Raw genomic sequence first — 133282 nt, forward strand, 5'->3', positions numbered from 1 at the left:
ACGCCCAGGAGCTTTTCTCATCCCTTGCAGCTCTCAGCGTCGCTTTTTCCCCCCACACGCCCTCCCCCACGTTGCTCATGGTGCCCGGCCGCCCCGCGGTGCCACGGGCGCAGGGCGGCAGCGCGCCTCCCGTCTCTCGGCACGGTGGGTGCCGGGCGCTGCCCTCCCCGTACGCTCCGTTCCTCGACATGCGGCCGCTGCGCCTCGGAGGGCGGCGGTCCCGTTCTGGGGAAGGTCGGGGGAACAGCTCTGCGCAACGATGGGTTCTGCGGGTCTGGGCCCCGAGAAGGGGGGAAATACTGACGTGAGGATCTGAGAGCGGAAGGATGGAGCACAGCCCCGCCGGGAGGGACGCGGGGTACCGGCGGGTGCGCCCGGCGCAGCACGGCCAGCACGGCGGGCAGGGACGCGCCACTCATCTGCAGCGCTCACGGGGAGCGCTCAGCGCAGGAGAGACGCGGAGATGTCGGAGCGAACAGAAACGCTCCCGGGAACGGGGCCCCCCGTGCGGGGCCGCGCCGAGCGCCGCGGCTGGGAGAAGACAAAAGATCACCGCGGGGGAAGGGAGGGGAGGGGGGACGGCGGTGACTCCGCAGCCGCGTTACGGGCAGAGCTGCGAGGGCGGTGGCACCGGGGGCGGATTCTCCTCCCGCACCGCCCGGCGCCCCCCCGCGTGCCGCCCCCACCACGTGACCCCCCCGCCGCTCCCAGAGGTCCGCGGGGCCGTTCCGCGCTGCTCCGCCGTTCTGCGCGCATGTGCCGCGCCCGCACTCCCCCCGCGCGGCCGTTCGGAGCGGGGAACGATGAAGGACCGCACCGGGGAGCTGCGCGCCGTGAGTGCGGGGCGGGGGGTGCGGGGCGCTCCCGGATGAGGAGATGGGGGGCTGCTCATCGCCGCGTTCGTCCCTCGGTCGGCGCCGGTCCCCGCCGGTCTCCGCGGCCACGGCGGCGGTGCGGGGCGGTGCGGGGTCGGGTCGGGTCTTTCCGCGGCCCCCGCGCCCATTTTGCATTTCTGTTCTCCTCGCTCCGCTGATGTCGCGCTGCAGCCCCGCAGCGCGGAGCCGTGCGGGTCCCCGTGCGGGTGTGCGTCCCCGCTGGGAAATGGCTGGTCGGTAACGACAGAGCCGATGCGTGCGGCTGTCCTCCCGGCGGGGCCCGCGCCTACGTCTGCCCGGAGCGGCGCTGGCGGTGCGTGGAGCGTTTGAGCATCTCTCGGTTCCTCTACGTGTTGGGCATGAGGAGGAAAAAAAAAAAAAGCGAAATAAGAATCTCAGAAGAGATTTCGCCCCTCTCCTGCGGGAGATCCCCGCTCCGTGGCAGCACTGCGTGCCCGCAGGGGCGGTGCGGGGCCGCTGCTGTGCCGCCACACGGTATCGGGGACGGCGGTTCAGCTGTTCCTGTATAGCGCAGGTTACGGTGCGCGGGGATGGGGTGGGATGGGGGAGCCTGGATGAGATGAGGTGGGGTGGGATGGAGGAGCCCGGCTGCTCCGTGCCCCTTCGGGCGGCTGTACGCTGCGCTGTGTGCGGTCAGAAACGCGAGGCTGCAGGGTTGCAGGCAGCACTTCGTGCGGCCACCAGCGGTACTGGTGTCTGTAGGTCTTCGGTGACTGTTGATTGTTGGCTTCCAGTGGGGCTGGGAAAGGCCCACCCCGATGGGCTGTCAGGCTGTGCCTCCCGCGAAGCGCTGCGCGGTGCGGTGCTGGAGCAGGGCAGCGTTGGGTGCTGCTGGGCGGGCTCAGCGCCTGTCCCTGCTGGGCTGTGCTGCGGGGAACGCTGCAGACATGCTCTCCTCCGGGCACAGAGGTGAAGTTGACCAAAGTTGCTTTTTGTAACAGAGCCCTGTGCCCCTGTTCTCCATGTGAGCATCTTTGTGGTCCACGGTGCCAACTCTTGGTATGCAGAAGGCACCGTTAACCTGGGCAATAGATCGATTTACTCTTTTCACTGCAGGATTCCTTTCGTTTTATAACTGTCCTGGCGACGTGCCGTGCTTTCACGCTGTCCTCTCCAACCTGAAGGGCGGTGTTAGTTGTTCAGCCCTGCTCCTGCCCGCCTGCGTGGGCACCAGGACTGTTGTATGGGAGCAAGATGGTGGGGGGGCAGTGGGGGAACAGCTGTGCTCTGCAGGCAGCACGCTGCTCAGCAAGGTGTCACTGCGTGGCCACGCTGCGTCCCCGCTGAGCTGCTGTGCTGGGGGGCTGCGGCACGCCGTGTCCCCTGGTGTGCGGTGGAGGCTCAGCCCGGCCCTTGCTTCAATTGTGGGCGTCTTTGCCTTTGTGCGAGCTGCTCGGAAGCTGTACAAATGTTTGTTTTGCTGTGTATCTCCCCGCTAACAAGATTGCTCAGGAAATATGCAAAATGATCACTACGGGCAGAATACGTACAGTAAGGCTCATTAAGCTAAGCACTGTGATAAATTGCTACTTCCAGAAAATTATGTGTGCTAACAAAAAGGAGGAGGGAAGCGCCAGCGCCGGCCCCGGCAGCTGCAGTGGGCACAGACAGCCATGGGGTCAGCGTCAGAGCAAAGCCACGGAGAGCAGACAGCAAACGGAGCGGTGTGGCTCAGGAAACAGAAACAAAGCCGTGTGCTGTAAATAACAGCCCAGGCATTGGGCCAAGGAGAGCGTTGGTACAGAAACATGGCGAGAGCCATCTCTGGAGCAGGAGGGATGGAAGGACTGCAGAGCCGCTGTGGGGAGGGCAGCTGTTCAAGGTGGAGCAGAGCTCGCAGAGTGGCTGAGGTTGGTGGAGATCTGTGCGTCATGGAGTCACAGTATGGTTGGGTTGGAAGGGGCTTCACTGCCCAACAACCCCCCTGCCAGCCCCCCTGCCATGGGCTGGGTACCCCCAGCTCAGGCTGCCCAGAGCCCATCCATGGCCTGGGGCACCTCCAGGGATGGGGCACTCACAGCTCTGGGCAGCAATGCAGCACCTCACTGCCCTCAGTGAAGAATTTCTTCCTCACATCTAACCTAAATCTCTCCTCTTTTAATATGAAATCTCTTGTCATATAACTACTCAGCTGTCCTGTATGCCCTGTTAGGTGCTGGAAGGCTGCAGTGAGCTCTCCTCTCTTCTCCAGGCAGAACACCCCCAGCTCCTCGGCCCGGCTCCACAGCAGAGGTGCCCCAGCCCTCTGAGCACCTCGTGCCCTCCTCTGGACCCGCTCCAACAGCCCCACGTCTTTCTCGTGCTGGGGGCCCCGGGCCTGGACGCAGGACTCCAGGTGGGGCCTCATGAGGGCAGAGCAGAGGGGGACAGTCCCCTCCCTGCCCGCTGCCACCCCTCTGCCGATGCAGCCCAGGCTGCTGGCGGCTCTCCGGGCTGCACGCTGCTGGCTCAGGTCAGCTTTCCCTGCTCCAGAACCCCAAGTCCTTTCTGCAGGGCTGCTCTCAAGGAGTTCTTCCCCCCTTCTGAACACATACCTGCCATTGCCCCTACCCCAGGGCAGTACCGTGCACTTGGCCTTGTCAAACCTCACGTGGTTAATGGGGGCCCACTTCTCAATGTTGGGTGGCCCATGCAGGGACACCCACAGTGGGTGCCCAAGCACACATGCAGGCAGCTTTTGACCACCTCAACAGAGGAGACTCCAAACCTCTCAGGTTCCTCTGCCCACACAGCTCCCTGATGGTGTGGGAAACCTCCTGGGCTGCATTTTGCTCCCATCCTGGCACTGGCAGTTTCCCATCCTACAGCGCTTCTGCTGCAATGTCTGTTACAAATTCTTTAGCATTAAGCCTTCCTTTTGTCTTCCATTGCTTTCAGATCTTCCAGTGGGACCTGTCAGACGTGCAGCATGCGATGCACAAAACAAATGTTCATTTTGCCAGGAGACATTTCAGCTCTGCCTTCTGGGAGGGCTGATGTCTCTTGTGGAGGGTGCTGTTTCCTTTACAATCTAGATGAGAGCACCCAAGAAATTTCATCACTGTGTTTATAGCCAGCAAAGTCTGATGGGAGGGATGCGGGTGTTGCAAGCTGCATTGATTTTCATGTCTTTCCCAGAGAAGTGAGTTGTGGGAGAAAGGGCGGGGGAGAGGGGGGGGAAGCTTTCAATTTCTCAGAGTAAATCTGGGTTCATAGAGTCATAGAATGGCCTGGGTTGAGAAGGACCACAATGACCATCTTGTTCCAACCCCCTGCTGTGTGCAGGTCGCCAACCAGCAGCCCAGGCTGCCCAGAGCCACGTCCAGCCTGGCCTGAATGCCTGCAGGGGTGTGTTTGAGGAAGGATGAGCAGGGAGTGTCCCTTGGTGGAGGCATGTGGGGCAGAGCTGCTCTGAGTTGCAGCCCTGCCTGAGCCCTGCCTGCACAGAGGGACGGAGAGCACCTTCATGCCATGCTGAGCCCCTGCTCTGAGCTGTTTGTACCCATAGTGTGTCATTGAGGAATCCTTGAAGGCTTTGTGGTATCATGGATGCACCTCAGCAGCCGGGTGGGATGGAGCGTATCTCCTTCCAGAAGGGCTCTTAGGAGTTGGCCAGAGCTCTGACAGAGCTGTCGGGCTTCATGCCAGAGGTTGGTAACATAATTCTGCAGTGATGAAAATAAACACCTAAGGACAAAACTCTTGGAAATCTTGTTCTCCGTTGTGCTGCTGGTGTTGGAAATTGGAAACACATGATGACTCATGCGGGAGTGATAGTTGGTTTTGCCTTCAACTTTTATTCATTGAACGTTGCTGGTCCAAAATGCAAGCTGGTTGCAATAACGCTGGAATTGGACACAACAGAAGGGTCCTGTGGGAGCTGCCTGGTGTGGGTGCCAAGCTGCTCTCCATCACATTTGAAATATCGTGACTGTCAGGCTGAAGTTCCTGAGGACTGGAAAAAGGGAAACATTGCTGCCGTATTCCCATATGGGGAACTGCAGGCCTGTGAGCCTCAGCTCTGTGCCTGGCAAGACCGCAGAGGAGACCTTAAGGCAGAGGGGAGACGAGGTGACCGCAGGCAGCTGGCACAGCCTCAGCAAGGGCAGAGCACAGCTGGCCCTCCTGGTGGCCTTCAGTGATGGAGTGATGGCCTTGGTGGGCAAAGGGAGGGCGGCCAATGTCACCTACCTGGACTTGTGCAAAGCCTTTGACGTGGTGTCCTTGGAGGTGTTCAAGGCCAGGTTGATGGGGCCCTGGGCAGCCTGGCTTAGCATTAAACGTGGAGGTTGGTGGCCCTGCATGTGGCAGGGGGGTTGGAGATTCATGATCCTTGAGGTCCCTTCCAACCCTGGCCATTCTGTGATTCTGTGGTGCCCCACCACATCCTTATCTCCAAGTTGGAGAGATCCGGGTCTGAGGGGCGGGATGTTTGGTGGGTAAGGAATTGGTTGGAAGGTCACAGCTGGAGGGCTGTGGTCAATGACTGCGCCAGGTGGAGGCAGGGATGAGTGCTGTCCCACAGGCTGCTCTGTGGGACCCGTACTCTTATCAGGGATGTGGATGATGGGATTCAGTGCACCCTCAGACACCGAGCCGAGCGGTGCAGCGGATGCAGCAGAAGGAAGGGACGGCATCCAGATGGACATGGACAGCAGGCCATGGGAACCACCTGAGGCTCAACAATTTTCGACAATCAATCAGACGTGAGGGGAAATTCATCACTCAGAGGGCAGTGAGGCGCTGCGCTGCTGCCCAGAGCTGTGGGTGCCCCATCCCTGGAGGTGCCCCAGGCCATGATGGGCAGCCCGAGCTGGGGACACCCGGCCCATGCAGGGATGGGGCTGGATGGTCTTTAGGGTCCGCTCCAACCTGAGCCTTTCTGTGATAAATAAATGATGGTCTATGTGCTGTAAAATATCTAGGGCTGTGCAATACTCCATTTATTATGCTTCCTAGCTGTACTATATATATGTAGTTGCAAAAATTTCGGAGCCCATTTGATAGCACGAGCCGTGGTCTTGAGTGACACTCTCTGGAAACCATCCTCAGCTTTGGCAGCACCTCCTGAATTGCTCCTGGCAGCACTTCTCCCTCTGGACTCCTGAAGCTCACTCGGGCTGTGGCTGTAAGGCACAAAGGGTCAGCAGAGCCCCCCAGGAGGAGGTGGTTGGTCGGTGGCAGGGGAACTCAGAACCATGTTCATATGAAGCAGAGCTTCGGTGACCTGCCCTTGTGCTCCTGAGCATGGCAGAGCTGCGTGCAGCCAGGCTGGGATGTGGCCTGGTGTCTGTGCGTTGGTGCTGGTAAGGCTTTTAAGATGGCTGAGTGGAGATTTTTCTTGCAGTTCATCACTGAATTATTCTGACCTCATCCATCTTCACAGCGACGTGCAAGGCAAGGAGCTGGAGCTGCACAGCCAGTGAACGATGGCAGGAGCTCTGTGGCTGCTGGGGGATTCTGGGGGCTCCTGGGCTGGAGGCAGGAAGAGCCAAGTGGTGTTTGGACACATGTGTGCAGCTCAGCAGACTGTACTGCAGAGGTGTCCGTTCAGTGAGAACAGGTTCACCACGGAAGGGATGATGGAGAGCAGCAGCCTGCACTTCTGAGGGAAATGTTAATTTAATGGTCTTTTAAAGGGGGTGGCAGCTGTTGTGGCCTTTTTCTGACCTTCTGTGCTTCCGTGAAGCTTGCGTTTCCTCCCTTGGTGACGCGGGGTGGCATGTGCTGCTGGTCCTGCGGCCGTGCTGACATGGGGTGGCTGCGGGCTCCGGCTGCGTGCTGCCCGCTGCAGGCCTTGCCTAGCAAGGGTTGTCTTGCAGGGCTGGGCAGCTGGCAGGGGTTTGTGCCATCCCCTGGGCTGCTGAGCGCGCCGTGCCCTTGTGAGGTTCCGCTGCTGGCTCCTCAGATGCATCCGGATGCGGTCAAATCGATCCGCAGCGCGCACGGCACAGAGCAGGGGATGAGCTTGCATGTGGCTGCTGCAGAGATAATAGAGACCTCGTTACCATCATGTCACAGCTCTCCCTGCCTGGGGCCTCTTGGTTTTCAGTGTGGAGCAGCAGGCTTCCAGCCTTTTCACTGGGGTTTGTGCTTCTCTGCTGTCTTTCAGAAATGAGGCTTGGCTGAAGCAGAGGGATGTAATCTGCTCACTTATGAATGTATTAGCAGTGTGCCTGTTACCAAATGCTGGGAGCTGGGAAGCACGGGGTGCTGGGCATCCTCCCCAGCCCTGCTGTGCCTTGTGGTGCAGCTCTGTCTCCTGTGCCAGCTGCTTCCTGCGTGGTGCTGGGGCTGTTGGGGTGACAAGCTGACCTCACTTGGATCTAGACCAGAGCTTCACAGGTGTCTGGCCACCTCTTTGGGAACTTGGGGTGGCCGCACCGGGACATCTTGTGCAGCAGCTCCTGGTGAGAACCCCACATGCTGTCCCTTGGGTCGATGCTTAGGTTTCCATGGGGAAGTTTGCTCAGATTCGTGTCTGCTTTGGCAGCGGTGTGAGGGAAGCTGCTTCGGCCCTGGGGTGATGGCGCCTGCAGTGCAATGCTGTGGGAGTGAAACAGGGCGAGGGGTGAGCTGTGCCGGGGATCGCTGCGAGCTGAGGTGTGCTCTGCCCACCTGGGGACAGCTCTGTCCTTAGCGAGTCCTGCTGAGCCCCACAGGTATCCGGGAGCCGCTGCTGCTCCTTGCCTGTCCCTGGGGCCGGGCAGTCAGCTGGGCGCTGCGTGCTGGACGTGGCACGGCGCAGAGGGTGCTTGCAGTGACGCGGCTGGGACAGATGGTGCCCTTATGGAGCCCGCAGTGACTTTGTGGGAGTGAAATGTGCCCTCCCCGCCATCAGGCTCCATCCGTGTAATTTCCTCTTCCCAGCCGGGCTCTTGTGTCGCTTTCCCTGCACGCAGCAGGGCGGCACTGCTCAGTGCCTGCCCTAAATAACAGCACGCTGTGGGAAGGGATGACAGAAAGGAGCATAGGGGGACCTTATGACCTCTGGTGCTGTTCGGGGTCGCACCAGCACAAGGAAGACAGAAGAGGTGCTCGCTGCATGTGCTCAGCTGCAGATCTCCTAACAAAATGTCCCCTGCTCTGTGCAGGACTGGGGGGCACCAGGCGGCCGCTGCTGGGCGCGGGGTTTCCCGGCTGTGCTGCAGTGCCGTCTGTCTTAATTAGCGGCAGACGGTTGATGCTGAAAACGAAGCACAGCGCAAATGAAGTGGGATTTGTGGTCACGTGTAAAGCAAAATGCAAATGTGGATCCCAGAGCATTTTGCTGGCTTTGGAAGATGATGCTGTAACTTCTCCTGTGCTGCACTGCTGGGCTGGCTTCTGGAGCCTTCTTCATCATCCCGGGGCTTGCCGTGTGGCGCCATGGGGAATTCAGACCAGTGGGGGAGGAGGAGGGCAGATGGTGAATTCTGGGCTTCCAGAAACCAAATTGTGGGTGGGCTGAGCTTGGGAGGAACCTCTGGAACCTTTGGTCCCACTCTGCCACCCAGGGTGGGTTGCCCCACACCATGTCCAGATGGCTTTTAAGCATTTCCAAGGAGGGAAATCTGTGGCCTCTCCAGGCGGCCTGTGCCGGTGCTTGGTCACACACACAGCATTCATCATGTTCTGAGAAACCTCCTGTATTCCAGTGCCTCTCATTCTGGCCCTGGGTGCCGCTGACAAGAGCCTGGCTGTGTTCTATTTGCACCTTCCCTTCAGGTACTGACAGACACTGATGAGATCCCTCTGCGTCTCCTCCAGCCTAAGCAGCCCCAGCTCTCCACCTCTCCCCATAACATGATGTTCCGGACCCTGAATTATCCTTGCAGCCCTTCACGGGTCTCTCCCCAGTGGCTCCAGGACTCTCTTGTGCCAAGGATGGAGATCTGGATCCAGGACCCCCATGTTGAGCAGAGGGGAAGGGTGACCTCCCTTGGCTGGTGGGCACTGCTTGGTGTGATGCAGCCCAGGATGCCATCAGCCTTCCTTCTGGGAGGGCACATCACTGCCTCATGGTCAGCTGCGGGCCAGCTGAGCACCTCTCCTCATTGCCTGCTCTGTCCTTTGGAGGGGGATGTTACCATCAAGGCACCCCAGCATGCAGGGTTCCTAGAAGGGGTTTGTGATAATCTCTGTGGCAGTGCTGTGTAGGCACTTCCTTGCTTACCTACAGGTGCTGGAGGTGACTGTACTTAACTTTAAAAACTCCCATTTTGTTGATCCTGTGATCCCTCCATCACATGGTCTCATCCCTCCTGCACAGGGCTGCTGGTTACTCCTCCCTGCAGTTCTTAGTGCCTTCCTTATGAGGTCAGGCACTGCATCCTCCTGGCAAAAAGTGTCTTTTCCTTGGTTTGCCAGGTGGGTCCCATCTCTCTGAGTGGATTCTGATCCTTGTCACAGAACATCGAACCCTGCTGCCAACAGCAGATCTGCAGCCCAGCATTGAATCATGCTCTGCACGTATCCTGCTCCACACAGACAGGGCTGGGGACAACATCTGGTCTGTGCCCCACAGCTCTGTCATCCTTTCTGATGCTGGACACCCTTCTTTGTGCCCACGGATGGGTCTGGGCAGCAGTACTGCTCTTTGTACCCATTGGGGGCAGTCTGTCACTTGCACCTTAGTGCTCTTGGATATCTTTGGATACTGCTTTCATGGCTACCAAAGCAAATGGTGCCATGAGCAGTGGCTAGAATAGAAAGCTGGGGTCTGCTCTAGAGGGCTCCACCCAACCCAGCCATCCTAAGTTGAAGAAACAGTTTTCAGACGGAAAAAGCTGGCTGTCACCTGGCATATTTCAGCGTGAGAGGAATTCTGTAGATCCCTGCTGTCTGTATTGGCCAGCTGTGTGCATGTGTGAATGGAGTGCAGGGCAATGAGCTGCTGCGTAGCAGCGTGCAACGTGTGTGGCAATAATTAGATGAACAAAGACAGTCCTCACTGCTAAATCTTCCCCATACCTCTTGCTGCTTCAGACAGAGTATGAAGAAACTTTTCTACCCCATTACTTTTCCATTTCCCCCTGTCATCTGTCTTCTTTGGATGATGTCTTTTAAATGCCTCCATATACAGAGGACATGAAGACTGTCATTTTTCTTCCCGCTGCGAGTTTGTGTTCCCCGCTTTGCTGGGACACGAGGTGACGGTGACACACACGTGTTACTGCAGAGAGGGACTCCCCCCCTCCTTTACCTGCTGAGCTTTTTCCAGTTTGGATGTATTTTGTGTTCTGTCCCACCTTTCCCACGCTCCGTAACATGCGCCCTGTTGTCCCATTCCTGTTGTTGCAGAGCTGAGGGCAGCTCAGCGAGCACATGCAGTTCTCCCATCAGGTGTGTGTGGCTGTCGTGAGCCTCCTACACTCACCACAGCAGGCTGAGGGCTGGCACGGCCTGCTGCACAGTGATGCTTGTCGTGTCTTTATTGCTGGAGCCGGATGCCATCTGCTCTCTGGAGCTGCCCGTGGTGCAGCAGTGCTGTCCCAGCTGCTGGGAGCTGCTGAGGGAAGGGGCAAGCGGTGGTGCGCCAAGGGGAGCTCCTGGGTGGGTCTGTCTGTTTGCAAAGAACTCGTTGATCCTTCTCTCTGTCTTTTGCAGGCGAAGGACAGTGATGACGATGACGAAGTCACCGTCAGTGTGGACAGGGACCGCTTCATGGACGAGTTCTTTGAACAGGTGAGAGCTCTCGTCTGTGATGCGGGTTCCCAGGCGGGCGGTCCAGTTGGGGTTGGATGTCCTGCCCTGACTGATGCTGCTCTGCTGCTGCTCGGCTTCCAGGTCCCCGGGCTTCACCGAGCGCTGAATAGCGGCTGCCACGCAGGTCTTCCCTGATCCCAGGGCTGCTCCTGTAGAAAGCAGTGGGGCGACTGAGCCAGCTGACTGCTCAGTGGGAGCATGGGAGGCTGTGGACACAGGCTGCCATGTAGGAGGCTTTCTTGCTGCAGCATGCATGCCATCAGAGCAGACAGGCTCTAACGTGTCTCCTGAAGGCACCTCTGCAGAGTAGCACTTTCTGCATGGGACTGATTTAATTTTGTGCCTCTCGTTACCAAACAAGAGGCTGTCTTATGGCATGTGGGTGGCAGTGAGATATGCACGCGGTTTTTTAGCCTACCCTTAGCATGGCATGTGTGTAGGGGGTGTAGAAATGTATCTGTGCAGGCAATGGAGTGTGGAATGAAAAATCTGACATGCGGTTGAATGAAGATGAGCAAAGCGGTGGTGTGAGTTGAAGAAGACAGAGCTGAGTGTGTGCAGGCAGAGGGCACAAGTAGAGGTTCCCAGTCTCGAGGTTGCTGGCTTGCTTCCTCATTTCCTTGAGGTGCAGGGAAGATGCCAGCATGGAGAAACCTCATCTCATTTGGCCTTGCTGCCACCACGAGTGAGGGACAAAGAGGAGTCCTCAGCCCTTGGAGCAGAGGCTGGGGTCTGAGCCAGAGCTGGGCAGTGCTGGTACAACCGGAGCCACTGCTTCATGTCAGAGCTGTGGAGTCTGGAAATTCATAGATCTGATGCTCATTTAAACAGGTCTCCAGTGTTTCTCAGTTTATCACAAGGCATGCAGGGCCCAGAGCTTATACTGCTTTGCTCTGACTGCAGAGCTGGTTGCTGTGATATGGAAAGCTTGATTTCATGGCAGCCCTGCAGTGTGAGAATTCACTGCAAAATGCTGGCCCAGGAAGACCTTTGTTAAAGGTCAGATGTGCCAAGGATGCCTTTCAGTAGCTTCTCACGGTAGTCTTGTGTTCTTTTCTGTTGCCACAGGTGGAAGAAATACGAGGGTTCATCGATAAAATCTCAGAGAACGTGGAGGAAGTGAAGAGGAAGCATAGTGCCATTCTTGCTTCACCCAACCCTGATGAGAGTGAGTGGGCCGGGAGCTGCTCATGTCCCTGCTGGCCGTGGGGCTGCTCCTAGGCTGGGCGGATGGGTGGAAGTCTTCTTGTCCTCAGGCAGTGGTTGCTGGAAAACTCCATTCCTGAGGTGGCTGATGGTTGTGGGGGTCTCACATGGGTGGGCAGCACAGCTCCACCATGCTGCTCTCTCACTTCCTCAAAAGCCTAGGGGAGAGAACAAGAAAACAAATTGAGATAAAGAGAGGGAGATCACTAAGAGCTACCGTTGCGGGCAATACAGGCCCAGCATGAGGGAGGCTAATGTGATTTATTGCCTGTTACGCACAGTGACAGTGCTGTCACTGACTACCACTTGTCCTCCCCCTGCCTTCGCCTCCCTTCCCCTCTGAACAGCACAGCGGAGCGGTGCTGTGCTCAGCCCCTATTGTTCTGTCTCTGCTGCTCCCCCGCTGCCTCTGCTCCACGTGGGCTCCTTCACATCTGCACGGGGAGATCTGCTCTGCTTGGTGCCCGTGGGCTGCATGGGGACAGCCTGCTCCTCACCCTGCTGGGGGCCAGGAACCTTGCTTTGTGAACCCAGTACAGTGGTCCATGTGAGAGAAGGATGAGACCTACACAGAAAAGAGAAAGGAAAGACTCCTGCTGGCTTTCTGACCTTGAGAGAGAGAGGGTGAGGTTTCAGAGAGGCTGGTGGAGAATTCCTGAAGGACAGGGCAGCATAGAGGCTGAAAATAGCAGAGGCAGTTTTGAGGCTGGGTGGCTTGCTTTCTTGCTCTGCCCAGTCCAAGTGCTTGTTCAGCACCTCCGTTTGTATCTGTTACACCAACTGCAGGCAGAACAGGCACAGCCCGTGCTGACTCGGCATCAGGAGCCAACGGTACAGCCCTGTGAGCCTGCAGGTGTGCACTGTCCCCACCGTCCTTCAGGATGTCTCATTGCTGACTTGAAGCTGTCCCAGGTGCAGGCTGTGCCCTGGCTGCCAGCTGAGGTGCTGGGGCAGTCACTGGAGGTATTGATGAGGGCAGCTGGTGTTCTCAGCACGGGGACTTTCCAGTTGCAGAGAGGAGCACCATGTCTCAGGCTGCTGTTTGCCGTTCTCTAGGCTCAGTTGCTCCATGCTTGCAGTGTAGGATTTAGCAGTGTTTCTGTTTGGGTGGTGTTAGGAAGGAGCTGTTGCTGCTTTGCTTCCCGCTGCCGGGCACACACAGCATGCAGCAGCCTGCTCAGCGCTGAGCCACCGCTCCAGCTGCAAAGGGCACTCATGGCCTCGAAGTATGATCTATTTAAAAGTCTGAGATCTGCAGCGAACGAGATACTGTGACATTGGTATGACTTCTAGAAGCAGGAACATTGGGAGTGCTTCTGGTTTTGTTTTACAAAATTACCTTGTCTTGGTGTTGCAGAAAATTCAGCTTATGATGCCAGAAACCATTTGGGCATCGCAGAGGAGCCTCTGCATTGTTAAGTAATCCATGTTTTGTAACACTGTCGCACATGGAGAAGGTGCAGTGGGGCTGGCCAGGTGCTCAGTGGTAGGTAGCAAACCAAGAGGCAGCGGCAGATCAAAAAGAGCTGGAGCTCAGCCCTGCATTTTGGTTGGTATTTTAGGAGTTGAACCCTCGGGAGCATTGCCTCAGTGCTTCAGCGTCTTGTAAGACCTCCATTGCAAAGGTGGTGGGAAGTGATTCCTCTGAGTTTCAGAAAAAAAAGGATACAGACTTGTAATTGCTGTCTGGAGGCAGCTGTGCTGCTGGTGGTGCTGCCTGGCTCGGTGTGTGGTTTAGCTCCTGCACGAGGAGGTGCAGAGCAGCACAGGGAAGCACACGCTGGAGCTGCGCAGCTTTGGGGCAGGGCTTCGGAAGTGGGAGCAGAGCTGGGCTGTTCAACTGGGAAACGGATCAGCAGGGGTTAGAGATGCTGCTGGAGCACCAAGAGGATGGATGGATGGATGGATGGATGGATGGATGGATGGATGGATGGACAGTGGCTGAGTTGTTCTCAGGGCATCTAACAGAGGAGAGGCTTTGCAGGAACAGTCCTGCCGGAGCCTGCCTTGTGGATGGCCGTGCTCAGGCAGGCACAGGTACTGCCCCTGTGAAGTGGAGGGGTCAGGGCTCAGTGTGACACCTGCTGTGCCTGCCTGTGTGGTGCCAGGCTGCACTCGTGTCATTGCACTCCTCTCCTCCCTCCCCTGGTCTCTTCTGGCTGCACAGACTGTTCTCGGATCTGTGTGCCGCTGCCGCCTGTGCTTATTTTGGTGCCCTGTGGGTGGGCATCTGCCTCACTTTGCCATCGTGCCAGTGAGGTGGGGGGACGGCAGCACCTTCCTGCTGAGCAGCTCTGTGCCTGCTGCAGCTCCACCTGCAGGCGTGGGCACTGGGGCTGTGTGCCTGCACAGAGGGGCTGCTGCTGCTCCTCTGGGTCGAATAAATTCCTGCTAGATCTGTTCTTAAAATCCTTCCTGGTGAGCTGCTGCGTCTGCTGCCCCTCGTGGTGCTTGAAGCAGGCCATTAGCCTGTGGTGCTTGGGCTGGGCTGGTTCCCAGAAGAGGTGGCTTTGAATGTTAAGACACCTCTCGGAGAGGGATTAAATGATGTTTTGCTGGAGCTGTCAGGAGGGACTTCTGTGCCATTCATCTTCTCGGCACACAGCTTTCCTCCCCGCTTCCATGCCCGTGGTTCCTTGGTGCTGAGTTATATAAGAGATGCTGTTTGGTGAATGAGTTGCCTCCGGGAATATAAATCTTCAATCTGAAGTCGTGTCTTTCAGCCTGTCAGCTCAGCCCCTCTCTGCAGGCTTCAGAAGACCCAACAGATATCTCAAACCTCGCAGTGGGTCCATTATTGCTCTGCAGTGAGGCAGAATTTCCTCTGGTGCAGCTCCCAGGTCTTTGCACAGCTTTGTGCTGCAGGAGGTGCGAGTTATCTGGGGAGAGGTCTCATGTTCCTAACAGAACATCTGATGGCAGAGAGCTATTCCAGGTGGTCGAGGAGGCAAATCGTATCTGCTGGGCTGTGTGTGACATGTGGAAGCAAAGCTGTCTGCTGCTAAGAAGGCGATTTTGGGTCATCTCAATGCTCAGCGCTGGCTGTGCGCCTCTGAGGGGTCCGTGTGCTTTCACTGGCGGTAACCTTGCTGCTCACCAGGTACTTTGGCAGTGTGTTACAGCTGGCAGCCTGCTCTCCAAGCATTGGGGCAGAGCACAGGCCCAGCCCAGCGTTGTGCCATGCCGTGAGCGCCCGCCATGTGCTGAGGATGGACAGGGCTGTGCCCAGGGCTGCTCCTGGCTCGCTGCATCACGCCTCTGTCTCACACCGAGATGCTTTCCATCACCTTTTGTGCATTCCTGTGTTTCTCCAACTCCAGCTTGAAGTAGTTTTGTTTCTTGTCCCAGTAATTCCTGTTGAAGGGCCGCTCCAGGACTTAACCTCCAGTGGTCAGGATGCATCTTCTCATTTCCAGCCCAAGTCTATTTATGATCAATTTAAATACCGACGTCATTGCAAGAACAAATATATTTAGCTTAAATAGCTCTTTGCCCTTCTGGCTTCATCCTGTCAGTTCCATGCAGCAGTCTGTTCATTCTGGGAGGACTTTACACAATCTCTGCCCTTTCCCATCCCCTGCCTCCTGCCCCCCCCAATGGCTGGGGGCTGCTCTTGCCCCGTGGAGCTGTTTGCCGTAGCAGAGCTGTATCCCTGTTTTACCTGGATGTCCATGTGCTCAGCCCTCAGCTCCTTCAGCTTTCTGTGGTGTGCCAGTTTCCCCTTTCCCCATGCAGCTGTGCTTTGCTTCTGTCCCAGTGGTGTGCCATGTGCTGGACCAGCTCAGATTCTCCTTCAGCATGCAGCCCCTTGCATGCCCAGGTTTGTGGTCTCCGTTTTCTGCTCCATCATCCTGAGTGCTGCTGGGTGATCAGCACTGGGTGCCACACTGAGTGAACGCAGAGTAAATAGCAGTTAACTGCAGTCTGATTCATTGGCAACATAAAAAAAAGAAACAAAAACAACAACAAAAAACAAACAACCAACAAACCCAAACCAATTGTCTGCTCTGTGATTATTTTGGGCTTAATTTAGACCAAACAGTGGTCCTTTTGGAAGATGTGTGTGTGGCCTTTGCAGAGCTGCCCCTGGGTGGGTCTGCATCCCACAGCGTGCCGTGCCGTGGGTTGGGATGGGATGGGATGGGATGGGATGGGAGCAGGTGATCCCTCCAGCAGACAGCATCCAGACGCAGCAGCACACGCTCCGCAGCTGTACCTCGGCTTTCTCTCACTAAATCTCCTTTGTCTTGGTGTTGACAGACAGGGATAATCCGTTATTTGCCAAAATGAGTTTAGTGAGGCTGAGATGAGCAAGCTGTAAATCCTGTTACTGGGGATTACGTGGGCACTGCTGCACATTGCAGGGCTGGGGGCCCTGAGCTTTCCAGGCACGCCGAGAGCAGGAATGCAGGCTGTGGCCACGGCTGGGGCTGGGGACCCTGTGGTCACCCACAGCCTGCAGGGGGTTACAAGAACTGGCTTTGCAGAGCTATAACTGTGTGCATACTGGACTGTGGGACGATGGATTGGAAACAGCTGGTGGGGATTTACTGATGAAAACCCATCTGGATGGGGTGGCTGGAGAAATAGCTGCTGTGTTTCAGATGACAAGGAGTTGTGGATTGAAGTGGAAATTTCAGGCAAGTGGTGTAGGAGGGAGCGGGGGGATGGAGAAGGACATCGGAGTGCTGAAGGGGTTGGGAAGCGTGGAGAAACCCTAGGAATTCTCAAATCGCCATTTAGAGCAATTTTCTTCTGATGCATCGGCAGCAAGAAAGGTTCCATCCCTTGCAGTAACTGGGAGAAGCGCTCCGTGCATGGCGTGGGGGAAAGCCGAGTGGCGCGTCGGTGGGAGCCCAACCTGAGCCGTTCGGTGATCCGGCAGCTCCCAAGCAGTGCAAGGAGGCTCCCAGCTCCCCTCCCTCCGGGTGACGGCACGGACGGCGCAGTCCATGCGGCGTCGGCCAGGAGCGGCTCCCGTTGCCCCCCGCTCCCCCCCGGCGCTCTGCCCCCGGGCCGCTCCTGACCGCGCTGCGGCTGCGCTGCGCCCGGACGTTCGTGCGGGGGGGGCGGAGAGCGCGGGGCCGCGGGGCGATGCGAGTAGAGCGCTGAGCACAGACAGAATGTGTGCTCTCGGCTCGGAGAGGAACGTTTGATTCGGTGCTCAGAAATCGTACGCAGAAGGGTGGCCTAAAACTACGGCGTGGTAAAGAAATAAATTATTTTTAGAGGAAGACTTGGAAAATAATCCTGTTTGTTTACCAGAAAGCTGCTAATACTGCGATGAAGTGTATCTGCTTGTATTGCTGCAGTGTTGCGATGTTGTTCCAAATCTTTCAGCGCTCGGTTTTGGGAGAAAATATTCACGCAGAAAATACCTCCCCGACCTCCCTCCCTCCCTCCTCCCCAGATGCCGTTCGTTTGTTGCCTTCCGTCGCCGCCCACCCGCAGCACGTCGCTCCCGCCTACGGTCCCAGCACGGCGCTGCTTTGCTCCCGCTGCTGCCGTGACTGCGGCCGGGGCTGCTGCCCGGCGGAGGGGCGGCTGCTCTGCAGTCGCACGGCGGCACTCGGGAGCGCCGAGCACCGGGAGGGCGGATAATTGCCGCAGGGGACGTTCTGCCCGCTCGCTGTTAGCTGGGAGCCCTGCGGAGCTGCGCTCTGGCAGCGACCGGCCCCGGTTTGCCTCACGCTGCCTCTGCTGAGCTCCGCAGTGCCGCTGGGCGCCCTGCCCGTGTCACAAGGCACGCGGGTGTCCACGCAGATGTTCATCGACCTGAGCAGGGTGTGCAGGCTGCTAGGAGAGCGAGAGGGAGCATCTCTCTCCTTCCTCTCTGCCCCGGCGTCGGAGCGGCGGTGGCTGCCCACAAATGCACTGCAGGTGGTTTTGCAATGTGTGTCCCTGGGCTCTGCCCCGCTGCCTCTCTTGGCGCTGAGGGTGCAGGAAATCCAAGCTGCCAAGTTTGCTTAGAGTCGGCTTATTCTGTTGCAGCTCCTTGAAATCTGCTTCTGACCACGGAAGACAAAGAGGAGGTATGAGCAGGAGCTCGTTGCAGCTTCTCAGCACATAAATCACGTGGTGAGAGCTGCAGGCGTGCCGTGCTGCGCAGCTGCAAAGTGCAGCAGGGGCATCGGCTGTCTGGGTGTTTGGGGTTCACCTAAAACTCCAGGGGGCTCAGGTAGGGGTGAGCTTTATAAAAGCTTGACCTGCTTGGGATTAGCAGTGAGTTTGCAGCTTGGTGCAGGCCTTGGTTAGCAGCCTCCCTTCGTTTGCCCTGGTGTGCCTTTAATTCCCAGCACGTGGCACGGCTCGGCAGCCCGTGTGCGCTGCGTTCCGCCCCGCCGCCTCCGGGTGCAGATCCCCTCACTGTCCCCCAGCCAGAGCTCTGCAGCGGTGTCATTTCGCATCAGTGGTGATGAAGCAGCTGCGCTGCAGGCTGTCCTGCCTGTGGGAGCATCTCCTGGGCCATGAGCTCAGCCCTGGGCCCGTGCCGGCTGGTGGCTGTGGGGCAGAGTCCCACCGCGTAAGAAGCCAGTCCCCTCCTGATGGTAAGCTCCCCTCGTGTACCTGCAGGCTGCCGTGAGGTTTCCCCTTGTGGTCATCCCTTTTCCTTCACCCAGGTCATAGTTTGCTTGGTTGTGTTTTCTGTTGTCTTGAGGGAGGTTCTTTGGCCTAACCCTATTGCCAACACTTGGACTTGTTGAGGTTTTTCATCCCAGTGCCCTAATCCTTCCCTTGGTGCCTGTGGGTACTGGATTACTGGGCTCTATGTCTGCTCACTCTCCTGAGCAGGCTTGTGGTGCTTCTGATTCAGTGGGGACTTAGGATATGTCATCGGTTCTTATTCACACAATCACACAATTAGAGGCTGAAAAAGACCTCTAAGATCATCCAGTCCAGCTGTCCACCTACTGGCCATATTGCCCGGTGAGCGCATCGCTCAGTTCCACAAGGTGTTTCCTTGAACCCCTCTGTAGATGGTGATGCACCGCCTGCCTGGCAGCCTGTGCCCCAGTAGCACTGGTTGCGTCACAAGAGATGGCAGTTGCATTTGGGATGGCAGCTGTTGGGGGGATGCAGAAACTGTCACTTATCCTGGATGTCATGGTGCGTAGGGCTTGGCTGTGGGGTCATTTGGGATCTTGTCTTCGAGCAGCTGCAGAAAGCTGGGCATGTTGTGGAGCTGCTGGGGGTGATGGCGAGGTGACATCCCACCTTTCTCACCTGTTTTCAATCTCTCTGCTCAGCTGGTGGATTTCTGCCAGAATGGAGCTTACAGCAGCTGTAATGATCACATGGTGATCAGTAGCTGATCTGCTTCAGTCTCCCTTTGCTCCAACAGCTCCAAAAGGAGTGGTCTGGGCTCTGGACAAGCAGGTGGTGTAGCTGCAGGGAGTAGGGCTGAGCCCCACGTGGCAGCTATGTAATGCCCAGCGCACGTGGGCAGGGACCCCAAATCACAGCCCTGTGTGGGCTTGTGGGAAACAAAGGATGTGGGGGAACAAAGCCTCCTAAAAATGCCAGTCCGAATTCTGCATGTAATAATAAGCAAATGAAGCTGGGTGGTGTGTGGAAAGGCTGCACTTGTGTGGGAGCAAGATGTTTCTGGACGTGAGTGCACAGAATGTGACAGACCCTGAACATCAGAGCAGTGCGGAGGGGCCGGGAGATGTTGGGCACAGGGTTATCTGGAGACTTCTCATCCACCCAGGAAACCCCATGAGTTGAGCTTCAGACTAAGCAGAAAGAGAATTCCTTTGGCAAAATAAAATGCAAATAGCAATGGATTGGAAAAGCAGCGGGGAATGTGCACAGCTGACAGATGCTGATGCGGTTACTTTATATGGGAAGCAAAGAGGGGATGAGCTGCATGGCTGCAGCAGAAACAGCAGGAAGGAGAGGATTTGGGGCTGCAGGTACGTGCTGAAAGCTGGCAGCTTGCTGCCCATTGTAGCTGGTAGCCCTGCAGCAAGGTGCACGTGTCCTGTGCCAGCATCCGTGCACAGGGTCTGTAACAGCAGAGTCTACACATGCTACCTGAAATGTCAGCATCAATTTGCCAGTACGTTTGATTTAAAAAAAATAAAATAGCGTGCATTTGCTAGGAAAATGGGGGAGAAAGTATTGTCATTGGAAGCAGGATGGCTGCAGCTGCACAGCGCTGGGATCTAAGGTGCACTGAGCAGAGCACAGAGTGTATGCCCCCCAAGCTCCCACCTCGGTGGCTGTGCTCCCCTAGAGCCCCCAGCTGTCCTGTCTGAGAGACTGGGGCTGCTGCAGAGAATCGCCTTCTGAAGGCAGGCAGCATCAATCTCGAGCTGTTCTGAACGTCAGCGTTGCCTGCTTTGAGCGTCTTGCAGTCTGGTGGTATTGTTAATGAGCTTCCAGGCCCCACAGAGGTGGAGCAGAACTGCATTTCCCTAATTGAGTTATCAGATTAGTAGCAAAAATGCAAATGAAAGAGCTGCTTTGGATACAAGGGAAAAGAGTCAAAACTAAGCCCCGTGGTGTGGTGGTTAATCAGCATGGGAGGGTGAGGGAAGGAGATGCAGAGCAGCTGGGATGCGGCTGCTGATTTCAGGCCGGCTGTCCCCTGGCAGATCTTCCTTCTTAATTAGACGAAGCTGTAGATGATAGATGCATTTATTGAGTCATTTGGTGAGTGCACCCTGCTGGTAAAAAATCTCACAAAGGGTTAAACGTGATTAATCAGCACTGAGGTACACAATTAGTCAACTGGTGTGGACTCCAGCAGGTCAGAACTTGGCTGCACATGGGGTGGATGCAGAGCTGAGGAACAGCTCAGGCACTGGCTGCTTATTACTGCCTGCAGTTCCTCCTGAGCCACTGAGTTGTGCATCTCTAGCACAAGGAGTGGTCCCTCCTTTGATGGCTCAGATGTCAGAAGAAGGAGGGCTGGCATTTCAAAGGGCACCTGGCTCTCAGTGTCCTCCTGTGCTGGAGAGCTGCTTGGTTTGTGCTGAGCTTGGAAGGAGCAGTGCCATCCCTGCTCCACTTCTTCGCTTGCCACTCTGTTCTTTGATGGAAGACAACCTGGAAGCACGCCATGGTGGTTGGCAGCCTGAGGTCCTGGGGTCCTTCAACCTGAGCTGTCCTATGACTCTCATCTCCAGGTGTTTGGAGCCACCTGAGTGCCATGTTTGCTGTAGAAGCATAACCCGTGATGAGTTTTTGAAGAATGCAGTGTGTGACTCATGCATCCATCGCATGTTCAGCCCAAGTCGGAAATTAGGGCAGTTTTATGCAAGACGTTAAAATGCTCTTAAAATGCTACAGCTATAAGGAGTGCCTTATTCTTGGCATCCATCTGGATTCTTGCAAAGGCTGTGCTTGGAGTGGGTAACAGCACCATGTGTGGATTCCGTATCTCACTGTGACCAAAAGGAATCCGGAGCTCCCAATCTGGGAGTTAATTCTGTGCCTTGAGAGTACTGCGAGGGCTTAGAATAGCTTGGAATAGCTGGTACTGCTGCAGGAGGCAGCCAGGCAGGAAAACGACATGGAGAACATGAGCAGAACCTCATCTCCCTTATTTTCCTCTGGGCTTTAGGGACATTCTGCTTAACTGTTTGCACGTCCCACCATGTGACTACAGTGAGCCCAGGTGGCAAATGCCACTCCATCTTCTCTTGCTGCATGAAGCTACATTCAGCCCAAGTGAGCTCAGTGCGGCTCAGATGCTCCTGTTGGTGTGGGAGCAGTGGATTCACTGATATTCATTGCTGCTTGTTGAATGCTGATGGAAACCAACCGGTGGGTGTGAGCACAGAGAGGGGTGTGTGGTGTGTGCTGCAATGGGACACCAGCAGCGGATCTGCTCCGCTGGTGCAGGTTTTGATGGGCATAGCATGCAGGCTCCTGTTCATCCATGGTGAAAATGCACAGCTAACTGTGGTGACTGTGCTGAAAAATACTGTTTGTAGCTGGGAATTTGCTCTATCAAGCAGAGTTACAGTGCTCGTTGCATTGGTTGTAATTTCCATGGAAATAAATAGGAGGCATTACTTTTGGAGCAACCTAAATGGTGTTCCACTTCACTCGTTGTGGCTCAGGCAAGCCAGAAGGTTGGGCAGCCGTATTTAATTAGTTATTAAAACTTCGCATGCTCCTTATTATGTCTAGTAGGATGTGCAGTAATTAATGATAAGAGGAAGTCTGTTTGTCCCAGATACTGCGTGTGCCAGAAAGGGAGCTGCTCTATTGCTGGCACTTGTGTCTGTAATCACTGTGGAAAGGCAGAACCAACAGCAGCGGTTGCTGCTCCAAACAGCGTTGTGCTGGGAAACCTTTTGCCAGACGTTGCTCAGGTTCACCCGTGCCAGGCTGGCTGTGCGTGGTGCTGTGGGGCCGGCAGTGCCGCTCCTGCTCTCGCTGCTGCAGCCTGGCTGAGTGCAGTGCTGCGCAGCCCTGCTAAGTTCCTGGTGCTGGGGTGCGCCGGCAGCGTGGGGAGGTGAGGAGCAGTGAGACTGAGGTTGGCAAGGACGTGTGGAGGTCAGCGGCCCAACCTCCTGCTCACAGTGAGCCGCCCGGGGTCGTGTTTGAACATCTCCAGTAATAGAGTTGTGGCATTTCTGGGTCACCTCGGGGCGGCTGAGGTTGGCGGGGAGCTCTGCTCCACCTCAGAAGGCAGTGGGAGGTCAGAGCCAGGAGTGGGACCCGTCCATCATTCCTTCCTGATCTGATCCCCCTGCTGGGGCTGTGTTCCTGTTGCTGCAGGGTAATTAGCAGCGCTCTCCTCGTTGCCTCACCTTTGTTGCAAATGTTTTTATTCAAACCTGGTTTGGGAAGAAGGACCCGTAGCTGAGCTACCTTGCCACATGCAGGTGTCTTTGCTCTTGCTTGGTGGTTCGATTTTTAAGGGATTTTTATGCTTGCACACAAACGATGAGAGAGGTAGCATTGTTTGGCCAGGCGAGATGCTGGTGCTGGGGTGGGAAGGCTGGCGGGGCAGAGCCTGCTGCTGTGTGCAGCCATTAGCGAGGAATGAGCAGCGCTGTGAGCGGGGAAGGCAAATCTTGGCAAAGAGAAACGCAGAGCGTGGAGCGGCAGCAGAGGGAGAGCTGCAGTGTGGGGAGAAGGAGAGGCTGGGGAAGCCGTAATTAAGGGAGACAGACTGCAGCTCCAGGAGGAGCCCAGCACAGCACTCAGTGCTGCTGGCGGTGTCTGTGGGTGTGAAGGAGCAGATGAGCCGTGCTGGGGAGGAGGCACAAGCTGAGTTAACGAAAACATTAACTATGCAGAAGCTGGGGAGGTCAGATGAGCGCTGGTAGCTGGACCTGCATCCATCCAGTTTGCCCCTCACTTCTGCACAGACCAAATGTGTCCTCAGACAATTGGGGTTTTTTCCCTTCCTACCACCGTTCCCAGAACGGACTCTTATTTCAGGCAGTTACCGCTCCCTTCTCTGAGCAAGGAGGGGTCAGGTTTGGAGCTGTGGGTTTACTGTGGAGCTGCTGCGTTGCTGCACAGGTTTGTCGTCTTTGTGGCCCTTTCGCTTTTGGGGTTCCCCATTCTCCTCTCCCTGGTGCTCCTTGGGCAACAGGGCTGCGGCCCTCGCTTTGCTGGGGGCAAGCATGTGTTCCATTAACATTACTTCAGCTCCACTGGAGGTGAAAACCCTCTGCCCCCCCGAGGATGACTGCTGGCCATGTCCCCTCTTGGAGGCTCTCAGAGGTGGCAGTGGTGACATTGTGCCAGAGCCGGGAAGCACAGAGCAGGGCTGTGGTCTGACGAATTACTGAGCACCAGGGAGGCAGGGGCTGGTGACACGGCGGTGACGCTGGCAGTGACACAGCATGGGGAGGAGTGGGGCGAGCGTGCCGGGCAGCACGTCTCTGTGCTGGGGAGGAGGGAGGGCCGGCAGTGCTGAGCTGCTGGGCAGCAGAGGGACCAGGGGGAGGTGGTGGTCACCGTGCAGCCTTCATGCTGGGAGCTGCGGGGTGGGAAGAACAGAGAGAAGAGCAGGGATGGATGTAACCTCACTGTGCTGCTGCCGCCCCTCCTCGCTCAGTGCTCAGCTTCTGTGGCGTGGGTGACTCCAAATGAGGAAGGAATCCAGCGCCTGGAGCTGGGGAGAGCTGGCTGTACTGCGGTGTGTCCCAGGCACGGCAGGCAGTGTGGGGGTCCTGCAGCCCAGCGCTGTCCTCACGGCACATCCCAGCGGAAAGGTGCTGCAGTCAGTGCCGAGCCCTGTGAGGTGCAGCCTTTTCCCCATTCTGCCATTTCCCATTGCTTTCTTACTGCCATTTAGTGATGCTCAGTGTCCGGGGCTGCTCCTGGAGTATCCTGACAAGTAGTGCCTGTTTCTCTCCGCTGATTAAATGCGTTATGATTGTTGCTCGTGTGCTGCTGCCTACTGAAGCATACCACTGCGCAGTGCAGCCCGTGTTCCCATGTGTCCAGTGCTGACAGAGCCATGTCATGTCCCCAGCCTCGTGCCCGTGGGAGGGGGATGGGGCACAGCTCCCTGGAGTTGTCTGGCCGTAGCGTGCTCAAAGCTGTGTGCTGTGAGACCCAGCAGAGCAGCAGGTCGCAGCGGCTGCTGGGTCTGGCCAGGTATGGCACCAGCAGGTCTTGTGCAAGTGGCAGCAGTCAGATGGGCACCGTGTGTCTGTGCAGCTGCTGTTCAGAATGGGGGGAGCAGTGGCAGAGGATCTGCAGCCCTGCTGAGTGGCCATGACCCCTTGTCTGTGCCAGGGCTGTGGGCGAGTGTTCAGAAATACAAACCAGGCCACTTTTTTTCTGAGAATAATGGCTGGATTGGTCAGAAGAGATGTTTGAGCTCTGCAGCAGGTGCCTTTTGGTACTGCATTTCATATCTGCTTCTATAAGAGAGTCACAGGCTCTTGAAGAGCTCTCCTGCAGCTGAAGCTCCGGGTGCTCAAACTTGCTCAAGTAGTTTTTTCCCACCAGCACCAGGAGAAGGTTTTTCCAGTGATAGGTGGCATTTGCTCTTTCTCATGGGGAGCCACCAGCAGGATGAAACGCCGTGGGTTCAGTGCAGGTGGTCACGACTCGATGATTTACATCACGCACACAGGGAGTAAATTTGAAGCACGCTGCAGGTCCTCCGCACATTCTTTTCTTACTGCTTTTCAATAACTCCTACTTGGGGAGATTTTCTTACCGCTGTCTCTGCTTATCCCTGCCTGGCTGAGGAGGAGGAGAACGCATTCTCCTGGTGCTGCAGGGGCACAGAGCAGTGAAGCAGCCTGAAGGATGGCCGGCCTGCCTGAAGTGCCCTGCAGCGGGAGCAGATAACAATCAGCGGTTCCAGCACATTAATCAATGACAATGGTAGAACAATGCAGAAGGGATGGAAATGTAAAGGAAATGCCTTTTTTGAGTGCTTGGGAAAAGTGATTTACTTTATGATGATTGAATTCTTGCATTGCAAGAAGAGTTCAGATGGTTCTTAAGCAGCAGACCCCCAAAATAGACCACACTGGATCCAGTCTACCTGGAGGCATCAATAGGGAAGCTTGCAAAGAGCTGAGTAAGGCGGTTTGTCTGCCCTTAGTGTTGATTTCCACTAAGATTCCAAATACCTGAGAGGCTTTGGGAGCTCAGAAGGTGGCACAGCATCCACTTTTGGAAAAAGAAGGGGAAGGAGCTGAGTTCTTATTGACTGATTAACTTGACATTGCTTCTGGGCAGAATAATGGACTCCTTGAAGTGGAATTTGATCAATAGAGAATTAAGGGAGGATAATACAATTCGTGCAGTTCCGCAAGGCGTTGGTAAGTGGGTCTGATCAGCTCCACACGGTGCTGAGTGCCCTGCAGGCAGGGAGGAGCTCGCAGCCTCCCACTGGGGGGACTTGGTCTCGTGGGATGTCATGTTCGCAGCCCATGGGAGCAGCCAGTCAGAGCTGTTGGTTGTCCCAAATCTTGCAGTTTTCGTTGGGTGCCCCGCGAGGAGGCGGCTCCTGTGTGGGCTGGGATGAGTGGATGCCAGCTGCCCACAGCTTGGCTGCTTTAAGCTGTGCTTTAGGAGGGTCTCACTGCTAGGAAAGCAGAACTAAGCTCTCTGGTTTGCACTGTAACTCGGGATGTGTAATTATTGCTTTTGCCTTTGAGTAATTGGAAAGAAAATCAAATCCCGCCACTTCCTCCCAGAAGGAGGAAAGGCACCAAGGCACCGGGCTGTCTGTCTGTCTCCTCCACCTTTTGCACAGGTTGGTCATAAAATCAAATTGCTTCTTGCATGCAAAGTTCAGCCCCATTGTTGGGTGCTGCTGGGATGTAACCAGCAGGCAGGCAACAGCTGCTGGCGGAGCTGATGGACGGCGTTCAGGCTGCAGGCTCTGCCCAGCACCAGCTGCACTTCATCCAGAGCTCTCACTGCAGGACAGGACGGGCGGTGGTCAGGGTGATACCTTCAGCCCCAGGGGATCTGTAAGAGCTTTCCTGCGCACATCATCTCTCTTCTGCTCCCATGTAGAGGCGTTGGGACGTTTTGCACTGACATCGAATCGTGGCAGTGATGACATGATGGCAGTTGCCTGTCACAGTGGGATGGGAAGTCTGCTGCCTGCTGATGTTGAGTGTCAGCGCCCAGGCCAGGCTGTAGCAGCAGCCCACATGGGAGTGTTCAGTGGGCTGTTTCATCCCCTCCCCTGTCAAATAGGGGGTACTTCCAGGAGCTCAGGAATCAGCAAGGAAGCGGAATAGGAGGGAATATATTTCCCCGCTGCCAGGGAGCCATGCATTGCTGGAGCTCCCATTGCCAGCCTGGGCTGGGTGGCAGGAGGCGGATGCCCTCTGCAGATCAGTGCCTGGCTTGCTGTCAGACCCTGGTTTTATGGGTCTTGTTGCCCTACTGTTTTTTAATGTTTTGAGAAACATTAAAGTTAAAATAAGTCTTGTTACTTGTATACATTAACTATATCTTTTATGAAGGCTGCTTCGAAAGTAATGCCTCCCATTTTATGGTGTCAGCCCACAATGTCAGATGTTGGCGGCACAGCAGTAGGGGTTGAACCTTCTCACCAGTGCCCCATTTTGTGCTGCTGCTGTGTGACAGCTGGCAGCAGACGGGCAGTCTGACAGAACGGTGTCTGACACAGAAGGGTGGATGGAGCAAAGTGTGTCATTGAACTTCTCCGTGCAGAATGAATGTCTCCAGTGACATTCATTGATGCTCGTTGCATGCTGATGGAGACCAACCAGCACATGTGAGCACAGTGAAGGATGGGTGGTGCATATCAGCAGTGGGTCAGCTCCACTGGTGCAGCTTTGTGCCAGCACAGCTTGCAGGCTCTTGCTCCTTGCTGGTGAAAATACATAGCTAATGATGGTGACTGTTGAAAAATAGTGTTTTGTAGCTGAGAATTTTCTCTATCAAATAGTGTTATTGCGCTCATTTTATCAGTTGTAGTTTCCATGGAAATAAATAGGAGGCATTACTTTTGGAGCATCCTGCATATACGGGTTCCTCTTCACTATTTGCAGCCCAGGAAGCCAAAAGGTTGGGCATCTGTTCCCTATCCTTTCAGCATCTATCATCATCTTCGCAATGGCAGTTTTTCCCACCTGCAGTTGGGATGACCCACGTCCCACTGATGCCCCTCCGCACCTCCCAGCAGCATCTCCCTCCTGCTCTCTCCCCATTCCCACTGTGCAGCCGGATGTGGCCATGGAGTCCTCTTTGCTTTCCTGCTTCCATGTGAACAGACACAGCTCCCAGCTCTCCTCATGTTCATGGCAGCCTGGCTGAAGGTACTCGCAGATGCTCCTTTCCTCGTCTTCCCAGCCCCTCCGAAGCTCCTAGCACTGAGTTGAAGTGTGTACAAGTGTCAGTAGGATGTGACCTTCCCCCAGCACATCATCATGGTTTTCTAATTCTGCCTGTGACTGCCAGCTGGAAGCATACAGCATCGCAGCTACAACAGCCATCGAAATGACTCAATGTGCCTAGAGACTATTCAACAGAGTTCTATTCAGTGAAGTAAGTCCTGATCTCATCAAAATCAAGAAGGAGTGTTAGGATGGCAGCATTGCTGAGAAGTCGCATTGGAATGGCGGGTGGTTTGTGCTGTACTGGGATGTGGATTGCTGTGTTGTGCAGCTGGGCATAGAAGCCAGAGCTGGCTGCCATTGAGCTGTCTGAGCTCCCCGTGCCGTGCTGATGCTCTGATGGGCGGCAGGCCTGGCCTCTGCCATCGGCACCTTGGTTCCTGGGAATGCAGATGGAGGGGCGCCGCTCTGATCGGGTTTGCCAACCACTGGTGGTGGTGTGGAGGTGCTGCAGTGCAGGGGGAAGTCCTGCAAGGTATCTAGAGATGTTCTAATGATGGCACTGTTGTTAGTGGTGAGCTTGGAGCCTTACTGCCTAACTTTGCTGCTTGCACGTGGGAAAGAGGATAGATAGCCGTGTGCCAAACCTTGTCTGTGAGTCAGGGCTCACAGCTGATTTACTGCTCTGAAGTGTGTCGTACACTTTGGTTTCCTTCACTTTGTAGCCAAGTCAATACCCCAGGCAGCCCAGGAGGATCACTGCTAGAAAGCTTTTGCAATCCTTGGGAGAAGACGTTGGTGACAGTGGGGACTCACTGCGGGGCTCCGGGCCCTCAGCAGGGCTCAGCTCCCAGCAGGAGCCTGCAGCTGCTGGTACTGTGCTCTGGGTCTGCATGTGAGCACATAGGGATGTGAAGGAATACAAGGAGGAAGGAACTTGCTTGCCTGTTTTTGTTTGCACCTCCTGTGCCCCTGCACGCTGCAGTGTGAGGGCTGCGTTACACAGCCCTGCTACTGTGCTCCCCAGAGCCATTTCTGAGATATGGGACATGGGACTGGGGGTGTTCTCTCGCCTTGTGCTGCTGCAGCCTCTATGTTTTTTGCCAAAAGCAGTGAGTGTGCACAAAGTGGCTGCTAATTGGATGGTGACAGAGGTGCTGTGGCCACGTGGCAAGAGGAGCCAGGGCACAGCTGGGCTGAGTCCTAGTGCTCAGCAGGGGGGGAGCAAGCTGAGGAGCAGCAGGCTGTCCGCCGGGGAGATGTGTCCTGAAGAAGGCTGCCCAGCCAGGCAGGGCTGTAGGGAAGTCAGCCAACACTGCGGCACTTGATGTGCAGCAGGGCTTTGATGTACAGCAGTCGTTTTCTCTCCGCTGTGGGAAGCAGCGCTGCCAGCTGTGTGTTTGTCTTTCAGCAGGAAGGGGCAGTGCTGCCTGCTCCTGCCCCACACACTGTGGACGGGTGAGCAGATCTGAGCAGTGTCCACAGCACACCCATGTTTGCTCTTTCTTTCTCTGCAGAAACAAAGGAGGAGCTGGAAGAGCTCATGTCAGACATCAAAAAGACAGCGAACAAAGTGCGCTCCAAGCTAAAGAGTGAGTACACACCGGTGCTGCTGCTGCAAGGCGCTAGGGGGGGTCTGGTGATGTCCCTGAGGCCAGCACTTCTCTCTGATCCCTGTTGTGCTGTGGCAGTCACTTTCCCCAGTTCTGGTGTGAGCCCATCACAGAATGGCCCAGGTTGGAAGAGATCTCAAGGATCACGAAGCTCCAACCCCTCCACCACAGGCAGGGCCACCAATCTCCACATTTAACACTGGACCGGGCTGCCCAGAGCCCCATCCCACCTGGTCTTGAATGCCTCCAGGGACAGCCCAGCAGAGGCAGCCCTGAACCCCCTGGCCTTGGGCACCTGCTGTGCTGGGCAGTGACCGGGCAGAGCACAGTCTCACCTGGAATATCGGATGTGCTCTCAGTTTTCTCCTGCTATCCAAGTGATTTTTTCCACCTCCATTTCTCTCAGCACCCTCAGGTGGGTCCCATTCGGCCCCACAGATGTGCTGCAGCCCAGGTTAGAGCAGCAGCTTGCTCGCTCTTTCCTCCTGAATCGTGGGCATTTACTTTGCTCCCACCCCTGTGTTCCAGCTCAAGGTCTCAGTACCCTGAGGATAAGCAGTCTGTTAAAGACAGAAGTAGAGAGGGGTTTGAGAATCTCAGACTTTTCCTCATCCTGATAATGCTCCCTGCTGCATCCAGTTAAGGATAGACATTCTCCTCGTCCTCCTCTTGCTGTTATATTCGTTGAAACATTTTTTATTATCTATAACAACACTGACCAGATGAAGTTCTTGCTGCACTTCTGCCTTTCTGCTTTTCCCTCTGCATACCCTGTGCACATCCTTGCACTCTTCCCAGGTTGCCTGACCCTTCTTCCAAAGGTCATAAACTCTCTTTTTCTCCTGGAGTCTCAACAATTGTTCCCTGTTCCAGGCCAGTCTTCTTCCCCGCTGGCCCATCTGAAGGCACACAGGCACCTGTGCCGTTAGGATTTCCTCCTTGAACAATGTCTGGCTTTGCTGGGCCCCTCTGCCCTTCATGGCTGACTCCCATGGGATTCTCCCAGCCAACATTCGAAGCAGGTCAGCTTTGCTGACCCTCCTGACTTCACCAAGTGCAGAGAGCTCCAACATTTCATGGTCATTCTGTCCAGGACAGCTTCCAGGCACCACATGCAGTGGTGACGCCCGACCTCACAGCCAGCACTGGAAGAACAGCTAAGCGTGGATTCTTCCTCTTGTGAACGGGTAACCAACTATACAAATCACAGGTTTTCAGGCTTCTGTGCAAAAAAAAAGTCCTTTCCCGGACCTGTTGCGTTTTGTGGGTTTGTTTGTTTGTTTTTAAAGGAGCCCAAAGAATGGCAGGGCAGGCTGTGGTTCCCCTTCCACAAAAGACACATCAGTGCAGTGTCTCCCTGTCGGTCCTTGTGCCTTGTCCCACTCCACCTTGTGGCCGGTGTGATCATTGAAAGGGAACGGTCAGGAATGATCAGAAGCACCATCTGCTCATCAGCGGATCGACTCCTTTAGGAGAGAGATTGCTCATGCAGTGGCTAATTCTGATTACTGGCTTCTTGGGAAAATGTGACTTTATTAATTATTGTAAATGTACAGTGTTTGCCAATACCGTTCCTTGGGAACAGGGAACGACTGATGACAAATGCTGAAGAAGGCCGACTGCTGATGAAATGGCAGGGAAATGCTGGCAGGAGCTTTCTTCCACGGTTTTTAGCAAAATGAAAAGGACAACCCAGTGCGGTGCTGCCGGGCCAGCCCTGTGCAGCTGCCATTCCTAGGGTCCCAGGAGAAGTCTCAAGCTTTGATGTTTTGCAGGGTGTTTCAGCTCTGGGTTCCCTCCTCGGTGGGCAGGCAGCCAGCCTGTGCTCCTTTTTGTTTGGATACGGGAAAGCTCCGAGATCAGAGCCAAGCATTGCATCCATTTCTAAAGTCTCTTTGGCAAACAATCTCTTTTTCTTCTCTGACCAGCCTGAAATAATCCGTGTTTTTCTACCCTGACCAGGTATTGAGCAGAGTATCGAACAAGAGGAAGGACTGAACAGGTCATCTGCTGACCTGAGGATAAGGAAAACTCAGGTGAGTCTCTGCCCTGGCCAGTGTTCTCATGGCTTTTTGGGGGAATGGGGCAAAGTTGTTCCGTAAGAAATGAGTGTGTTATGTGACATTAACAAGCTAAATTGGGTTTTGTTAATGAGACTCAGGTGTTAAGGCTGTACCTTTTCCTCCAGGCATGGCCCATGGCTGCTCAGTTTTGACAGATGTGTGCTGTTCTCATTGCTGGTCTTGTCAAGGGAGATGGAGCGTGTTGGCTTTATGAGAGATGGGGGCTGAGGGACATGGGGTTCTGTGGGTCCAGCAACACACACTGGTAACCGGGAGTCACTGATCCTGCTTTGAGCTTGATGTTGGGCTGCATGACCTAGTGAAGTCCCTTCTTGGGCTGAAATATCATATAATTCTGAGTACATCCCCTCCCACCACCTCAGAAAGAAATAGTGTCAAGAAGTGTCATGTACCTCAACTTCAGTGCTGCTTTTTGCACTGTCTCCCACAACGTCCTTATAATGAAGCTCAGGAAGTGTGGAGGTGTTCCAGAGCCATGGAGATGTGGCACTGAGGGACGTGTTCAGTGGGCATGGTGGGAACTAGATGATCACAGAATCACAGAATGGCCTGGGTCGGAAGGGACCTCAAGGATCACGAAGCTCCAACCCCCTGCCACACACAGGGCCACCAACCTCCACATTTCATACCAGCCCAGGCTACCCAGGGCCCCATCCAGCCTGACCTTGGACACCTCCAGGGATGGACAGGGCATCCACAGCCTCTCTGGGCAGCTCACCACTCTCTCTGTAAAGCACTTCCCCCTGAAATCTAAATTTCCCCTTCCCTCAACTTCAAACCATTTCCCCTTGTCCTGTTATCTCCCCTTTCAAAGAGTTGACTCCCCTCCTGTTTGCAGGCTCCCTTTAGGTACTGCAGGCTGCAATGAGGTCACCCCGCAGCCTTCTTTTCTCCAGGCTGAAAACCTTAATGATTCACAGAATCACAGAATCACAGAATCACCCGGGTTGGAAGGGACCCCAAGGATCATGTAGTTCCAACCCCCCTGCCTAGCAGGGCCACCAAACATACACATTCAGATCAGGTTGCCCAGGACCCCGTCCAACCTGGCCTTAAACACGTCCAAGGACGGGGCATCCACAACCTCCCTGGGCAGCCCGTTCCAGGGCCTAACCACTCTCCTAGTAAAGAAATTCCCCCTAACATCCAACCTAAATCTTCCCTCCTTCAACTTAAAACCATTTCCCCTAGTCCTGCTGTTGTCAGCCCTTTTGAAGAGTTTACTCCCCTCCTGGGTGTAGGTTCCCTTCAGGTATTGATAGGCTGCAATGAGGTCACCCCGCAGCCTTCTCTTCTCCAGGCTGAACAAGCCCAACTCCCTCAGCCTGTCCTCATAGGGGAGGTGCTCCAGCCCCCTGATCATCTTAGTCGCCCTCCTCTGGACCCTTTCCAAAATCTCAATGTCTCTCTTGCACTGAGGGCTCCACACCTGGACACAGGACTCCAGATGGGGCCTCACAAGAGCCGAGTAGAGAGGGACAATCACACCTCCCTGTCCCTGCTGGCCACCCCTCTCCTGATGGAGCCCAGGATCCCATTTGCCTTTCGAGCTGCCAGAGCGCACTGCTGGCTCATGTTCAGTCTCTCGTCCATCAGGACCCCCAGGTCCTTCTCTGCCGAGCTGCTCTCAAGGACCGCTCCTCCCAGCCTGTACGGGTGCCTGGGGTTCCTCCGGCCCAAATGCAAAACCTTGCACTTTGCCGTGTTGAACCTCATTAGGTTCACCCGAGCCCAGCCCTCCAGCCTGTCGAGGTCCCTCTGAATGGCATCCCTTCCTTCCACCATATCAACCGCACCACTCAGCTTGGTGTCGTCAGCAAACTTGCTGAGGGTGCACTCAATTCCCTCATCGATGTCATTAATAAAGATGTTAAAGAGCACCGGTCCCAAGACAGACCCTTGGGGGACACCACTTGTTACCGGCCTCCACCTGGACATAGAGCCATTGACCACCACCCTCTGTCTGCGGCCTTTCAACCAATTGCTCATCCATCGGGTCGTCCACCCATCAAATCCACTTCCCTCCAATTTGGAGATGAGGATGTGGTGGGGGACCATGTCAAAGGCCTTGCTCAGGTCCAGGTAAATGACATCGGTCACCTTCCCTTCGTCCACCAATGCCGTCACTCCATCAATGATTCTGTGGTTCTGTGATTTACTGCCTCACAGCTTAGTGATGCTGCACCGTCTCTGTTGTGGGTTGGCCAATCTACCAGTGGGCCTTCAACGAGAACACACCTTGCAGAATGGGGCCATTGCTCTGGCAGTGCTTCTTTGGCCTTTGCTTCTCCTTTTCTTCAGGGCAGGCTCTGGTGCTTTGTCCTCAGTGAACGCACTGGCAGATGTGAACAAAAACAAGGCATCTCAGAGCAGACAAATGAGGCCTTGTTCTGCAGCAAAGGTCTTGTTTTAGCATGCCATTAAACTGATAATGCAAATAGCAGCTGCCAGCATTGTTCTTCAGTGCCCGTGAGTGGGGGGATGCAGGCAACTTCACTCTCATGGGGGCTTTTCCCACAGCTATAGCTCACCAGGAATCTTATTTTCTCAAAACACTTTGCGGGGAAGCCAGAGGAATTTGACTGTTTTTCTTCCTTTTCAGCACGGGAAGTCTTTTGCACAGTCTGCTCCCCTGTGCTGCAGTCAGACCCTAATCAATACCCCAGTGACATTAGTAAATCTCTGCAGAGGCTGCTGCCAGCACGGCGTTCTGCATGATCCAAACCCCACACAGGTGGAGGGAGGCTGAGCCCGAGGCGGTGGGCAAGCAATGCTGTGCAGAATTAATGCAAGAGAAATGCTTCAGATGTGTCTCAGGAGCAAGCAGGAACGCCAAGTGCTGGGCCATGCTTTTAGCAGGACACAGCAAAGCTGAAGCAAAGCACAGTGCAGAGTGTGCAGCAAAGCAGGATGGCAGCAAGCCCCTCTGTGTGTCCTCTCTTCTCTCCTGCTTGTAGGAGTCGTGGCACAGCTCTGCTGAGGCTGCAGAGTCCTAGGGACCAGCCCCAGAGGTCATTTTCAGGCAAAGGAACAGCAGCAGAGCTAGGACCTCTGAGCTGCCATCTCTCTTCATTCCTTAGTAGGGACAGAGGAAATTTGGGCCACCTCTTACCTCTTCTTGCTCTTCTGAGTCCTGGTGCTTGGGCTTGGCCATCCAGCAACAAACCAAAAGCCCAACTGGAAGTCTGACACATGGATGAGGTCCTGACAGAGGGATCACAGTGTGTTCAGTGGGAGGGGACCACAGCCTCTGCCCCAGAGCAGTGCCATGCCAGGCTGCTCATGGCCTTGTTGGTCTGCATTCTCACTGTCTGTGAGTATGGACACATTATGGACACCAGGTTCGTGGCTCCTCTGGGCCCTGGTCCAGTGCTTGATCATCTTTGTAATGATTTCCACCCCTCCACTCCCCGCTGCCCCTAATCCCTGTTGGATTTCCTATGGGAAATTTCCAATTGCCAGTATCCCAGCTTGGTCCACCACCTGTTGTCCCACTGCTCTGCACCTCCAGAATGAATCTGGCTCTGGCTTCTCACCTCCCATTAGGTTGCTGTAGTCAGCAGTAAGATCCCTTCAGCTGTGTCCCTCCAGGTGATCATACTTGCCTCTCTCAGCCTGTCCTCATTCATCCCCTGCTCCAGCCCAGACCATCTTGGTCACCTCAAAATCTGTTTGGACTTAGTATCGCTGTTCACAGCCCTTTTTGCCTAGCGTTTTTTCCCTCTGCGTTATCCAGCCTGCATCTCATCAAAAGCCTGAAGCTCAGGGTGTGCACGCTGTTCCCTGACCTTCCCTCGTCTGCACAGCCGCTCATACCATTGGAGAAGACAATCAGACTGGTACAGCATGATTCACCTCTGGAATATTCAAGCTGGCCATTTCCAATTTTGTTTACACTAGGGGCAGTGAGGCACTGCACAGGTTGCCCAGAGGGGCAGTGATGCCCCATCCCTGCAGACAGCCAAGGTCAGGCTGCGGAGGCTCTGAGCACTGATGGAGCTGTGGGTGTCCCTGTGCACTGCAGGGAGTGGGACCTGATGGCCTTTAGGGGTCCTTCCAACTCTAACTGTTCTGTGATGATTCTATGATGGTTCTGTATCCAGTGACTTTGGCAGTGACTCAAGGATGCTGAGCAGGCGTGGGTTCCCACGTCCTCCTCCTGAAAGATTGGTGTCACGTTTGCCTTTTGTCAGTCCTCTGGGTAACTTGCGATCACCTCTGTCTGCAGAAGATTCCATAGAGGCAATTTGCAGTGAATTGGTTTCAGCTCCACGCTCAGATGCATCCTGTCTGGTCCTATGCGTTTGCTTATCACCAGCTGTATTGAGTGCTGCCAGAGTTCACATCACTGTCTGTGTGGCCAGGCTCACCTTCACTTGGCTGTGCCGTCTGGAGCCAAAGAAATGGTTGGGAACCAGACTGAAACTAATTTTAAATCACCGGTCTGTGAGGAAAATTTTGTAATGGCTAAACCTCCAAAGGTGTCAAAATTGTCACTTCTAAACTCTTTTCCTGCCATACGTTCAGCAGCATGCTCTGATCTGTCTAGAATGAAGCCCAAGGAAGCCATCCTTCTTCTGAAAGGCGCATTTGTGCGTGGGAGTCAGGACAGGTTGAACTGGAGATCTGATTTAGATGTCTGGTACATGAAGTGCAGTCCTTCTGTAGGTATTTCTGCAGTGAGGGCTTCGCTGCTTTGTGCTGTGAGCAAACCTGAGTGAAACGAGCTGATTATGCGTTAGCAGGCTGTAAATCAGGAGTGGCCAGGCATTAAGATTATGGACTTTTAAGTATGAAAGTAATTTTGAGTTCATAACGGAGCGAACACTGGCATTTATGTTCTTCCAAATGTCAGTGCTTGTTATTCAGAATAGCTTTTGCTTTAATTGCTTCTGCGCTTGGTTTGTGTAGCTGGAGGAAATACTCGCCCAGCAGGTGGGAGCTGTGCAGCCCTGTAGCACAGGGGAATCCTGAGGGAGGGCTGGGCTGTCCCACAGGAGCCCCTCAGGACGAGCACTTCAGAAGTGTCTCTTAGTGATGGAAGCACTCAAGGACAAGCACAGAATCGTAGAGGCTGGGAAAAACCTCTGGCATCATCCAGCGCCCCCCTGCCACCAGCGTTGCCCCCTGACCACGTCCCTCAGTGCCACAGCTGCCCTTTCCTTACACACCTGCAGGGACGGCCACCACCCCCCAGGCAGCCTGTGCCAGTGCTGCACCCTTCCTTCTGAGAGGTTTTCCCTCACACCCACCCTCACCCCCCCCTTTAGCTGAAGCAGCTCCATTTCAGAACTCCAGTTAATATTTTCTGTTTAAAGAATTTGTTTCAAATGCAAGATCCATCGCGATGTGCTTTTATTTACTCTGAATATTCAGGTGGCTTTTATTTAATGACTAAAAGTCTTTTAAAATGCCTAAATGCCTTTTCTAGCCCATTTTCATGAAACTCCATGTTCCTTGAAAATCAGATGCATTCTGTAGACATGTGGGACGCCCGTGGGAACAAAAAATAACAATCTGACGGAATAAACACCGAGTTAAATAACTTCTTAAGTAAAAGAGAGTGGGTACGCTATGCTGCTGAGCAGCAAGGAGTCATTCAGCACCCAAGGCAATATCTGGCTTCAGAGCAGCGTATGTTGATAGCTTTCGGCAGGATGAGCTGAATTTTAGGAAGACCATTTTGAGAAGGCAGGATGAGAGTCTCTCGGACCGTGCGTGGCAGCTGTGTGGGGTTCTGAGCCGTGAGCTGGGGGTGATGGCAGCCGCTCCGACCGTGCCGTGGCACCTGGAGCAGAGGCTGCCTGCCGACGTGGGAGCTGCCCTGGGCTTCCGTGGGAGATTAGCCAGCAGAGGAGGAATAAGATTGCCTGAGCCTGAGGCTCTGCCATAAATACCGAGCTGCTGCTTGCTGAGAATAGCTGTGAAGCAAAGGCAAATGTGGCTGAAGATGTTTCCAGTGCCGTGCCCAGGGGCAGGGGCTGCGTTGGCTCAGGACACGTGGACGCGTGGCAGGAGCACGAGGGGCTGTGTGCATTGGGCCTGCTGGGAGCTGCAGTGTGGGGAGACGCCGTGTTGCCCCAGTCCTCCCCACATATGGGCTCTGAGGTTCCCTCCGGCTCAGGCACAGCCGTGGGGTGCATCTCTCTGTGGTGGTGAACTGCTGTGAGGATGGGCTGTGCTGGTGGACCCAAAAGTCACAGGGGAAGCACTTGGAGGAGTTTCTTCATCACGTCAGTCACTCTCAATTTTTTCTCTCCTTAGATGCTTTCTCACCCATTCTGGATTTTCTCATCTTTTCCATTCCCTCCTCTCCTTTCTCCCTCTTTTCCATGTCTGTTTTGATTCCTGTTGCTCCCTGTTCCTGGGCTCTGGCTGCACAGGCGGGCTGCAGGGCTAATGCTGAGGGTGGCCTCCTCCCTGCTTTGCAGGCCATCAGCTAGCTCCTGCTTGCGGATGCCCTGTGAGTGTGCTGCTGGGTTGTGCACCATTCTTGCCTCTGGAAACTTCTGGCACTCTGTAGAAAGGGCTAATTTAAGAGGTGGGAGGGTTTGGAGGTAGCTTGCGTGGGGTGCTGTACCCTAACTCTTCGAGGACAGCCTCAGGGCTGTTGGCTGTGCTCATGTTTGCTGGCAGCTGGATCACACAGCGTCCTGGCATGGACTCCTGTCTTATTTTAAGATATACAGAAGACAGGGAGATTACCAGCAGATCTTCACAGAGGGCACATCACATCTTGCTAACCTGATAATCTTCTATGGCAGAGTGGCAGCACTGGTAGAGAAGGGAAGAGAAACCAGTGTCATGTGTGTTGACTTGTGCATTGCTTTTGTTACAGTCCCACAGAACATCCTTGTCTCCAAATTGGACACACAGGGATTTGATGGACACACTATTTTGTGGCTAAAATGTTGTCCAGGACAAGTGACATCCCTCAGGGGGCTTCATTAGGACCAGTACTGTTCAGTACTTTCAGTGGAGATATGGGCAGAGAGATTGAGCGCACTCCCAGCAGTTTGTGCACAGCACTGAGCTGAGCAATGCAGCTGATAGAACAGAAGGAAGGGATGGCATTCAGAGGGACCAGGATTGAGAGGTGGGGTCAGTGCAAGGTTCTGCACCTGGATGAGGGCAATCCCGAACATCAGTGTGGACTGGGGTATTAATGGAGTGAGGGCAGCCCTGCAGAAAGGACTTGGGGTTCTGGAGCAGGGAAAGCTGACCTGAGCCAGCAGCGTGCAGCCCGGAGAGCCGCCAGCAGCCTGGGCTGCATCGGCAGAGGGGTGGCAGCGGGCAGGGAGGGGACTGTCCCCCTCTGCTCTGCCCTCGTGAGGCCCCACCTGGAGTCCTGCATCCAGGCCCGGGGCCCCCAGCACGAGAAAGACGTGGGGCTGTTGGAGCGGGTCCAGAGGAGGGCACGAGGTGCTCAGAGGGCTGGGGCACCTCTGCTGTGGAGCCGGGCCGAGGAGCTGGGGGTGTTCTGCCTGGAGAAGAGAGGAGAGCTCACTGCAGCCATCGTGTTAGGACAAGGGGTAACAGATTTACTAAAAGAGGGGAGGTTGAGATGAGATAAAAGGAAGAAATTCTTCACTCAGAGGGCGGTGAGGTGCTGCATTGCTGCCCAGAGCTGTGTCTGTCCCATCCCTGAGGTTCCTCAGGCCACGGATGGGCCCTGGGCAGCCTGAGCTGGGGGCACCCAGCCCACAGCACGGATAGGGCTGGGGGTCTTTGAGGTCCCTTCCAACCCAGTCACGTGCTGTGATTCCATTACGATTTTTGAAGGCTCTGCTGTCACTGAGGTTCCTGAAGGGGGGCAGTGCTGTGTGGAGGCAGCAGGGCACGGTGTGACCTCCATCCCAGGCAGGCCCTGGTCCAGCTGCTTTCTGTGGCCGCATCCAGGTGCCCCTGCCCGTGCCTCATGAGCAGGAGGGCTTGGGCTGCACACCTGGGGCTGCCGCTCACTGCCTGCTCCCAGCGAGGACAGCCTGGTTCAAAACCAGTTCAGTGATGTTTTGTCTGCCAGCGGCGCCGGCCCCGCTCCCTGCCCAGCAGTTCCCTGTTGCTTCTGACAGATCCCCGCAGTGCTGTCAGAGCCACGTGCTGCAGGAGCAGCTGGGGAGGTGAGCGGGCGGTGCCGGGCTTCCAGCTCGGTGCTGCTGTGCGCCGGCCACAAGGTCGTCACGGGGTGCTGTGCTGAGGCTGCAAATCCTGCATCCCTGTCGCGGTCGGGGCAGCCCGGCCTGCAGGCGGTGCGTGGGCGGCCGGAGGCGGTGACCCTCCTGTTGCTTTTTCCTCTGCAGCACTCGACGCTGTCACGCAAGTTTGTGGAGGTGATGTCTGAATACAACGCCACGCAGACCGACTACCGGGAGCGCTGCAAGGGCAGGATCCAGCGGCAGCTGGAGATCAGTGAGTAACGCGGGCCGTGCGCTGCACCGCTGCTGGGCTCTGGCAGGAGCACACCGGGGCTGCGGGCAGTGGGATGGCAGCCGTCACCCTGAGGGTTTGCGGCGTAATGCCACAGTTGGTGCTTGTTCAGCTGCTCAGGTTAAGGAAGGCAGAGAGCCGCTCCTTGTTGGGGCTTCTGTTCCAGGTGTGTGACGTAAGAAACAGGAGAAAACTAAGCTCTTGAGACCCGGGCACTCTGCCCCAGCGTTCCCCCTCGAAGCAGCCCTGTCCCAGCATCGTGACCACAGAATCATTTGATCACAGAATTGCTCAGGTTGGAAATGACCTTAAAGATCATCGAGTCCAACCGCAATTTCACCCTAGATTACTCTCACTCTAACAACCCACCGCTAAATCGTGTCCCTGAGCACCACATCCAGACGGTTTTTAAATACATCCTGGGATGGTGACTCAACCTCCTCCCTGGGGAGCCCATTCCAGTGCTAACAGCCCTTTCTGTAAAGAAGTGTTTCCTGACATCCAACCTAAATTTACCCTGGTGCAACTTGAGGCCATTTTCCCTCATCCTGTCATCACTGAGAAGAGACCAACCCCACTCTGCTGTAAGCACCTTTCAGATACTGGAAGAGAGCAGTCAGGTCTCCCCTCAGCCTCCTTTTCCTCAGACCAAACAGCCCCAGTTCCCTCAGTTGCTCCTCGTAGGCCATATTCTCCAAGCCCTTCTCCAGCCTTGCTGTCCTTCCTTGGGCCTGCTGCAGCACCTCCATGTCTTTTCTGTACTGAGGTGCCCAAAGCTGAACACAGCACTCGAGGTGAGGCCTCAACAGTGCTGGCTACAGCGGCAAGATGACTTCCCTGGTCCTGCTCACCACACCATTGCTGATACAAGCCAGGATGCCATTGGCCTTCTTGGCCACCTGGGCACACTGCTGGCTCATATTCAGCCCACTATCCATCATTACACCAACGTCCCTTTCCATCAGGCAGCTTTCCAGACACTCCTCCCCAGGCCTGTAGGTTTGCCTGGGGTTGTGACCAAAATGTAGGACCCAATGCTTGACCCTATTGATGTGATGGCTCTGAGCAGTAGTGGTGTCCTCTCCCTGCAGGCGGGCCGCAAGTGACACCTCTGAGGCTGCAGTAGCTGTGGCACTGAGATCTCCCTGGGACCCCCCATGTAACACAAAGACCATTGCTTGCTCTGGGGAATTAGTGGCACCTGGTTAGCTTTAGAGAAATGGGTCATCTCCCACCAAAGAAGAGCCACCACCATAACTAGGGAAATAAGCACTGAGTCAGGATGAGCAGATCACAGAATCACAGAACAGGCTGGGTTGAAAAGGACCACAATGACCATCTGGTCCCAACCCCCTGCTGTGTGCAGGTCGCCAACCACCAGACCAGAGCCACGTCCAGCCTGGCTTTGAATGCCTGCAGGGATGGGGCATCCACAGCCTCCTTGAGCAGCCTGTTCCTGTGTGTCACCACCGTCAGAGTGAAAAACTTCCTCCTAATATCCAACCTAAGCCTCCCCTGTCTCAGTTTAAAACCATTCCCCTTGTCCTATTACCATCCACTCTTGTAACCAGTCTTTCCACAGACTTTGCTAAATGGCAATTTTTTTTTTTCTTTTTTTTTTCTAAAAAGTCAGTGCCTCTTCCCTTTAAACCCACCTTGAACAACAAGGTAGGGCCGAAGGGGTTCCCGCAGGATCACCTGGGGGGGTGGAAAAGTCATCCTGCCTGTGAAAGTGGGTGCTTGTGGGTATGGGCAGCTCCTGCGGAAAGCCAGGAGGTTTGGCTGTGTGCATCGTTCCTCTGTGCGATGTATAGTGATAACAAGTGTTTATGCTGTCTGAGTGGAAGAGGGACACAAGGGCAGTGAGGAGACAGCAAAAGCCAGGGAGCCCATCATCCTATCTGCCTGCACACACAGTATCTCTGGGAGCTGGTCCTGCTGCTTGTCCTCAGCGCTGTCTCCAGGGCTTGCATGAGACAGAGCAAAGGGCCGTTGGGATGCACTGTACCCGGCACACTCCTTGTCACTGCTGGTGGCTGCTCAGTGTGGAACAGGATTGATGTAGGGGCCAGTGACATTGTGCTATTCCAGCCATTGCTTTCCTTCTCTGGATCTGGGTCAGCTTCAGCTGAGAGCAAGGAGCCGGCAACTGCCCTTCAGAGCAGGCAGCCTGCCTTTCTGCAGGGCAGGGCTTCTCTCAGGAGCTGGTTTGTCACTGTGGGCCATTAGAAGGAATGGTTGACTCAAACATGAGAGGAGCTCTGACAAGAGTCGGATGTTTTGACGGAGAAATGAGGTCCCTCAGTGTGGGAAGCAGGGTGGGCCACACTCAGCACCAGCGGGCTCAGGGTGGTCTTCCACCAAAGTTAAAGAAGTGCTTGCAGAACGAGCTCTCATCTCCACAGAGGTCTTTTTGGAAGGATAACTTGCCCTCATTTGTTTGAGCCTTCAGAAATCTCTGACTGCCAACAATTTCCCAGTTGCCAAAGCCTTTTTGGACTGTTCTATTTGGAGTTGTGGAAGGTTTTGTCTGAGGTAGTCTTACTTGCAATTAAAGGTGGTGTGTGTTTCCCTGGTTGTGTTGCTGGAAGTTGTTGGGCTGTTGAGTCCCTGTAAAGCCTCACACTGCTGCTCTTCACCCTCAGTGCTTCCTTGCACTTTCACCTCATGGATGGACCATCTGTCCTGTGTTCCTTCTGGGCTGTGATGCCCTACATCTCTGCTCTCTCTGCTCAGAGTGTACTCTCAGGAAGGTCCAGGTTTTTGCTCATCCCAGGAATGGCTGCCTCATGCTACCTCCAAAGCTCCACATCACAGAGGATGTTCACAGGGCAGCATTTATCTTCCTGCTGCCCTTCTCATCCATCCGCATTTAGCACATGGCTAAGAAAGCCCACAGGAAGCCCCTGCTTTGGGGGTTGCCGCTGGGGAGGAGGCCACATGTTCCTGGCCCGGCTGTAGGCATAAACCCATTTGTTCCATGGAGAATCAAAGCTGAGAGCATGAACTGCTAATGAACAGCCTTTACTCCAGAGCCCGCCGCTCACTAGGCGTGTGTTCCCTGCACTGGCAGAGCAGTGCACATGAAGTCCCCTGGGTCAGCAGCCCGCTCCCGTCCCTCACTGCAGTGCTGTGTCCCACATTGCCACCATCTCCTTGGTTGTGCTGCAGGGGAGGGGTTTGCAGCTGGGTACGGCCCTGTTCAGAGGTTCAGAGATGCCCTGGACTTATACCAGAGAACGTTGCTGTCCCTTTTGATACCTTCTAAGAGACCCCGTGGATAGTGTATGGTGGGGTGTGCTGTGCCAGACCTCAGCCCTTCCTTGCAGTCTTTCTGTTGGTTTCAGGCAGGCTGGGATGCATTCCTGTTCTCCCCTCAGTGATAGGGTTTGGGCTCCCGGAGAGCTCCAGCCAGAGGTGCATCGCTGGTGTGCAGGTGGAGCTGGCTGTCCTCATGGGCTTGCCAGGCCAGGGCAGCCCTGCAGTCCGTCCTCCTCTTGGGTTGCTGCTCTCCATCCCATCACTGCCCTCTGTGCTCAGGGAACTCAATTCTGCTCCTTGGGGATGGCTGGAGCCAACAGAGCCCTGTGTAGGGCTGCAGGGGCTGCAGCCAGGGCAGGAAGTGCCATTGATTCCTGTGTGTTGCTTGCAGCTGGCAGGACCACCACCAGTGAGGAGCTGGAGGACATGCTGGAGAGCGGCAACCCGGCCATCTTCTCCTCTGGGGTAAGTACCGCAGGTCAGCCCTGCTGCCAGCCTGCAGCCACGCCAGCCACTCTCCCTGGAGGAGTTTTCTGGTGGCCCTGCCCCAAGCACTGCCCTGCAATGGGGACGTGGGAACATGCAAAGTGCTGCTGGGGCCTGGCCGCACCTTCCTGTCTGCCCCAGGAGTTGCTCTCCTTCCCAACCCTCCCCTCACCCCTCCTGGTGCCCCATCCCAGCAGTGAGGGGCTGCGCTGAGCTGCGTGCTGGCCATCTCCCCACAGATCATTATGGATTCCAACATCACCAAGCAGGCTCTGAACGAGATCGAGACGCGACACAGTGAGATCATCAAACTGGAGAACAGCATCCGAGAGCTGCATGACATGTTCATGGACATGGCCATGCTAGTGGAGAGCCAGGTAGGGACGGCCGCGGCTCAGGGCCAGCTCACCCCAGGGCTGGAGGGGAGCAGGGCTGGGGCACAGAGGGCACAGGGGTGGGCAGCCTTCCCCGTGCAGCTCCCTGCTGGGTGGGTGCTGCGGGGAGAGTGGGATCCTGTGCGTGGGGCGGGAGGTGCAGGGTGGCGCAGGAGGGCAGCGGGTGTCCGGCACCTGGCTGCAGACCAGTCCTTGTCCCTGGAGCTGGGCACTGGCACTGGGGGACCTGTGTGGGACTGGGCCCCGCTGCAGAGCCTGGTGAGCCCCAGGCCCATGCTTCCGTGTCTCTGCTCACCCCCCTTCTTGCCCGCCATGCTGTCGCGGCCCGAGGAGACATCGGTGCAGGTAAAGCCTCGCCTGGCCTTTGCCAGTGCTGCATGCTCAGCTCTGCATGGCTGCACTCTGCATGTCTGCTGCTCCTGTGTGGCACTGGGGCAGGCCCAAGGACGCGGGGGGAGGGTGGAGGTGTCTGTGCATCCTGCCCATGGCACACCCAGCCCTCTGCATCTCTACAGCTCTCCCCTGATTTCTGCAGGGCATTGGGCTGGATCTGCTGAGCTAGGCCAGGCCAGGTTCCCCAGGGCAGGTCACAGGGCAAGTGCCATCTGCCTCCGAGAGGAGTCTTTCTGTCTTCTGTCCCCCCTAACTGGCCCCAGTGTGAGCAGAGTGTCAGTCCGTGCAGGGCCGCCCTCACCTTGTTCAGAGCTGCCAGGTCCTGTGTCCCCACTTTGCTATTACTTTGGGATCGCTGCGCCTTGTCACCTCTGCTGGAAACCCTGACTGTCCCCACTACATCCTGGTTCCCCATGAAGCCCATGGACGGTGAGTCCCCCATGGTACGCACAGACGAGGAGTCCCCTTTGGGTGACACAGGGCACTGTGACTGTTCCTGACCTTGTGTGCTGCCAGTATCCGTCCTGCCACCCCACAGTCCTGCAGGTCTGCAGGGACTGCAGGACCCAACGATGCTGTGCAGAGCCTGTGTGGGAAGGGGCACTACCAGCCCTCACCTGCCTTCTCTGGGAGAAGCAGAGGCACAGAGCTGTGCAGTGGGCTGCCTTGCAGAGCACTTGCCTTGCTGTAACCACCAACGCCTTGCATTGCCCCATAGGGTGGGGGGCTCTGAGCTGCTGGCACAGAGGAGGCAGGGAGCAGAGGAGCACCGCATGTTGGCAGCTGCTGCTCTGCCCCAGATATGGCACTGGTAGGTGCAGGAAGCAGTTAAGACGAGAAAAGAGCATTGTAAATCTGCTGGTCATGACCCCCAGCTCTGTGCCATGGGGAGGATGTTGGGGTTCAAGCCCCTCCTTGTCCTTGGAAAGTGCATCATTGACACATGCAGGGGCTGAAGGGTGTGGGTCGGTTGGGCAGCATGTCCCCAGATCCCAGGGCAGAGTCGAGCGGAGCAGCAGCTCCTGCAGGACCCGGTGCTCCAAACTCACCAGCCTCGCTCCAGGAGACTGCTCTTCTGCAGGGTGCTTGTGCAGATCAGAGCAGTCATCTCTGCATGCTCGTGGCTTTGTGAGCATCCCACGTGGTGCTGCAGCTGTGCTCTTGGCTCTTGTCCTCTATCCCTCCTGCTTCTCCGGTGTGCAGCACAATGTCAGTGCACTCTTCAGTCTGAGCCCCCACCCCACGGCTGCCTGTGGTGCCTGCTGCCTGTGAGCCTGCAGCAGGTGGGTGATGGTCTCTATCTCCTCCACAGGACCAGGGATGGGCAGGGCGATGTCTGCATGGTGCCAGGGAGCAGCGGGGAAGGAAGGAGCTCACGGCGGGTGGGCTCTGTCCCTGCTCTGCAGGGTGAGATGATCGACCGCATCGAGTACAACGTGGAACACTCTGTGGACTACGTGGAGCGAGCTGTGTCCGACACCAAAAAAGCGGTGAAGTACCAGAGCAAAGCCAGACGGGTGAGTGGCAGCACGGGGTGGCTGGCAGGGCTGGGGCTGAGCACCCAGACGTGGGCAGGCAGCACCGGGAGGGAGGTTGTGGGGCAGGGCTGCCACATGAGGACAGGAAAAGGGACAGAGTGGACCCAAGGGCCGGGCTGGCTGCGAGCCTAAAGGACAAGGAGGCGGTGGAGAAAGGCAGTAGAGCTCTGACCTCAAGCACTGTCCTGTTCCCCAAGCTGAAGGAGGGTCAGAGCCCGGGGAGCAGGGCAGGCCCCAGCCCCCAGCACTCACGGCCCCCTCTCCCCTCTCTCCCTTTCGGTGCTGGGACACCCGAGCAGAAGAAGATCATGATCATCATCTGCTGCGTGATCCTGGGTATCGTCATCGCCTCCACCTTTGGCGGCATTTTCGGCTAGACTCCCCCGACAGGACTGCTTGCGTGTGACGGACGGAGCCGCGCGTGTTGTGGGGCCGGAGCGAACCATGCAGCCCCGGAGCCCCCAGCAGCATTTCAGTTTCTAATGCATGGTTGTTTGTGATGCTGTGTGTGCGGTGCATCTGTGTGGAGGGAGCGCCGGCCCCGGGGCGCAGATGGGGTGCAGGGGACGGTGATGGGTGTGAGGGGGACCTTCGGGGCAACCCGAGCTCTCATCACTGCTCGGCCTGGGAGGCTGCCGGGAGTGGGGGAACAGAGGTACTGTTGGGCACTGTGCTGGGCCAGGAGCCTGTCGGTGACACCCAGAGATGAGACCAGCGTGGGGTGTTACAGGCTCCTCAGGAACACAGAGTCCAGGCAGCCTCCCCCCAGCTTTTCCCATCACCTCCGGCCAAAGGTCTCATGTCTGTCAGCCGCATCTGTGCTTGCAAACCACGTTCATTAGGCTGCTTCTCCTATGGGGTGCTTCCCAGGCCCTCCATCCCTGCTGCCCTGCTGCAGGTGCCTGGTGCTGCTGCTGGGTGTGCTGCTGCTGCCAGTGGGTGCTGCGTGGTGAGTGGCTCTGTTCCAGCCCTGCCCAATGGAGCAGCATGGGGTCCATTGCTGAAGCCTGGGGATGGGGACAGCTGCATGGGCTTAGTGCTGTGGCCCAGCACCAGGCTGGCAGAGCAAAAGGTCACAGGGACTTTAAGGGCAGCGAGTTTCACTGGCTGCCTGCCCTGCTCCACATCTTCCTTGTTCTTTACTCAGCTCCGGCGCACAGTGACCCTGGGTTTTACCACCCCCAGGCCTGGCTCTGGTTGTCAGTGTTTGGGAATAGCTCGGACACCCACAGCCCCGGTGGTGCCCCCTGGGAGCCAGGATGTGCCCAGCACTGCCCCTCCACACAGCGCCCTCGGGCTGGGGGTTGGAGGTAGGAGGGCTTGCTCGTGCCACAGTCCCAGGGAGCAGCCCTTGTTGCATCCACCCCCACAAACTAGGAGCAGCAGCCTTCCTCCTCCTCTTCCTCTTCCTCTGTGCCACCAACTCCTGAGTAGGGCAATGCCTGACTGCTCCTTCCAACTCCGCCACATCCTAGCATCTGCCTGCCACCTTCTTCTGGGACAGTGCCACGCTGCCTGCCCTTCTCCAGGCCACCCAGTGAGACATCCACACACTGTGGGTTGCAGCCATGTGCTGCCTGCTGCAGGTGACCTGAGACTGCTGCAGCAGAGAGGCCTGCATTGCCACCGGGCTGTCATCCCTGTGCTCCTGCCTCAAGATGGTTGCAGGACTCTGCCCTTGTGTTCCTCAGGGGACTGCAGTGCTGTGGCTTGCTCACAAAGTGCCAAAGCACTGTGGAGGAGCCTGAGCAGGGCAGGTGCATGGTGCCAAGCTTGCAGTCATGCACTGGGGTGGAAGTTGGATGTGAGCCCAGGCACTGATAGCAGAAAAGGGTCACTGTGGCAGCACACACAGCTGCAGGCAGAATGCTGTTTCCCCACTCCAACCAGGGCCAGATGAGTGCATCCAGCCTCCACATTCCCCAGGGGCTGAGGGGCTTGAGCTACAAGGCAGGGTAAGGGCAGGCCTTGCTGGAGCTGAGCGCTGCTCCCACCCAGCTCCATCCAGTGCTGGCACCAGCCTTGCACAGCATGCTTTCAGAAGGAGAGTGCAGACTAGAATGCAGTGCTCCCTGCCACCATCACCAAAGGTCCCACCATGCGGCCCCTGCTTGCATTTGGCTGCTGATGGGGAGTGTGTCCAGCTGTGGCTGTCAGACATCCAAGACTGGAGCCTCCTTCTTTCACATTCCTGTGGTGACCGGTGTGAGCTCCAGTGCTGCAGGCTGTGTGGGCACGAGGGTCTGGGGCACTGGGATTGCTGCCAGCAGGGACAGGCTGGGTGTGAAGCTCCCCTCCAATGTGGCGGTTGGGCATGGGCACAGCCCTTGCTTTGTGGGCATGTCTGGCTATGGGGCACAGAGCTGGGGCTGACGTGCCCCACTGTGCAAGTGCCTGCTCCTGCAGTTTGCACACAGTGCCCTGTTGAGTGAGGGAGAGCACCAGGCCCCCATGGGAAGCAATAACACTACTGCTGGTAGCACCGCTCCTAGGCAGGCAGGCAAGAAAGTTCATCTCAGGCTCTCCCCGTAGCAATGCCCACTGCTAGCACAAGGGGATACTTTTCTTCCAACAAGTGGTTCCTGTGGCACAAGCTCACATGACATCAGGGCTGCAGCCCGCCCCAGTAAAGGCATGAGGCCCAGAATAGTGCTGAACAGCTGATGCTTGCTCCTTGTGAGCGCCGCCACTGCCGCCACTGCCGGCAGCAGAGCCGCGATTCTGCCACTGGCGCTTCACTGGGTCTGCGCAGGCAGCAGTGGCCGCAGGCTCTGGCACGAGGGAGGCAGAGGAGCACGCTGCCATCGCTGCCCCGCAGGCTGTCTCGCACTGCCCTCACTGTGAGGGGAGGGTGTTTTGGTGCAATAATTACCCCTGCACTACGGGAAGCCCCGTTCAGTTCCTTTTTACCTGCCTGTCATTGCATGTACAGACCAAATCACCAACAGCGTGGTTGTGCTTTGGGGAAACATTTCACTTTTTCTTTCTAACCTCCAACCTCAGCCCACTTGTCCTTTGGGTTCTACCACCTCTGTTCCAAGTGCCACCTGCCCCCCAGCGCCGGGAGCATGTTGATGCAGTATTTTACAAGCAGTGTGGGGCACACACAGCTTGCACTTGAACTGAGGATTGTTTTGGGGTTTTTTTTCAGTTTTTTTTTTTTAATTATTATTTTTTTTTAGTAAGTAATGTACTTGAAGGCTGTCCAAGCCCCCTGTGGAGTTGTACTGTTGCTGTACTGTGAGCTAAGTGTCCTTGTTTTCTATGTGGATCTTGACCCTGGCTTGCTCTGTCTCACTGGGCTGGATGACACTGTATTGTTGCCTCTTATCTCCTTCACCCTTTCCCCCCTTTCCCACTCTGCTGGCCTGCCTTTCTTCTCCCAAAAGCTTTGGGTGCAAAACAGCTTCCCATTTTGTGGAATTTTTATGTAGAATAAACATTTGTAACTGTAGAGCTCTGGCTGGCACTTCTGTTACAGGGGAAGGGTGGAAGTGACAGGGAGCAAGGACTGGGGTGGGGAGACTCCAACACCCTCAGAGCAGTAACACAGACAGGGGGACTGACGTGAAGAACATGCGAGAGGAGTCACCGCCGGAGAGCTCAAATAACAGCTGTGCCCACCTGCCCAGAAGATGTGCACCCATGGAACACACACCTCTAATACTGCCTGGCTACTTCCTGGCACACAGAGGGGAAGCTGGCAAGGAACCAGCTACTCTGTTTCCCAGCTCAGTGCTCCCCTGCACTGACATGACACAGGAGACCAGCAACTCTTTCAACCTGTTGACTGTTTAGAGAAAAGTCTGCATATAATGCTCTAGGCTTGCCTGAAGCTCCAAGTGGCCAGAACGCTGTGCTGCTTTCTCTTCACAATGAAAACAGCTGGAAGCTTTGAAGTTAGCAGTTTGGCTGCACCTGAGCCAGTGTACAGTTGTTGAGACAGGTCACCGTGGCTCCTGCAAGTCCCAGGCCTAGGAAGCCCATTGGGGCCATCCACAAGAGGCTCACTAACGAGGCCAGCACACAATCCTCCACGTCAGTAATGTCCACAGCAAATCAGAACTGAGGGCGGCGCTTCCGACCAGTGTATTTTGTGTCTGCCCGCACTTCCCTGGGGAGAAAAGCAAAGAGCAGCTCAGTGTGATCCACAGGCCACTCTGGGACAGGAAGGGAAGGTAGATCATGGCAGAAGTCTAAGCGGGTGATAGCAAGCCAGGCCAGCAGTCAGCCTCAGCTGAAGCAGGACCCAGCTGAACTTACTTGCCCTGTCGTCGTCTGCGTTCTTTCTTCTCAAGAATCCAGTCCCGGCTTTTCTTCACAGACTTGCCCTTGGCATTTCTGAATCGTATCCTACAAAGAGAGCAAACAGAAGCTAGGGAGGAACTGGAGTGGGGGCACACCTCTGTACTCTGGAGGACTCCCACTCAGAAACAGCAAGGTGTGGCCACACCGTCCAAGCCCAGGCACTGCTGCAAGAGGGAGGCTGCCACCAGCCCTGGCTCTGAGCAAAGAGACACCTACCCTTCACAGCTGCAGCAGGCCAGCACTGCCCTCTGCCGTATCTGATACACGCACCTTGTCTGCCCTACTCTGAATGCAGCAAAGGCCCCAATTTCCCAACAGGCTGTCAGCTGTGCTACAGCCTTAATGACGAGATCCCCTCTGGACTGAGTGAGCAGAGCACCGCAGTGTAAGAGGCAGGAAAACATGACAGCCACCAGCTCCTGGCAGCCACGACGACTTTCCTCTGGTTTTTATTCTCTGTCTCTTCCCACTGGCTGCAAGAGGGACTCCTCCTTGCAGCGCTACCACGGGAGGAGACCCAGCCAGAAGGAAAAACCACCCAAGCAGCTGCTATGCAATCACAGCAAAAAAATTCACTGGGGAAAGAATGGAATATAAGACTTCAGACATAGCCTTCCCACCAAAAAACAACCTCCTGAAAACAACCTCCCTCCCACCATCAACGGCCTATGCTCCAGCACTGAGTGCCGGACAGAAGTGCACCTCCAAGTAATTGCTCAGCTGCAGTTTCACAGTAAGCATCAAGGACAGCTCCCTGACAGCACTGCAAAGCACTCTAGTCGAAGCAGCTTGTCCTGCCCATCCCTTCAGCATGACAGAGCAGTGCCCATCTGGGCTGCAGAGAGCCACCCTAGTGCCCCCATCCCCTCCCTCCAGCCGTTTTATGCATGGCAGCACCGCGGTCCTCAGCCAGCAAAACTGAGTTCTCACACCCTCTGACACCTGGGGACAACTCCACTAAGCAAACAATACCTCTCATTGGTGAATTTTGCCTGACGTATCTCTTCTCCATCAGCACACTCAGTACCAAGGCCCTGAAAAACAGAGACCTTTCATCTGGAGAAGACAGAGCCGATGGTCACTGCCATCCAATTATGGGGAGCAGTGCTTCGCCAGGAGAAGGACTGTGGCAGAAGCAAGCTGATTTCCCAGAAATTGTGGCAAAGAAACACATAAGCTGTATCTGCGTACATGGGGCTGCCCCCAGCCCACAGCTCTTCCACATCAGCCGGCAGCCATTTCTGCTGCTTGGCTGAGTTCCTTACCTTTGGTAACGGGCCAGATGTCCCAACAAAGAGACAGAGGAAGAACCTGAAAGAACAAGAGGAGCGTGAAGCGAGAAGTCAACGCGCGATTCCCAGTTCTGAAGCAAGACTGTCAGATTTTATAATACAGTCAGATACAAGCTGTCATCTCTGCCCAGGACTGTATCCTGGGAGAAAGGAGCACAGCTTACAATAACAGCTGCTGAAGCTATGCTTCACCCCACACATGCCCATACACAAAGACACAGGACTCACTTCTTAGCTTTGGTGCTGTTGGGGTAATCTACGACCATGCCACCAGTGAAGCCAGCTCTCATGGCTTGGGCCGTGATGAGCTCCAGCTGAAAAAGGAGCACAAACAAAAGACATTTATTTAGCACTCACCGCCCTGTGTGGCCAGACACAGCTGACTGTGTGTGCCAAAGACAAATCAACCCTGCTCCTGTTAAACCCTGTCCCAAGCCCTCAGCTCTGCGTTAGGATCCAGACAAAAGTCTGCAGCATTTCCTTAGTTCTCCCTGCTCCTCTGCCTACCCTGGGTTAACTGGAAGAGCAGATTCTCAGAGGGGGATACAGGGAAGGATTTTCCAGCCTTAGGAAATTAACTACAGCACTGATGACTACAACAGCCCAGTCTTCAAACCCATCACACAAAGGAACACGCTGCACAGCAGCTGTAGATCACATCCTGCCAATTCCTTGGATTTTAAGGCCCAGCCCAAGACCAACTGTGAACAGGGGAAAAGACATAGGGCATTCTCCTAACTGTTGGTTGTTTTTTTTTTTTCTTTTTTTTTTTTTTCTTTTTTTTTCCCCCTCTAGTTCTTGCAGAGCTTTACAGGTGGGAGGAAGGACACAAAGACCCAATGAAGGAAAACATAATGCATCCTGAGCCTTAAACATGCATGTCACTTCTCTGCTGTACCTGTTCTGAGTTCTCAGGGTACAGCTGCAGTACGGCTCGGGATCCTCGGGCCTGTGGGAAACAAGGTAAGTCACGAGCGTGGCTTAGAGCAGGCTTCCCCTCTTACTGCCCAGTCCACAACCCTCAGGAAGCCTCCTGGAGAACTTTCCCAGGAGAGCAGCTCAAATGGCAGAGCCGGAGTCACCAGAGCACAGCAAGGCACAGGGCTAGCAGCAGGAACTGCAGAAACACAGGCACTGTGCAGACAGGGAAGCAGTCAAGGAATGGGTGCTGCAGCTAATCCTACATTTCAGTTACTCAAAGTCTTGCTACAAGGCACAGGTGGCGATAACAAAATAGGCAGAGGGCTGACTGAGAGAGCATGACACTTACCAAGGCAGTATAAAGAGTTGAAAAGAACCGATAAAGGCGTTTTGGAGGACTGTGTGACTTCTTGTCAGCGTTACAAAGCCACTGCACTGCAGAGATACTGCAAAAGAAATCAAGACCCGCAGGACACTGAACCATCAATTCCTAAGCAGCGCCTCCCACCTCCCTTTGAGCATTCTTTTAGTACTGAGCGTGTGCATGACTTCAGAGAAAATTATTCATTTTTCTCCATATAGCCTTACCTTACTTTGTGGTAAAGCCACTATAGAGACTCACTATGTCATGCTACGAGCAACCTAGTGCAGCAGTTACTCAAGCAACAGAAATACCAGACCTCTCCTTTAGGAGAGTGTTCAGGTGCTTGGTTGTGGCCCTAACAAAGTCCATAAGTAGCCACACAGGTTTTGCCAGAGTGACCCCAAACAGAGCACGACGTTTGGTGACAGAGAGCCCCTGCTCGCTGTACCAGTACCTTTAAGAAGCATTCTCTAACAAAAGTGTTTATTTCCTCTAGGCCTTCGCCCCCAAACCAACCATCAAACCTCTTCTCAGCTGTGAGGCCAGTCCCTCGATCCGAAATGCTTTGGTGCACATCTCAACTCACCTGAAAGTACATCACCTGTAATTTATTTAGTCCAAATATCCTGCTGATTCACTGCCACAAAAACAGTCAGACAGCCCACAGCGCTGCACGTGCCAGCAGAGCGAGGAGAGTCGCAGTGCTCTCTCACACAAGACGAGCACACTGTGCACACTGCAGAGGGCTCGTTCAGGTGCTCAGACTCACCTGATGCAGCCATCAAACGTGCCAGGCCTGAAGGGAATGCCATCGCCCATATCCGCGAGGAGCAGATCTCCTTCGACCTCCCTCTCCACAGCCACATCTGTGCAGGGAGCGTAGCGCTCAGCGCACGCCCGCGGCACTCCCTGCAAAGGGGTGTGGACGGACGCTCACCCAGCATGGCGCGGCTGATGTCCACCCCGATCCAGCAGTGCCCCTCCTCGGAGATGTGCTCCCCGCTCAGTCCGGAGCCGCAGCTGCAGACGGGAAGGGGAAAACGGCGGCTCACGGTGCCCTCCCGGGACGGCCCCGCCCCGACCCCCGCCGCGCACCGCGCGCCGCTCACCCCACGTCCAGGAGGAGGCACGGCCGTCCCTCGGGCAGCGCCAGCAGCTCCACGGCCCGCGCCGCCATCTGCGCCTGGATCTCGGCCACGCGGGAGCTGCAGGGCGAAAGGCGGCGGGTGGGCGGAGGCACTGCGGCACACGCGGACCCCCCCGCCCAAGCCCCCGGTCCCACCGCCCGCCGTACTTCTGAGTGTACTTCCGTGCCTCCGTCTCATCGTAGAACTGCAACAGCAGAATGGAAAGGGGGGGGTGGGATGTGAGCCCGGGCCCGGCCCGCCCCGCCCGCACGGCCCGGCCCGCCCCGCCCGCACCAGTTCGGGAGGCCCGCGGTGCTCCGGCCGCCGCCCGCCGCTCGCCATGCTGCGTGATGATGTCACCGCACGGCGCCGCGCGTCTCTGCGTCGCGCCAGAGTGACGTCACGATCAGTCGCGCCCGAGTGACGTCGCGCCTCGGGCAAGATGGCGGCGCGCGGGCGCTGAGCGATGGGTCCGTTGCCGCTGGGCCTGCGGCGCCTCCTGCTCCCGGGGCCGGGACTGCGGCTGTGCGCGGCCCCGCGCTGCGGCGGGAGCTCGGGGAGCGGCAAGGCGCCGCGCCGCACGCTGTATGAGGTGCTGGACGTCCCGCCCACCGCCACGCCGGCGCAGATCAAGGCGGCGTACTACCGGCAGTCTTTCCGCTTCCACCCGGACCGCAACGCGGGCAGCGCGGCCGCCGCTGAGCGCTTCGCCGCCGTCAGCGAGGCCTACCGCGTGCTGGGCAGCGCCGCGCTGCGCCGCAAGTACGACCTCGGCGCCCTCAGCCGTGACGACGTGCGCGGCGCCCCCCGGCCCTCGAGCCGCGCTCCCGCCGCGCCGCCCCCCGCCCGCGCCGCCGCCGCCCGCCGCGGCCCCGTGCCGCCGCCCTTCGACTTCGACGCCTTCTACCGCGCGCACTACGGCGAGCAGCTGGAGCGGGAGCAGGCGCTGCGGGCGCGGCGGGAGCGGCTGCGCCTCTGCCGGGAGGAGGCCGCGGCCCAGGGCCGCCTACGGTTCCTGACGGACCTCACGGTTGGGCTGGTCTTCGTGCTGGGCTTCGCTATGCTCTACGGCCTCAAGTAGCGGCGGGCCGGCGCGGTGCTGGCAGCCCTCTGGCTGTGTGGGACCCGTGCGGGGGCTCGGCGTTGCTTCTATAGCCGTACGGCTCCACACCGCTGCCGCATGCCTCGTTTGCCAGCAGACCCTACGCGAGGCGCCCGGCGGGGACACGGACCTTTGTGGACGCTGACATCTCCTCCACTGGCACTGTGCTGTGACCCCGGTGGGAACCACATCTCTGTTCTGCTGAGCCACGGTAGAGATTAAATAATTGCCAGCGGTGTCTGTGTGCTGCATGCATTCCTGGAGATGCTGTCGCTGATGTAAAGTAATTTCTCTCTGTGGGTTCCATTAATCCCAAGTCGCTGCCTTTGTGCTGTCACACTTGGTACATTTATTGCGCGCTGGTCTCTAGCCTGCGCTGTGACCCTGTGTGTCTCTGCTTGGTGCCTGCCTCACTGTGCTGAGTGCAGAGCTCTCGGTTTCGGCAGCCTGAAGGAATGGAACGTGGGCCTCTGGTTGCCTGTGTCTCGGTCAGCGTGTGCCATCACCCGGAGGTGCTGCCCCAAACACCTGGCTGTGCATAGCAGCCCGCCTTGGCGAGGGCTTGCTAGGAGCTTTGCTGTCCGTATGGCCATTGGGCTGGGAGTGGTACGCTTTTGTCAGTGGCATTATTTGTGTTTGACATGTCTGTGAGCACTTTTTGCACATAGGAGTATTTCCTAGTTAAGTACTGAAGTGATTCAGGAACTGAAGATTGTCTCTAAGAGTGCCTGTCTTTCCTTGGGTGAAGGTTTTACCTACATGGTACTGCTGGCAGAGAGCGAAGCTTGCTGGAACACTGTGTTGCAACACCCGGAGTGCCAAGGATGACGTCTGCAGTACTCTGCGCTGTGTTTGCTGGGCTGGACTGTGCCAAAGCCGTGCTGTCCCCTCACTGCTGTGACGCAGGGTTGTGATTTCTCCCATTACAAACAAAAGCAAACACCTTGTGTTTTTCAGCGATGGAATTCTGTGATTAGAGTTGTGATACTGTTGATACTGTACTGATACTCTGTGATACTGAGCTGAGCCCGAGGCAGTGGCAGGGCAGAGTGCAGTGTACTGGTAGGTGGTGTGTGCTGCTACAGGAGAGTCTCCTGTCTCTTCTGGAAAGAATTGTACCACTCTTAACTGCAGAGGCTGCTGTGTGTTTGGGCAAATTCAGCACAGGAAAAGAGAGCTTTCCAGGATCCTCTGTTGTTGTGATTATAGTCCTGAAACGTTAGCATGTGGAGAGCAGGGGGAGCCTGGCATTCGAGGGCACTGGTTATAGAGTGGAAGCATCTAAAGCTGTGGCTCTGTGGCAGCACAGCCATGCACTTCTGCGCAGTGAGCCTCATCCCTTACTGCCCCCAGAGGTGACTTCGCAGGAAGAGCTTGGCCAGCAGCATTCTCTCACAGGCTGGAAGAGCTCTGCGCAGCCATGGAAGCAGCGGGTGCTACAAGGAGCATCTCTTTAGTTCCTGGTGTTGTGATTTGCCAGTTTTTAAGGCTGTCCTGCCAAACGCACATTGTCTTTGGGTTGGTCTCTTTGTGTATGGTGCTCAGGCTTCCAGGCAGGGAGTGGGTTGGGTGTAGTGCAGCATGGAGCAGGAGGAGCTGAGCGCTGTGCTGCTGGCACTGCTCTGGTCCCTGGCACTGGACAGGGAAGCACTCCTGTGAGACATCTGGCTCTCCTGATCTGTGCTTGTGTCTGAAATCAAGGCACTAAAGCTGGGCTCATCAATGTGCCTTACCGTGGTGGTGAGGGCAGTTCATATTGCTGGTTCTTCCTGTTCCTCTTCAGGTCTCCGTGACACATCCTGAACATTAAAATTATCCATCCATAAACTAATGATGAACTGACGTGTCTTTCTTTTGACAGGCTTGAGCAGTAAATATTCTTTGTACTTGCTGGAAAGTGGGAGTTGGGAGGGTGTTCACTCAGTGACCACAGTAGCCTGAAAATGATGCTTGTGAGGAGGTGCCTTTTTTACCCTGAGACCTGTTGGAGGGGCAGCTTGCAGTCACTGGGAGTGGGTGGGATGGCTTCTGCGGGCAGACTTCACTCCTGCTGCTACAAACAGTGCTGCCTCTGATGTGCTTGGGCTGAGCTGTGACGTATCTGCTGGGTTCACTGCTTTGGAAGAGGTGAGTAAATGCTCAGCTTTGCTGCTGGGTTTGGCTGGAGGAGGGGAAGCCTGGTATGCAGAGTATGGGAGGGATTTCTTCCCATTAGCTGCTATAGTGCTATTTTTGCACTTTGTATACAGTATGCATGCCCATTACAACCAGACACTGTAACACCCCAAAAGTAACATCCCTGTGTCTGGGATGTTACCAGCACCATACCTGCTAATAGGAAGAAAAGCATCACAGAATGGCCTGGGTTGAAAAGGCCCACAGCACTCATCCAGTTCCAACCCCCTGCTATGTGCAGGTCGCCAACCAGCAGCCCAGGCTGCCCAGAGCCACATCCAGCCTGGCCTCAAATGCCTGCAGGGATGGGGCATCCACAGCCTCCTTGGGCAGCCTGTTCCAGTGAAGTAGCTCTATTCCAGCCAAAAGCTGGACATTGGTTTCTCCAGTTTGTCACCTCTGTTTCTTGGGCAGAATGGCCAGCTGCTGCAAGACAGAAGTCAGGAAATCAGGTGCCTAGAGGTTGGAGGTCGTCTGGATTCACAGACCAGCAGCCACTTTCCAGCACATGAGGTTCCTAGCCTCCCATTGCATTGTGTCCATGCTGTCATCATGTTCAATATTTATTCTCGTTCCCCAGTTGTTTTCCCTGATGGAGAGCTGCCAGGAGCACACGGCTTTCCTTTAGCCAGGTGAGCACACTCTTTGTGAGCTACCTGTGCCACGAGTGCCAGAGAACATCTGGCAGGATTGAGCTGTGATAGCTGCAGTGTCACAGCAGGGACCGTGTAAGTTGTAAAAGCCCACGGGGATCAGCAGCTCATGGAGAAAAAGGGGAAAGAGGACAAAAGCAAAGCTTAGCTGTTGCGATGCTGAATCAAATGAAAGCTCCCTGCAAAGTGAAACAGGTCTGCACAGAGCCCGCCAGCCCCTTGGAAGTCAGGCACAGTCCACAGGTTGGTGCTGCAGCAACAGTGCTGTGATTGCTGCCTTCCTGCTGCTACTTGGGAGCTGCAGGCGCTGCCCCCACACCTGCAGCCATGGCTGCCCTGCAGCCTGAGGGGGCACAGGAGCTCATGAGCTGCCTGCAAAGGCCACGTGCTTGGTGCTGCGCTGGCTGCCCTCCCCCAGCCCAGTCATGGGCTGCTCTCCCTGGCTGTGAGTGGAGTGGTGTGTGGGCATAGGGGTTCCGTGCCTCAGGGCCTCTTCAGCCATCTGGAGAAGCCAGGAAGGACCTGGTGCGTGGCAGGCCTGTGGGCAGGACCAAGGGAGCTGCAGGCTGAGCAAGCAGGGGTCCTGAGCAGCAGCAAGGGGACTGTGGGACCCTGGGACAGCCCCAGACCTGCTTTGCCCTGGGGTGCGTGGGCAGAGCAGTGCCCCCAGCCCTGCTGCAGTGGGTTCTGGTGCAAAGTCCCAGGGCAGAGCTGCACGATTGGCAGCACCTGCTCCCCTCCCATTCAAGCATGCCCTGCAGTGCACCTCTGTTAATAGAGTTCCCCATTAACAGCCCTGCTGCTAGCTCTGCACTGCCACACAGGGAGACCCGGGGGAATACTGTACCAAGTCACCACTGCTGTTGGCAGCCCCACCCCAGGGATTTTATCCCCTGCAGAGCAGCCTTGTGGCGTGCAGGGTGTCCAGGCACCTGCCTGCACTGGGGCACTCCTCTGCCTGCCCACGGCTACTGCCTGCCCACCAAGCCCAAATGCGCCAGGCTGGGGCAGCCAGCTCCACCCAGTGTGGTTGTGCAGTCCCACCGCTCATGAGCCAGGCAGGGACCCTGAGGGGCTGCAGGACCCACAGAGAAAAATCAGTTAAGGCTGCTGCAGCGTGGCACAGGATCGCACCTCGCTGTGGGTTTGTGTTTCTGACTGCCTTCATGGGCTTGGGAGAGGCTGTTGCTCACCTAGAGGAACTCATGCTTCTCGGGTCAGAGGGGTCCTGGAGCTGATGCTGAGCCCGGGAGCACTTGGCCCTGGCAGCCCAGTGGGAGGCGCCAGGCACACCGGCAGCTGTGCTGTGTTCTGGATGCTGTGACTCCTCCGAGACAGCCACACGAGCTCCAGTGCCAGTCCCAGTCCCAGTGCTGCTTCAGGTCTTGTCTTGCAGGGAACTGGCACATCTCCACACCACTGCCAGCGTTCAGCCCATGCAAGTGCTCCGCCTGAGCCATGTGCTGTGTTGGCCTTTCTCTCCCAAACGTGAGTAGCCAGATCCCCAAGGAAAAGCCTTGTGCTCACCCCTAGACCCCATACACTGAGCCCTCGTGGCTCAGCACATGGCACTCTGTGTGTGCAGCAGCACTCATCACACTGCTCCCTCAACTCTGCCTGAGCCTCAGGGCTCTGGGGCACCACAGCACAGCCCACCAGCACAGCCCTGAGATGGGTGAAATAGAGCTTCCCCAGGGAGGGGACCTGTACAGCATGATCCCTGTGGCTGGCCCTTTTTCCTCATCTTAAAGCCATGTTTTAACAAACCAAAGGGCAGAATCAGCAGCATGGGAGTGGGGAGGAGTGCCACAGGGCAGCGGCTGAAAGATGCAGAGCTTCCCCACTGCCTCCCGCCTGCATCTCCCCGTCCATCCCCTGAGACTGAGGACCACAGCAGAGCAGTGTGGGTCAACACGGGTACGTCCAGCAGAGCTCAGCTCAGCGCTCTGTGGCCTTTTCCTGGGCACTGAGAGCACTGCAGGGTGCACCCAGGCTGTGCTTACCTCCCATGGGTGTTGGGAGCAAAGGGGAGCTGCTTGGCACAAGGCCCCCACACGGCCCCAAATCGTTGCCATGTGTGGGGCTGAGCTGGGGGGCCACACTTGGTGCCTGGCTGGGGGGGAACCGCACTCCTCGTGCTCACGGGCTCTGTGTCCACCCTGGAGCAGCCATTGCCACCCCTGGGCGCAGCCCAGCCCAGGGGTCTCTCCAAGCCAGGGAACCGCCTCTCCCTGCCCCATCCCCCCGCTCACAGCCGGACCCACGCGGTGTGGAACAAAGCCTTTATTTGGGGAGCGTATAGCGGGCCGTGCTGCCGGACCTCCTTCCCCACTGCCTCCAACCTCCCGGGCCCACCGACGCACTCTCTGCCCCCCTCCCGCAGCGGATGCAGCCGCTTCTTCCCCGCACGCAGCAGCTCCCGGAGTTCCGCGCCCGCCGTTCCCCGGTCCCGCACCTCTACGGCTGCAGCGGCTCCGGCTCCCGGCGGCGGAAGGGCCGGGGGCTGAGTGGGGTCGCGTGCGGAGCAGGGTGCGGGGCGACCGGCGGCTGTCCCAAGGCCGGGAGACGGTGCTTGGGCGGCACGGCGAAGGGTACAACGGCCGCCGCGGGGACAAGGACGGCGGGCACGAAGCCGCAGCGCAGCTCCAGGGCTTTAGGGGAGGCCGCGCCGCGGTCCGGCGCCGGGTTGAGCCCCGGGGTCTCCCCCGCAGGGTCCCGGCCCATCTGCAGCAGCTCCTGTAGCTTCTCCAGCTGCGTTCGAGAGACGTGGGAGCGCGCGCGGCTCCGGCAGAAGGACTCCAGGAAGGCATCGAGGGGCACCTCGTGCGCCAGGAACCTCTGCATCTGCGCCTGCGGGACGGGCGGTGCGGGTGCATCGGGCGGAGCGCTGTACAGGCGAGGTCCCCCCCAAATCCCCGAGCCCCGCGCCGTCCCTCGGTGCCCGCATACAGCAGGGCACAACGCGGGGCTCTCACCCGCCTCCGCTTCACACCCGCTCACCTCCGCCTCCGCTTCGGACGAGTCCAGCGCGGCTCGGAGCCGATCCAGGGCGCGCTGCGGGCCGCACTCCTCCAGGTACGCCTCTGTGCGGGGACAGCGCGGCGCTGCCGGGAACCTCCCCTCCCGGGGTCCCCCCTTCCGGCACGACGGGCGCTCCCTCCGCCGGGAAGCCCCGCACCCATCGCTCCGCACTCACCCAGGCGCCGCAACTTGGCCCGGCACGCCTCGCGCACCTCGCGCAACTCCTGGTATTTGATGGCCAGGGCCGCCTTCCCGTCCTCCAGCCGCGGCCGCAGCGCCAGGTTGTCCCGGGCCAGCGCGCTGTTGGCCGCCAGCCGCTCCTCCCGCTCCCGCTGCAGCGCCTGGAACTGCGGCGGGCGGTGAGCGGCGCGGAGCGCGCATCGCGCCGCATCGCACCGCACCGCACCGCACCGCACCGCACCGCACCGCACCGCACCGCATCGCACTGCATCGCATCGCACCGCATCGCACCGCACCGCATCGCACCGCATCGCACCGCACCGCATCGCACCGCATCCCGGCCCGGCCCTACCTTCCTGCTGAGGCGGACAGCGCGCTGCAGCCGGGGCTCGTCCTGCAGCAGCGCCCGCAGCTGCCCCGTGCTCAGCGCCCCGAAGCAGCGCGGGGCCCCGGGAGGCGCCGGGGGCCGGGCCATGGGCCGGGCACGGCCGGAGCCCCCCCGCCGCCGCCGCCAGCACCGGGAGCCGCAACCCCGCGCCCGGCCCCGCCGCGCCGCCCCGCCCCGCAGCCTTAAAGGGGCCGCCGGCGTGCGCGGGGCCGTCCTCGGCTGTGCTCGTTCTGCACCGCACCCTCTGCGTGCATCCTGCACCGAGCCTACACTGCGTCCTGCACTGCACCTGCTGTGTGCGTCTGCACCTGCTGTGTGCAACCTGCGCTGCTCCCACTGTGTGCAGGCTGCAACTCCGTGTATGTATGCAGCACTTCCTCAGATGGGGTGGCTCTCGCAGTGCAGTGAGCAGCTCCTACACCGCTCTGTGTGCCCCATGCAGCACTATGCTGCGCACATCCTGCTTCGCAGTGTGTAGGCCTGCATTGCACTTGTGCATTCTGTGCCCATGCTAGCACTGAGGCCACTCTTGAATGCTTTGCTGCCCGCTGCTGCCCTCAGCATGCTCAGGGCTCAAGACTCTACTCCCCTGCTGAAACTTCAGGGAGCATCCCTGCACCCCAAAGTGCCACCAGCACCTCGGTAGGAAACAGGCACTGAGTGCTGCACCCTCAAGGTCCTCCTGCCTGGCTGGTGCTGAAGGAGAAAACCGTGCAAGGGGCTGTCGGGTCCAGTATTTCATTGTGAATTTAGGAGTTCCTCTAATAAATGACTACAGCAGTTTCTAGGGTGGTCATCCTGACCTAGACAAAAGTACGTCTTTGCTGTATCTAAAGACACACCTGCAGAGACTTGTACAAAGGCTGGTTCTTAACTGGCCAACAGCTGGTTTCACCCTGATGGGCAGCTGCACGGAGTCGCAGAACTACAGGGATGGGGAGGGACCTCTGGAGCTCCCCCAGTCCAATTTCCCCCAGCAGTTCTGTGCAGCAGGTTGCACAGGAAGGCATCCAGACGGGTTGTGAATGTCTCCAGAGAAGAAGGCTGCCCCACCTCCCTCAGCAGCTCTTCCAGGGCTCTGGCACCCTCACAGCAAAGAAGTTTTTCCCTGTGTTGGTGTGAACTGTCTGGGTTTGTGCCTGTTGCCCCCTGACCTATCACTGCACAACAATGGCCCAAGTGGAAGTCTTCCTTTCCCCAGACTCTCTCTTACCACCGTGGTATCTACGATGTGGTTCTTACTCCTCTCTGCACAAGGACAGGGGGAGAAAATAGGATGGAAAAGGGCAAATGTGTTGAGATAAGGAAGGGAAGATCACTCACCAATTACTGTTAGATCCAATACAGACCTGGCACAGGGAGATTAGTATGATTTACTGCCTGTTGCTAATGGACCAGAGCAGTGAGAACTAACGGCAAACTTAAAACCACTTTCCCCAAACCAGCGTCCCTTCCCTCCCCTGAGCAGAACAGCAGACCATTTGGTCTCCTGATCACGGAATCACAGAATTGTAGGGGTTGGAAGGGACCTCTTGGTCATCCTGGCCTATGTTGCTGCTCTGCTCCTGGGGAGCTTGAGCAGAAAGCAGCAACACCTCTTGGTCTGGCAGTGCAATCGCAGCTCCATTTTGCCTGCCGTTAGAAACAGCAGAGGCACAGGGGGAGCAGCACCATTATTTCATAGCCTGCTCAGTGACAATCCATGGCATGGGACCTTCTGGCTTTGGAAGCCAAAGCCACTCTGAGGACAGTGGGAGTGTGTGTGCATGGGGGGAGCACCTTCCCGCCACCCACCCTCCCATTGCTGCCACCTCTTCCAGCCGCTGCCACTCTCACGGAGCTGCCCTGGGCGCTCCCTCCCCATGCTGTGCCCATTGCAAAGGAAAACATGGCCTTTTCCTGGGACGGATGTTCCCTTCTGGGTTAGGGGATGACCGACTGTTGGCAGAGGCACGTTTATGTTTTCTAGTCCATCTTTTGTGTAGCAGAATTGACCCCAAACCAGATCTGCTCTCTCATTTAACTTTGGGCGCTTCCAGTTCTGGAGATGCTCCCATCTCCACAGAGGGCCCTGTGACGTTGCAGTCCCTGTAGGGACTCTCTCCTCGAATTCATGTCTGTGTGGATCCCAGCGGGATTCCCAGCCAACACACCTCCCAGCAGGCGTAGACCCTGGGCAGGAACAGATCCACGGCATGGGGGCAGCACCACAGCACGGAGTGCAGGGCTGTGAGCACAGCAGTGGTGTGGGATCGTTCTCTCACATGCCTCATCCCTTCTGGCCCCCCCAGCACAGAGTTACAGGTCTGTTCTCTCAGCGTAATTGATTTAATTAACTGACATCCATCCCAATACGTGGGACCTTCCCCTCACTGAGCCCCATTGCTCCAACCAAGCACCCACTGCGGGATCTCACTGGCTGCAGCAGGATGTACAGAACAGACCACTGATGTACAGTGAGCTGAAGGAAGCGCGTTTATTAGCTGCTCTAACAGACACCACGGAGAGGCACTGATACGCGGACATTTGTGGCACGTGGCCCTCCTGCTGCTGTGAGTTCTGGAGACAACTAACAACCACTGGTGAAATGTTACTCCAGGGCTCTGTGTTTTCCTCCCCCATGGAAGGTACACACAGAATTCACACATTTTGCAAGTATTTTTTTTTCCCTTTTTTTCTTGATTATGAAGAAAACAAAAATTAATCATTGGCAAGCACAAGGAGAAATGGGCAAAGAAGGGGAAGAGAGGGGAAGAGCAGATGGTATTTCACCAACCCCCAGCACCCTTAGGCTCCCTCTCTGCCCCAGAAAGGCCCCAGCCTTGCAGAGCATCAGAAGCAGACAGGAGGGAGAAGAGGCGCTAGCAGTACGGAGCTGGTTTGATGAGGATGAGGGAGGATTTGCAGTCCCCTTTGCACAGGCTGCCCCACGTCAGGCCGCCCTTGAAATTCAGCCGCACGGAATAACAGGACGAGAACCACCACCCGCCCTCATAGCTGTAGGCACAGTTCTTACTGTAGTTGTCCTGATCCCGATCTTTGGTGGAGAACTTCATGTTGTCATGCATAGTGCTGGGATTGTCTGAAGTCATGGCATCCCCCGCTGTGCCCGCGTAGGAGCCCAGCCGCAGCCGGTAGCCCTGGGCCTCGTCCTCCACACTGAAGAGGTTGTAGTCTGCAAACTTGACGTTGTTGGCGTTGTCTGAGATGACGAACCTGACCTGGTAGACCTTCTGCTTGGCGATCTGGTGGATGTACTCGGTGCCCAGCCAGTAGTCACCGCGCACGCTCCCGAAGCCGTACTTGTAGGTGCTCCAGGACTCGGCCCAGGTGACGGCTGTGTCCTTCTGGTTCCTCTGGATGACCGTCCAGCCCCCGCCTGTGGCGTTCATCTCGCAGTACACCACGAGCTGGTGGAGGCCCTTTGGCTGGATGATGTAGACGCCGCTGTGGCTGCCAGGAGGGATCTCACTGCAGTCCTTGGGCCAACCTGGAGCAGGAATGTGATTGTTACATCTCACCTGACACAAGGAGACACCGAACATGTCGGATTACTTCTACACCTGTCCTATTGCACACGTTCCTGGGATGTATTCCTGCCGTGTGACTACAGGAGTAAATTAAAGTATTGAAATGATCAAATAAAGAGTTGGATTTCATGTGTTTCCAAGACAGAAATCAACCTTATGTGGATGCACAGGTCCCACTGCCTTCAAACAGGATGCAATGCAAGCTTGTCCAGGTTGGATCACTGCAGTGAATCCCATGTTGCCTGTTGGTGATGTATCACCACACAGGGAAATGCCAGTCTGGACTCTGAAGCCACTTGTATGGAAGGTTTAGGGATTCAGTCATCTTAGAAACCCTGGCGAGGGCATGCTCAAGAGATGCATATTGCTCATAATGATGTCAGGAAACACTTCTTTACAGAAAGGGTGTGAAGCACTGCAATGGACTCCCAGGGAGGAGGCTGAGTCACCATCCCTGGATGTGTCTAAAATCCGTTTGGATGTGGTGCTCAGGGACACGATTTGGCGGAGGGCTGTTAGTTGGGGTAGCATGGTTAGGTTGTGGTTGGACTCAGTGATCTTTAAGATCTTTTCCAAACTGAGCAGCTCTGTGATTCTATGATTAGGACAAACCCATTGTGCTGACCCAAGTGGCAATTTAGGGGTTTCCTGACTTGTTTCATTTGACCACAGACTTTCTGTTCTCCAGAATGGAAACTCCTTATGCAGCGAATAGAAATGCACTTCTGGGTGAGGACTGGCTCTGTGGCCAGAGCTGTGCTACCCATTGTTTGCACCCAAAGAAGCTGTGCCGTGTGGCCATGGCTGGTGCTGACTCAGCCAGTTCAGTTATGCAGTTACTCTGTGTCTTAACCAGCATTGTCATCAACTGCACAGCCAAAATCAGGCAATAATCAGCCACCACAACCCGAAGGCAGATAATGAATCATCAATTTCCAGTTTGGATGTTCAAGCAGAAAATTCTCTCAGCACATTTTAAGTGCAGAACACGGCTGGTGCTACGGCCTATCCAGGATGGTGAGCTGTGGTACCTCTGTTGCTCCTACAAGTGCGTACAAAGGGCCTGGAGCTCTCCACGAGCCTCTGGGCTCTTAGTGAAGGTGAAATCTTGTGAGCAGATGTACTTCTTGCACAGACTTACCATGAGCTGCTGGTGGGTGCGGGGCAACATCTCTGACCTGTCGAACGTGGTGGTCCTCCTCAGCTGAATAGACAAGAGCAGAGGAGACAGGAGTGAGTTTGAGATCAGACACTGCTAGGATAGCATGACCCTCCAGATCATGATCCTGTTGTTGTGGCTACTTCTCACTCCAGAAGACATTCCCTGCAGGTACCAGGGCCACCGGCAGCATGGGGGAATTTCCGTGGGTCAGATGCTTCCTTGTTGAGAAGGGTTTGAGCACCCTGCACATGAAAGGACCCCAGTAGGTGATAGCAATACCAGGAATGCAGTTGCTAAATTACAGTAGGAGTCAGGAAGGGACAGAGGTAGAAGACGGATGAGGAGAAATAAATGTTAGCGTGGCCACAGGAGAACAGGCTCTGGTGTCTGGGACAGACAGGGGCTCAGAGGGGAGTTTGAAGGACTGCTGGAAGAAAGGATGGCTCAGAGTAAATGAATGCAGTTCTCTCACAAGGGCATCTTGTGTACGTCCACAGATGAATCTGTCTCACCTGTGAGCCCAGGGGCTCTGGGGTTCAGACCAGTGGGCTCACAGAGGGGTTGAAGAACTTGATGCCATGTAGCGGATGAGGCGGGCTGCGATCAGGGGACTCTGGGATAAGACAGCACACATTGTGCTGGCACTGTCCACACACAGAGCAACGTTGAGTCCATCCTCCATGACACAGGGCTGGAGTTGGGCTGGGTTGGGGCACAGAGCTGCATAGCATCAGACCAAACATGACCTTGTTTGCCTCTCCATATTACACAGGAATACTTACTGGGCTGGATGGGCTCAGGGTGAATATTCATAATCTCATCCATCGTTCCATTTAAGAGATGCAAATTTTTTATGTCAAAGACAAGAGGCATTGCCAGGGCCAGCAGGGAGGTGAGAATCAGGAGACAAAGGCACTGGGTAGCTGAAATGAGAAGAAATTGGGGGCGGGGAGGCAAAGAAAAAAAAGCACATAACTCTTCAGTTAATCCTATTTGACACTTGCAGAGTAAAATAGGAAAATAAAATTCTTTCTTTGTGAAGCTCCCTCTGGAGCTGAAAGTCCTGTTTCACCTATCTAGAGGAGCTACCAGATGTTCACTGACAAACACCAAATACTTGTGGAGTCATCAGCAGGAGCAGCTGGTACCAGTGATTTTTCTTTTTGAGACAGAAAAAGTGTGAAAACCTCATTCAAACCCAAAAGTCGTCAGAAATGTCTAAGAAATCCCTGTGAAATCCAAGTCTTGGGGCTGGAGGGTGAGCAGGGAGGGGGGATCCTCTTTCCTTCCAGCTCCTGTCACCCCTGGCAGATGACAAATGTGGCCCCTTCCTTTAGCCGCTGACCCCCTGTTCTGCCCTGGGCTGCTGAGTTCGGCAGAGTTCCTTGAGGTGGTGAGAAGGAAGATGTTCGAGGGAGGGCTGCCTGGAGTGGGGGGCTCTCTCCTGGGGTGAGCATCCCTTCCTGTGAATGCTGGAGCTCCCAGCTCTGTGCTGCGCTCTGCAGCAGAGCTCTTCTAAACCACCCAAACAATTCACTTCTCAATTGCTGCATAGCGTTTGGTGATTCGTGTTTAGGGATGTGTTTGAAGACATCTGGCCTTAGGGCCACTGGAGAAGCAACACTCCTCCTGCTGCTGGCCCTCACCCCAGGCAGGGCCATGGAATTCCAGCAGGATGGAGATGCAGGAGAGGAAATAGCCACTGCTGGGTGTGCTGTGACAACTGTGTGCCTTCAAACAGCTAAACTCCACATCGTGATTCCTCTTCTAGCGCTCCTTACACAAGAATATCTAAAAAACCAAAAATCCATGTCCTGCACTAAAGTATGTCATATTTTCTCTGCAGAACAGACCATTATGAGGAATATTCAGCCAACCGGTGGTTTGTGCAACGGCTGCCTAGCGCTCCACCTGCACACAGCGTGCACCGAGCAACGTGTCCAGCGCCTGCTGCAGCTCCCACTCAGGGCAGCAGGGGCACAGCAGCATCGTGCTGGGACAGCTGGGGCAGCAGGGAGCCCTGCACAGACCTACAACCCCATGACCCCCCACCCAGCCCGCACTCACCCATACTGTCTCCGAAGGGACCCTGCAGGGCAGAAGCCAGGCGGATTTGGCCTGTGGGAGGGGTGTGCGGCCCAAAAGTTATAGGGCTCTGCGGGTAAGGGGGTGGGAGCACGAGACCCAAACCGCAGCACTTGTCCCGTGGTCTGTGACAGCACTTTGTGCCTTGTTTGCTCTTCATCGTGAAGTGACGCGTCCTTGGGCACAGAAGGCTGTGTCTCACGGAGGTGAAGAGCTTTCTTCAGAAGCAAAGCAAATAGCAAGTTGCCCATGAGGCAGTGCCTCGAAACAGCTCCGATGTAGGCAGCCCCCGTCCCCCACCTCCCCCCACTGCTCACAGGGTTTCCCCAGGGAACTGTGTCCTCTGAGCACCTGCCAGCGTTTCAGCACATAAGTAAACACCCTGATGGCGTTCCTCTCCCAGATGGAAATCAAATGTCAGGGCATCAATTGCTCTCTCCAGAACAGGCGTTGAGCCCAGCAGCCATGGGGAGCCCACCTTGGCCCTCAGGAAAGAGGCACTGGAGTGCTCCTGGCAAGCAGTGCTTTTTTCATCTAAGCACCACATTTCAAAAAGTCCCACTCCAGCAGCACAGCGCTGCTGTTGTGCAATCTGTGCTGTGCTCAGCTGGACTCACTGCCCCTGCAGCTTTGGGAACTGGGGTGAAATGAACATGGAATAATCTCAGTCCAAGCCTCTCTCTGTAAATAGGAGCACTTACAACATGGATTTCTTCAAGAAAATTCTAGTCAGACCTTTTTCTGTGGATCGGTACCGTAGAGAGAAAAGCAGACTTCGTGGTCTGCACAGCCTGGTGGGTGCAGAGTGTGGAGCCCAGTTGTTTTTCAGGGGTGCTGGGATGAGAAGCAATGGATCTAAGTTAGAACATGGGTAATTCAAGTTGGGGACTATCTACAGCCTGAAGTTGGTCACATACTAGAACAGGTGTGCAGAGAGGCTGTGAGTTTTTCTTCCTTGAAGGCTTTCAAGTGTTGACTGGATGAGGACATCACACTGTAGATCTGCATTGAGCAGAGGGGTCAGACTGTCACTTCCAACTTAAATGAATACATGAATGCTGTGATTCTGCAGCTCTGGAGGTCCACAGGGAAGGATGAGAGGCAACAGACACAAGGGAAGGAAGGGAAATTACAATTAGATTAAGAAAATATCATCCTGAGGCTCTTCAAACACTAAAAACGAACAAAACAAAACAAAAAAACAGTTGTGGAATCTCCATTCCTTGACATGTTCACAACCAACCTTGACATGACCCCAAGCAGCCCATTCTAAATCACAGACTCATTGAACTATAAAAAATCATCTGGGTTGGAAGGGACCCCTAAAGGCCATCAGGTCCCACTCCCTGAAGTGCACAGGGACACCCACAGCTCCATCAGTGCTCAAAGACCCTTCAGCCTGACCTTGGCTGTCTGCAGGGATGGGGCATCACTGCCTCTCTGGGCAACCCATGCAGTGCCTCACCACCCTTAGTGTACAAATCTTCATCCAATCTAAATCTAGTTTGAAACCATTTTCCCTTGTCCTGTTGCAGCAACCCCTGCTAAAGACTCTGTCCCCTTTCTTACAGCCCCTTTAGATACTGAAGGCCGCCCTCAGCTCTCCCCACAGCCTTCTCCTCTCCATGCTGCACAGCCCCAGCTCTCAGCCTGTCCTTGCAGGGATGTGTTCCATCCCTGGGATCATTTTTCTGGCTCTCCTCTGGATGCACTCCAACAGCTCCACGTCTCTCCTGTGCTGAGCACTCCCCATCTGGACGCGGTGCTCCAGGTGAGGTCACAGCACAGAGCAGAGGAGCAGATCCCCTCCCTGCCCTGCTGGCCACACTGCTCTGGGTACAGCCAGGGGATGGTTGGCTTTCTGGGCTGTGAGGGCACACTGCTCGTGCCCAGCTGCCACCCACCGGTACCCCCAGATCTTTTTGGCAGAGCTGTGCTCCATCCTTACACCCCATAGTGGGGGTTGCCACAACATAGCTGCAGTTGCACTGGATTTATTGAACCTCATGTGGTTCTCCTGGACACACGGCTCAGCCTGTCCAGGTCTCTCTGGACAGAATCCTATCCCTCAGGCATGTCGAGGTGTCATCCAAAACTGCTGAGGGTGCACTCAAACCACTGTCAGTGTCATTGATATTTAAGAGCACCGGTGGCAGTACTGACCTCTGAAGGACCCCACTCAACACTGATCTCCATAAAGCATCCCTGCCCTTTTGTGGAGGTCAGACCAGCAACATTCGAAACTCATCCTACTCTTGGTTACCCCTTACCTCTCCAGTTCCCTGAAGAGCACTGCTTCCCCTGCCCTGCATGTACAGCCATGGCACCAGGCCGTGTGTAAGATACAGAGCTGGCTGCATCAGAGCATGCTCTGTGGTCACTTTATGGGCACAAAGAGCTACGGCAAAAGCTAGGGGACACAGTCTGAAGGCATGTGAAGCACGGCAGACCTGCACAGCCAGGTGCAACTTGCTTCTTTTGGGATTAACTGCTGGTGTTATAGTCCCGAGTATATCAGTGTGTTCTGATGGCCAACCAGCCCCACCTGCGGCCTTCTCTTGGACCAAGCCATAGAATCATGGAATCATAGACTTATTACTGTTCAAAAAGACTTCCGTAATTGCCAAGCCCAACCTTAACCCACCCCTACCATGCTCACTGACCACCAGTGCCACATCTCCACGGCTTTGGAACACCCCCTGGGACGGTGACCACACCACCTCCTTGGGCAGCTGTGCCACTGCACCACCACTCAGAGAAGAAATTGTTCCTAGTATCCAACCCAGCGCCATCCAACATGGCACTGCCCATCAGTACCACTGTGGCCTCTGCCCAGCTGCCTTACCTCTACTTTTCCTTCATTGTGGCAAAATGGGAAGGATCATCTTTTTCTCTGAAGTATCTGGCTTGTAGATGAAGTAAAGCCCAACTGTTGTTCAAAGGAAGGAAGACTCGTACTATCTGTCTTCCAGGAGCAGTGGGTCCCTAAGGCCCATTTCAGATCAGTCCTACACCTCCAGCCCTGGGCTCTGGTCCCATCCTCTGCCTTTGCTTTCCGGATAGGTCTTAGACCTGTACTGTGCTTTTCTGCTGGATGGACCACTCAGTTCCATGATGTCGCATGTCTCCAGTCCTCATGTCATTCTGCCCAGGATCCTGGCTTTGGTTAGTCAGCCAGGCTTCCTTGCCTGGGGCTGTTGCCACACTCAGCTGCCTGCTGTGCTCACCTCTTTGGTAAGGACACTGCTTTCACGCTTCAGCTCCTGGCTAGCCTCAGCTCCAGGCTTTGCTGCTCCCCAGGAGATAGCTCCAGCCTTCCTTCTCCTGCCTCAATTCCTGCATTGTACCACAGGCTTTACACAGTGCACTACTTGGCAAGAGTTCCTGCAGGACAGAGTTTGGTGGGAGCCTTACGTTGGTGCTGGTTGATGGTGCACATCAGGTTTAAAGCTATGCATCAAAGAAGATATGCCAGTTCAATACGAGGCTGAAGCCAATACTTGGCATCCAGGACAAGAAAGAAGAAGTGCTACTTCTTCACCTGGTTAAATTAGCGTGACAAAACCTATGCTCTCTGGCCCCAAAGCAGCCCCCGTGGACTCCCACCCTTGGAGCATTTTGCCACACTCCTGGCTGGCATTTCTGGCAGTGCAGGGCCTTGCCAGGCCAAAGACCAGGCTTGGGAAGAATGGGAAATGGACCCACAGGCAGCTGCTTGTCACCTGCAGCCCCTGCCCGCTGCTCAGATCATGCAGGCTGTGGTGCCAGAAGAAGTTGCACATGCAGTGACTTCTGGCTGCTGGATGGCGACTCCAGCTCAATGACTTCACCAATCGATCCTGAAGCCTGTGAGTGGAGAGCTAGCAGGATGGCCTCTTGAGGATCTGCACTCATCCTTCTGACGTCACCTTTGAAAGTAGGCAAATAGGAAACCTAACCTCAACTCCCTCGCCAGTTTGTTTATGTCCTTAGAAAAAGCCAGGTCTCTTCGCTGCAGTTTGATCAGGGGCTCTCCAGAAATTACTCCAAGTGGGCAATTCACATGTAGTGTTTGTGTAATGGTAAGAGTCAATAAGTGAAATCTCTCCACGTGGAAGGGAGTATTTTGTAATTCTCTGGCTAGAACGGCATGACTCCCCCCATGGTCCTGTAAAAGGATCCCCCCATTGTGCTGTAAAAGGATCTGAAAGCTTCTTGAGTCTGCAAGCATCTCCTAATGCCTCTACAAACAACACGTGTGAACACAAGTGGGAGTGTGCAGTGCCTATAAAGTCACCACGTAGAGCCTGGCATGGGGAGGTGCACCACTGGGTTCCTGTTCTCTGCTCAGCTGTGCTGTTGTGATGGGTGAGTAATCTTCCCAGAGTTAAGCTGCATTCAGGTGCGCTGCTGGGCTCAAACCAGACCTGCGCGGGGTGACTTTACAAAGGCAAGGAGACCAAAGCTTGGCCTGGTGACACACGGCCTGGCACCGTGATCTTAAAAGGGATGCAGACAAAGGAGGAGGTGACATACATCCATGGTGGCACCTTATGCTTTTGCAGGTTACCTAATCCTGTCCCATTAGTAGGGAGCCCTGCATTTCAGCTGGTCCTTTCCCCTCCTGATCTCCTCCTAATCAGCACATGTAGCACTTGTGGTTGCACTGGGGCCCTTCCCCACATGGGACTGGCATCTCCCCCAGCACCGAGCTGATGCAGAACGTGGGTTTGTACTGGTGGCCACCGACAGTCCAGTGGTTTGGGCTCATGTCACCATGCGCACACAAGAGACTTTCTCCTATCTACCTGGTATCTGGCATCTGTAGCATGGGACTCATCCTCTGGATCTTGGTCCTGCAGCTCTGCATTCCCTGGCCACAGCTCCCCAGGGCCGCTGAGGGGCGGCAGGCTGCCCAGGGGTCCTGATGATGCTGCACCCTTCCCTCCCCAGGGCTGCAGGCTGGGACACGCCAGTTCCATGGGAACCTCGTCCTCCTGCCCGTGGTGGCGGTGATGCTTCTCCACTGTGTGAGTGCAGGCCCAGGAATGCCCACTGCCAGCTCGCGGAGTGGTGAGTATGGACCCGGCTGGGGGAAGTGGCACCAAGGGCAAGAGAGCTTCAGCCTGGCTCAGCACCGACCCTTGGGTCTGCCAGGTGCTAGACAGGCTGTCATGCAGGCAGACTGGCTGAGGCAGAAGACAAGAACATCTCGACATACAGACTCCTGAACTCTTTGAAAGCTAAGCAGCCTGACCCATGTCAAGCCATCCTTTGGTGGCTCCAGGCTGAAACCAAGGGGCTTCTGCCTAAACAGTTCCATCAGAGCATCAGAGGTCATCCCAGCACTTTATTATTTATTTATGCATTTATCTGTAGCTCTTGTTGAGTCTTTACCTCCTCCATGCAGGCAGGGTAATGTTCCATGCAAGATGTGTTCCACAGATAAGCAGAATTCATGGGCTGAATTTGAAGAACCCACAGTAAATTGTCCAACATCAGAAGCAAAACAAGAAAAACAACAAAATAGGTGGCAGATTAGTTTAGCAAGTAAATGATGACAGATAAGTCTTGTTAATAGATTACCTGAAGCAAACTGGGGGTGGAGATGCCTATCAGAACAAGGTAGAGCCTGCCCTTCTTTTGCAGTGCCACGACCCCAAGGGTAAACATAAATTTTCATTACATATCCTCACCCAGTGGAGCATTTTGCACACTTCTGATTTTGCAGGACAGCATCTCATAATGTCAAGGGCCCAGTAGCAGGCCAGCCTTGCCTGCAGCGCACACTGGCATCTAGGAGATCTTCTTCCCCCTCCATCTTGGCCAGATGCATCAGCAGCTCCAAATGCAAGGGCAAGTCACGAGCAGGATGCTTAGCAAGGCCAGTCTTTGGGCCCTTTGTTCTCCCTACAAGAGCCACTGCCAGTGCAGAAAAGACCACAGATAAAAGCATCCCTTTTTGTGCCGAGTCCTCACTCTCTTCAAGGAGCTCCTCGTTGCCCACACAGACTCATACAGCCCTTCTCTCTCCCACCCCGCTCTCTGTTTGCTGCAGTTCCTGTTGCAGGGTTCCCCGCAGACTGCAGCCACCTTCGCAAGACCAGCCCCAGCGGGGTGTACGTCATCCAGCCGGCGCGGTCCCCCCCCCGCGTGGTGTGGTGCGACATGGACACCGAGGGCAAGGGCTGGACTGTTGTCCAGAGGAACTCTCATGACACTGAGATCGCGTGGAAGCAGTCCTGGACCACCTACAAGTACGGCTTCGGGAACGTGCAGGGCGACCACTGGCTGGGCACTGAGTACCTGCACCTGCTGACACAGCAGGGCACCTACAAGGTCCGCTTCGTCGTGCGGGACAAAGCCAATGTCACCCACTATGCTGAGTACGACATCTTCAGAGTGGAGAGTGAGAGCAGCGGCTACCCGCTGAGGCTGGGCCGGTTTTCTGGTGAAGGGGACGACTATCTGACCGGCTACTACCCCAAGAAGGGCGGCATCCACGACAACATGAAGTTCAGCACGGTGGACAAAGACCAGGACCAGTACAGTGGGAACTGCGCCAGCAGCTACGGGGGGTGGTGGTACGACAGGTGCCAGAACGTCGTGCTCAATGCCCAGAAGTACATCCTCTGGCCGGGATTCTGTGATAAAGGCGACTGCACATCATCCCTCATCCTGGTCAAACCCACCGATGTGTGCTGACTGTGCCAGACGTTGGGGAAGTGCCACTGCCCGCAGCCCGGTGCCCCATCCCTGTGCCTGCCAGCTCTGTGCCAGCCCTGCTGGGTGCCCTGCGCCACCTGCAGCTCCCTCATGGCCACCAGCTCCAACACTGCAGCTCTGGGGCTCAGGAGTGATCTCCTGGAGCCCTGGGCACATGGGCAGCTTCACTCAATGCTGCTGTGTTGGCCGGCACCGGGATGCAGGCACTGCTTTGGGATGGGCGAAGAGGAGAATTGCGAGTTCCCTTCTCTGTGCATCAGCATCTCCCTGCTTTGCTCCTTAGTCCCATAATTGCTACCCACATTGTTAGAAATCAGCTACAATAAACCCCAGAGCCAGACTTTGCTGCCTCCTGTCTCCTTGCTGTGCTGGTAATGTGAATAAACAGAGGAAGAACCACTCTGTCCAGACCCCAGGGTGGTGGACTCAGGAAGGGTGGGTGCATTATGTGGTATGCTCTCACAGATCTCCTCCTGGACAAGAAGATGCACACACCCAAGTGGCCCCAGACCTCCCTGGAACACACACAGCACATCTTTCCCATGGCTAGTGTGCAGGCTGCTCATTCTGAGATGGTTTTGTCATCCTGAGATGGGTTTGCTGGGCCACATCAGCGGTGGAGCTGATGATCCTCCTGCACTGAGCTGGTGCAGAGCAAACGTGCCATGCAGGGGTTTTCTGCTGATGCTTATTGTTTTACTTTTATTCTGAAGTGCTTAAAGACTCCTCAGCAGAAAGCCTGAAGCTCATCCCCTCTACTGCTGGCTGTCCTGAACATGTCCCTCTGGTTCCCTGATAAAGAGTCCATTCTCAGCTGTCCTGTATGCCCTGTTAGGTGCTGGAAGGCTGCAGTGAGCTCTCCTCTCTTCTCCAGGCAGAACACCCCCAGCTCCTCGGCCCGGCTCCACAGCAGAGGTGCCCCAGCCCTCTGAGCACCTCGTGCCCTCCTCTGGACCCGCTCCAACAGCCCCACGTCTTTCTTGTGCTGGGGGCCCCGGGCCTGGACGCAGGACTCCAGGTGGGGCCTCACGAGGGCAGAGCAGAGGGGGACAGTCCCCTCCCTGCCCGCTGCCACCCCTCTGCCAATGCAGCCCAGGCTGCTGGCGGCTCTCCGGGCTGCACGCTGCTGGCTCAGGTCAGCTTTCCCTGCTCCAGAACCCCAATCCTTTCTGCAGGGCTGCTCTCAAGGAGTTCTTCCCCCCTTCTGAACACATACCTGCCATTGCCCCTACCCCAGGGCAGCACTGTGCACTTTTCCTTGTTGAGCCTCAGGTGGTTCCCATGGCCTGCTGTCCATGTCCATCTGGATGCCGTCCCTTCCTTCTGCTGCATCCGCTGCACCGCTCGGCTCGGTGTCTGAGGGTGCACTGAATCCCATCATCCACATCCCTGATAAGAGTACGGGTCCCACAGAGCAGCCTGTGGGACAGCACTCATCCCTGCCTCCACCTGGCGCAGTCATTGACCACAGCCCTCCAGCTGTGACCTTCCAACCAATTCCTTACCCACCAAACATCCCGCCCCTCAGACCCAGATCTCTCCAACTTGGAGATAAGGATGTGGTGGGGCACCACGTCAAAGGCTTTGCACAAGTCCAGGTAGGTGACATTGGCCGCCCTCCTTTTGCCCACCAAGGCTCCATCACTGAAGGCCACCAGGAGGGCCAGCCATGCTCTGCCCTTGCTGAGGCTGTGCCAGCTGCCTGCAGTCACCTCCTCATCTCCCCTGTTCCACGATCTTCCCAAGACAGTCGCACCCAAACCCCGAGTGTGACCCCCTCCATACAGGCAGCCATTCACTGCCAGCAGAAGGATTGCCAGGAAAGGCCCCAGGCGTCCTGGTGAGCAGCACTTTGCCAGGAGTCAGCAGGATGCCCTTGCAGAGATCCAGGGCTGCATTAGCAATAGCACAGCCAGCCAGGGTGGCTGAAGTGGTCATTTGGCTCTGCTCGGCACAAGAATGCTAATCCCAGTAGCACTGATAGCAGCCTGGCCTGGGGGCCCTGTTTTGGTCTCCAGATCAATGGATATGGCTAAATTGAGCTGGTGCTTCCTTCCTACTCTCTGTCACAGATGGAATCTACCCCCTTCGCTCGTAAGAGAGAAGCACCAATATATTTATTGATGTAACATAGCAATTTAACAAACTTTGTAGAGATTTAGCAAAGGATTTGAGATGTCAAGGTGCACTCAATCATTTACTGCATAGAGGATAGGCTTGAACGTGCGCTCTACCAGGAGACTTTCCTGTTCGGTCACGAGGTTCAGAGCAGACCCTCTTGCTTTCTCAATTCCTTGTTAGAGGAATCTAGGTGTGGCTGGTTCCAAACCCAGTCCCAGATTGGGTTTATGTCTGTGACCTTTCCATTGGGCTATGGTGCTCAGAGCAGAGCAGACCCCCTGGTTCCTGCATCCCTTGAACCATGGAGGCAAGGAACCCTGCGTTAGTCAGTGGTTTCTGTCTGAGGGATGATATACTCACAATCAATCTAAGACATAACCTTAGCAAAGACAACACAGCTCAACTGTTAGTCACTTACTAAGCATTTGTTTTGGCAGAGCCTCTTAACACCAAGGCACAAGAAATTGCTGCAGCAAGTGTAAGGAGATGCTGCAAAGACTGCTATCTGCTGCTGCTCTTTTCTGTGGGCACAAACAACAGTGGAAGACAGAACATGGGCAGAATCAAAGACTATAAAGCCCTGTGAGTACAATTGGAAAATGTTAGAGCCCACATTATCTTCTCAGTTTTGTCAGCTGAAAGAAAGAGAGAAGCCTGAAATAGATGTGTAATGCACATCATCTGGCTGCGCAGCTGGTGTTGGTGTGAGGGTTTTGGTTTTTGCAACAGTGGGACTTTTTGTGAAGATTACAACCTGCCTGGGAGGGGTGGGATCCACCTGTCCAGAAGGGGCCGGGCAATCCACGGCAGCAGGCTGGCCAACCCAGCGTGGCAGGCTTTAAACTGGAGGACCTGGGGGACAGGGTCCATAAAGGCAACGCCATTATGAACCGAGGCAGTGGAGTTGCTCTATCTGTGAGAGAACAACAGGAATGCATTGAGCAACGTACTGCAGGGAATTGCTTCGAGGGATTTGGACCGGGGGAGCCCCAGAGGTCCCTCCCAGCCCCTGTAATTCTGGGATTGCGTGACAAAGAATTCCTGCAGCAGGTGTGACCTTGAGAGTCTCCCCTACTCAAGGGGAGATGCAGCCATACGTTCTGTTTTGGTACAGGGGAGCGGGAGGACTCTGGTCTGTTTACTGATTGTAGGGTACGATGACTGGCTGTAGCCATATCGGATAGTAATTTAGTTCTGAGCTCGGTGTTAGGCGTCCCGGAATCTCGCTTAAATCAGATAGCGTTCGGCACCGCCGTCAGTCCGCTGCTGGCACAGCTGCCGCTGAGCGCAGCGCCGGTTTCTCCATCAGCTGGGCTGGAAACAGCCGGGATTGCGGTCACCCCTGCCGGAAAAAGGCTGACGGTGCAACGGTCAGGCAGGAAGGAGGGGGGGGAGCGGGGGAAACGCGCCATCGTTCTCAGCTCGTTTTAAGCTGCATGGTTCTGCGTTCCCTTTTGGAAAGATCCACACTTTGAAACCCAACCCCCTTCTTTAAGTGCAAGTTTTCTCATTAATTCCCCATTTGTTTCGTCAAAAATATTCCCCTCTGATTTCTGAAACAGGAGCCTCATGTCTGCTCCTGGCTAATAGCAGGCAGCAGATGAAGGACATTTCCACACGTCTGTGCTGGTTCTGAAAGCAGTTTTATTCTGCAGGATGAGCACCGGCTGCAGCATCTGTGCATCCTGCCCGGGTGTGGAGCAGCTCAGGTTGGGTTAGCTGGCAATGAATGAGATTTCTCTGCTGAAGTCTGTGGCCTTCAGCTGTAACCGCAGAGCAGAAAGAATGAGCCCTTGCTGGGACAGGAATACCAAAACGTTTACAACGTCTTGTTCTAATGATGGTCCTAAAAACCCACCACAGGTGATGGGCCACAGACATTCATCAGCTGATATCCAGGAAAAGAGGAAAGGAAAACAGCTCTTGGTATAAAGGAACACCCTACTCACACCCAGAATCCCAGCCAGCAACGAGCGGTGCGGCAGAGCCCTGGCCTGGCTGCATCTGCTGAGGAAGGGACGCTATCTATATGGAGCTGGTCTGATGAGGATGAGGGAGGATTTGCAGTCCCCTTTGCACAGGCTGCCCCACGTCAGGCCGCCCTTGATATTCAGCCGCACGGAATAACACGCTGAGTACCACCACCCGCCCCCAGAGCGGGACGCACAGTTCTTCCTTGAAGTGTCCTGATCCCGATCTTTGGTGGAGAATTTCATGTTGTTGTGCATGTTACTGGGATTGTCCGAGTCCATGGCATCCCCTGCTGTGCCCGCGTAGGAGCCCAGCCGCAGCCGGTAGCCCTGGGCCTCATCGTCCAGACTGAAGAGGTTGTAGTCTGCGAACCTGACGTTGTTGGAGGCATCGTGGATGACGAACCTGACCTGGTAGACCTTCTGCTTGGCGATCTGGTGGATGTACTCGGTGCCCAGCCAGTAGTCGCCGCGCACGTTCCCAAAGCCGTACTTGTAGGTGCTCCAGGACTCGGCCCAGGTGATGTCTGTGTTGTGGCTGTTCCTCTGGATGACCGTCCAGCCCCCGTCCGTCACGTTCATCTCGCAGTACACCATGATGGGGTGGAGCCCTGAGGGCTGGATGATGTAGACGCCGCTGGGGCTGCCAGGAGGGATCTCACTGCAGTCCTCGGGCCAACCTGGGGCAGGAAACAGGTGGTTTTACATCTTACCTGGCACAAGGAGATGCTGAGAGCACTCCTTGGTTGGCTCAGACCAAGGAATGGCAATGGGGTTGGTGAGAGCACTGCAGTACCCATGGAATGCTCCTTACTGTTTTTCTTCAGAGCGTTTGCCAAAGTGTTGGAGGTTTTCTCGAAAGTGTTTAGGATTTCTGCAGGCACGGAGAGGCCTGGGACAGCCAAGACCAGCACAAAAGCAAGGAGTAGAAGGTACTGGGCTACTAGAAAAGGGAAAAGATGTGAAAACATTGAGACATGAGGTGGGAAAGCCCCTGGCTCCAGCACTCACGTGAGACACAGGAACACACAATGTTTGCTGTGCTCTGTGCCAGACGGGGAGTGAAGGCCTCTGCTGCTCTGCCCAAAGGGTGAGCAGCTTGCCTTTTCCCTGTCCCCAAAGCCACGCACAAGGCAGGGTCAGGTGGAGCACAGCACCAACAGCTGACCGAGACGAGCTTTCACAGGAAAACGTTCCTGGCCCCAAAGCAGAACCCAACTGGGGTCACCAGCAGGGTGGGCATGAAGGGGTGCAGGGGAGCGCGGCCCTCTGCGTGCGCTGATGCCCCTGATCCCCATCAGGGCAGTGCTCAGTCTCTCCCGGTGCCCCGCAAGGAGCCTCCCCAGCCCTGCACTCACCCATGGCTGCGGCACGGGGCTCCCTCTGACATGCAGAGCTCTGGGGCTGCAGTAGGAGGCACTTGTAGGGCCCTCTGCAGTGGGCGGGGTAAGCGCGTCTGACCCACGCAGCCTCCTTTCTTCTGGGGGTGGGAATCAGAGCGAGTTCCCTTCTGGCCCTCATAAAACAGGACCTGAGAAGAAAGTGACCATGGTGCCTGGCACACAGCTGCAAAGAAAACAACACCTGTGCCGGCAAGAGTGCTTGGAATGCTCTCTGCTGTGAGTGCTCAGCTCCTTGGATGAAATTCCTGCTGGGAACGGCGGAGCTGAGAGCTCCAAAGAGCTGCTTTTGAACAAACACTTGGATGCCAGTCCTCATCCAGCAGGGAGAGCAAACAGTGGGGACTGGAGAGACCTTGAGTGTTCACGGTGAGAATGGAGGGCATCTGAGGTGCTGGGAACTGGATGAATCCAGGGGTGGATGGGGTGGGACACAGATCTGAGAGCACTTAGAAGGCAACAGAGGAGACTGGAGGGTACATAGAGGGGGTATGATTTGCATGTAAGTTATGGCAGGGGCTGAGGTGTGCTGTAGTTGCCCTTCTCCTTTTCCCCTTCTGTCTGCTTTCCTCCAGTTTTTGGATACTTCTCGCAGGTGCCACAGTCAGTCAAAGCTGATGGGGAGTGGCAACGCATGACACCCGCCAGCCCCCCAGCAGCTGCGGCTGCATTCCTCAGCGCCCAGGAACTCGTCCACATCCAGCTTGCTCAAGTGTTCCTGACCTGATCCTTTCCACCAAGGATGAATCTCCCTCGCTCAGTTCTTTCCCAGCAAGCCCATGCTTTCCCTGCTCTTTGTACTGCAGGAATTCTCGCCGTGGATTTCCTATTGATCTGAGCTCCTTGTGAAGCAGCACTGCTCCAGAGTGCCCATCCAGGAGAGTGCATGGGGCAGCTCTGAGGTGGGGACAGTTTATCATGAAGACAAGGAGCCCATGCACATATCAAATCAGTTTAGGATTCCAGCTCCTGCACTTCAAGGATGTCTACATGCTTTGCACAGGTGCTTCTCAGCGCAGAGAGATCTCAGTGTGGAGGACAAGATGCAACTTACTTGCTCCATTTGGGAACAGCTGCAGTGCATTAAGCTCCATGGCAGCAGCAGCAGCAGTGGCAGTGCAGCCCTGTCCTGGGCCACTCTGTGTTCTCAGAGCATGTCACAATTGTGCTGCTGCCTTTGTACCTGAGCAGTGAGCTGGGACTACAGGCGCTCCCTAGCTGCGCAGTGTTGGACCCTCTGACACACGGCTGTCCTGGGGCTGCACACAGCAGCTCCTGCCTCTGTGAAGTTGAGTCATCTCCTCCTATCCCATACCTTCTCTCTCCCAGATATAAGCAAGACAGTACAATTATAATTTGTAACAAAAGCAAAGGCAAATTCTCCCCCACTCCATACAGGCAAAGAGTCAGGGAAAGGACCCAGGACTCCGCTACACCCCACAGACAATGCATGATGAGCAGCTGCTGATGTTTCGGCCCTCGAGGAAAGATCCTGGTGTAAGTCCACATGAATCCACGCTCCCATTGGGGCCCTGGTGTCCAGGTCCATGGGGTGCCTGGAAGTCACTGGGGTCTGGGAGGCTCCGGAGATTTTCGGCAGCATCGCCAGACAGACCTAGGAGGAGGTAAGAAGGATGGAGAGAGAGCAGGAGGGGAAAGAGACCTCATATTCCCATCTGTTGGAGGTGAGGGAAGAGGGCTGTGGGGCAGCTGTGGGTCCTGGGAGCAACCAAAGGATCTAAGGGTGAAAGAAAGTATGGGGCCTTGAGGTTGTGGGGACAACTGAGTCACCTGCATGTAAGCAGGGCCCTAGAGGAACTACAGAGATTCTGGGGAAAATGAGGAAAAGTGACAGGGGCAGTTAAGGAGTCTGGGGGAAGCAGGGTGCTGTGGAGAGGTCCTGGGTGTGAGTGAGGAGCCTCAGTATGGGTCAGAGTGTGAAGGGAGTCCCAGGGGAAAATAAGAGCTCTGCAGTCTGTGCTGTGGGGGACATCCGGTCCCTTCACATCTGTAGGGATTCCTGAGGTGCTGGGACTTCAGAGGGGACTTGGGAACCTGATACAGATCTGTGAGGGACCCCAACAGTGGGAACGGCGAGTGAAGCAGGTCGAGCACTCACAGCAGCAGCAGCAGCAGCAGCACGAGGCTGACGAAGCCAAGGACCAGTCCCAGCTGCAGGGATGTGGTGAGGTGCAGGGGGGCTCTGCCCTGGGGCCAGCGCAGCACAGCTCTGAACCGGGCCTGGAGCCCCTGCTCGGCCTCCACGCTTCCCCCTGACACTGCAGGACCCAGCCAGGCATGTGGGAACTCCTGCCACGAGCCACGGCACCCCTGCAGCCCCTTCAGCTCCTGCCGCCCCTTCAGCCCCTGCAACCCCCGCTCTGGCACAGTCTTGGTGGCCCCCGGAGCCCCATACACCCCATTGCCCCACGGGGAGCTGGGATCAGGGAACACATGCTTCCCTCTCTCCTCTCACCGGGGCCCCGGCCGTGCAGAGACTCTGCTCTCGCGTAGCCCACCTCCCCGCACCCCGTGCACCCGGGGATCCCGGTGTCCCTCTGCACCCCACGCCGCCCTGGAGGCTTCCGATCCATGCGCACCGTTGAGGTAGAAGTACTTGCGGGCCAGGGTCTCAGAGGCGGCCCCCAGGCGACAGGCGACGGTTCCCAGAGTGGGGTCCTGCACGGTCAGGCTGGGCGGTTCCCCAACGCCCCTCTGCAGCTCCTCAAACAGCGCCAGGTCCTGCGTGCGTATCTGGGGCGTGGGGAACCCGGCCCATCGGGGCGTGCACGCAAAGGCACCCATGTCACACGCGTGCTCCTCGTGTCCCCACGTGCTCCTCGTGTCCCACACTCCTGCGCGCGCATCGCACCTCACGTCCCACGCGCGCTGCTCGCGTGCCAACACGCGCACGGGTCACTTCTTCACAGAAGCGCACGAGAAGCCGCACACGCGGTGAGCAGCTCGTGCTCTGCTCACCCTTCGTGCGGGTGCTCAGCTGTTCCTGCCCCGCGCATTCATCTCATCACAAGCAGCGCCCCCCGCAGCCGGCAGCGCCGTGCCCCCCGCCCGGGCCCCTCCTGGCGCCTGCGCGCACTGCCCGCGCCTGCTGCTTACGTCCTTGGCAAACATCCACGTAACCTGCAGCTCCGGCGGGACGGCGAAGGGCACGTCGCAGTGCAGCGTGATGGCTTCGTCCTCGTGGACCCACAAGTCCTGAACTGGGAGCACTGCCAGCTGAGCTCACCTGCGCTCATGCACCTGCAGGAGCCGCCGCGCCGCTGCGCGACCGCCGGTGCTCGCGGCGGGCGTGGGCAGACACGCGGCCTGGGTAGCGACGTCCCGGTCCCCTGCCCCCTACCTGGGCAGTCCACAGGGAACTGGCAGTCCACGAGGCGGCAGGTTGAGCACTGGAAGATGCGCGCGGCCGGCTGGTGCCCTGGGAAGGAGGTGCTTGGCAGCGTCAGGGGGTAGGGGGGAACCTGGGGACGGGGGGGATGGCAAAACACGAGAGAACTCACCGCAGGGGGGGATGCAGGCAGGAGCTGGTTGGGGGAAGGAAGCATCGTTAAACTGGGGATCGCGAGGGGTCCTCATCCCTGTGACGAGCTGTAAGGGCTCAGCCCCTGTCCAGCCCTGGAATGGAGTCCCTGGGGGTGCCTCCAGGGAAGGGATGCCCAGGGTGGAGACCTAGAGGGGTGTCTGTGTGCCCCATGTGGGGAAGCTGGGGGGTGGAGTCCCACGGTTCGCATGGGGGGGGAGTCCTGGATGGGGGTCCCTGCTGGCCCCATACCTTGCTCCAGCTGGCTCAGCTTCACCCAAATCATTTGGATGGCTTCCCGCAGAGACACCTCAAAAGGCTCTGGAGGCTCACAGATGTCCGTGTCAGACAGTGCTCCCACCCCCAAATCTTCCAGTGTCAAGACTCGTGTCCCCACTCATCCCACACATTCCCCATGCAACTCTCCTGGATCCCAGACTTTCATATGCCCCTAAATATCCCCCAAAGCACCAGACTCTCCATACCCTGAAACCCGTCTACCCTCAGGATTCCCCACATATGCCTTTACACCACGCCTGAAATCCATACATCCTATATTCCATGGATCCCCATCCAAGTCCTCTGAGCCCCGTCCCCTGTGCCCCAAACCTCCCATACATCTCATCCCTGCTCACTCTTGTCCTTCTGCTTCTCCAGTAAATGCAAGGCATCCATGACGATCTTCCGCAGTGCTTCGCTCTGCGCTGCTCCTGGGACCACAACAAGGGCACTGGGACCATCACACGGTCAGGACAGGGCTCAGGGCTAGAGGGTTCCAGTAAGAACTGGAGGAGGGCTCAGGGCTGATTCCCAGAGTCCAGGTCAGGGCAAAGGGGTTCTGGGAATGGCCAGGCATCCCTGAAGACCCCCCAAGATCTTGGGAAGCTCTGGGAGTTGCTGGAAGTCCACACTGTACCCCTGCCCAGGGCCGGGATCCATCCAGTGTTCCATGCAAGTCTGGCGTTCCCAGAGATCCCCGGGATCCATATCAGAGTTGGGAGAGTGCCAGATGGGTCTGAGGGGTGCCTGGGGGAGTCCACCTCAAGACTGGGGAGACCGTGGCATGCTTGAGGGCCCCCAGAATGCTCGTCTGAGTGTCCCATTGAGATGGTGGCCCCTCGGGTGCCAGTCAGGACGGGGGCAGAGGGTCCCATTGGGGTGGGCATCCCTGGGGTCCCACCACCCACCCACAGTGACGGGGGCAAGTGGCACAGCAGCCTCTGCAAGGGCCTCCAGGCAGTGCTGGTGCTGGGAGTCCTGAGAGCTCCTGGCCATCTCACGGCAGAGCCGGGCCCACTGAATGGGGGGCCCAAAGCAGAGCAGGCAGGGGAGCAGCCCCGGAAGCCAGGGCACCAGGAGCAGCAGGAGGGGCAGCCACCGCCGCTCCATGGTCCCAGAGCACAGCACGGCCTGCCTGGGTGCCCAGGCAACGGGGGTTCCGAGGTGGGGCCCAGGTGCCCGGGTCACCTCCCGTGGGGATGGAGACACTCTGACATGTGGCTTTTGGAAATGGAGGAGCTCTCGCTTCCTCATTTTCATCTCCTCACATTCTTTGCCTTCAGTCCCCACCGATATTACTGATATCTCCAAACACCCTCTTTCTTGACACTTAATTACTGCCACCCACCTCCCCCCATTCCCTACAAGCTTATTCCTTGCGCACCCTCAGCCCAGGCTCTTGGATCTCCACATCCCAGCTGGTGAGATCCACACAAGATTCACTTTTGGTTTGGTGCCCAACTGTATGCAAGGTACCTACATAACTTCTGAAGTGCTCGGTCTCTGGAATGGTAGGAATTGCTTTGTGTTTGGAGGCAGCGCTCATTGTGCAGCGTTGGAACACTCCTGGAACTGAGCTGCTCACGTTCCACGTTTTGTGCTGAAGCACAAATCCCAGAGACTGCAACACAGAGGAATGTTCCATCCCGAGGGACAGAACAGCAACCCGGGTTTTCATAGGAATGCGTAACACTGAAACCTGAAAACAACCTACAAACAGGTGGGTATGGAAACCCACTAATGGAAAACAGTAACGGAGAGAGAGGGAACACAGACAAGCCCCAGAAACAGCAGGAAAATGTGGAGCAGCCACTTCCCAACACTGTTGTGGAGATGCTTTAACATGGCAGGTGCAATCTGCGGGCCCTGGCAGGGGTCACTGGGGCAACCCTGTGTTTGTGGTTGTGTCTTTAAACATGGGCTCACGTTAGCAGTCTTTTCACCCGATCAGCATCAGATTCTTCAGCCACGTGTTTGCTCTCAACTGACCGGCAGCGTCACCCTGCGCACACGCGCTCAGTCCTTCTGGCTGCTGGCCACGCATCTGGGACTTGGACAGAGCCGGATTCTCATGTTCTGACTGGAGTCTGGTGTGCTCTTCCTACCAGCAGGTCACAGCCGTTCCCGTGGTTCACACGTTACGATCTGCTGGAAAATATTCCGTACTTGTCTGCTCACTGCTGGCCCAGTTTGACCTGCTCCAGAACTCAGGATTCAGTCAAATATTTGAATGAAGCGCGAAATAAAGTGATAAATAAGTTGCTTTACCTCTTCATAAGCACGCAGACTTTCTACTGTTAACAGAAATCGGTCTTCAACCCTTCCCACTCATCGCAGAAGCTCCTGATGCCCCCACGACACAGGGAGGCTCTGGGGTGCGTTCTGCCCCCGTCCTCACCCACAAAGCATTAAGAGGGACCTTGGAGGCGGGGGGAGCTTTGACAGACCTTTCTCAGATTTCAACCAGAAACTATCCCGGAGGGGCATTTTGGGGATCTTTATTTTGTAAATGATCATTTCTGCATCTTTTTCTAACCCTTACATGAAGTGCTGTGGGGGCTGCCTTGTTGTGGGGGGAGGGCGGCCCTGGGGTTCCTGACTCCCGCTGCAGGTCCCTGGGTGCACCACTTGTCGGGGGCTGCGTCTCAGCGTCACCGCAACCCGGGGGGATGGCGCCATCAGCGGCCCCCTCCCACCCCTCCCACCCCTCCCTGTGGCCGCCCCAGACCCTCTGTGCACCCCCCCCCCTTGTTCCTGTTCCTCCCTGACCCCCCTTGGCCGCGGCGTTTTATCGCAGTTAGGAGGGACCAGGACTGCCGCGTGTTCCCTCTCGCCCACTGAAACCTTTTGCACCCGAGATTAAATTAACCTGCACAACTCTGTTTCAGGCTGAAAACGGAGTGTTTGGGGGAGGAAGGGGCATCTGCGTCCTGCTTTGCAGGGGACTGGAATGACGGCATCACGTGGTGACACGTGACCACCACGGGAGCTCTACTGGGGCTGCGGGGACCGCAGTCCCGGCGTTCATTTTGCATGGCAGGCGTCCATCACCCGTTGGGGCACATGAGAGGTGCACAACACTCAGGGCTCCGTCCCACGGTGGGGCCGTCAGGAGCACAGGGCGGCGGCGGCGTCGCGCTCCACCTCGATGGACACGATGTGGTGCCCAGGCACCATGGCCAGGCCCAGCACACGCGGCTCGCTGCCCGGGAACGCATCTGCAGGGGACAGCAGCACCGTGTCAGCCTCACCGCCACGTCTCCATCCCCACCATTCCCCGTGGTCCCGCTCCCATCACCCCCGGTACCCCAACCGCCCTCCCCATCACTGCCTCCACTTCATCGCTCCCCTCACCCCCATCCGACCCCGAGTCCCCACTGCCCCTGCGGCCCCATTTCCCGCCGTGGCCCCGTACCCGCAGCCTTGAGGAACTCCTGCGCGGAGCCGAGGATGATGTTGGCGTCGCGGTCGGTGCAGAGGAAGGCTCCCACCAGCGTGCGCCCGTCCGACATGCGCACCCGCAGGCTGCGGTTCAGCAGCGCCGCCAGGCGCCGGGCGCGGGGCTGCGGCCCTCCGGGAGGCTGCACGGGGGAAGCCGGGTCGGACACGGTCCTCCTATAGAACCTCTGCAGCACCCATAACCCCCCAGGCATCCCATGAGCACCCGCACAACCCCACCGCGCCCCTGCGGCTCCCAGGACCGCCTGCTGAACCCTGCGCTCTCTCCGTGCCTCGCCGGCCCCCTGCAGCACTGCCACAGCCACGCCCGCGGCTCCCAGCAGCGCCCGCACCGCTGCCGCAGCACCCCTCCATCTCTGCACCTCGCACGCAGGGCCACTGTTCCCACTCCGTCGCTCCCAGGACCTCAAAGCACACCTACGCTTCCCAGCACCCCACAGCGCAACCCAGACGCTCACCCGGAGGATCGCTTACCGTGCTCCCAGAGCGCCCGCCGAGCAGCCCGCAGCTCTCGGCACTGCCTGCTGGACCCGCACAGCTTACGGGATCACCTACGGGACCCCGCAGCCCCCATACAGCTCCCAGGACCCCAGCAGCTCCCGTACCGCTTCCGCCTCTACAGCTCCGCGACCCCACGGACCGCCCCGTGCCCGCCCGCACCCGCCTGCGGCCCCACCCCGTAGAGCCCCGTGGAACTTACAGACCTACAGCCTCCGGCGCCCCCATCCCGCCCCACAACACCCCGAACGGCCTCCCCGCTCACCGCCGGCTCCGCCATAGAACCGCACCGCTCCCCAGCAGCCCCCGCGCGGCGGCGGAAGGACCGCGCTTCCCGGCATGCCCCGTGGCGCCGCCGGGGGAAGGAGGGGAGGCGGTTCTCGGGTCAGCCAATCAGGAAGGGCGCTGCCAGCCGCGTTGCCATGGAGACGGCATCGCTTTCCGGCGGCGTTGTCGTTAACGGCGCTGCTTTCCGGCAGTGTTGCCGCGGCAGCGGGCAGCCTGAAGTGGAATTTAAATTGGACTCAGTGATCTCTAGAGGTCTTTTCCAACCCCTACAGTTCTGTAACGGGAGCGGACAAAAAGGTGCGGGGATATGGTTTAAGTGGGAGGGGAAAGAGTTAGCGGAAGGCCAAAATGAGAGGCAGGTAGGGGTAGGGGCAAAAATGGAGAGGTTAAAGGAGAGCCTAATTGGGTAAAGTGGAGGAAGGGTCTACAGAAGGAGAGCAGGATGTTGGGGACAGAATTGGGGAGCAAAAGAAGGTGGGAATGACATGGTCTTAAAATGGGGGAATGCTCCCATGTAACACTGCTGTACAACTCCCCATATGGATCCCTCTTTATGTCCTTGTGACCCCTTTCACCCCATAACCACCCTACATCCCCCTCTTTGACCCCATGACCACCCCACCCCATGACACCTAAGAAGTCCTGTGACCCCCATTGCACCTCATCACACCCCGTGATCCAATCAGTTCCTCTTCCCATTCCTCCCTGTATCCCCTCCATCCCCTTAACCGCAGATCCCACTTCTCTGGCTCCTTCATAGTCCCCCGCCTCCCCCTTGCCCCAGGTGTGCCCATGTCCCCATTGTCCTCTGTATCCCTGATACCCGTGTGCCCCATGTCCTGTATGTCATAAAATCACAGAATGGCTCAGGTTGGAAATAATGTCACAGCCCCACTCCTGCTGCGTGCTGGTTTCCTACCCAGCTCGGGCTGCCCAGGGCCCATCATGGGCTGGGGCACCTCCAGGGATGGGGCACCCACAGCTCTGGGCAGCAGCGCAGCGTCTCACTGCCCTCTGAGTGATGAATTTCCCCTCATGTCTGATTGATTGTCGAAAATTGTTGAGCCTCAGGTGGTTCCCATGGCCTGCTGTCCATGTCCATCTGGATGCCGTCCCTTCCTTCTGCTGCATCCGCTGCACCGCTCGGCTCGGTGTCTGAGGGTGCACTGAATCCCATCATCCACATCCCTGATAAGAGTACGGGTCCCACAGAGCAGCCTGTGGGACAGCACTCATCCCTGCCTCCACCTGGCGCAGTCATTGACCACAGCCCTCCAGCTGTGACCTTCCAACCAATTCCTTACCCACCAAACATCCCGCCCCTCAGACCCAGATCTCTCCAACTTGGAGATAAGGATGTGGTGGGGCACCACAGAATCACAGAATGGCCAGGGTTGGAAGGGACCTCAAGGATCATGAATCTCCAACCCCCCTGCCACATGCAGGGCCACCAACCTCCATGTTTAATGCTAAGCCAGGCTGCCCAGGGCCCCATCAACCTGGCCTTGAACACCTCCAAGGACACCACGTCAAAGGCTTTGCACAAGTCCAGGTAGGTGACATTGGCCGCCCTCCCTTTGCCCACCAAGGCCATCACTCCATCACTGAAGGCCACCAGGAGGGCCAGCTGTGCTCTGCCCTTGCTGAGGCTGTGCCAGCTGCCTGCGGTCACCTCGTCTCCCCTCTGCCTTAAGGTCTCCTCCGCGGTCTTGCCAGGCACAGAGAGGCTTTAAGATTTGCTGATTGTATCTTCCTTGTGTGTTAGATCAGGCTTGGTGAGGTGGGCTCTGCAGCTGGCTTTGTGTTTGCAGTCATCCCCTTTCCTTTTTACTTGATTCTTTTATCTCTACCAGAGATAAACTGTGGCTTTATTTTGTAGCCGTTTTGGGGTTTCACCAATTCTGTCATTTTCCATAAAAAATAATTTACAAGCTTCTTGTGGGTTTTCCTCATCTTACACCATTTCTTATCACGATAATGACAAAAATAATGATACATAATTATATAATTTGTTTGGTTTCCTCCCAGTTTTCTTCTCAAGTGCGGGTTTGCAGGGTCCTAATTTGCTCAAAATAAATAAAATGTAGTAATTTAACATATTTTTCCCCCAAAATAGGCCCAGGACTGAAAAGCAGTGGGATTGAAGGGAAAGACTAGATGAAAATTGGGGAAATTCAGGAGAAAGATATGGAAACTTAGGAGGAAGTTAGGGAAAATAAGGAACAAGTAGAAGAAACTTGGAGGAAAAATATGAAAAATTTGGCATGTTTGGGAAAATTGGGGTAAAATGAGGTGGTAGTTAGAATAATAACCTGGGAAAAGTGAGAAATTTGGGAAAAATGGGAGAAAATAAGGGAAAAATATTGAAATTTGAGGTAAAATGAATAAAATTTGGGAAAAATGGGGGAAATAAGGTAATGAGGGGAAGTTTGGGAGAATATAGTTTTTTTCTTTGTAAATTAGGAGAATATTGGGGGAAAATGGAAAATGAAGTAAAAAAAGGAAATTTGGAGGGGAAGTGGGTGACATTCAAGGGGAAATAAGAGCAACTAAGAGCAAAGCCAGGTGGAATTGGGAAAAGCAGGGGAAATAATGGTAATATTAGGAGAACCTTGGGGGAGATAAGGGAAGAGTGGGTAAATTGGTTGAAAATAAAAGAAAAATATCGGGGAAATTAAGGAGAAAGAGGGAAAACAAGGAAATTAGGGGAAAAAGGGGAAAAAACGAGTGAAACTGGAAGGAAATTTGGGGAAGAACCAGGGAAATAAGGACAAATGCAGTAAGTTAGTGGGAAATGAATGAAAACCTGGGGAAACGCGGGGGAAGGCGCAGAAACTTGGGGAGAAAAGCAGCAGCCGGAGGGGCGCCAGGGTGTCCCATGTGACCGTATAAGGGCAGCAGCTGCTCGGGTTGGGGGAGGAGTCCTAAAAATAGGGACAAGGACAGGGACGAAGGCAGCCTGCCCCACCTCCACCTGCCCTTTGTCCGTCCGCGATCCTTTCGCCTGCCGTCATCCATCCCATAATAGCCGGAGGGAGTGGGCGGGGGGCCGTGTGTGGACTTTGTCCTTGTCCCTGTGGGTCCCGTGGACTCGAGGGGCTGTAGATCCCACAGAGTTCTTATAGGGTCCTATGGGGCGGGAGGGAGAAGGGGGGGGGCGGTGTGGAATCCTATAGGAACCCATGGCTCCTCTGGGGCGCTATGGAACTTGAGGAGCCCCTAAGGGATCCCGTGGGCACTATAAGGTCCTACAGGGCTCTGTGGGGCTGGGTATGGGGCTGTGGTGGTGCTGGGGAGGTCTTATAGGATCCGGTAGGATCCTATGGGGAGCTATGTGGTCGGGGGAACTGAGGGATTGTATTGGGATGTGGGGCTCGTATAAGGTATGAGGTATGTGAGCTTTGTGTGTTGTCTGGCCCTATGTAAGACTACTCACTGCTCTGGGTGTAACACAAACTGAGTGAACTAAAAGATTTTCATTTCACCCTTCCTTAGGTTTCTTATCTTCTAAAATGGCCTTAGATTAAATTTAAGCCTGGTATGATTACAGCTCTGTGCATCTGTACTGAAGAATATAGGTTGTGTGATTCTGAGGTCGAGGGAGTTCTATGGAATTTCTGTAGGGCAGAGGGTCCCTAGGAGGCAGGGAGATCCCTATGTGGTCCTATAGGGCTGTGGTCCTATGGATGCCTATGGGGCAGGGGGGGTCTGAGGGAGGAGGTGGATGTCAGATGCTGTCTGGCCACGCCTCCTAGATGATGTATAACTTTTTGGGGAAGGGGGGGAGATAAAAGAAGTCCCCATAATCAGAAGCAACTGAGCCTGGGCAGGTGGGAGTTGGGAATGAGCAGCACTGGAAGGGGACTGAGTTTGTCTGTAGGGGAACTGGAAAGGAATGGGAGAAACTGGGAGGGGATATGGGGAAACTGAGAGGGACTGGGAGGGTCGATAGGGAGAATGGGAGGGACTGGTTGGGACTGGGAGGGGATATGAGGAAACTGGGAAGGACTGGATGGAACTGGGAGCACTGGGGGTTCTGTAGGGGGATAGTAGGAGGAGATATGGGGGGATATGGAGGAATCGGGAGGGGGATGGGAGGGAACTAGGAGTGGGTATGGGGGGGAAACTGGGAAGGGATTGGGAGGGTCCGTAGGTGAACTGGGTTGGGACTGGAATATACTGGGATGCACTGATGAGTTCATGCTGTTTTTCTGGACCTGGATTCACTGAATGAGGACAAAAAGGTGAGGGAGGGACTGGAAGCATTGGTGTCCAACTAGTGTCCAGCTCGTGTCTTACTGGTCTTGATAACATTGCGGTGCTTTACTGGTTCCTTACACGTCTTACAGGTGCCTTGCTGATGTTAGTGTTGCTAATCTTACTGGCAGTAGTAGTACTGGTATCTTACTGTTGTCCTTCTGGTACCTTAATGGTGTCCCACTGGTGTGAATGGTGTCCCACTGGTGCCTTACAGGAGTCGCTGATGCCTTACAGTTTTAATAGTGTCTTAGTGGTGCCTTACTGGTGTTCTGCTGATCTCAGTGGTGTCACAGTGGTGTCCTTCTAGTCTTAGTGGTGTTCTGTTGGGCTTAATGGTGTCCTACTAGAGCCTTAGTAGTGTTTGTGTTACTGGTGCCTTGCTGGTTTAGTACTGACTTAATGGTGTCCTGATGGTGCCTCACTGGTGTTAGTTGGACTGGTTTCTTATTTGTGACTTACTGGTGTGACTGATGCCTTACTGGTGTGCAGGCTGGCGTACAGGTGTACAGGCCAGCTGTACACCTGTACCCTCCGAGCTGGCCAAGTTCTTGGAGGCCACACAATGCCTGTGGTGTCAGAGCAGGAGCACTTGGCAGCGCAGACACGGCCCTTCAACCTCGAGCACGACATCTCCATCCCTGACAAGCATGAGGAGCTCATCAGGGCCACTGTTGTGTCCTGTAATGGCACCAACGTCACCATGCAGACCGAGCATGGGCAAGGTGGGCTGCCAAAAATTGTGAAAATTAGTCCTGAAATGGTCCAAATTACCCCCAAAATGGCATCTGGAATCATCCCAAGATGGTGTCCGGAGTCACCCCAAAAAGGTGGTCCGTATTGCCCTCAGAATTGCCCAAATTACTCCCCAAATGGCCCGCATTGCTACAGAAAAATGGCAACTAGACTCATATCAAAATGGCCCAGATCATCCTCAAAATGGCAGGCTGAATTACCCTCAAGATGGTCCAAATCACCCCCAAAATGATGCAGATAGGCCCCAAACAGTGGGTGGAATCATCCCAAAATGGTGTCCACTCATCAAAAAATGGCTGCACAAATCACTCTCAAATGCCTATTGGTACCCCTAAAGGCCCAAAGGCAGCTCAAAATGTCTCCTTCATCACCCATGGGACTCCAAGACCCCAGACACCTCCTCCATCACCCATAGGACATCTGGCCCCCAAACCTTCTTCTCCAAAATCCAATTGGACACCTAGAACCCAAAATATCTTATCTGAAATCACAAAGGACACCCTGGCTCTATAGGACACCCAGATCCCAAAACACCTTCTATACCACCAACTGACACTGAGAACCCAAATACCTCTTCCATCACCCATGGGACATCTGGAACCCAAAATATCTTCTCCATCACCCAAGAGCCAACTAGAATCCAAACCATACTCTCCAAAATCCTGTAGGACACCTATAATACCTCTTCATCATACAACTTCCATCACCTTTGGGGCACCTAGAACCCCAAATACCTTCTCTGAAATCCCCAGGACATTTTCTGGCCCTGTAGCGGCCCTATATGCACATTATGGCTTCTTCCCTAAGCAGATGGTGACAGTCAGGGAGGACCAAATCATGCAGCAGAACCCCCTGAAATCCGACTTCATCGAGGACATGGCCATGGTGACACTCCTCCTTGAGGCTATTGTCCTCTACAACCCCAAGGAGTGCTTTGACTCCTGGATGATTTGCATGCGTCTTCCAAGTAGCCTCTGGGGTGACCCCACAGCCTACAGGGCTGCTCCAACATCTGTACAGTGACCTCACCACCTGTAGGGTAGAAGGAATTTGGTGACTTCTCCATGAAGATCTGGGTGGTCACCTTGTGCCCATAGGGTTTGAGGCGCATAGAATGTGGTGGTTTTCCTCCAGAGTTCTTTGGTCACCTAGAACTGGGAGGTCCCACTGGGCCACCTCGAATAGGCACATCCCATCTGAAAACCCTTTGGGCTGCCTAGAATCAAGGATACTACCTGATGTCCCTGACCCACATCCCCTTCTCCAGACCTACTTGGGGCCATTCTGCATTACCATCAAGCCATACAAGTGGCTTCTTCTCTACAGTGCTGAGGTGGTGGCTGCCTAATGGGGCAAGAAGCAGAGCAAAGCTCCTTCTCACATCTTCTCCATCTTGTATAGCACCTACCAGAATGCACTAATGGGTAGGGACTTCCTCTGGGACGTCCTCAGCCCCATAACTTTGTCCCCATCCCTTCTTTGGGGCTTGGTTTGTGGCAGAGCTTTGGGGCCTTCTTGTCTCACCAGATCAGGAGAACCCATCCATCCTTACCGTGTGAGCCCAACCTCATGCTTGTAGGTTTAACCCCACCCTCAGTCCATGACACCATCCCTATCCAGGTGGGGAAGATGGTCAACATCAAGAGGGTATCTTGCCATCGTCACTGCCATCAGCAACCGTGGAACGAGGGACACAAAGACATGGCAAGGTGAGAACACCAAGGGGACATCTCAGGTTCTGGCCACCACCTGGCTATCCGTCCAGCCCTTTCTGTAAAGAAGTGTTTCCTGACATCCAACCTAAACTTACCGTGGTGCAACTTGAGACCATTTCCTCTCGTCCTGTCATCACTGAGAAGAGACCAACCCCACTCTGCTGTAAGCACCTTTCAGATACTGGAAGAGAGCAGTCAGGTCTCCCCTCAGCCTCCTTTTCCTCAGACCAAACAGCCCCAGTTCCCTCAGTTGCTCCTCGTAGGCCATATTCTCCAAGCCCTTCTCCAGCCTTGCTGTCCTTCCTTGGGCCTGCTGCAGCACCTCCATGTCTTTTCTGTACTGAGGTGCCCAAAGCTGAACACAGCACTCGAGGTGAGGCCTCAACAGTGCTGAGTTCATTTGAAGGCTGAAAGGATCCACCACATCTTCTACCAGATCCTCTCCAACAAGAAGCCTGAGCTTTTGGGTGAGATTCTCTCTCATCCTACTGGTGGACAAGCATCCCCAAAATGATTTTGGCTTTCTCAACTCCCTTGTCTCCTTGCAGACACGATGCTGGTGACCAACAACCCTGTGACTGTCTTTGTCTCTCAAGGAGAGACCATGGTGGCATCCATTGATGATGGCAAAGAGCTGTTCGCCACAGACATGAGTTGGAGGACTACAGACAGTGTGGGGAACTGCCAGCAGAAGATCCCATCCCAGATTTTCCCCATTTCTCTCTATAGAGTGCTTTTAGTGTGTCAGACTTTACCCCAGAGGAGAACTCCATCTGCAAGCTGATGGGCACCATGCTGCTCTTCAGCAACGTGAAATTCAAGGAGAAACAGTGGGAGGAACAAACAGAGCCAGATGGCACTGAAGGTGAGGTCAGTCGGGTGGTGAAGGAAATAGAGTGAGCCCCATGGCTTCCTATCTTCATCTCCTGTCCCCTGTGTTCTCAGAGGTGGACAAGTCAGCCTACCTAATGGCTCTGAACTCAGCCAACCATGCCACCCCTGAGTGAGAGTGGGCAACAAGTATGTCTCCAAGGAGCAGAGGGTCCAGCAGGTAAAGACAATGTCCTTCTATCCACCCTCTTTTTGAGGACACCATGAGTCCTGTGTCACCATGGTCCCTCCTCCAGGTGATCTACTCCACTGGGGCTCGTCTATGGCCGTCTATGAGAAGATGTTCAACTGGATGGTGGTTAGGATCAACAGCTCACTGGAGACCAAACAGCCTCATCAATACTTCACTGGTGTCCTGGACTTTTCTCCCTTGAGATCTTCAGTGTGAGGCCCTGGGAAGCTGCTATGGGGCTGAGCAATTTGGGAGAGACTGGGGACCATGAGTTGACCATGAGTTCTTCACTATGAGAGTGGTGAGCTGCCCAGATTGGCTTTGGAAACCCCATCCCTGGAGTGTTCAAGGCCAGGTTGGCTGGGGCCCTGGGCAGCTTGGTCTGGTATTAAATGAAGAGGCTGGTGGCTCTGCCTGTGGCGGAGGGGCCTGGAGATTCATGATCCTTGAGGTCCCTTCCAACCCAGGCCATTCTGTGATTCTGTGACCCTACAGTAGGCGTTGAGTTGACTAGGTTGAACCTGTTGGATGTTATGTTGGCACCACAGGGTATTCAGCTGACTTTGTTGATCCCACTGAGCACTCGGCCCCATTGGGTCTCAGGTTGACCTCACTGCTCCCTTTGGATATCACATTGAACCTACTGTATCTCCAGTAGACTCTATTAGCCCCACTGGGCGTTGTGTTATGTTCGTTGGGTCTCATGTTAACTATGGATTCCACTAAGCACTGTGCAGAGCACTCTGAGGGTTGAGTTGATGCCATTGATCCCACTGGGTGTTCTGGTGATCCCCTTGGGTGTTCAGACAACCCTACTGATATTAATGGATGTCAGTTGACCCCAGTGACCCCACTGGGCATCAAGTCAACTTCACTGTCTGGCCCTTCTCTCCCCAGTTCAACAGCTTTGAGCAGCTCTGCATCATCTCCACCAATGAGAAGCTGCAGCAGTTCTTCGACCACCACATGTTTGTGCTGGAGCAGGAAGAGTACAAGAAGGAGGGCATCGAGTGGGAGTTCATTGATTTTGGCATGGCCCTGCAGGCCTGCATTGATCTCATCGAGAAGGTACTGCCTCTCCCAGGGCATTTTGGGGTGCTTTTCTACTTGGAGCTTGCCAGGAACCTTAAAAGCGGTCACTTGGGTGGTGCTTGGTGTCCTCTGTGGGCAGCAAGGTTTTCCTCTCAGCAGCCCGTGGGGATCATGTCCATCCTGGAGGAGGAGTGCATGTTCCCCAGGCTTCAGACATGATCTTCAAGGCCAAACTTTGGGGTGAGGAGGTGATAGGAAGTGATGTGAAGGGATAAACTGAAGAGAATGGAGAAAATGGAGAAAAGGGGGGGGAAATTGGAAAAACTAGAAAAAAATGATGGATGGGTGGAGAATTGGGTGGAGAATTGTAGAAATCAGAGAAATTTAAGAAATTGATTGATGGATGGAGATATTGGATGAAGATATAGGTGGGAAAATTGGAGAAAGGGATGGTTGAGAAGACGGATAAATGGAAGAATAGAGATGGATGGCTGGGTTGGGACACAGAATGGGGAAGCGTGAATGGACAGAATGATGCTGAGATGGCTGCAAGGATGATGGGACTGAGGGAGAAAGAAGATGGATGGGTGGGAAAGAGTAGATGAAGGATTGCTGGGTAGATAGGAAAAGCCTGGGTGGATGGATGGGCAACTGGATGGATTTTTGGGCCGGTGGATGGATAATGGTGGATGGCCAAGTTCCGCAAGGTGCAGCACGAGCTGGATGAGGCAGAGGAACGTGCCGACATGGCCCGAGCCCTGACCTCCATCCAGTACCTTTTGTACCCCCAAAGTCCCCCACTTTCAATCAGTAAATACCTTCAAGCAGCAGCAGCTGTTTGTGTGAGGTAAAGCATGGTGTGGGGAAGGGCTTGGTATGGGGCAAGGCTTGGTGTGATGCTGCCCCACGGCGCAGTGGGGTTGTGGTGGGAGCCGCAGGAGATTGAATGTGGTCAGGAGCAGTCGTTGACCTCCGGGCTGTCCTGCCGTGCCTTTTGGGCGGCCTCATGTGAACCTCAGCCGGCTGTGCAGCGCTACAGGGTGCTACAGGGCATTATGCATCCCTATAGGCTTCTCTGTGTCCCTGTTGGTCCCCTGTTGGTCCCTATGTGTCTCTATGGGGTCTCTTTGGTTCTCTATGGGTCTTGTGGGTCCCCACCCCCCACTGGCTACCAACGTGGCCCCACCCCCAGGAATTTGGCACTTGCCAAGGACAAAGAGGAGACAAAGAGGCGGAGGTGGGGCTGGGCGATAAGGAGGCCAGAAATAGCCCCATCCCTGCCCCCCTGTCAGCAATGCAAGGTGGCAGACATGGTGTGTTCCAGAGATCCACAGGGACCCTTAGAACTCCACTGCTCCCCATAGAGCCCCATGGGTCCCATACACACCCGGAGTGAGAGCTAAGAGGCAGAGCCTGTTGGGCAGAGCTTGCTCCCTGTGTCACTTGTAGGGCTTGCAGTAGGTTCTATGGGGCAGGGCCTGTGGGTCTAGGTTTTGGGCACAGGGGGAGCATAGTGGGGCAGAGCCTATGGGGCAGATAAGGTTTTGTGGAGCAGAGCTTATAGGTAGAGCAGAAGCTTATGGGGCAGGGCTTAGAAAGTACAGCTGCGGGGCACAGCATGGGAATATAGGGCAGGATGGGATTGACGGGGCACAGTGGGAGCTGTGGAGCAGAAGGGGTTCTGTGGGGAAGGATGGGATCTGTGGGGCAGAGGCAGTTCTATGTGAGAGAAGGAGAGTTGTGGGGCAGAAGGAGTTCTGTGGGATAGAATGGGAACTATTGGGCAGAGTGTGTTCTTTGGGATGGAGCGTGGTGCCTGGATTCCTTATGGGCTCTGTCGGGCGCAATGGGGCAGGTTCCCCCCCCATCACCCCCTCCCCCCCCCCCCTCCCTCCCTCCCCTCCCCCATCACCCCCTAACTGTCCCCTCCCCACCCTCCCCACCTATCCCCCCCCCTCCCACATCCCCCCTCCCCCTCCTCCTCCTTCCCCCCTCCCCCCCTCCCCTCCCCCTCTTCCAGGAATTTTTTAGGGGAGACAGAAGTAGGCGGGGTGGGGCGGGGGAAAGCTCATAAAAGCCGTGGGGCAGCAGCAGGCTTGGCGTGGGGCAGGCGGAGGTGGGGAGATGGGGAGAGATGGGGAGCACTTTGTGATCTATGGGGCAGCAGGGAGATATGTGGGATGTGGGGATATGGGGAGCTGTGGGTCACAAAGGGGGCTATGAGGTGCCCCATAGGGATGTGGAGGATGTGGAGCTCTATGAGCCATGGATGTGAGGGATATGCGGTTATGGGCTATGAGGTGTGTGGAGACCTATGAGTAGTGGAATATGGGAGGATGTGGGAATCCACCGGACAAGGGGATATGGGGACCTATGGGGCAGGGGGATGTGGCAGGATGTGGAAATCTATGGGGCAGGGGAATGTGGGGATCTATGGGGTGCAGGGAGGAGCTGTGGGTAACAGTCTTTCTCCCCCAGCACTACAGATCTGTTCCTGTTTCCTGTGTCAGAGCCAGAGACTGAAGGTACAGGGCTGATGTGGGGCTGGGGGACACAATAGGGCAAGGGGCCGCTATGGGGCATGGGAACGGTATGAGGCAGGGGAGCGCTTTGGGGCAGGACAAGGCTCTATGGGGTGGCATGAATGCTATGGGGCAGAGGGGAGAGGCTGGGGGGAGGGGGGAGCATCACTTTGCTATGGGGCACTGTGCATTGCTATGGAGCTCATACATTGCTATGGGGTGCTGCTCTTTCAATGTGACCCTGTGTGTCAATGAGGCCCTGCCCATTGCTATGGGTCTCATGGATGTCTACGGGGACCCTACGTTTCTGTGGGGCACTATGCATGTCTATGGGGCTCATACATTGCTATGGGGCACTGTGGATTGCTGTGGGGTCCCTGCATTTCTGTTGGGCTCACACGTCTATGGGTCACAGCTCATTTCTATGGGTCTCAGATATCTATGCGATAGTCTGCGTGTGGCGGGCTCATGCATGTCTGCGAGGCACCCCTTATCTCTATGGGGCCCATGCATTTCTATGGAGCCCATGTATCCCTGTGGGTCACTGTACCCCGTGACAATGTCACCGGGACGCTGTCACTGTGATGACATCACTTTCACCATACCCACAGATGGAGGCAGCGCTGGGTGTGGCTGCCCCCTTCCTGCGTGCCCCTGAGGGGTCCCGTCCAACCCCACCAGCTGACACTCGAGGGCTCTGCTTCGTGCCGCACCCCCAGCTTGAGTTCGTCCGTGGCCGCATCACCGCCCGGGCAGGGAATGGGGTCACCGTCACCACGGAGATGGGGGAGGTGAGAGAGGGGATGGTGGGGGTGGGGGTTCATGAAGTGCGGTCGTGGGGATCAGCGGAGCTGGTCAATGGGAGCAGCACGGGTTGATTCACTGTGGTCAGTGGAAGTCAGTGGGGTGGGGTCAATGGAGGCGAGCCAGTGAGGGTCAGTGGGATTCGGTGGACCGGAATCAGTGGGGTGGGGTCGGTGAGGATCAATGGTAGTAAATGGGGTAAATGCAGCGGGGCCGGAGGCGTGGGGTCAATAGAGAGTGGTGGGAGAGAAAGGGTTACTGTGGGCGTTCGGGATGAAAAGGAGAGATTTGAGTAAAAGTTCAGCTTGGACAATTTGGAAAAGAAAGCCTTATTGGTGGATTTGGGGTGGAAAGGATTGATTTGGGAGATTTGAGGTTTAGAGAGATAATGTTGAGATTTGGGGCAAAAAAAAAATAAAGGATTTGGTGGGGCTTGGGGTGAAAAAAACTATCTTAGGGGACACTTAAAATGGCAAATATGATGTAGTGGAATGAATAAAAAAATGTGATTTGGGGGGATACCTTAGTGTGACAAAGCTGAATTTGAGGGGATTTGGTGCTGAAAAGGGGGAGTTTGGTGAGATCTGGGGTGGAAAAGTTAAACTTGGGATTTTGACTTGAAGAAGTTGCATTTGGGGGATTCTTGGGATCTCTCTGCAGACCCTGACAGTGCCTGAGGCCGACGTGCACCCCCAAAACCCCCCAAAATTTGACCGCATTGAGGACATGGCCATGCTGACGTTCCTTCATGAGCCTGCCGTTCTCTACAATCTCAAGGAGCGCTATGCTTCCTGGATGATATATGTGAGCCTTTCCAGCAGCCCCTGTGGTGGGCCCACAGCTAAGGGGGTGACCCCATAGCCTATAGAGCAGCCCCAAATCTGTAAGGTGGCCCCACAGCTTAAAAGATGCAGGAGCATTGTGGTTTCTTCATGAAGATCTGGGTGGTCACCTTGTGCCCATGGGACTTGAGGCACCCACTATGTTGTGGTTTTCCTCCAGAGTTCTTTGGTCACCTAGAACTGGGATGTCCCATCTCCAGTCCCATTGGGCCACCTAGAATAGTAACATCCCATCTCAAACACTTTGGACCACCTAGAACCAGTCCCATTGGGTCACATCAAACTGTGATTTCCAGATCCCATTGAGCCACCTAGTACTGGGACAACCCATTTACAGACTATATGGGATACCTAGAACCAACATCTTAAGACCACTGTAGAATTGGGATGTCACAGAATGACAGAATGGCCAGGGCTGGAAGGGACCTCAAGGATCACGAATCTCCAACCCCCTGTCACATGTAGGGTCACCAACCTCCTCATTTAATACCAGCCCAGGCTGCCCAGGGTCCCATCCAACCTGGCCTTGAACACCTCCAGGGATGGATGGGGCATCATCACAGCCTCTCTGGGCAGCTGTTCCAGCACCTCTTAACTCACTCCGTAAAGAACTTCCTCCTGACATCCAACCTCAATCTTCCCTCCCTCAATTTCAGACCATTTCCCCTTGTCCTGCTGTTATCTACCCTTTCAAAGAGTTGACTCCCCTCCTGTTTGCAGGCTCCCTTTAGGTACTGAAAGGCTGCAATGAGGTCACCCCACAGCCTTCTTTTCTCCTGGCTGAACCAGCCCAGCTCCCTCAGCCTGTCTTTGTAGAGGAGGTGCTCCAGTCCCTTGAATGTCCCATTTGAAGACCTCTTTAGATACATAGAACTGTGATTTCCGGATCCCATTAAGCCACCTAGAACAGACATATCCCGTCTTTATTCCCCTTCTAGCAACTAAGTGGAAATTTCAAGACCCTTTGTGTCATCTAGAATTGGGACATCCCATTTGCAGAGTCCTTGGATTAGCTAGAACTAAGATGTCAAGAACACAAGGCCGTCTAGAATTGGGATGTCCTGCGTCTAGACCCTTTGGGACACCCACAAACAAAGTTTACAGGCCTGTTCTGTTGACCGGAACTGGAATGTCACATCCTCTCTCCCCTTGGAACATCTAGAACTGAGATTACCAGACCTTTTGGGCCACATAGAAGTGGGACTTCCCATCTCAAAATCACTTGGGCATCCTAGAAGTGAAGTGTTCCATCTTGAGACCCTTTGGTACATCTAGAAGCAAAATCTCAAGATCCCTTGGGCCACCTAAAACTGGGACAACCTATTTTACAGACTGTGTGGGCTACCTAGAACTGTGACATCCCCTCTCCAGACCCATAGAGTCACCAAGAACCCCTTCTAGTGTGATGACATTTCATGATCCTGTCCCATGTCCCCTTCTCCAGACCTATTCGGGGCTCTTTTGTGTCACCGTCAACCCATACAAGTGGCTTCCGGTCTACAATGCTGAGGTGGTGGCTGCCTACCGGGGCAAGAAGCGAACTGAGGTCCCACCCCATATCTTCTCCATCTCAGATAATGCATACCAGAACATGCTGACAGGTAGGGACCTCAAACTAGCAAATTTCATCACCAAAAAATGGACCCATAGCTAAAGCCTGGTCTTCATGTTAGTGGGTCTACCGTCTCTTGTGTCTTCTCCCTGCAGATCGTGAGAACCAGTCCATCCTCATCACGTAAGTCCCAGCCCCATGGTGCTGGAGGGGTGGGAGGGCAGCGCTGCACTATAGTGCCCCACACATCTCACCACTGCCCCATGGCTTCAGTGGAGAATCCGGAGCGGGGAAGACTGTTAACACAAAGAGGGTCATCCAGTACTTTGCCAGCATTGCTGCCATTGGTGACCGCAAAAAGGAGGTAGCAAATAGTAGCAAGGTGGGTCCTCTTGCCATACTGTCTTAGCATGCCACACTTGTGGAGCTGCTTGTTCCCTTCCACTGATCTCCACTCACCACCAGGGGACCCTGGAGGATCAAATCATCCAGGCCAACCCTGCCTTGGAGGCCTTCGGCAACGCCAAGACTGTCCGCAATGACAACTCTTCTCGATTTGTGAGTGAGGAGGATATTGGGTGGGATCTATGGCACAGAGTTGGGAATCTATGGGGCGGAGAAATCTCATGCTGCTGTTCTCATAGGGGAAGTTCATCCGAATCCACTTTGGGGCTACTGGGAAGTTGGCATCAGCCGATATCGAGACTTGTGAGTGGCTTTGGGGATGCATCTTTGAGCTGTCATGCCAACCCTCCATCAGTCTTATCCATCTTCTCATCCCATCCACCTCAAAACCTTTTCCCCATCCTCCCCAGACCTCCTGGAGAAGTCCCGAGTCATCTTCCAGCTGAAGGCTGAGCGGAACTACCACATCTTCTACCAGATCCTCTCCAACAAGAAGCCTGAGCTTCTGGGTGAGTTGGGTCTTCTTCCATCCTCTCTTTTTCTACTCATTTTTTGAGGCAATTGAGGACCGCATGGGTTATTTTGTGTCTTTTTCCCTCTTTCCTGCCCCACCACTGAGCAGAGATGCTACTTATCACCAACAACCCTTATGACTACAGTTACGTCTCCCAAGGAGAGGTGACTGTGGCCTCCATTGATGACTCGGAAGAGCTGTTGGCAACCGATGTAAGCAGATGGAGGAGTCCTCAGACAGAGGAGACCGTGGGTGGATGAATCAATGGATGAATGACTGGATCATGAGATTAAGGAAACTATGTGTTGTTGGGTCCTGAAATGGATAAACGATTCTTTAGATGGATGGTTGGATCTTTGAATGGATGAGTGCATGGATGGATGAGTCTACGGTAGATGGATGAGTCTTCAGATGGATGAATGACATTTTAGAAGGTTAAATAGGTCATGGGTAGATGAGACTGTCTAACAAATAAGAAGACTGGGACAGACAGACATACAGCCACATGATGTCTGTGCCCTCAGCACAGTGCTGGGGGGATATCAGGCCCTCTCTGACTCCCTCTGTTCACCCTACAGAGTGCTTTCGATGTCCTGGGCTTCACTGCTGAGGAGAAGGCTGGTGTTTACAAGCTGACGGGCGCCATCATGCACTTCGGCAATATGAAGTTCAAGCAGAAGCAACGGGAGGAGCAGGCGGAGCCAGACGGCACCGAAGGTTCGTGGGATCACATAGTTTGGGGTCCCCCAGCTCCCTCCAAGATGTGGAGGAGGTGGGGCCTGACTCACATTCTCTTCTCCTTGATGGGAAGATGCCGACAAGTCGGCTTACCTGATGGGGCTAAACTCAGCCGACCTCCTCAAGGGGCTGTGCCATCCCCGGGTGAAGGTGGGCAATGAGTATGTCACCAAGGGACAGAGCGTCCAGCAAGTCTACTACTCTATTGGGGCTCTGGCCAAGGCCGTCTATGAGAAAATGTTCAACTGGATGGTGGTCAGGATCAACAACTCACTGGAGACCAAACAGCCTCGTCAGTACTTCATTGGTGTCCTGGATATTGCTGGCTTCGAGATCTTCGATGTGAGGCTGTGGGAGAGCACCATGGCTGCTTTTGGGTGGTGGGCTGATGCAGCTGGGCATAGGATTGACATCCTTAAGAGTCGCATTGAACTTCGGTGGGAACGTGGTGCTGCTGGGTGCTGTGTTTACCCCCCGCTGAGTGGTGACGACCTCCCCACTGGGCATTACACAGACATTGTTGGGTTTCCTGTTGACTTTGCTGGGTCTCCAATCCATCCTATTGCTCCTGTGGGGTGTTATGTTAACCATAACGGGTCTGTAGTTAACTCCACTGGTCCTACTGAGCATTTCATTGACCCCCTTGGGTTTTCTGATGACCCCACTGTATCTTCAGTTGACCCTATTGACTCCATTCAGCCTTATGTTGACCCACTGGGTCACACATTGGGTGTTACATTGACCACATTGACTGTCTTTTCTCTCCCCAGTTCAACAGCTTTGAGCAGCTCTGTATTAACTTCACCAATGAGAAGCTGCAGCAGTTCTTCAACCACCACATGTTTGTGCTGGAGCAGGAAGAGTACAAGAAGGAGGGCATCGAGTGGGAGTTCATTGATTTTGGCATGGACCTCCAGGCCTGCATTGATCTAATTGAGAAGGTACTTCCTCTCCCAGGGCATTTTGGGGTGCTTTTCCATTGGAAGCTTGCCAGGGACCCGAAAAGTGATCAGTTGGATGGTGCTTGGTGTACTCCATGGCCAACAAGGTCCTCTCCTTGGCAGCCCATGGGGATCATGTCCATCCTGGAGGAGGAGTGCATGTTCCCCAAAGCTTCAGACATGACCTTCAAGGCCAAACTCTTTGACAACCACTTGGGCAAATCGGCCAATTTTGGGAAACCCAGGAATGTCAAAGGGAAGGCGGAAGCCCACTTCTCACTCATCCACTACGCGGGCACAGTGGACTACAATATCATCGGTTGGTTGGAGAAGAACAAGGATCCCCTCAATGAGACAGTGGTGGGGCTCTACCAGAAGTCATCCCTCAAGCTGCTGGCCAGTCTCTTCTCCAACTATGCTGGGGCAGATGCTGGTGAGAGGATGGATGGGCATGGTTGGATGACGGATGGGGAAGATCTACTCCTGGCAGGTCTCTCCTTGCTTACCTTACCCTTCTCCTTTCCCCAGGTGGTGACAGTGGAAAGGGGAAAGGAGCCAAGAAGAAAGGTTCCTCCTTCCAGACTGTCTCAGCCCTGCACCGGGTGAGTGCCCTATGGAGAGGACAGGCTATGGGACAGAGGGGAGACTACCTCACCACAGGGTCTTCTTGGTCCTCCCCTTTAGCCCATTGGTTTCAGCCTCTTCTCACCTCCTCCAGGAGAACCTCAACAAGCTGATGGCCAACCTCAAGACAACCCATCCCCACTTTGTCCGCTGCCTCATCCCTAATGAGAGGAAGGAGCCAGGTGAGGGGGTGGAGACTAAAGAGGTTGTGGCAGTGGGTATGGCTAAAGGCTGACCCCACCCAATTTTACCCCCTACCTGACAGGTGTGATGGACAACCCACTGGTGATGCATCAGCTCCGCTGCAATGGGGTGCTAGAGGGCATCCGCATCTGCCGCAAGGGTTTCCCCAACCGCATCCTCTATGGGGACTTCCGCCAACGGTGGAGACAGCATGACAGGGGTATTGGGGATATGGGGATGGGCTTTGAGCTCATTTTGGGTTCTCTCTTCCTGCCCTACCTAGGTACCGTATCCTGAACCCCACAGCCATCCCTGAGGGGCAATTCATTGACAGCCGCAAGGGCGCTGAGAAGCTCCTGGGATCCCTTGACATTGACCATAACCAGTACAAATTTGGGCACACCAAGGTGAGGTCCATCCATACATCAAATCATCAGTCTGTCCTGGCAACCAACACTTCTATCCATCCAGTCCAACTCAATATCCAACTCTTCCATCCAACCCTTCCACCCTATCCAATGTCCAGCCCTTCCATTCAGTCCAATGTCCAGCCCTTCAATTCCATTCTCCAACTCTTCCACATCTAACCCAACACAACCATTGATACTTCCATCCAACTCATCTGACATTCTTTCCATGCAGCCCGTCCACCAACCCTTCCAGGCAGCTCTTCCATCCAATTCAATCTCCAGCCCTTCCATCCAACCCAATCCCACCCATTCCACCTGTCTCCTGCTCCATCCTCTTCTCAACCACCTCCTTCCTCTTCCAAGGTCTTCTTCAAGGCTGGGCTGCTGGGGCTGTTGGAGGAGATGCGGGATGAGCGCCTCTCCCTCATCATCACCCGCATCCAAGCTCAAGCCCGGGGCCAGCTCATGCGCATTGAGTTCAAGAAGATTCTGGAGCGCCGGTGAGATGGGGATAGCTCCTCCTAGCAAGGATGGAGCTCTCATGTGACCCAGCTCCATTATGTAGGGCTTGGGTGGTGGCATCATCTGAGTGTCCCCATTATAGGGATGCACTCTTGGTAATCCAGTGGAACATCCGGGCCTTCATGGGGGTGAAGAACTGGCCATGGATGAAGCTCTACTTCAAGATCAAGCCCCTGCTGAAGAGCGCTGAGACTGAGAAGGAGATGCAGGTGAGAGGACATCACAAAACCATCATGGTGTGGGCCACCAAGGACATGGTTAGGGTGGGGCTAATGAGTGGTGGAACCATTTGCTATTGCTACTGGTCTCCTGTGCCCTGATGCAGACAATGAAGGAGGAATTTGGGCATCTGAAGGAAGCCTTGGAGAAGTCAGAGGCACGTCGGAAGGAACTGGAGGAGAAGATGGTTTCCATGCTGCAGGAGAAGAATGACCTCCAGTTGCAAGTGCAGGCCGTGTGTGATGGAGATGTCCCAGCCCCACAGACTCCCTTCTTCCTTCCCTCCTGCTCCCACCAATCTGTCCCCTTCATAGGAACAAGACAATCTCGCTGATGCTGAGGAGCGCTGTGATCAGCTGATCAAGAACAAGATCCAGCTGGAGGCCAAAGTGAAGGAGATGACAGAGAGGCTAGAGGAAGAAGAAGAGATGAACGCCGAGCTGACAGCCAAGAAGAGGAAGCTTGAGGATGAGTGTTCAGAGCTTAAGAAGGACATTGATGACCTGGAGCTGTCTTTGGCCAAGGTGGAGAAGGAGAAACATGCCACAGAGAACAAGGTGAAGTGGTTGGGGTGAGAAGACCCAAGGATGGTTGGGTTGGGTTGGGTTGGGTTGGTAAGTCCCAGGGTATTTCAGTTAGGTTGGATTGAGATGACCCAAAATTAGTTGGGTTGGGTTGAGAATACGTAAGGAGAGTAGTGTTGAATTGAGAAAACCTAGAGGTTGTTGAGTTGCACTGAGCAGACCTAACGGTAGTTTGATTGGCTTGAGAAGACTGAAGGGTGGCTGGGTTGGATTGAGAAGACCCAAAAGTTGTTGAGTTGGGTTGAGAAACTCCAAGACGGTTTTGATTGGATTGAGAAGACCCAAGGGTGGCTGGGTTGGATTTGACCCAAAGATGGTTTAGTTGCATTGAGATGAGATGTAAGTTGGTAGGTTTGGGTTGAGAATAGCCAAGGGTGATTGGCTGTGTTCTCCTGTATCACTTTAGATTCAGCTTGACCATGAGTAAGGACAACCTCTTCCTGTCTCTGCTCTACCTTTGGCATCATGATGGAGGCCTGATGTTTCTCACCATGCAGGTCAAGAACCTTACAGAGGAGATGGCCGGGCTGGATGAGAACATCACCAAGCTGACCAAAGAGAAGAAGACCCTGCAGGAGTCTCACCAGCAAACCCTGGATGACCTGCAGGCTGAGGAAGACAAGGTCAACACTTTGGCAAAGGCCAAAGTGAAGCTGGAACAGCAAGTGGATGATGTGAGTTCTGTTTCTCCTGTCAGAAAACATCCTTCTAGGGTGGGTTTTTTTGTCAGCTAATGGAGGTTTCTCCACCGTTTGCAGCTGGAGAGCTCACTGGAACAGGAGAAGAAGATACGGATGGACCTGGAGCGAGCCAAGAGGAAGCTGGAAGGTGACTTGAAGCTAGTTCAGGAGAGTGTTATGGACCTGGAGAATGACAAGCAGCAGCTGGAGGAGAGACTGAAAAAGTAGGGAACTGCCCACCACCTCTTCCGTCCCCTTGTCTCTTACCCATAATCCTGCTCTTCTGTGAGAACCTCACTGGAGACTGCTCTTCTGTGAGAACCTGGGGCTATGATTGGTGTTTCTTCTCTTCCAGGAAAGACTTTGAACTCAACACACTCAACACTCGAATTGAGGATGAGCAAGCGATTGCTGCTCAGCTCCAGAAGAAGCTGAAAGAGCTTCAGGTCAGGCTGAGGTGGAGTTGAAGAGTCTCCACTTGGTTGTGTTGAGCTCTGTTGGGTTAGGTTGAATTGGTTTGGGTAGAGGTGTCTCCAGTTGGGTGGATTGGGCTGAAGAATCTCTATTGAGTAGGGTTGGGTTCAAGACTCTCCATCAGATTGGATTTGAAGAATATGCAACGGGTTGAGTTGGGTTGAAGAGTCTCCAACTGGCTGAGTGGAAGTGTTGGGCCAAGGGAAGCCCTGCGATGTTCTACCTGTCCATGGGCTACAGGCACGGATTGAGGAGCTGGAGGAGGAACTAGAGGCGGAGCGGACAGGCCGGGCTAAGGTGGAGAAGCTGCGCTCAGAGCTGCTGCAGGAACTGGAGGAGACCAGTGAGCGGCTGGAGGAGGCAGGCGGTGCCACTTCGGTGCAGCTTGAGCTTAACAAGAAGCGGGAAGCTGAATTCCAGAAGCTACGGAGGGACCTGGAGGAGGCCACATTGCAGCACGAGGCCACGGCTGCCGCACTGCGCAAGAAGCACGCCGACAGTGTGGCTGAGCTGAGTGAGCAGCTCGACAACCTGCAGCGTGTCAAGCAGAAACTGGAGAAGGAGAAGAGTGAGCTCAAGCTGGAGCTGGATGATGTCAGCTCCAACACGGAGCAGCTCATCAAGGCCAAGGTAGGAGACTGGGGCCTCAGCTGCAAAGATCAAGATGAGGCTAGATGGGATAGCTCTTCTTCCACTCTTCCCATGTTCCCTTGCATCTCCCCTTCCTTCCCCTAGGCCACCCTGGAGAAGATGTGCCGCACCATGGAGGACCAGATGAATGAGCACCGCAGCAAGTTGGAGGAGGCTCAGCGCACTGTCACTGACCTCAGCACCCAGCGAGCCAAGCTCCAGACAGAGAATAGTGAGTGCCTCAATCACCTCTCACCCAACTGCTGGCCTTAGGGTCTGTGAGGTGGCTCTGGGGGTCTCTTCAGCAATGATAACCCCTCTTTGTACTCCTTAGGCGAGCTCTCAAGGCAGCTGGAGGAGAAGGAAGCTTTCATCAACCAGCTGACACGAGGGAAACTCACCTACACTCAGCAGCTGGAGGACCTCAAGAGGCAGCTGGAGGAGGAGGCCAAGGTATGTCCTTGTTGGAGAGGTTGGTAGGGCTGGAGGTTTAGGGTGCGAAACACCACGATGTTAAGAGTGAGGAATGGGATTGAGGAGCTCAGTTGAGTTGGCTGGAGTCAAGGAGGTTGAGTTAGGATGGGTTGAGTTTGTTTGGGTTCAGTTGGTCTAAAGAATACCTGACTGCTTTAAGCTGATGAACACCACCACTTAATGAGTTGGAGGATCTCAAGATGTCCCCAGTTAACACAGCTCATCTTCTCCTTACCGTAGGCCAAGAACGCGTTGGCCCACGCCCTCCAATCAGCCCAGCATGACTGTGACCTGCTGCGAGAGCAGTACGAGGAGGAGATGGAGGCCAAGGCGGAGCTCCAGCGTGCTCTCTCCAAGGCCAACTCTGAGGTGGCCCAATGGAGGACCAAGTACGAGACTGACGCCATCCAACGCACTGAGGAGCTGGAGGAGGCCAAGTGAGTCATCTTCCATGGACATAGAGGCTCTTCAAGGAGTCCAGAAAGGCCATGCGTGGTTTATGTCCATCCATCTGGTAGGAAGAAGCTGGCACAACGACTTCAGGAAGCTGAGGAGGCTGTGGAGGCGGTCAATGCCAAGTGCTCCTCCTTGGAAAAGACCAAGCACCGGCTGCAAAATGAGATTGAGGACTTGATGGCGGATGTAGAGAGGTCAAATGCAGCAGCTGCTGCTCTGGACAAGAAGCAGAGGAACTTTGACAAGGTCAGGGCACCAGAATATGGTAAGGGTTCAGAGGAGGAGAAGGTTCTCCATGGAGGAAGAGGTTATAAGCAATGTCCTGCTGGTGTCCTCATAGATCTTGTCGGAATGGAAGCAGAAGTTTGAGGAGTCGCAAACAGAGCTGGAGGCATCACAGAAGGAGGCTAGGTCCCTCAGCACTGAGCTCTTCAAGCTGAGGAATGCCTACGAGGAATCACTGGAGCACCTGGAGACCTTCAAGAGGGAGAATAAGAACCTCCAAGGTGAGACCATGGCATCCACCTGGCCACTCCAATGTTATCCATCTATTTCTACATGGTCTGATGGATTCTCATCCATGCAGAGGAGATCTCGGACCTCACAGAGCAGCTGGGAGCCAGCCAAAAATCCATCCATGAGCTGGAGAAAGTCCGGAAGCAACTGGATGCCGAGAAGCTGGAGCTGCAAGCAGCACTGGAGGAGGCAGAGGTGAGCCAAGCTCTATAACCACCTGCCCCATATATCTCCATGTGTCCTCCTGGTGTCCTCTTTGGCAACCAGTGTTTTCCTGTCCTCCGCAGGCATCTCTCGAACATGAGGAAGGGAAAATCCTGAGGGCCCAGCTAGAGTTTAATCAAGTGAAGGCTGACTATGAACGCAAGCTTGCTGAGAAGGATGAGGAGATGGAGCAAGCCAAACGCAACCACCTGCGGGTGGTGGACTCACTGCAGACCTCACTGGATGCAGAGACACGAAGCCGAAATGAAGCCCTGAGGCTGAAGAAGAAGATGGAGGGTGACCTCAATGAGATGGAGATCCAGCTGAGTCATGCCAACCGTACGGCAACTGAGGCCCAGAAGCAAGTCAAGGCACTGCAGGGCTATCTCAAGGTACGCATAGGACTGCTGACCCATCACGAATTAATGGGCCAAGATCTCCATTTGGACAATAGGTGGCACAAGTTTGCTATTGGGTGCTAGTATGATTGGTTTTAGGTTGGCATTGGGTGACCATCAGCTGGCTGATGGGTGGCCAGTGAGTGGCCATAGGGAAGCTGCTGTGTGACCATTGAGTGCCTATTGAGTGGCCATTGAGTGCCTGTTAGATATTCATTTACTGGCTGATGGATGGCCATTAGGTAGCTGTTGGCTGTCCACTGGGTGGAAACTAAGATGCCATTGGGTAACCACTAAGTGGCCTTTGAGTGGTTGCTAATGAGTGGGCATTTGCTAGCTGAGGGACAGCCATTGGTTGGAATTTGGCTTGCCTGCTGGGTAGTCATTGGAAAGCCCAGTGTAGCTGTTGGATGCCTGTTGAGTGCCTGTTGGGTAGCCATTGATTGCCTATTGGGTAGCTGTTGAGTGGCCATTGGGTGGCTATCCGGTGACCCTTGGGTAGCCATGGGAGGCCATTGTATGCTTGTTTGGTGGCCACTGAGTGCTGACTAGGCATCTATTGTGTGGACAGTGGGTGATCACTGCATGGCAATTAGGTAGCCATTGGGTGATCCTTACATGGCCATTGGGTGGCACAAGATGGCTGTTGGGTGTGTGTTCACCCAATTCCCACCTCTCTACTCATGCTCCTCCCACCACGTTGCCTTGCAGGACACCCAATTACAGCTGGATGATGCTGTACGAGCTAATGAGGACCTGAAAGAGAATATTGCCATTGTGGAGCGGAGGAACAACCTCCTCCAGTCGGAGCTGGAGGAGCTGCGGGCTATGGTGGAGCAGAGCGAGAGGGCTCGCAAATTGGCTGAGCAGGAACTGATTGAGGCCAGTGAGCGGGTCCAGCTTCTCCACTCCCAGGTGAGGACACTGATGAAGACAGCCTTGCATCTCCTAAAATCCCATTGGAGAGAGGCAAGAGATAGAGCATTAAGACATAGAACATTCCACTGGAGGGCAGAAAGACCTAGGAAGTCCCATTGGAGAACAGCAGGTGATTTCCATGCTCCTCTCTTCCAGAACACCAGCCTCATCAACCAGAAGAAGAAGATGGAGGCCGACATCTCCCAGCTGCAGACAGAGGTGGAAGAAGCCATCCAGGAGTGCCGGAATGCCGAGGAAAAAGCCAAGAAGGCCATCACTGATGTGAGTGTCATGGTGGACTTGGTTGAGGGACCAAGGACACCCTCAGTCACTCTCCTACTAATGGGATCAGTGAACCAATGGGACTCCCCACATTCCTCCATCTCTCCATGCCCTCCTTGGTGTCTCATCTCCCTTGCCTAGGCGGCCATGATGGCGGAGGAGCTGAAGAAGGAGCAGGACACAAGTGCCCACTTGGAGAGGATGAAGAAGAACATGGAGCAGACTGTCAAGGACCTCCAGCTGAGGCTGGACGAGGCTGAGCAGCTGGCCCTCAAGGGAGGCAAGAAGCAGCTGCAGAAGTTGGAGGTTCGGGTGCGGGAGCTGGAGAATGAGCTGGAGGCTGAGCAGAAGCGCAACGCTGAGAGCATCAAGGGACTCCGCAAGTCAGAGAGGCGTGTCAAGGAGCTCAGCTACCAGGTGGGACATCACAGTAGAGCTGGTGGCCATAAAGGCATGAATGACCTGGAACGTCACCCACTCTATGTTCACATAGATGCTGCATGACCTGGAATGCGGTTGAGCTGTTGGCTTTAGGGAAACGCATGCCCTACAGCGTGGTTGACCTGGTAGCAATGGGGATGAGTGACCTAGGACATGGTTGACCTGTTAGCTGTAGGGGCAGGGATGATTTAAAGCACAGACCTGGTGGTCACAGGGACATGGGTGACCTAGAACATCATGGCCAGTGGACACTGATGACCACGGCCATCTGCTGCCTCTGTGTCCAATCACATACAAGCTTGTAGGGAGGACACACCCCTCACAAGAACACCTCTAAATAATATCCAGTTTTAATTGCCATCATGGTAAACCTAAAACATTGCCACCTAAAACATGGAGATCTATGAGAGGCTGTGGGACCTGGACCGACCGTCTCCCACCTTGGCGTTCCCCCTTCCCCCAGACAGAGGAGGACCGGAAGAACATGGTGAGGCTGCAGGATCTGGTGGACAAGCTGCAGCTGAAGGTGAAGGCCTATAAGAGGCAGGCAGAGGAGGCGGTGAGTTCAGTGGGGAGGAAGAGGAAAATGGGAGGGAGAAATTAGGAAAAATGGAGAAATAGATGGAGAAATTGGAAAAACTAGAAAAAACGATTTATGAATGGCTGGAGAAAAGGTTAGAGAAATGGATGAATGGACAGATGTATTGGGTGGAGAACTAGGTGGAGAAATTGTAGAAATCAGAGAAATTTGAGAAACTGATTGATGGAGGAGAATGCCTGAAGAAATTGGAGAAGATGGAAAAATGTAGAAATGGAGAAAATGATTGATGGATGGAGATATCGGATGAAGATATAGGTGGGAAAATTGGAGAAAGGGATGGTTGAGAAGACGGATAAATGGAAGAGTAGAGATGGATGGCTGGGTTGGGACACAGAATGGGGAAGCGTGAATGGACAGAATGATGCTGAGATGGCTGCAAGGATGATGGGACTGAGGGAGAAAGAAGATGGATGGGTGGGAAAGAGTAGATGAAGGATTGCTGGGTAGATAGGAAAAGCCTGGGTGGATGGATGGGCAACTGGATGGATTTTTGGGCCGGTGGATGGATAGGTGATACGACAGCTGCCAAGATGGCCACTGCCTCACCCCACAGGAAGAGCAGGCCAACTCCAACCTGGCCAAGTTCCGCAAGGTGCAGCACGAGCTGGATGAGGCAGAGGAACGTGCCGACATGGCTGAGTCCCAGGTTAACAAGCTGCGGGCACGGAGCCGTGACATTGGTGCCAAGGTGGGTTCCTGCCCCATGTCCCTGCCCCAGCTTCACCCAATTATCTGTCATGTGCCTCATCACCTCCCTCCATCTTCTCTCCCAATAGAAAGGACTCAATGAGGAATGAAAGCCCCAGATGCTCTGCCTTCCGGCCCCAGCCTCTGACCAATTCCCTTTGGATCTCCCAACTCTCCTGCTTTCAGCCAATAAAAATTGTTGAGCAGCAGCAGCTGCATGTGTGGGGCAGGGCTTGATGTGGGATAGGGCTTAGTGTGGGTAGTGCAATGGGGTTGGTGTGGGAGCCATGGAGATGGAGAGTGGCCATGAGTGTGAGATGGCCACTCAGGCTATCCCACAATGCCGTGCATTTTGTCTCATGGTGAGTGAACCTCAACGCAACTGGCTGTGGGGCACTATGGGTTGCTACAGCACAGTATGTTCCCCTATGCACTTCTATGGGTCCCTGCAGGTCCCTGTGTGACAGTGTGTCATTATCGCTCCCATATGGGTCTCTATTTGTTCCCTTTGGCTCCCTGTGGTTCTTATATGGCTCTATTGGGTTCTATGACTCTGTGTGATGTTCTTGTGGTTCCCTATGGGTGCTGTGGGTTCTGCCTCTGACAGACTGTGGGAACGGACCACCCCCGTGGCCCCACCCCAGGAATTTGTCACTTGCCAAGGACAAAGAAGAGACAAAGAGGCAGAGGTGGGGCCAGGTGATAAGGAGGTCAGAAATAGCCCCATCCTTCTCCTCCTGTCTGCAGCGGGAAGTGGTGGCTATGGTGTGTACTGTAGAGCCCCATAGGGATCCACAGAACCCATTGCTTATAGGCAAAGCAGAAGCTTACGGGGCATAGCTTACAGGGCAAAGCTGTGGGGGTTATGGGACAGAGCTTATAGGGCAGAGGTGGCTCTATTGGATACAATGGGTGCTGTCGGGAGAACTGGGAAACATAGGGCAGAGTGTAGCATCTATGTGACACAATTTCATGTAGGTTTCTCCAAAAGTAATGCTTCCTGGGTATTTTCATGGAAACAACACCAGATACAAAGAGCGCAATAACACTATTTAATAAAGCAACATCATCACCACCATTAGCCAATTTGCACAGATTGGCTCATCCAGACGCTCTTCATTTTGTGGTGTGACAGCTCTGCACGGCTCTCTGGAACATGGCATGTCTGTCACGTCACCATCCCGCTGCTGAAATGCACCACCCACCCCTCACTGTGTTCACAGCCATTTGCTTGTCTCCATCAACATTCAGCAAGCATCAGTGACTGTCAGTGCGTGCAATTCTTTCCTCACAGGAATTCAATTATGCCCCTTTGCTCCATCTGCACTTTTGTAAGTTCTGTCAGACTGCCCCTCTGCTGCCAGCTGTCACACAGCAACAGCACAAAGTGGGGCACTGGTGGGAAGGTTCAACCTCTGCTGCCATAGCTCAAGGGAACCTGCGAGAGGCCAGAATCACAGCCAAGAGCACCAGAGGCATCAGGGCCAGAATTCAGGCGTTAGGGCTTAGGGGCTTAGCAGCTAAGAGGTAAGATTTTAGGGATAGATTTCTGAAGAGCTGGAGGCTGGCTGAGAGGCCTAGAGATGCAGAGTGCAGAAGGCCCAGAAGGTACTGAGGCCTGAAGTTTTGGGGGCCAAGGAGGCTCAGAGACCTTAATGGTTGTGTAGAGTCTGAAGTCTTTGAGGCTTAAGGGGAGGCCTAGGGCCGAGGTGCCTATGGGCTGGGCTGGAAGCACTGAGGTTTTGAGGCCCTGATGCACAGAAAGGGGCCAAAAAAGAGACCTAAAAGAGTCTATGGGCATTTAAGGTACAAAGGAAGGCTTAGAGGCGTAATGGAGCACAGATGCCTGCAGGCTGTCCTGAAGGCCTAGAGCTGCCCAGGAGGGTTAGAGGCCTTAAGGAGAAACAGCCTGGAGGGAGGCCAAGAGCCTTGCAGCTTAGCAGCCCTGAGGCCAAACTGAGGCATGGAGCCAAGAAGGAGGGAGTCTAGGAGATCAGAGGCCAAGGGGACCTGGGGGCTGAGCGCCCTGCAGCCCTGAGGTCTGGACACCTGCAGCCAGGAAGCCTGAAGGCCTAAAGGCTGGACAAGAGGTCTTGAGACAAGGGGCCAAGAGAGCTGGAGGGAGGGCAAGGGGCATCCAGGCACCAAGGAAGGTGCAGAGGTGTGCAGATCTAGACACCTGCGGGAAGGCTTGGAGACAGGGGGGTCCAGAGGAAGGCCAGAGGACTGAAGGCTTCCCTCCTGGGTGCTTAGTGCAGCTGTTGGTGCCTCTGCCAAGAGCCCAGATGGGAATTCCTGCAGTGCAACAACATTGCTGGCACCAGGAGGCAAACGGCAGATGCCAAAGCAAGGCAGCCCTGCCATCAGGTTTCCACACCACAGTTTTCCAGATCACATTTAAACAATAAAAACATCAGATCCCTTCCCAAGACCATGGCCACTTCCCCAAACTGCCTTTGGCTCCAATTAAACAGCAAAGCAAAGAAGCATTCATACCAATTAGTTCTCAATTGTACAAGTGTGTAATACTCTTTTGCAATTATCCAGTACTCTCTGTGAAACAAATGCAGTGCACAAATGTAAAGTACAGATAAAGACTTTGTATTTCTTCTTCCCGTTCAGCTGACAACAGATGAATACAAAGGAAAACGAATAGACAGTGGGAGCAATGCATTTGAGTCAGCCACCAAACTGCTGAGCACCGCCTGCTCTCAGACATTGCCTCACTCCGCCATTCAGCTTTCCCCAACACACAAGCGCTTCCAAAAACAAATTCTGACACCTCTTATGATTACATTTCTTTATGCCTGTGCCAAAAGGCTGCAGGAAACTAGCCTGTCAGCTCCCAGGAGCAGTCTGTTTGGCGTTGACAGAACACAGATCTCTGTTTGGCCATCCCAGGGCTGTTTCTGGCAGCACTGCAGTGCTGCATGCTGCTCCATCTCCTGCAGCACGGGGTGCAGCACAGCTCCCAGCATGCAGGGCTGCTGCTCCCTGTGGGCAGGGGCCACAGCTCCAGGGATGAAGGTGTCCCACCCACCAGCCTATTGCCCCTGCACCTCACCCCCCACACACTACAGCCCTGCACTGCAGGACATGGCTGGGCATTGGGCTCAGGCTGACGTGGTCATGGATCTGCACCATGGCACTGCCACTGCACAGGAGTTCTTGTCCATGGCATGGTCATTCTTAAAGCCCTCTTTACTTCTGTCTTTAACAGACTGGTTATCCTTGGGGTACTCAGCTTCTGAGCTGGCACCCAGGGGTGGGAGCAGAGTAACTCCCTATGACTTGAGTGGAAAGAGTGAGCGACCTGCTGCTCCACCCATCTGTGGGGATGGATGGGAACAGGCAGAGGTGACGGCCAAGATACTCTCCACTGTTTACCAACAGTCCTGGTGAGCTGGGCATGTTCCAGGCAACTGGAGATTGCTAATGTGATGCCCATCTACAAGAAGGGTCAGAAGGACAATCTGGGGAACTATAGGCCCATCAGCCTGACCACGGTATAGGGAAGGTCATAGAGCAGATTGAGTGCAATCACACAGCATGTGCAGGACAATCAAACCTGTTTAATATCTTGAAGATCAGCACAAGGAGATTAAGTGTACTTGCAGTAAGTTTGCAGATGACATCAAGTTGGAAGGAAGCATTATCTGCCTGAGGGTAAGAAGGCCCCATGGAGGGATGTGGACAGGCTGATCAATGGGCAGAGGCCAATGGGATGAGCTGCAACAGGACCAAGTGCCGGGTCCTGCACTTGGGTCACAACTGCCCCATGCAGTGCTATGGGCCTGGGGCAGAATGGCTGGAAAGATGCATGCAGGAAAAGCATGTGGGGGTGTGAGCTGATACCCACTATGAGCCAGCAGCGTGCCCAGGGGGCCAAGAAGGCCAACGGCATCCTGGCTTGTGTCAGCAGTGCTGCAGCCGGCAGAGCAGGAGCTGCCCGTCCCTCTGTGCCGGCCCTGGTGAGGCTGCATTCAGTGCTGCGTTCAGTGCTGGGCTCTCACTGCAAGAAAGACGTGGAGGCCCTGGAGTGTGTTCAGAGAAGGAATGGAGCTGTGAGGGCTGTGGAGCATGCGTCTGATGGGAGCGGCTGGGGGAGCTGGGATGGGTCAGAGTGGGGCAGAGGAGGCTCAGGGGAGACCTCAGTGCTCCCTGCAGCTGCCTGAAAGCAGGTGGTGGGGAAGGGGGGAATGGGCCTCACCACCCCGAGTGAAGAATTTCCCCCTCACATCTAGCCTACGTCTTCCCTATTTTAGTGGAGAGATCCCCCTTGCCTGTCACCACTGCTGTCCTCTCCCCACACTTCAGCCTTACACTGCCACAGGGCCTCACGCAGAGGCTATCCATCAGCTGCACAGCCGCTGGGGGATGGTGGGCATCCAAAGGGAAAGGCTGTAAGACACACACCTGTACCCAGAGCTGTGCGAGAGGAAACAAACCAACCTGGCAGACACGTGGCAGGTAGATCATGGCCTGACAACTGCTTTATGGATGCTGCTTCCCTGGAGAAACAGAGGTGGATGCTGCCAGCTCCCAGGGGACAGCCAGCAGAGGGCCAACTGTGACCTGGAGTGCCCCGTCAGTGAGGGCACAGGGCAGGGATTCCTGCCAACAGGGAATAGGGGATAAGACTGCAGCATGCCTTCAGTTGTGTGCTCCTGCTTGCAGAATGCCCACCATTGCAATCGTGAATAAAATCTGCTTTTATCAGAGACACTGCCCTGATAAATTACTTCAATATTTCCGACAGTTTCAAACTAAAAGAGGGGAGGTTGAGATGAGATGTAAGGAGGAAATTCTCCCAGAGGCAGTGAGGCACTGGCACTACTGCCCAGGGTACTGAGTGCCCCATCCCTGGAAGTATCGCAGGCCACAAATGAGTACTTCCCCCCAAACCTGTTACTTGCCCCCAAAATCGTTATTTCCCCCAAAACCTCTTATTTCCATGATAACACATTATTCCCCTGCAAAAAGCACCCTTTTTTTCCCCCCAAAATACATATCTTTTCCCCACAAAGAAGTGTTTTTCTCACTGAAATGTTTATCTATTCCCCAGAACATATCGTTTTCCCACAGCACGCCACTTTTCCCAAGACATGTTACTAGTGGATACAATGGGAGGGGATGGGACCACCAAATGCAGCAGAAGGGCAGAAGAACTGGGGGGCAAAGAAAGCAGTGCAGAGTTGAGGGAATGCTGACACAGGGGAGACTTAACGGGGGGGCAGAAAGGAGAGCCTTTGCAGTGCCATTTTAGAACATACAGAAGAGCCATCACATCAGTTACCTTTGTTCCAGTGACCAGAATTAGCATATCCCCAACAGACACACACATCCCACAGAAAGGTGTTAATTCCTGGGAGGTACCAGGTTTTTAGAGGGTTGCCCACCGCTGTCGGACACCTCCACAGATGGGAACAATTTTAGTAGGGTCACGTCTGGCTTTTCATTATTCTGGGGGACTCTCCATCACATGCAATCCAGTTTGCAGCTCAGATTCTCTCCAGTGGGTTAGCTCTGATAGTATCTCAGCCTTCCCTTAGGCTCCCATCCTTAAGCTCTCAACCCTATCATCACCATCATTAATTTCCAGACGTTCACATTTTTTTTCTTAACATATAGGGCCACACCACGGCGTCTCCTTATTTGCCTATCTTTTTTCAAAAGTTGGTAATCGTCCATCACAGCACTTCAGCTGCACAAGTCATCCCAGCACGTTTCCGTGATGGCCACTAACAATAACTGTCTGACAGCACAATGGCTTCCCGCTCCTCCTGTTAGTTACCTATGCTGCATGCATTAGTGTAAATGTCCCTCAGCTGGGCCACCTTTTGAGTGGCAGAAGGCCTAACACCTCTTGACCATACTCAGGTGTTTCCATAGTAACCAACCTCACACCAACTCTTGTGTTGATCGTGCAAAAAGGTGTGTGACCCTCCTCCTTCACCACCACACAAGACTGTGGGATCTTACCAGCACATTCCTTTCCCACAAGAGCAGGCATGTTACATACAGGCTCATTTCCAGTGACTCCAGTTTCACTTCCACACCTCTTCATATCTAGTTCAAAGCTCTATAAATGAATCCCCTTTGCCTTGCCCCCCACGGGGGGGTTGAGGACTCCTTTTGGTTTTGAGGCCACCCAGAGGCATTGGTGGGATCTTGAGGGAGGTCCTGAGGTCCTTACTTTCCCCAGCATCACCAGAGGCCCTAATGCAGTCATGACGAAGCGGGAGGGGACAGGCGCAGCCTGGCAGCGTCACTGGGGCCGTGTTCTGCTGTAGGGTGAGGTGGGGGCACAGCAGTGTTGGAAATATCCAAATAATTTTCTAGGGCGGTTTCTCTGATAGAGCAGATTTTATTTGCGGTTGCAATGGCGGCCTCCTGCAAGCAGGAGAGCCCCGAGAAAACAGTGTTCCATTTTTTATGCCCTATTGCCCGCCGCTGATCTCTTTCTCCCCTGGTCCTCACTGGCTGAGCACTGCAGTTTCACACTCTTTCGCGACGCTTCACCAGTCATACAAACACCAAGTAGACACAAATCTTTGCCATCCAAACACAAGTGTCTTAATTGGTTAATTGACTTCTAACAATTGCTTTCTAAATAAACATTTGGTCATAACTTTTCGGATGGAGAGGACGGAGTCAACTACAGCTCCTTACAACGAGCCCATCAGCAGGGGGGCTCAGATCTGGGGGTACCTGAACCCCTGCAGAGTTCCTAACGGCGCCACCTGCAGGAAACCTAAAAAGCAGTGAGACCACGGCAGGAGCTGCGCTAAGAGCCCCAAAACGGCCAGGCTAAACGAAGGGGCTTCAAAAGGGAGCGCCACCAAGCATGGCGTTCCCAGCCCCACTGAGCGATGGAGGTATTCCACAACGGCCGCGAGCCCCGGAGGTCCCTAAAAACAAAAGCAACACACCGGGACATCCAACAGATGGACCGAGAACCCCCGATCCATAAGGAGACTCCCTGCCGCTCGGTGAACCCCGGCAAAAAGACGCGGCCAAAGAGAGGGGGGAAAGAAAAGAACCGCCTCTCTGCCACCCGCTGCCGCGGCAACACTGCCAGAAAGCAGCGCCGTTAACGACAACGCCGCCGGAAAGCGATGCCGTCTCCATGGCAACGCGGCTGGCAGCGCCCTTCCTGATTGGCTGACCCGAGAACCGCCCCCCCTCCTTCCCCCGGCGGCGCCACGGGGCATGCCGGGAAGCGCGGTCCTTCCGCCGCCGCGCGGGGGCTGCTGGGGAGCGGTGCGGTTCTATGGCGGAGCCGGCGGTGAGCGGGGAGGCCGTTCGGGGTGTTGTGGGGCGGGATGGGGGCGCCGGAGGCTGTAGGTCTGTAAGTTCCACGGGGCTCTACGGGGTGGGGCCGCAGGCGGGTGCGGGCGGGCACGGGGCGGTCCGTGGGGTCGCGGAGCTGTAGAGGCGGAAGCGGTACGGGAGCTGCTGGGGTCCTGGGAGCTGTATGGGGGCTGCGGGGTCCCGTAGGTGATCCCGTAAGCTGTGCGGGTCCAGCAGGCAGTGCCGAGAGCTGCGGGCTGCTCGGCGGGCGCTCTGGGAGCACGGTAAGCGATCCTCCGGGTGAGCGTCTGGGTTGCGCTGTGGGGTGCTGGGAAGCGTAGGTGTGCTTTGAGGTCCTGGGAGCGACGGAGTGGGAACAGTGGCCCTGCGTGCGAGGTGCAGAGATGGAGGGGTGCTGCGGCAGCGGTGCGGGCGCTGCTGGGAGCCGCGGGCGTGGCTGTGGCAGTGCTGCAGGGGGCCGGCGAGGCACGGAGAGAGCGCAGGGTTCAGCAGGCGGTCCTGGGAGCCGCAGGGGCGCGGTGGGGTTGTGCGGGTGCTCATGGGATGCCTGGGGGGTTATGGGTGCTGCAGAGGTTCTATAGGAGGACCGTGTCCGACCCGGCTTCCCCCGTGCAGCCTCCCGGAGGGCCGCAGCCCCGCGCCCGGCGCCTGGCGGCGCTGCTGAACCGCAGCCTGCGGGTGCGCATGTCGGACGGGCGCACGCTGGTGGGAGCCTTCCTCTGCACCGACCGCGACGCCAACATCATCCTCGGCTCCGCGCAGGAGTTCCTCAAGGCTGCGGGTACGGGGCCACGGCGGGAAATGGGGCCGCAGGGGCAGTGGGGACTCGGGGTCGGATGGGGGTGAGGGGAGCGATGAAGTGGAGGCAGTGATGGGGAGGGCGGTTGGGGTACCGGGGGTGATGGGAGCGGGACCACGGGGAATGGTGGGGATGGAGACGTGGCGGTGAGGCTGACACGGTGCTGCTGTCCCCTGCAGATGCGTTCCCGGGCAGCGAGCCGCGTGTGCTGGGCCTGGCCATGGTGCCTGGGCACCACATCGTGTCCATCGAGGTGGAGCGCGATGCTGCCGCCGCCCTGTGCTCCTGACGGCCCCACCGTGGGACGGAGCCCTGAGTGTTGTGCACCTCTCATGTGCCCCAACGGGTGATGGACGCCTGCCATGCAAAATGAACGCCGGGACTGCGGTCCCCACAGCCCCGGTAGAGCTCCCGTGGTGGTCACGTGTCACCACGTGATGCCGTCATTCCAGTCCCCTGCAAAGCAGGACGCAGATGCCCCTTCCTCCCCCAAACACTCCGTTTTCAGCCTGAAACAGAGTTGTGCAGGTTAATTTAATCTCGGGTGCAAAAGGTTTCAGTGGGCGAGAGGGAACACGCGGCAGTCCTGGTCCCTCCTAACTGCGATAAAACGCCGCGGCCAAGGGGGGTCAGGGAGGAACAGGAACAAGGGGGGGGGTGCACAGAGGGTCTGGGGCGGCCACAGGGAGGGGTGGGAGGGGTGGGAGGGGGCCGCTGATGGCGCCATCCCCCCGGGTTGCGGTGACGCTGAGACGCAGCCCCCGACAAGTGGTGCACCCAGGGACCTGCAGCGGGAGTCAGGAACCCCAGGGCCGCCCTCCCCCCACAACAAGGCAGCCCCCACAGCACTTCATGTAAGGGTTAGAAAAAGATGCAGAAATGATCATTTACAAAATAAAGATCCCCAAAATGCCCCTCCGGGATAGTTTCTGGTTGAAATCTGAGAAAGGTCTGTCAAAGCTCCCCCCGCCTCCAAGGTCCCTCTTAATGCTTTGTGGGTGAGGACGGGGGCAGAACGCACCCCAGAGCCTCCCTGTGTCGTGGGGGCATCAGGAGCTTCTGCGATGAGTGGGAAGGGTTGAAGACCGATTTCTGTTAACAGCAGAAAGTCTGCGTGCTTATGAAGAGGTAAAGCAACTTATTTATCACTTTATTTCGCGCTTCATTCAAATATTTGACTGAATCCTGAGTTCTGGAGCAGGTCAAACTGGGCCAGCAGTAAGCAGACAAGTACGGAATATTTTCCAGCAGATCGTAACGTGTGAACCACGGGAACGGCTGTGACCTGCTGGTAGGAAGAGCACACCAGACTCCAGTCAGAACATGAGAATCCGGCTCTGTCCAAGTCCCAGATGCGTGGCCAGCAGCCAGAAGGACTGAGCGCGTGTGCGCAGGGTGACGCTGCCGGTCAGTTGAGAGCAAACACGTGGCTGAAGAATCTGATGCTGATCGGGTGAAAAGACTGCTAACGTGAGCCCATGTTTAAAGACACAACCACAAACACAGGGTTGCCCCAGTGACCCCTGCCAGGGCCCGCAGATTGCACCTGCCATGTTAAAGCATCTCCACAACAGTGTTGGGAAGTGGCTGCTCCACATTTTCCCGCTGTTTCTGGGGCTTGTCTGTGTTCCCTCTCTCTCCGTTACTGTTTTCCATTAGTGGGTTTCCATACCCACCTGTTTGTAGGTTGTTTTCAGGTTTCAGTGTTACGCATTCCTATGAAAACCCGGGTTGCTGTTCTGTCCCTCGGGATGGAACATTCCTCTGTGTTGCAGTCTCTGGGATTTGTGCTTCAGCACAAAACGTGGAACGTGAGCAGCTCAGTTCCAGGAGTGTTCCAACGCTGCACAATGAGCGCTGCCTCCAAACACAAAGCAATTCCTACCATTCCAGAGACCGAGCACTTTCAGAAGTTATGTAGGTACCTTGCATACAGTTGGGCACCAAACCAAAAGTGAATCTTGTGTGGATCTCACCAGCTGGGATGTGGAGATCCAAGAGCCTGGGCTGAGGGTGCGCAAGGAATAAGCTTGTAGGGAATGGGGGGAGGTGGGTGGCAGTAATTAAGTGTCAAGAAAGAGGGTGTTTGGAGATATCAGTAATATCGGTGGGGACTGAAGGCAAAGAATGTGAGGAGATGAAAATGAGGAAGCGAGAGCTCCTCCATTTCCAAAAGCCACATGTCAGAGTGTCTCCATCCCCACGGGAGGTGACCCGGGCACCTGGGCCCCACCTCGGAACCCCCGTTGCCTGGGCACCCAGGCAGGCCGTGCTGTGCTCTGGGACCATGGAGCGGCGGTGGCTGCCCCTCCTGCTGCTCCTGGTGCCCTGGCTTCCGGGGCTGCTCCCCTGCCTGCTCTGCTTTGGGCCCCCCATTCAGTGGGCCCGGCTCTGCCGTGAGATGGCCAGGAGCTCTCAGGACTCCCAGCACCAGCACTGCCTGGAGGCCCTTGCAGAGGCTGCTGTGCCACTTGCCCCCGTCACTGTGGGTGGGTGGTGGGACCCCAGGGATGCCCACCCCAATGGGACCCTCTGCCCCCGTCCTGACTGGCACCCGAGGGGCCACCATCTCAATGGGACACTCAGACGAGCATTCTGGGGGCCCTCAAGCATGCCACAGTCTCCCCAGTCTTGAGGTGGACTCCCCCAGGCACCCCTCAGACCCATCTGGCACTCTCCCAACTCTGATATGGATCCCGGGGATCTCTGGGAACGCCAGACTTGCATGGAACACTGGATGGATCCCGGCCCTGGGCAGGGGTACAGTGTGGACTTCCAGCAACTCCCAGAGCTTCCCAAGATCTTGGGGGGTCTTCAGGGATGCCTGGCCATTCCCAGAACCCCTTTGCCCTGACCTGGACTCTGGGAATCAGCCCTGAGCCCTCCTCCAGTTCTTACTGGAACCCTCCAGCCCTGAGCCCTCCAGTCCTGACCGTGTGATGGTCCCAGTGCCCTTGTTGTGGTCCCAGGAGCAGCACAGAGCGAAGCACTGCGGAAGATCGTCATGGATGCCTTGCATTTACTGGAGAAGCAGAAGGACAAGAGTGAGCAGGGATGAGATGTATGGGAGGTTTGGGGCACAGGGGACGGGGCTCAGAGGACTTGGATGGGGATCCATGGAATATAGGATGTATGGATTTCAGGCGTGGTGTAAAGGCATATGTGGGGAATCCTGAGGGTAGACGGGTTTCAGGGTATGGAGAGTCTGGTGCTTTGGGGGATATTTAGGGGCATATGAAAGTCTGGGATCCAGGAGAGTTGCATGGGGAATGTGTGGGATGAGTGGGGACACGAGTCTTGACACTGGAAGATTTGGGGGTGGGAGCACTGTCTGACACGGACATCTGTGAGCCTCCAGAGCCTTTTGAGGTGTCTCTGCGGGAAGCCATCCAAATGATTTGGGTGAAGCTGAGCCAGCTGGAGCAAGGTATGGGGCCAGCAGGGACCCCCATCCAGGACTCCCCCCCCATGCGAACCGTGGGACTCCACCCCCCAGCTTCCCCACATGGGGCACACAGACACCCCTCTAGGTCTCCACCCTGGGCATCCCTTCCCTGGAGGCACCCCCAGGGACTCCATTCCAGGGCTGGACAGGGGCTGAGCCCTTACAGCTCGTCACAGGGATGAGGACCCCTCGCGATCCCCAGTTTAACAATGCTTCCTTCCCCCAACCAGCTCCTGCCTGCATCCCCCCCTGCGGTGAGTTCTCTCGTGTTTTGCCATCCCCCCCCGTCCCCAGGTTCCCCCCTACCCCCTGACGCTGCCAAGCACCTCCTTCCCAGGGCACCAGCCGGCCGCGCGCATCTTCCAGTGCTCAACCTGCCGCCTCGTGGACTGCCAGTTCCCTGTGGACTGCCCAGGTAGGGGGCAGGGGACCGGGACGTCGCTACCCAGGCCGCGTGTCTGCCCACGCCCGCCGCGAGCACCGGCGGTCGCGCAGCGGCGAGGCGGCTCCTGCAGGTGCATCAGCGCAGGTGAGCTCAGCTGGCAGTGCTCCCAGTTCAGGACTTGTGGGTCCACGAGGACGAAGCCATCACGCTGCACTGCGACGTGCCCTTCGCCGTCCCGCCGGAGCTGCAGGTTACGTGGATGTTTGCCAAGGATGTAAGCAGCAGGGAACTCCTTTGGTTCCCATCTTCCGGGCCTTGCCAGCAGATAAGAGGGAGCAGGGAGGCGCCCACTTGTATCTCGCCTTGTACCTGCAGGGTACAGTGGGATCATCCCCCAGTCTCCCACGGCAAGCTGGAGTCACTTGGTCACAGGCTAGATCTTCCGCCAGCAAACGGTCCTGAGCACTCTCTTGCGAAGGCAAACAGCTACAATTGTCCACACAGTGATGTTGGTTGCCCCACGGCAACACCCATCACTCATCTCCTAGACAAGTCAGTCTCATCACAAGAAATGCGCCTGGCAGCAAGCTTGGAGCCAGAACAAGGCTGCTTGAAACTGATGTGCAAGCGACCGTTCGTGGTGGTGAGGAAAGAGAAAAGAGAAAGGAAGAAAAGAGAAAAAGTAAGCGGAAGGGAAAAGAGGGGTGGGGAGGAAGGGGGGTTAAACGTTACACAGTTGTTAGAAAGGATTTCTTGGGCTTGGTTACAAAGGTTGCCCTGATGCGTTGGACTTGTTCATCATCAGTTGAAGTGGTTACAAAGCACATGGAGGATACAAGTCCTTGTATAAGTTGAATCCACCATGGAACCACGCAAGGAACAAACACGAGAGTGGCAACGGCACACAGAATAGGAGGCGTTTCACCCACGGGCAATTTGTTTAGCAACCTCTTCATTGCCATCCAATTTGTAGGCAACAATTAGAGCCACCCAATTTGCCACAGACACCACCCGGTGACTCCTCAGCAGTGATGGCACCAATGTTACGCAATGAAGAAAAGGTAGAAAGTGAAAAGGGACAACCATACATTTGGCAACAGCCATGCATTGCACAAGAACCAGTAATGACAAATCAGTAAGCCAAACAAACAGAGCTATTTGGCTCAGCTGCTTTCCCCAGCAGCCAGGAACTCCCAGCGGAAGCCAGGATCCAGGTGGGAATTCTTCAGCAGAGCTGTGGTGTTTCTCAGGAGCCGTACAACAGCACGCTTCAGTTAATTCACCAAAAGCGTACCTAGTCCAATCTGACAGTATGTGGACTTGCCATGGAGTGTTCTCTGAGATGATTTCGTGCCATGAGAACTCTCCACTTGAGCGTTTCCAAAGCAATTCAAATGCTGGGAGAGTGAAATCCTAGCTTGGCAAGTTTGAGTACTGTTACAGTCTACAGAGGCTTTCACAGGAGAGCGTGTGCAGGATAGCCCACAGGAGGAAGCATCAAAGAGGAGTAATCCCAGAGACGTACACGTCTCCTACCAAAGCTTAGGCGCTTTCCAACAGCCACGCTTTGGATGGAGCTCCTGGACTGGTGTGACACTGAAAAGCATCAGTGCAAAAGGCTTTATGACACGTTTCCTTTGTGCCCACGTCTGACAGATATTAGATGGGTCCCCTGATTCATTTCCCAGTTTGTTAGGAATTTGGAAAGGCTGCGGAGGACTTACATGCCAGTCATGATCAGTTTGATAAAAAGGGGTGAAAGAAGGGCTCAAAAGAAAGGCTATCACTGTGCAGGGAGCACCAGGAAGCTAGGATGACCTCTAAGAACTCTGAAGCCAGTTGTGAAGTTTAACAGGTCCGAGGACCGATACCAATCACCACCCACACCCACAGCAACGCAAAACATAACACTGCTGCAACCAGAACGTGTCATCAAGAGGTGTATTCAGGATTCTAGCGTGATCGCATCTTCTGTCACAAACCACAGCTGTTAAAATCAGCTATCAGCCTTCCTGTGTCCAATCCAGGTCCCACGGGGATCTTCTGTAACATACAACAAGACACCGACTCGCCCTTCTGGGGCTTTGTTAATACGGCTAACAAAGGAGGGCACAGTCCAGCAAGTGTTGCTTTTCTATTCCTTTCTCGGGATGTCTTTAGCCTTCCAAGCACATTCGTTCAGGGATTCCATTAGGGTTAGGGAAACTGGCCGCAGGTTAGCCGGGTCAATCGACACAGGCTGGCCAGGGAGATAAGAGGCTTTCCCTAGCTTCTCAGCCACTGAACCGTGACTCCCAGGGATAAGTGGCAAGAGTGGTGAGGCCTTTGCACAGAAGGTGTTACATCGAGGATCTCTTTGTTTCCCTTGGCTGTGAGCTTTCTCATGCATCCACCCCTCACCTGGGAGGGGCAAAGACAGCAGCTTTCTAATGGCTTGGAGAGCCGCTCGGGTTCCTCGGGAGAAGCCCTCGCACCTGGGCTTTTGCTTTCCTCCAGATTCCTGAGCTTCTGTTCCGGCCACCGCTCAACGAATGCCTCTAACCTGACAGTGGCTGCTCCGTTCATCAGATCTCGTGGAACAGCCTTGTGCCAGCCCAGTGTCCAGAGACAACTACGCTTATGATCGATATTTCGCCTCCCTGCTTTTACTGACAGTGAGACCCTCCCAGTCCCACTGAGCTTTGGGCTAGGTGGCCGGGGGGCAAGGCTGGCCGCGGCAAGCCTCACTTCCCTTGGCTCCAATTTCCTGGAGGAAGAAACCGCTGGAAGAAACCATATTTTCTCCCGTAGTCAATTGACTCTTGGGCAACCTCCCCCCACGTCCGTGCTTTGTATCCCGACTGCAGATGGTTAGAGGTTACAGCCTCTTCTAACAGTGCCCGGCTTCTTTCTCCCTGAGACGTAGCCTGTATCTCATCTTGCAGTTGTGTGCCTATGGCTTTCAGTGGTTCTGAAGCGCCCAGGTTAAAGCAGGCATCCTCTCAGGATCAACAGGCACCATCACCGGTGATTCACCGTGTGGCTGCAGCTTTCTATCATACGTCGTTTGGAGGCAAGCAGCCTTTGGGGCACTCTCTACTAACTGATCAACTGTTCCAGTAACAGCAACTCCAATAGCAACGGGGGGGGGTTGCTGGCGGGGGGAGAAGCTGAGAAGCGAGACGACTCACTCCTGGCTTCTCCATCGCGCTTGGCACAGCGAGCGTTTGTTCCGCACCTGTCCTGAGAATAGGACAGTACGGTGGTTGTTCTGAAGCCTGGACCAGATTGTGACGGTTCTATTGCGGTGCAGAACCAGGACTGCAGTTCAGCACGGGGCGATGCCCCCGCAGCACTGCCCGTGGCTCAGGGCAGGGGAGGCGTCCCTGCGGAGCTGGAAAAGAAGCGCGCTGGAAGCAGCTTGGGCGCCCTGGGTGAGCTTTGGGGTCCTGGGAAAATTTGTGGCCAGCTGAAGGGCTCTGGGGAGTGTTGGGGGGATGGGCCCCTGGGGATTTTGGGGGGGGCAGGGGGCGAAGCTTGGGGCGTCCTGGGCATTTTGGGAGGGTTTTGAGGAGGTGTGGCGGCATCCTCAGAATAACGGGGAAAGGCTGCACAGCTCGGTGTTGCCATCGGGGATCCTATTCTTCTTCAGGGTGAGGCGGGGGTGCGGCGGGATCCAGCAGTGAGCGCTCGCCGCCTGGAAGGCCAGCTGTGTTCTGGGCTGCATTAAAAAGGGGCGGCCAGCGGGGAGAGGGAGGTGGTCGTCCTCCTCTGCTCGGCTCTTGTGAGGCCCCATCTGCAGCGCTGCGCCCAGGCCTGGGGCCCCCAGCACAACGAAGACGCAGAGCTCTCGGAACGGGTCCAGAGCAGGACCGCTAATAGGATCAGAGGGCTGGAGCAGCTCTCCTATGAAGAAGGGCTGAGGGAACCGGGCTTGTTTAGCTTGGAGAAGAGAAGGCTCCGGGGGAAACCTCACTGTGGCCTTCCAATACTCGAAGGGAGTGTATAAACAGGAGGGGGAATGTCTGTCTGCAAGTCTCCTAGCGATAGGAGAAGGGCGAACGGGAAGGCTTGGGTTGGATGTGAGGGGGAAGCCTTTCACTCTGACGGTGGTGAGGCACTGGAACAGGCTGCCCAAGGAGGCTGTGGATGCCCCATCCCTGCAGGCATTCAAGGCCAGGCTGGACGTGGCTCTGGGCAGCCTGGGCTGCTGGTTGGCGACCTGCACACAGCAGGGGGTTGAAACGAGATGGTCATTGTGGTCCTTTTCAACCCAGCCTGTTCTGTGATTCTATGATCTGGTCCTGGCCTGTCTGGGCCGGACTGGGCGAAGAGGAATTGCCTGGTGCCACGGATGCGCTCTAGAACAGAGTGAACGGCAACAACACGTGCACTTCATTTAGATGTATTTTTGGAACAAGCTAAAGGAGAGGGCAACCAAATCATCAAGCTGGTGGCTGCGCCTTCCCAGGCGGAAGGGACTTTCAGTGCATTTCCCCGCTGGGATTCTCTCCCTTGCAGGTGACGCTGATCAAGCCCCAGGAGCCCCGGGCGGCACGGGGCTGGCACTGAGAGCTCGGTCCATCTGCAGGGGTCGGCAGCGTGCGCTCCAGCTTTTTCCGGGCTGGGGTGCGCGGCCGAAAAGGCGTGGAGGGCGCGGCTCCGGGCCGGCCGGGAGGCGTCCCAGCACCGATGACGTCCCCGGAGCCCGCGTGCCGTCACAATGCCGACGCCGGGCCCTCCCCGAGGGCAGCTGGCCGCCGGCTCCAGGCGCCCCATTCGTGAGCTGCGCTGCCCGCAGCCGCTCGCCGTGCCCCGTGCCCGAGAGCAGCCCCAGCAGCAGACTAGCTCAGCCTCGTCGCGCTCGTCCTCCAAGGCTCACAGAGGTGAGGGAGAGCTCCGGCACGCCTTGGGCCGCAGAGCCCGGCCGCGGGGTGCGGGCTGAGCTCCGCCGCGCGCGAGGGGCGTGCGGCACGAGAGCGGCAGGACCGCCGTGAGCAGCAGAAATCGCTGCCGGCCCTTCTGGCTCGGGAGCCGCAAGCCACGCGGCGGACAGCTCGCGGCTGAGCGGAGGAGACAGCCCGCTCCTGCCGGCCCCTCCGGGCTCCGAGCGGCGGGCGGCGGCAAGCGGAGCTCACCCGCGGCCTCTGCCGGGGCAGCCCGGCACTGACTCCTCTGCTCTTGCCTGTAGGTTTGGAGGCACGCGCCTGCCGGCATGGACGGAGCCTGGGTGGGGACGTGGAGACCGCATCGCCCGCGCGGCCTCATCTCGGCCCAGTTCCCCAGCCCCGGGCCCCAGTACTCCATCCCGGGGACAACAGGTACGGCGGCCATCGCCGGGGTGCAGGGGGACGCGCGTCGGGGCCGTGGCGGGGCAGAGCAGCTCCCGAGCCTTTCCCCGTGCCGTCGGAGCCTCCCGCAGACTCGGCGCTCTGGGGCTCTCGCTGCGGAGTGCCTGCGCGCGTGGTGTGGGCAGGCCTTTGGAAACTGCTGGCCACAGGCAGCGCGCTGGCCAAAGCTCCGCTCTCTCCTTCCGGCGGCTTCGCAAGGCTCTGGCGCAGGCGTTTGCGCTCAGGGACTGACTCTTCTGCTTTTCCTCCTAGGTTTCGTGGGCCACAGCCCCACCAAAGCCCGTGCCCCCGCGTACACGTTTCACGGGACCAAGCTGCCTGCGGCCGAGAGCTGCGGGCCAGGTCCCTGCTACTTTGTGCAGCCCGCCATCACCAGGAACGGGAAGCAAGTGGCTCCGAGCGCCCACCTTTGTGGACGCCCCACGACGAAGACCACCGTCACCCCCGGACCCAGTGAGTACCACTTCTGCAGCGCTTCCCCCACACGCGGCGTTTGCCCTGGGTCAGCTCGCGCCCTGATGGAGCCGTCAGTCTTTTGTGAGAGAGCACAAACCGCTGTGAGCAGCGATAAACACGCCCTCCCCTCGGAGAAGGACGGCTGCCCAGCACCACGGGCTGAGGGCACAAGGACCCCACGTCCGAAAAGAACAGAGAGCCAGGGGCTGACAGGAGGGACAGCAAGGCAGGACATAGTGGCGGGGCACGGAAAAGCGTCCTCGCGTGCTGCCTGCGCCCCTCAGCAATCCTGCAGCCCTTCAGAAGACCCTTTCCTCGGGACGTTGTCTCTGCGGCTGCAGGAGACCAGCACTTCACGGCTTTCTTCCTCTTCTCCTCCACCCCAGGTGACTACCGCACCGAGGCAGCCAACAGGCACATCTTCAAGTGCCCACCGGTGCAGTCCATGGCCTTCCGGCGGGAGCCCCTGCGCACAGACCGCCCTCCAGGTACGCTGACCCCGGCAAAGGCAGACCCTTCATCCTGAGCATCCTGCAGGGACGGGCTGCTGCTCAGCACCAGCAGCGGGCCGACTGTGCAGCCTGCGCAGCGCTGGGGCCGCAAGCTTTCTGGCGTGACCAGCACCTCTCGGCCCGCAGCGGCTCCGGCTGCTCAGGCTCGGAGCTGCCGGCACTGGCCCAGTGCCGGAGTAGAGGCAGGAACTGGCAGAGGGGCGAGCCCTCCCCCCAGCAGGCTGGGCGGGCTGCCTCTCTCTGCTGCTTCCGTCTCCTCCAGCCCCTCACGCACACGCTCTCTGCTGCTCCTCCTGCAGGTCCGG

At 55.7% G+C, this 133282-nt stretch overlaps 13 protein-coding genes across 30 annotated transcripts in view; 7 read left to right on the forward strand and 6 right to left on the reverse strand.

Moving 5' to 3' along the window:
- The first annotated feature begins 690 nt into the window (after positions 1 to 690).
- Positions 691 to 49177, forward strand: STX1A (syntaxin 1A). 2 transcript variants are annotated; one of them, XM_048966650.1, is made up of 10 exons: positions 692 to 833; positions 10464 to 10541; positions 11631 to 11730; positions 29044 to 29118; positions 31102 to 31175; positions 39524 to 39632; positions 43303 to 43376; positions 43637 to 43774; positions 45592 to 45702; positions 46023 to 49177. In XM_048966650.1, exons 1-10 carry the CDS (start codon positions 804 to 806, stop codon positions 46098 to 46100), a joined length of 867 nt encoding a protein of 288 aa, XP_048822607.1. In that variant the 5' UTR covers positions 692 to 803; the 3' UTR covers positions 46101 to 49177. The 2 variants fall into 2 exon arrangements, with proteins under 2 accessions (XP_048822608.1, XP_048822607.1); XM_048966651.1 differs by lacking the exon at positions 46023 to 49177 and having other exon boundaries at positions 691 to 833; positions 45498 to 45609.
- On the reverse strand, positions 48847 to 54148 carry BUD23 (BUD23 rRNA methyltransferase and ribosome maturation factor). The gene is made up of 12 exons (XM_048966652.1): positions 54030 to 54148; positions 53903 to 53940; positions 53718 to 53813; positions 53546 to 53628; positions 53378 to 53474; positions 52594 to 52690; positions 52222 to 52272; positions 51552 to 51637; positions 51297 to 51342; positions 51004 to 51065; positions 49987 to 50076; positions 48847 to 49837 (listed from the first exon to the last, which is right to left on the reverse strand). Exons 1-12 carry the CDS (start codon positions 54075 to 54077, stop codon positions 49783 to 49785), a joined length of 849 nt encoding a protein of 282 aa, XP_048822609.1. The 5' UTR covers positions 54078 to 54148; the 3' UTR covers positions 48847 to 49782.
- DNAJC30 (DnaJ heat shock protein family (Hsp40) member C30) lies at positions 54092 to 56668 on the forward strand. Of its 2 annotated transcripts, none has more exons than XM_048966655.1 (2): positions 54092 to 55048; positions 55586 to 56668. In XM_048966655.1, the coding sequence occupies exon 1, from the start codon at positions 54202 to 54204 to the stop codon at positions 54814 to 54816; it is 615 nt and encodes a 204-aa protein (XP_048822612.1). In that variant the 5' UTR covers positions 54092 to 54201; the 3' UTR covers positions 54817 to 55048; positions 55586 to 56668. The 2 variants fall into 2 exon arrangements, with proteins under 2 accessions (XP_048822612.1, XP_048822613.1); XM_048966656.1 differs by having other exon boundaries at positions 54092 to 55015.
- A 3277-nt stretch (positions 56669 to 59945) lies between these two features.
- On the reverse strand, positions 59946 to 61391 carry VPS37D (VPS37D subunit of ESCRT-I). The gene is made up of 4 exons (XM_048966797.1): positions 61219 to 61391; positions 60862 to 61033; positions 60666 to 60748; positions 59946 to 60515 (listed from the first exon to the last, which is right to left on the reverse strand). The coding sequence occupies exons 1-4, from the start codon at positions 61339 to 61341 to the stop codon at positions 60123 to 60125; spliced, it is 771 nt and encodes a 256-aa protein (XP_048822754.1). The 5' UTR covers positions 61342 to 61391; the 3' UTR covers positions 59946 to 60122.
- Positions 61392 to 63467: 2076 nt separating this feature from the next.
- Positions 63468 to 68298, reverse strand: LOC125702943 (fibrinogen-like protein 1-like protein). The gene is made up of 4 exons (XM_048966844.1): positions 68014 to 68298; positions 66729 to 66869; positions 65926 to 65988; positions 63468 to 64744 (listed from the first exon to the last, which is right to left on the reverse strand). Exons 1-4 carry the CDS (start codon positions 68189 to 68191, stop codon positions 64116 to 64118), a joined length of 1011 nt encoding a protein of 336 aa, XP_048822801.1. The 5' UTR covers positions 68192 to 68298; the 3' UTR covers positions 63468 to 64115.
- Positions 68299 to 72362: 4064 nt separating this feature from the next.
- LOC125702988 (fibrinogen-like protein 1-like protein) lies at positions 72363 to 74715 on the forward strand. Its single transcript, XM_048966912.1, has 3 exons — positions 72363 to 72378; positions 72964 to 73083; positions 74069 to 74715. The coding sequence occupies exons 1-3, from the start codon at positions 72375 to 72377 to the stop codon at positions 74713 to 74715; spliced, it is 771 nt and encodes a 256-aa protein (XP_048822869.1). The 5' UTR covers positions 72363 to 72374.
- A 2283-nt stretch (positions 74716 to 76998) lies between these two features.
- LOC125702992 (fibrinogen-like protein 1-like protein) lies at positions 76999 to 80345 on the reverse strand. 3 transcript variants are annotated; one of them, XM_048966918.1, is made up of 3 exons: positions 80186 to 80345; positions 79642 to 79767; positions 77001 to 79507 (listed from the first exon to the last, which is right to left on the reverse strand). In XM_048966918.1, the coding sequence occupies exons 1-3, from the start codon at positions 80187 to 80189 to the stop codon at positions 78879 to 78881; spliced, it is 759 nt and encodes a 252-aa protein (XP_048822875.1). In that variant the 5' UTR covers positions 80190 to 80345; the 3' UTR covers positions 77001 to 78878. The 3 variants fall into 3 exon arrangements, with proteins under 3 accessions (XP_048822876.1, XP_048822875.1, XP_048822874.1); XM_048966917.1 differs by having other exon boundaries at positions 77003 to 79507; positions 79642 to 79770; XM_048966919.1 differs by lacking the exon at positions 79642 to 79767 and having other exon boundaries at positions 76999 to 79507.
- Positions 80346 to 81643: 1298 nt separating this feature from the next.
- Positions 81644 to 86767, reverse strand: LOC125702993 (sperm acrosome membrane-associated protein 6-like). Of its 3 annotated transcripts, XM_048966920.1 has the most exons (8): positions 84404 to 86767; positions 84021 to 84089; positions 83749 to 83772; positions 83589 to 83666; positions 83345 to 83448; positions 82828 to 82981; positions 82347 to 82506; positions 81669 to 81842 (listed from the first exon to the last, which is right to left on the reverse strand). In XM_048966920.1, exons 1-8 carry the CDS (start codon positions 84441 to 84443, stop codon positions 81791 to 81793), a joined length of 681 nt encoding a protein of 226 aa, XP_048822877.1. In that variant the 5' UTR covers positions 84444 to 86767; the 3' UTR covers positions 81669 to 81790. The 3 variants fall into 3 exon arrangements, with proteins under 3 accessions (XP_048822878.1, XP_048822879.1, XP_048822877.1); XM_048966921.1 differs by lacking the exon at positions 84404 to 86767 and having other exon boundaries at positions 81644 to 81842; positions 82347 to 82430; positions 83749 to 83887; positions 84021 to 84069; XM_048966922.1 differs by having other exon boundaries at positions 81644 to 81842; positions 82347 to 82430; positions 83345 to 83443; positions 83749 to 86767.
- A 25-nt stretch (positions 86768 to 86792) lies between these two features.
- On the reverse strand, positions 86793 to 88369 carry LOC125702994 (N-alpha-acetyltransferase 38, NatC auxiliary subunit-like). 2 transcript variants are annotated; one of them, XM_048966924.1, is made up of 3 exons: positions 88270 to 88369; positions 87463 to 87628; positions 86793 to 87265 (listed from the first exon to the last, which is right to left on the reverse strand). In XM_048966924.1, exons 1-3 carry the CDS (start codon positions 88282 to 88284, stop codon positions 87156 to 87158), a joined length of 291 nt encoding a protein of 96 aa, XP_048822881.1. In that variant the 5' UTR covers positions 88285 to 88369; the 3' UTR covers positions 86793 to 87155. The 2 variants fall into 2 exon arrangements, with proteins under 2 accessions (XP_048822881.1, XP_048822880.1); XM_048966923.1 differs by having other exon boundaries at positions 87463 to 87673; positions 88270 to 88309.
- Positions 88370 to 88470: 101 nt separating this feature from the next.
- Positions 88471 to 116051, forward strand: LOC125702806 (myosin-7-like). Of its 11 annotated transcripts, none has more exons than XM_048966533.1 (45): positions 88471 to 88589; positions 89620 to 89844; positions 95569 to 95885; positions 95966 to 96071; positions 96148 to 96384; positions 96981 to 97151; positions 99594 to 99640; positions 100249 to 100428; positions 101102 to 101245; positions 102728 to 102884; positions 102991 to 103018; positions 103109 to 103217; positions 103301 to 103393; positions 103480 to 103543; positions 103651 to 103749; positions 103863 to 103966; positions 104333 to 104471; positions 104566 to 104834; positions 105263 to 105433; positions 105557 to 105866; positions 105962 to 106035; positions 106152 to 106239; positions 106323 to 106440; positions 106524 to 106647; positions 107014 to 107150; positions 107255 to 107381; positions 107498 to 107626; positions 107706 to 107948; positions 108473 to 108649; positions 108734 to 108879; positions 109011 to 109101; positions 109370 to 109759; positions 109865 to 109991; positions 110094 to 110212; positions 110474 to 110670; positions 110752 to 110935; positions 111030 to 111195; positions 111276 to 111400; positions 111493 to 111801; positions 112519 to 112722; positions 112882 to 113007; positions 113149 to 113424; positions 113912 to 114007; positions 114603 to 114737; positions 114826 to 116051. In XM_048966533.1, exons 8-45 carry the CDS (start codon positions 100249 to 100251, stop codon positions 114844 to 114846), a joined length of 5796 nt encoding a protein of 1931 aa, XP_048822490.1. In that variant the 5' UTR covers positions 88471 to 88589; positions 89620 to 89844; positions 95569 to 95885; positions 95966 to 96071; positions 96148 to 96384; positions 96981 to 97151; positions 99594 to 99640; the 3' UTR covers positions 114847 to 116051. The 11 variants fall into 11 exon arrangements, with proteins under 11 accessions (XP_048822490.1, XP_048822493.1, XP_048822491.1 ...); XM_048966536.1 differs by having other exon boundaries at positions 89771 to 89844; XM_048966534.1 differs by having other exon boundaries at positions 88471 to 89844; positions 95569 to 95890.
- A 5848-nt stretch (positions 116052 to 121899) lies between these two features.
- Positions 121900 to 123669, forward strand: LOC125703025 (N-alpha-acetyltransferase 38, NatC auxiliary subunit-like). Its single transcript, XM_048966978.1, has 3 exons — positions 121900 to 122024; positions 122666 to 122831; positions 123029 to 123669. Exons 1-3 carry the CDS (start codon positions 122010 to 122012, stop codon positions 123136 to 123138), a joined length of 291 nt encoding a protein of 96 aa, XP_048822935.1. The 5' UTR covers positions 121900 to 122009; the 3' UTR covers positions 123139 to 123669.
- A 1467-nt stretch (positions 123670 to 125136) lies between these two features.
- On the forward strand, positions 125137 to 128044 carry LOC125703184 (sperm acrosome membrane-associated protein 6-like). The gene is made up of 7 exons (XM_048967318.1): positions 125137 to 125338; positions 125819 to 125893; positions 126133 to 126276; positions 126525 to 126548; positions 126632 to 126709; positions 126850 to 126953; positions 127055 to 128044. Exons 1-7 carry the CDS (start codon positions 125137 to 125139, stop codon positions 127139 to 127141), a joined length of 714 nt encoding a protein of 237 aa, XP_048823275.1. The 3' UTR covers positions 127142 to 128044.
- A 3404-nt stretch (positions 128045 to 131448) lies between these two features.
- The window catches only part of LOC125703023 (outer dense fiber protein 3-like), a 10981-nt gene continuing 9147 nt past the window's right edge, over positions 131449 to 133282 (forward strand). The window contains exons 1-3 of the mRNA XM_048966976.1: positions 131449 to 131544; positions 131850 to 131979; positions 132262 to 132462. Of these exons, the coding sequence (XP_048822933.1) occupies positions 131874 to 131979; positions 132262 to 132462 (307 nt within the window). The 5' untranslated portion in view covers positions 131449 to 131544; positions 131850 to 131873. The remainder of the gene's footprint in view (positions 131545 to 131849; positions 131980 to 132261; positions 132463 to 133282) is intronic.

This window comes from Lagopus muta, chromosome 20 (assembly GCF_023343835.1).
Source record: "Lagopus muta isolate bLagMut1 chromosome 20, bLagMut1 primary, whole genome shotgun sequence".
Taxonomy (NCBI): Eukaryota; Metazoa; Chordata; class Aves; order Galliformes; family Phasianidae; genus Lagopus; species Lagopus muta.

Coding starts and splice junctions, on each gene's coding strand:
- STX1A (XM_048966650.1), top strand. CDS start 804: ATGAAGGACCGCACCGGGGAGCTGCGCGCC. Junction 43,377..43,636: donor CGGCCATCTTCTCCTCTGGG/GTAAGTACCGCA, acceptor ATCTCCCCACAG/ATCATTATGGATTCCAACAT. Junction 43,775..45,591: donor CCATGCTAGTGGAGAGCCAG/GTAGGGACGGCC, acceptor CCTGCTCTGCAG/GGTGAGATGATCGACCGCAT.
- BUD23 (XM_048966652.1), bottom strand. CDS start 54,077: ATGGCGAGCGGCGGGCGGCGGCCGGAGCACCGCGGGCCTCCCGAACTG. Junction 52,273..52,593: donor CAACTCTTTATACTGCCTTG/GTAAGTGTCATG, acceptor TGTTTCCCACAG/GCCCGAGGATCCCGAGCCGT. Junction 49,838..49,986: donor CGCAGACGACGACAGGGCAA/GTAAGTTCAGCT, acceptor TTTTCTCCCCAG/GGAAGTGCGGGCAGACACAA.
- DNAJC30 (XM_048966655.1), top strand. CDS start 54,202: ATGGGTCCGTTGCCGCTGGGCCTGCGGCGCCTCCTGCTCCCGGGGCCG.
- VPS37D (XM_048966797.1), bottom strand. CDS start 61,341: ATGGCCCGGCCCCCGGCGCCTCCCGGGGCCCCGCGCTGCTTCGGGGCG. Junction 60,749..60,861: donor GGCCAAGTTGCGGCGCCTGG/GTGAGTGCGGAG, acceptor GTCCCCGCACAG/AGGCGTACCTGGAGGAGTGC. Junction 60,516..60,665: donor CGTCCGAAGCGGAGGCGGAG/GTGAGCGGGTGT, acceptor CCCGTCCCGCAG/GCGCAGATGCAGAGGTTCCT.
- LOC125702943 (XM_048966844.1), bottom strand. CDS start 68,191: ATGAAGAGCAAACAAGGCACAAAGTGCTGTCACAGACCACGGGACAAG. Junction 65,989..66,728: donor CCCTGAGCCCATCCAGCCCA/GTAAGTATTCCT, acceptor TTGTCTATTCAG/CTGAGGAGGACCACCACGTT. Junction 64,745..65,925: donor GCACCCACCAGCAGCTCATG/GTAAGTCTGTGC, acceptor TTCCTGCTCCAG/GTTGGCCCAAGGACTGCAGT.
- LOC125702988 (XM_048966912.1), top strand. Junction 73,084..74,068: donor CACTGCCAGCTCGCGGAGTG/GTGAGTATGGAC, acceptor TGTTTGCTGCAG/TTCCTGTTGCAGGGTTCCCC.
- LOC125702992 (XM_048966917.1), bottom strand. Junction 79,508..79,641: donor AAACGCTCTGAAGAAAAACA/GTAAGGAGCATT, acceptor TTCCTGCCCCAG/GTTGGCCCGAGGACTGCAGT.
- LOC125702993 (XM_048966921.1), bottom strand. CDS start 83,824: ATGAGGACCCCTCGCGATCCCCAGTTTAACGATGCTTCCTTCCCCCAA. Junction 82,982..83,344: donor CGTGGATGTTTGCCAAGGAC/GTAAGCAGCAGG, acceptor CCCACGCCCCAG/ATACGCACGCAGGACCTGGC. Junction 81,843..82,346: donor CTGCTGCTGCTGCTGCTGCT/GTGAGTGCTCGA, acceptor ACCTCCTCCTAG/GTCTGTCTGGCGATGCTGCC.
- LOC125702994 (XM_048966923.1), bottom strand. Junction 87,266..87,462: donor GGAGTTCCTCAAGGCTGCGG/GTACGGGGCCAC, acceptor TGTCCCCTGCAG/ATGCGTTCCCGGGCAGCGAG.
- LOC125702806 (XM_048966534.1), top strand. CDS start 100,249: ATGGAGGCAGCGCTGGGTGTGGCTGCCCCCTTCCTGCGTGCCCCTGAG. Junction 105,434..105,556: donor GCATTGATCTAATTGAGAAG/GTACTTCCTCTC, acceptor TCTCCTTGGCAG/CCCATGGGGATCATGTCCAT. Junction 112,723..112,881: donor TCCAGCTTCTCCACTCCCAG/GTGAGGACACTG, acceptor CCTCTCTTCCAG/AACACCAGCCTCATCAACCA.
- LOC125703025 (XM_048966978.1), top strand. Junction 122,832..123,028: donor GGAGTTCCTCAAGGCTGCGG/GTACGGGGCCAC, acceptor TGTCCCCTGCAG/ATGCGTTCCCGGGCAGCGAG.
- LOC125703184 (XM_048967318.1), top strand. CDS start 125,137: ATGGAGCGGCGGTGGCTGCCCCTCCTGCTGCTCCTGGTGCCCTGGCTT. Junction 126,277..126,524: donor GCTGAGCCAGCTGGAGCAAG/GTATGGGGCCAG, acceptor TCCCCCAACCAG/CTCCTGCCTGCATCCCCCCC. Junction 126,710..126,849: donor GTTCCCTGTGGACTGCCCAG/GTAGGGGGCAGG, acceptor CAGTGCTCCCAG/TTCAGGACTTGTGGGTCCAC.